At 44.1% G+C, this 144,179-nt stretch overlaps 1 long non-coding RNA gene and 1 pseudogene across 1 annotated transcript; one reads left to right on the top strand and one right to left on the bottom strand.

The window, feature by feature from the left end:
• Positions 1 to 38,607: 38,607 nt before the first annotated feature.
• LOC126470289 (uncharacterized) lies at positions 38,608 to 114,932 on the bottom strand. Its single transcript, XR_007586162.1, has 4 exons — positions 114,849 to 114,932; positions 46,313 to 46,416; positions 38,831 to 39,030; positions 38,608 to 38,719 (listed from the first exon to the last, which is right to left on the bottom strand). It is a non-coding gene; the product is annotated as an uncharacterized LOC126470289 (long non-coding RNA).
• On the top strand, positions 63,177 to 63,294 carry LOC126472192 (5S ribosomal RNA; annotated as a pseudogene).
• Positions 114,933 to 144,179: the final 29,247 nt, after the last annotated feature.

The following is a 144,179-nucleotide window of genomic DNA, read 5'->3' as shown; positions in this document are numbered from 1 at the left end:
GCCATCTAGCGGTCCAACCATAGCGCCATCTGGTTTCCCCCTTCAAGCTAGACAAGTTTCGTTCTTTGTAGTTTTTTCGTTTGACGCTTATTTCGTGAGATATTTGGACCGGTCACGATCAATGGACCACCCTGTATATATATGATCTAGTAGAAAGTGTCGGTTGCTCTTTAAGGCTATTTGCAGATGATGCAGTTGTCTATACAAAAGTAGCAACGCCAGAAGACAGTAAGAATTTGCAGAACGACCTGCAGGGAATTGATGAATGGTGCAGACTCCGGCAGTTGATCCTGAACGTAAATAAATGTAACATATTGCAGATACATAGGAAAAGAAATCCACTACTGTACAGCTACACTATTGATGACAAACAGCTGCAGACAGCGTCTGCCGTAAAATATCTAGGAGTAACTATCCAGACACCAGACTCAGATTCATAGGAAGAATCTTAAGGAAATGTAACTCATCCACGAAAAAGTGGCTTATAAGGCGCTTGTTCGCCCGATTGTTGAGTACTGTTCATATATCTGGGATCCCTATGAGGTAGGACTGATAGAGGAGATAGAGAAGATCCGACGAAAAGCGGCGCATTTCGCCATGGGATCGTTTAGCTGGCGAGAGAGCGTTACGGAGATGCTAGACAAACTCCACTGGCAGGCGTTACAAGAGAGGCGCTGTGCGTCACAGAGAAAGTTACTATAGAAATTTCGGGACAGCACCTTTCAGGAGGAGACGGACAACGTATTAGCTCCCCCCAATTACATCTCGCGTATTGAACACTAGGAGAAAATTCGAGAAATTAGAGCCATACAGAGGCTTAGCGACAATCATTGTTCCCACGCACTATTCTCTAGTGGAACAGGGTTGGAGGAGCCGGATAGTGGTACTGAAAGTACCCTCCGCCACACACCATTAGGTTGCTTGAGGAGTATGATGTAGATATAGATGTAATGTCTACTAGTAGGTGACGGGATACTTTTGATCAGACAGTGTACATCACTGGCGGAGGGTGACATGACCGCCTGGTACAAGTTCTTTCGCACTTATAGCGCTCCAAAGCGATCATTGTGGTCTTCTAAGATAACCAATACTTTGTCCATTTTGCTAAGATGTAGACGGGTAGTTCAGTAAGTCAGTGATCGACCACTTCCGCATCGCTGCGCACGGACAGCGTTCCCTCGGCCATGTGGCGTTCGCATCGCGCGCGGCCTCGCGTGACCCGGGCCACATCCGCCACTCGCCCAACTAGTTTCGCCTGTCAGTAACGGACCACCGACCGCCGACCGCCGACCGCCGACCGCCTCGCCGACAACTTTTTGGCCGACGTTGTGGCGCTGGCGCCGCATCTCTGCTTCCAGGCCGCAGTCTGGTTTTGTCAGCGTTCAGAATGGCAGCGTAATGTGTGAGGGCCAGTAACATATCTCATTACAGTAGCGCTCTGTCTATAGCGACCACAACCGAATAAAAACAGTTTGACTTCTGTCATCGTGTGCTTTCCTTTTGTTAGGTTTAGACATTAATTATGGTACATCCTGTATAATACATGACCTTTTGTAAAAGGCGTGTATGATGAACAGAGGAGGCATCCAGTAAAAGAATCTGTGTCTGAGATCATAGACAAATATGCTGAATAGCAGTTTATTCAGGCAAGAAAAATATGGTGTGATCTCGGAGACTACTTCCCTGTAGTACGGCTCTCACAGGCTCATTCAAAGCCAAATCGATGTCCCACCGCCGCTCATCGATAATAGTTCCTTTTTAATTCGTCGCATGAAGCTGAAAATGATAGCTATCGAAGTAAACGACCACGGGGTAGAAAAGAAACTGAATTTTCTAAACGGAGGAAAGGCCACTGTACTTGAAGGGATACCAATTCGATTCTACAAAGAGTATGCAAAAAACGTTGTCCTCTTCTATGGTTCGACTCACAAGCAATGACGGTGCGCAGGTCGAGAAACGGACGGGGCTTGCACTGTTGCCAGCTCCAAGTGATAGTTGCGGAGCGTGCATACACGTACTTTGCGCTTGATGCAAGTATGTATTTCGCAGATTACGTCTGTCACTTGCTTGTGTAGAATTTGTGACTTACTACCACCATCAGTCATAACAACTCACATCAAATGGAATAAAAATTCACTAAATAACATGCTAAGATCACGTTTAATGCTTGAACTGGGTACGACATTCACAGAAGAGCATTCACAACACTACTGAACGGTCATTGGCTGTCGGAGAACGAATTACGGAGGTGCGCAGAATAAGCCGAAGCTCGACCGCTGTCATCTGTGAATCCAACAACAGCAGCAGTATACCGTAGGTCTCTAGAGGAGCAAAGCGTTCGTAATGATCGGAAAAAAGCGCAGGTCACTTACGTTTTCAAAAAGGGCCGTCAAACAGACGCACAAAACTACAGTGAAGATCCAAAGAAACTGATACAGATGGCTAATATCCTGTAGGGCACCCGCGAACACGCAGAAGTGCCGTAACACGACGTGCTATGGACTCCACTGATGTCTGAAGTATTGCTGGAGGTAACTGACACCATGAATCCTGCAGGGCTATTCATAAACCCGTAAGAGTACGAGGGGGGGGGGGGGGTGGAGATCTCTTACGAACAGTACATTTCAAGGCATCCCAGATATGCTCAATAATGTTCATGTCCGGGGAGTTTGGTGGCCAGCGGAAGTGTTTAAACTCAGAAGAGTATTCCTGGAGTCACTCTGTAGCTATTCTGGACGTATGGGGTGTCGCATTGTCCAGCTGAAATTGCCCAAGTCCGTCGGACAGCGCAATGAATATGAATGGCTGCCTACGTACGTGTCACCTGTCAGAGTCGTGCCTAGACGTATCAGGGGTCACATATCACTCGAACTGCACACGCTCCATCCCATTAGAGAGCCTCCACCAGCTTGCACATTTCGCTACTGACATGCAGGGTCCATGGATTCATGAGGTTGTCTCCATACCCGTACACATATGTCCCCTGGATACAATTTGAAAGCCGGCCGGAGTGGTCGAGCGGTTCTAGGCGTTTCAGTCTGCAACCGCACGACCGCTACGGTCGCAGGTTCGAATTCTGCCTCGGGTTTGGATGTGGGTGATTGCCTTAGGTTAGTTAGGTTTAAGTGGTTCTAAGTTCTAGGGGACTGATGACCTCAGATGTTAAGTCCCATAGTGCTCAATGCCATTTGAACCATTTGAACAATTTGAAACGGGACTCGTACGACCAGGCAACATGCTTCCAGTCATCAACAGTCCAATGCCGGTGTTGACGGGCCCAGACGAGGCGTAAACTTTTGTGTAGTGCTGTCATCAGGGGTTGAGTGTGGGCCTTCGGGTCCGAAAGCCTATATCGATTAGGTTTCGTTAAATGGTTCGCGCGCTGACACTTGTTGATGGTCCAGCATTGTAATCTGCAACAATCTGCGGAATAGTTGCACCTTTGTCACGCTGATCGATTCTCTTCAGTCGTCGTTGGTCCCGTTCTTGCAGGATCTTTTCCTGGCCGCAGCGATGTCGGAAATATGATGTTTTACTAGATTCCTGATATTCACGGTACACTAATGAAATGGTCGCACGGGAAAATCCCCACTTCATCGCTACCTCGGATATGCTGTGTCCCCATTGCTCGTGCGCCGACTGTAACATCACATTCAAAGTGACTTAAATCTTGTTAACTTGCCATTGTACCAACACTAACCGATGTAAGAACTGCGCCAGACACTTACTGTCTTATATGGGCGTTGCTTGCGGCAGCGCCGTATTCTGCCTGTTTACATATATCTATATTTAAATGCGCATGCCTATACCAGTTTCTTTGGCGCTTCAATGTAAAAACCTGTATCTTTGAAGTCGGTCTGTGGTAGAATTTTGGAACATGTTTCATGTTCCCTTATTATGACAAGACCGAAAGTCTTTTCTATATGAATCAACAAGTGTTCCGAAAATTACGAAACCACTATCCTGTGAAACCCTGCTCGCTCTGATACTGCATGGAACCCACAATGCACGAGATACTGGCGCCCAGATGAATGCCGTATTCCTTAATTTCCGGTAGGCGTTCGATACTATCCCACCTAATGTACAAAACACGAGCGTACTGAATATCAGACCAACTGTGTGACTGGACTGAAGGCTTTCTAGAAAACAGAATACAGAATGCCATACTCAGAGGAGAAATTCTTCAGATGTAAAAGTAACTTCATATGCACTCCCAAAGGAGTGTTATATGACCATTATTTTCTATGGTGTTTATTTATATAACGCCGGAAGTTCCATTAGGTTTTTCGAGAATGATGCTATTGCATACAGAAAAGTTGCAACGCTAGAAAATTGTAGCGAAATGGAGGAAGGCCTGCTGAGGATCGTCGCTTCGTGCAGGGAGTAGGAATTGACTCTCAACATAAACGTAGCTTATTGCTCATAAACAGGCAGAAAGACCCGTTACTGTATGATTACGGAACACTAAATGGAAGCAGTCGCATCCATTGAATATCGAGGGGCAGGCGTAGGGAGCGATGTGAAGTGGAACGACCATATAAAACGAATCGCAGGTTAACACAGATGCCATACTGAGATACACGGGCGGATTTCTCAGGAAGTGTAGTCCACCCACAAAGGAGGAAGCTTACAAAACCCTCAGTCTGGGATCTGTACCGATAGGGCTGATAGAGGAAATAGAGAAGATCCGAAGAAGAGCATCGCGTTTTGTTACAGGTACATTTAGTAGGCACGAAAGCGTCATGGATACGCTCAGCCAACTCCAATGGCAGACGCTGTAACAAAGGAGCTCTAATCAGGGTGCCTCCTCCTACTTACAGGGTTATTACAAATGATTGAAGCGATTTCACAGCTCTACAATAACTTTATTATTTGAGATATTTTCACAAAGCTTTGCACTCACATACAAAAACTCAAAAAGTTTTTTTAGGCATTCACAAATGTTCGATATGTGCCCCTTTAGTGATTTGGCATACATCAAGCCGATAATCAAGTTCCTCCCACACTCAGCACAGCATGTCCCCATCAATGAGTTCGAAAGCATTGTTGATGCGAGCTCGCAGTTCTGGCACGTTTCTTGGTAGAGGAGGTTTAAACACTGAATCTTTCACATCACTATGCGTGAAACTTGCCCGCAAGCGTTCAACCGTTTCTTCGCTCACTGCAGGCCGACCCGTTGATTTCCCCTTACAGAGGCATCCAGAAGCTTTAAACTGCGCATACCATCGCCGAATGGAGTTAGCAGTTGGTGGATCTTTGTTGAACTTCGTCCTGAAGTGTCGTTGCACTGTTATGACTGACTGATGTGAGTGCATTTCAAGCACGACATACGCTTTCTCGGCTCCTGTCGCCATTTTGTCTCACTGCGCTCTCGAGCGCTCTGGCGGCAGAAACCTGAAGTGCGGCTTCAGCCGAACAAAACTTTATGAGTTTTTCTAAAAATGGCTCTGAGCACTATGGGACTTAACATCTATGGTCATCAGTCCCCTAGAACTTAGAACTACTTAAACCTAACTAACCTAAGGACAGCACACAACACCCAGCCATCACGAGGCAGAGAAAATCCCTGACCCCGCCGGGAATCGAACCCGGGAACCCGGGTGAGTTTTTCTACGTATCTGTAGTGTGTCGTGACCATATGGCAATGAATGGAGCTACAGTGAATTTATGAAATCGCTTCAATCATTTGTAATAGCCCTGTATATATCACGAAAAAGTCATTGAAGTAAAATTAGAGAGATTCAAGCCTACAAGGATGTTTACCAGCAATTGTTCTTCCCCACAAGGCCGGCCGAAGTGGCCGTGCGGTTAAAGGCGCTGCAGTCTGGAACCGCAAGACCGCTACGGTCGCAGGTTCGAATCCTGCCTCGGGCATGGATGTTTGTGATGTCCTTAGGTTAGTTAGGTTTAACTAGTTCTAAGTTCTAGGGGACCAATGACCTCAGCAGTTGAGTCCCATAGTGCTCAGAGCCATTTGAACCATTTCCCCACAAGCCAGACGCCACTGGAACAGGAAAAGGGAAAAAAGACAGGGATACACTATGTATCCTCTATCACACACCATAGGATGGCTTGCGGAGTATAGTTATAGATACAGAAATACACTGAAGCGCCAAAGAAACTGGTATAGGCATGCGTATTCAAATACGGAGGTATGTAAACAGGCAGAAAACAGCGCTGGGATCGGCAACGTCTATGTGACACAAGAAGTGTATGACGCAGTTGTTAGCTCGGTTACTGCTGCTACAATGGTAGCTTATCAAGATTTAAGTGAGTTTCAACGTGGTGTTGTAGTCGGCACACGACCGATGATACACAGCGTCCCCGAGGTAACAATGAAGAGGGGATTTTCCCGTACGACCATTTCACGAGTGTAGCGATAATATCAGGAATTTGTTAAAACATCAAATCTCCCACATCGCTGCGGCCGGTAAAAGATCCTGCAAGAACGGAACCAACGACGACTGAATAGAATCGTTCAACGTAACACAAGTGACACCCTTCCGCAAATTGCTGCAGACTTCAGTGCTGGGCCACCAACAAGTGTCGGCGTGCGAATTATTCACGGAAACACCATCGATATGGCCTTCCGGAGCCGAAGGCCTATTCGTGTACCCTTGACGACTGCACGACACAAAGCTTTACGCCTCGCCTGGGCCTCTCAACACCGACATTGGATTGTTGATGACTGAAAACAAGTTGCCTGGTCGGACGACTCTCGTTTCAAATTGTATCGAGCGGATGAAAGCATAAGGGTATGGAGACAACCTCATGAGTCTCATGAGTCCATGGACCCTGCATGTCAGCAGGGGACTGATCAAGCTGGTGGAGGCTCTGTAATGGTGTGGGGCATATGCAGTTGGACAGTGTGTCTAAGGCGTTCAGCCTGACCGGGTTGTCTCCAAACATGTCTCCGTTACAGGCATATGCGACACTCATCGGTAAAGAGAGCGTCATGCCAATCCTGAGTGGTCCATCCGGCATGTTGTTGGGCCCATCTGTACCGCCCTGCATGGTGTCGTGGTTGCCAAGATAGACCTCGCCATGAACGCCGGGAGTGAAGTTGCGCATCATGCAGCCATTGCCCACAGTTTGAGTCGTAACACGAAAAGCACGAAAAGCATTATTCAACATGGTGGCGTTGCTGTCGGGGGTCATACGAGCCATAATCAATAGGTAGTCGTCGTCCACTGCAGTAGTAGGCCTTGGGTGGCCTGAGCGAGGCATGTTATCGACAGTTCCTGTCTCTCTGTATCTCCTCCATGTCTGAACAACATCGCTTTGATTCACTCCGAGACGCTTCCCTTGTTGAGAGCCCTTCCTGGCACAAAGTAGCAATGCGGACGCGATCGAACCGCGGTATTGACCGTCTAGGCATGGCTGAGCTACAGACAACACGAGGGGTGTACCTCGTTCCGGGTGGAATGACTGGAATTGATCGGCTGCCGGACCCCTCCGTCTAATAGGCGCTGCTCATGCATTGTTGGTTACATCTTTGGGGGGTTATTGACATCTCTGAACAGTCAAAGGGACTGTCTGTGATACAATATCCACAGTCAATGTCTATCTTCAGGGGTTCTGGGAACCGGAGTGATGCAAAACATTTTTTGATGCGTGTACGTAGGATTTATACAGAGTGGTCCGAAATAGAGTAGATGGTGGTCTGTGGCATCTCTGACGAAAGAGCACAACGCTGGTACCGGCACAAGTGTTTCGGCGCACACAGTTCACCGTACATTGTTGAACATGTGGCTCCGCAGCCTGACCACTCCTACGTGTTCACCTACTGACTCAGCGATATCGTCAATTATGATTGCAGTGGGCATGGGACCATCGGAATTCGATCGTCGATCGACGGAAACGTGTCGACTCTTCGGGAGAATCACATTTTTGCTACACTAGGTCGATGATCGTTTCCACAAACTCCGTCATCGAGGTGAAAAGTGACTCGAAACGTGCAGCGCATCAGACGCATGTTGGGGGAGGGGGGGGGGGGGGGGCAGCATTATGCTATGGGCGACATTTTCGTGTGCTTGTGTGGGACCTGTGGTAGTAATTGAGGACACGCTGACAGCTGCGAACCACGTGCATCCCTTCTACATCTACATATATACTCCGCTAGCCACCAAGCGGTGTGTGGCGGAGGGTACAATTCGCCAATTTGCGCCAAAGTCATATTCCCCCCCCCTGTTCCACTCGCGGATCGCGCGAGGGAAAAACGACTGTCTGAACGCCTCAGTACGAGCTCTAATTTCCCTTATCTTTGAATGGTGATCATTGCGCGATTTGAAAGTTGGTGGTAATAACGTATGCCCTACATCATCGGCGAAGATCGGATTTCGGAATTTAGTGAGCAGCCCCTTCCGTTTAGCGCGCCGTCCATCTGCAAGTGTGTCCCACTTGAAACTTTCTATGAGATTTGTAACGCTCTCGTGATGGCTAAATGCACCAGTCATGAATCTTGCCGCTCCTCTTCTTTGGACCTTCTCAATCTCTTCAGTCAGACCCAGCTTGTAAGTGTCCCATACAGACGAACAGTACTCTAAGACTGGACGAACTAACGTATTGTAAGCTATTTCCTTTGTTGAAGGACTGCATCGTTTCAGGAGTCTACCAATAAACAGCAATCTAGAGTTCGCCTTGCCCGTTACTTGTGCAATATGATCATTCCATTTGAGATCATTTCGAATAGCTACACCCAGATACCTGACGGATGTTACGTTTTCAAAGACTGGGCCTTTATTTTGTACTCTTACCGTAATGGGGATTTTCACCTTGTTATACGCAGTAGGTTACACTTACTAATATTGAGAGATAACTACCAGTATTTACACCAAGCATTTATTTTCTGCTTGATGTCTTGCCCCAAAGTGATGTCATCAAATTCAAATGGTTCCAAACACTATGGGATTTAACATCTGAGGTCATCAGTCCCCTAGACTTAGAACTACTTAAACCTGACTAACCTAAGGACATTACACACATCCATGCCCGAGGCAGGATTCGAACGTGTGACCATTGCAGCAGCGCGGTTCCGGACCGAAGTGCCTAGAACCGCTCGTCCACCGCGGCCGGCGTGATGTCATCTTTCAGCAGAATAATTGTCCGTGTCTCGGAGCCAGAAGAGTGCTACAGTGATTTGAGGAGCATCATAGCGAACTGACGTTGATGTCCTGGCGACCAAATTCGCCTGATGTAAATCCTATGGACGTCATTTGGATCGCAATAGAGCCATAGCCGCCTACGCAAATCAGCCGCCCGTTATTTACGCGTATTACATGACCTTTGCGTAGACATCTAATGCCGCACACCTCCAAAACCTACCAACAAACTGTCGAATGCCTGATACGCAGCATCAGTGATGTATTGCGTTCTAAAGACGGACAGGTTTGGATCATTAGTGTAATTCATCCAAGAAATAAGTGGCTTATGATAGATTCGTTCGACAGATTCTTAAGCACTGATTTTCTGTCTGGGACCCCAATAATTTAGAGCCCATACGGGAGCTTCACCGACAGTCATTCTTCCCACGAACCATTGATCATTGGAACGGGGAAGGGTGCAAAGAAAGTACACTCCTCCACACACCGTAATGTGGCTTGCAGAGTATGTACGTAGATGTAGATGTACGAGTAAATTATCTATAAAACGCTACATTTGTACACAGTCGGTGTTTGAAACTTGACGAATGCAAAGATTACAGAAGCAAAAGTCGTGGGGTAAAAAAATACCAGCAGATTCATAAAATTCATAAATGAGGAATTATGTTATAAAAAGCTAGAATTTGCTTGAAAGAGTATACGAGGACGTGTTGAAAAGTAATACCTTCGAACTTTTTATGCGAAAACTCATAAAGCCTTTTAAATAAAACAAACGTTATTAACATTCTCTTCCGTATTATTCATGTTTCTCGACTGAACACATTTCTTCCAACGTGAGAGCAGTTTGTTTATACCGTCACTGAGGAATATTTGACTTTTTTGATGGACGCACAGCCGGCCGAAGTGGCCGTGCGGTTAAAGGCGCTGCAGTCTGGAACCGCAAGACCACTACGGTCGCAGGTTCGAATCCTGCCTCGGGCATGGATGTTTGTGATGTCCTTAGGTTAGTTAGGTTTAACTAGTTCTAAGTTCTAGGGGACTAATGACCTCAGCAGTTGAGTCCCATAGTGCTCAGAGCCATTTGAACCATTTTTGATGGACGCACAACCTCACCTCTGGTTGCACCGCTTCATCACTGTCAAAGTAAAGTCCTCGAAGGTGTTCTTTAAGTTTAGGAAACACATGAAAATCGGATGGGGCCAAGTCGGGACTGTATGGACGATGATCGATGACAGTGAAACCAAGGTGTCGGGCTGTTGCAGATGTCGCAGCACTCGTGTGTGGCCTGCCAGTGTGATGCTGAAGGAGAAAGTGCTCCATATGTGGACGAACTTTTCGAATTCGAAACTCGGTAACAGCACGCCGTGCCTCGTGCACTGGTATAGTTATGTTACACACCGCCGTGTTACACGCTACAAATCGGAGCCCTCTCGCGGCAGAGGGTTGCAACTTTCGCTAGTGAGGCGTGAATTCCGACCGAGTAATATGTGTGACATGTAATACCTCAGCCGATGTTGAGGACAGAGTAAAAAATTCCGAGGAAATACTTTTCATCACGCCCTCGCACAGTGATGAGGCAAAACATAATGACCACTGTCCACCAGGAGACTGGTAGTATTGTGAGCACGTGATGACGTAAGAAAGGCGTACGAGGTGCGACAATAAAGTAATGAGACTGATTTTCTATGCAAGATGTGACAACCCCGCAGGGTTGCGTAGGTACAATAGCTTTGAACTTGGTCTATAAGCTGCTTCTAGTCCAAGTGGCACGTCGATGCAACCGCTCAGTCGTAAGTTGTGCTGTAATAAGTTAATACGTGTTTGTGTCTCTCGTCATGGAAATGGAACCGCATAATATTGCTCAACGGTATGCCATTTCTTTTGTGTTGAATTGGGTGAAAACGCGACGACAACTTACGGTAAGCTTCAGAAGGCTTTTGGAGAGGAGGTTATGTCAAGAGATCAGGTTTTTCGTTGGCATAAAATGTTTAGTGAAGGCAGAACGAATGAAGATGAAGACCGCAGTGGACGACCATCAACCTCACGGACAGATGTCAACTTGGCCAGGGTGCGTGGACTCGTACGATCTGATCGAAGATTATCCGTGAAAAGATTGCAGAAGACCCGAACATCAGTCGAGAAACGGTTTGTCTAATCATAACTGAAGATCTTGGTTAGAGATTTGTGCAAAAATGGTCCCCAAAAATCTCACACCACAACAGCGAGAAACACGGAAAAATATGGCAGCAGATCTGTTAGAGCAAACTGAAATCAATCCAGAATTGTTGAGTCGTGTTATCACTGGTCATGAAAGTTGGCTTTTCAGTATGATCCAGAGACTAAACGCCAAAGTTCGAAATGGTGCTCAAAGGGATCACCCAGGCCAAAAAAAGCTCGCACGTCAAAGTGAAAAGTGAAATGCATGCTTGTGTGCTTCTTCGATTCCAAGGGAATTGTTCATAAAGAGGGGGTGCCTCCTGGACAAACAGTTAATCAATATTACTACAAAGAAATTTTAGAAAGACTTCGTAAAAGAGTTATTTGTGTCCGTGCCAACATTGCTGATAATTGGATTCTGCATCACGATAATGCGTCATCCCATACTGCTCTGTCAGTACAGCAATTTTTAACCTCAAAACAAATTTCAGTACTACCACACCCACCTTATTCACCAGATATCGCTCCGTGCGACTTTTTTCTACTTCCAAGAGTCAAAACGGCAGTCAAGGGACACCATTTTCAAACAACACAAGATGTCCAAAAAGCTGTGACGAGGGACTTGGAGGATATTACAGAAGATGATTTCCGGAAATGTTACCATCAATGGCAGAAGCGCTGGAAAAAGTGTTTGCAATCAGAAGGGAACTACTTTGAAGGAGACAACACTAAACTTGACTAAAACGGTAAGCAACATTTTTCACATCAGTCTCATTCCCTTATTGTCGCATCTCGTATAAGCGATGCAGAGACGACATCCCACGGCGATACGGTCACAAGTGGGGAAATCACTGACATAAGCGACTTCGACAAAGGCAGATTGTTACGATCTGGCCCCTGGGAATCAGAATCTCGGAAACGGCGAAACTGGTCGACTCTTCGTGTGCTGCCATGGTAAGCAACTACTGAAAGTGGCTGAACAACAGAGAAACCGGGAACAGGCGACACGGTGTTGTACGCCCACGCCTTATCACGGAACGTGGAGTCACGCCCACGCTGTAAAGCAGTGTAGGCGGTGTGGCCTGTGGCAGACCTGACAACAGAGGACAGCGCCGGTGCAGGCACGGTGACTCCTACCAAGGCGTTCCGCGCACGTTGTTGAACATGCGGCTCCTCGGCAAACGGCTTCCACGTTGTCAGTTACGGTAAGAGTAGACGCAGGATCATCAGAATTAGACCACGGATCAAGGGTACCGGTCTTCTGGTCAGATGAATCACATTTCTCCTTACACTAGCTTAATAGTCGTATGCAGATATGCTACCATCCTAAACGCCGTATAGTAGGTGAGGGGAGGGGAGGGGAGGGGATCTTCAGTCTGAAACCGCGCGACCGCCACGGTCGCAGGTTCGAATCCTGCCTCGGGTATGGATGTGTGTGATGTCCTTAGGATAGTTAGGTTTAAGTAGTTCTAAGTTCTGGGGGACTGATGACCTCAGAAGTTAAGTCCCATAGTGCTCACAGCCATTTGAACAATTTGAGGGGAGGGGATCGGTGGTCGGTGACTCACCCGGGCTGTCATGGTACCTGACCCGTGTGGGCTACGTGAACATTGTTGCAGATACTTGCATCCCTTCACGCTTGACGTCTTCCATGACGGCGACGGCTTCTTTCAGTAGGATAACTGTACGTGTCACAAGGTAACGCTCAGTTGTGGGTAAATCATGGGGCAGACTTCGGTTTATTGGTAGAATTTAGGTAAGTGCAATCAGTCTACAAAGAACAGTTTTTACAAATCACTCGTGCGGCCCATTCTAGCATATTGCTCAAGTGTGGGGGACCCCATAACAAATAGGACTAGCAGGGGATATTGAACGTATACAGATAAGGGCAACACGAATGGTCACTGGTTTGTTTGACCAATGGGAGAGTGTCACAGTGATGCTGCAGAAACTGAACTGACAGACTCTTGAAAACAGACGTAAACTATCCCGAGAAAGTCTACTAAAAAAGTTGCAAGAACGGGCTTTAAATGGTAACTCTAGGAATACACTACAACCCTCTACGTATCGATCACATAGGGATCGTGAGGACAAGATTAGAATAATTACAGCACGCACAGACTATTCCTCCCGCGATCCATACGTGAATGGATTGGGAAGAAACCCTAATAACTGGTACAATGGAACGTTCCTTCTGCCATGCACGTCGCGGTGGTTTGCAGAGAATGAATGTAGATGTAGATGTCAGAATTGTGCTAATCTCACGTGGATGTCTTGGCGACCACATTCGCCTGATGTCAACCCGCTGGAATATATTTGGGATGCTGTCGGGCGCCAGTTCGTCGTCCACAATCCATCGGCCCGTAAATTACGTGATTTGAGTGATCTATACGAAGACATTTGGTACCATATACCTCCGGAAACCTACGAACGATTTCTTGAACCCATTCCATGTCGAATGGCTGATGTATTGCGTCCGAAAGGTGGACCAACAAGCAATTAAGCAAGTATTCGTTCTGGAAATAAAAATCAACTTTTCTTGTTGCAATGTATTTTTATTTATTTTATACGCATTTCGCCTTTTACTTTAAGGCATTTTCAGAGAAATCTAAGTGATTACTTACAATTATTTGCGTTTTTGGCTGGCACATGCATTTGCTCTCAGCTGGTCACACGCTGGATGGTTCAAATAGCTCTGAGCGCAATGGGACTTAACATCTGAGGTCATCAGTCCCCTAGAACTTAGAACTACTTAAACCTAACTAACCCAAGGACATCACACGCATCCATGTCTGAGGCAGGATTCGAACCTGCGACCGTAGCAGCAACGCGGTTCCAGACTGTAGCGCCTAGAACAGCTCGCCCACAGCGGCCAGCCACACGCTGGAGGTCGCAGTATAACTTCACTTAAGAAACGTACATATACAAACCAAACAGGAAGACACGTGAAGTGCACACGCAGGAGTTACGACTTTAAAACACAGTTTTCGTTAAAATATCTACAATTAATTACAGACGACTGATAGTGCTCCACAGTAAACAGCGCAAAGAAGACGAAAATTGCGAAGAAAGAGGTGCATGAGCAGTTTCCGCACACAGCCAAAATACCATACAGTTTTCCGGTGGATGTTTCGTGCAGCCTCTTGAAATAATAGTAAATATATTATATAATAGCGACCTGATTTGTATCTCTTACCTCGATTTTCTGCCCTTGCTATAAGTTGCACAGATTTCATTTATAATTCTATGTTTGGGAGAGGTTTTGAGGGAGATTTCTATATGTTCATACAGTTGGCTGATTGCCAGCAAATAGTAATTCTACGTGCAGTTTGTCCATCTAGTTGCCTCTAAGGAATTATATTTTAGAAGATTAATAAAATTAATATTCGTAAATGATGTTCGCCATTCAATTCCAATGAAAAAGTTTTGGCAATTTCCCATGCATTTGTTCCAGAGGTTGTGGATGTCAACCTCTAGTAGATCAATTTGCAATAGCTAATACTGAAACGCCAGAGCTACTGAGCTACTGAATAGGAACAGTGATCGGGTTAGAATGGTCTTACGTGGAGAACTATAGCAAACTTGTATCACACTATTTATAATGGAACTTTTCCACTAAAGCGCCAAAGAAACTGGTATAGGCATGCATATTCAAATACAGAGATATGTAAACAGGCAGAATATGGCGCTGCGGTCAGCAACGCTTATATAAGACTACAAGTGTTTGGCGCAGTTGTTAGATCGGTTACTGCTGCTACAATGGCAGGTTTTCAAGATTTAAGTGAGCCTCAACGTGGTGTTATAGTCGGCGCACGAGCGATGGGACACAGCATCTCCGAAGTAGATATGAATAGGGGATTTTCCCGTGCGACCGTTTCACCAGTGTACCGCGAACATCAGGAATCAGGTAAAACATCAAATCTCTGACACCGCTGTGACCGGAAAAAGATTCTGCAAGAACGGGAGCACAGACGAGTGAAGAGAATCGTTCAACGTGACAGAAGTGCAACGGCTTAGCAAATTGCTGCAGATTTCAATGCTGGGCCACCAACAAGTGTCAGCGTGTGAACCATTTAACGAAACACCATCGATATGGGCTTTCGGAGCCGAAGGCCCATTCGTGTACGCTTGATTACTGCACGACACAAAGCTTTATGCGTCGCCTGGCCCCGTCAACACCTGCATTGGACTGTTGATGACTGGAAATATGTTGCCTAGTCGTACGAGTCCCGTTTCAAATTGTATCCAGGGGACGTACGTGTACGGGTATGGAGACAACCTCATGAATCCATGGACCCTGCATGTCAGCAGCGAAATGTTCAAGCTGGTGGAGGCTCTGTAATGTGGTGGGCCGTGTGCAGTTAGAGTGATATGGGACCCCTGATACGTCTAGATACGACTCTGACAGGTGACACTTACGTAGGCATCCATTCACGTCCATTGTGCATTCCGACGGACTTGGACAATCCAAAAGGACCATGCGACACTCCACACGTCCAGAATCGTTACTGAGTGGCTCCAGGAATACTCTTCTGAGTTTAAACACTTCCACTGGCCTCCAGACTCCCCAGAAACATTATGGAGCATATCTGGGATTCCTTGCAACGTGCTGTTCAGAAGAGGTCTCCACCCCCTCTTACTCTTACAGATTTATGGACAGCTCTGCAGGATTCATAGTGACAGTTCCCTCCAGCACTACTTCAAATATTAGTCGTGTCTAAGCCACGTCGTGTTGCGGCACTTCTGCGTGCTCGCGGGGGCCCTACACGATATTAGGCAGGTGTACCAGTTTCTTTGGCTATTGATTGTAGTTGCAAAACATTGACACGAATGATGTACAGAAAAATGGAAAACCTGGTAGACGCCGGCCACTGGGAAGATCACTTTCAGTTCCGGAGAAATGTAGGAGCACACAAGACAGTACTGGCACCACGACTTAACTTAGAAGATAGGTTAAAGAAAGAAAAACCTACATTCATATTATTTGTAGATTTAGCGAAAAATTTTGACAATATTGAAGGAAACACACACTTTGAAAAGTAGCAGGGATAAAATACCTGATTCTATTCGACTACATTGCATTATCCTCGTTTTACTTTTGATAATTTTCACCTCTTGTTACACATTATCCAGTTTGCTATACTGTTCTTTCAACTTCTTTGTCGAGTCTGACACAATTACTATGTAACCAGTAAACCTGAAAGTTTTAACTCCTTCGCCCTGGACTAACATTCCCGCTCTCCAATTTCCTTCACAGTTTGCTCAGTGTACAGATTCAATAACAAAGCGTGTCCACCTCGGTAGCTGCGGGGCTAGCGCAGCAGATTGCTAACGAAAGGCGCCCAGGTTCGATTCCTGGCCGGGTCGGAGATTTTCCCCGCTCGGGGGTTGGATGTTGTGTTGTCCTTACATTCGTATCGTCATAACTGACAAGAAAGTCGCCTCCAACACAGTACCGTCTTTCCACTATTGAGATGGCTGCATGGGCAAGACTCTAAAGTCAATAAATTGAAATAAAAAACATAGGGGAGAGGCTGCATCCCCGTATTACTTCCGTCTCAACTACTGCGGCTCTTTCATGTCCTTCGACTTTTATAACTGCAGTCTGGTTTCTGTACAAGTTGTAGGTAGTCTTCCTCTCCAAGCTAGCTTGATCAGCAGCAGTAGCAGTTATTGTTGTTGTTGTTGCGTGATCATCAGATCGAAGACTGGTTTGATGCGATTCTCCACTCTAGTCTGTCAAGCACAAGCCTCTTCATCCCTGCATAACTACCGCAACATACACTGAGCTGACAAAAGTGATGGGATAGCGATATGCACACATACAGATGGCGGTACGCAAGTTACAAAAGTTATAAAAGGACAGTGCAATGGCGGAGCTGTTATTTGTGCTCAGGTGATTCATGTGAAAAGGTTCTAACATGATTATGGTGGTACGACGGGAATTAACAGACTTTGAACGCGGAATGGTAGTTGGAGCTAGACACATGGGACATTCCAATCCGGAACTCGTTTGGCAGTTCAATATTACGAGATCCATAGTGTCAAGACTGTGCCGAGAATACCAAATTTCAGGCGTTACCTCCCACCACGAAGAACGCAGACGCAGACGGCTTCCACGTAACGACCTAGAGCAGCGGCGTTTGCCTAGAGTTGTCATTGCTAATTGACAGTCAAAACCACGTGAAATAACCGCAGAAATCAATGAGAGACGTACAACAAACGTATCCGTTAGGACAGTGCGGCGAAATTTGGCGTTAATGGGCTGTGGCAGCAGACGGTTGATACATCGTCTGCAGCGCCTCTCATGGACTCGTGACCGTATTGGTTGGGCCCTAGACGACTGGAAAACGGTGGCCTGGTCAATGAGTCCCGATTTCAGTTGGTAAGAGCTGACGGTAATGTTCGGGTGTGGCGTAGATCCAGCGAAGCCCCGGACCCTAGTGTCAACAAGGCACTGTGCAAGCTTGTGGTAGCTTCATAATGGTATGGGCTGTGTTTACATGGAATGGACTGGATCCTCTAGTCCAACTGAACCGTTCACTGCCTGGAAAATGTTATGTTCGGCTACTTGGAGAACATTTGCGCCATCCATAACTTCATGTTCCCAAAGAAGAATGATATTTTTAAGGATGACAATGCGCCATGTCACTGGGCCACAACTGTTCGCGACTGGTTTGAAGAACATTCTGGACAATTAGAGCGAATGATTTGGCCACACAGATCGCCTGACATGAATCCCATCGAACATTTATGGAACGTAATCGAGAGGTCAGTTTGTCCACAACATCTTGCACCGACAATAGTTTCGCAGTTATGGACAGCTATAAAGCAGCATAGCTCAGTATCTCTGCGGGGGACTTCCAACGACTTGTTGAGTCCACGCCACGTCGAAATGCTGCGCCACGGGGGGAAAAAAGGTGATCCGACCCGATATTAGGAGGTAGGCTGTCCCATGACTTTTGTCATCTCAATGTACAGCGATTTGAACCGAAATACTGTACAGAAGCCTTGGCCTCTCTCTACCAGTTTTAGCCTCCTCACTTCGTTTCATTACCAAATTAACGAATCCTTAATGCCTCAGAATATGCCTTATTAATCGATCCCTTCTATTAATGAAGTTGTGCCATAATTTTATTTTACGTAATTGGAGTCAGGACGTCTTCACTAGTTATTTGAGCTACCCGCATAATCTCCAGCATTCTGCTATGACACCACTTTCAAAGATGCTCTGTTCTTGTCTGAACTACTTATCGTACATGCTTCAATACTCTAAAAGGCTACACCTCCTACAAATACATTCGTATAAGACTTCCTAATATTTAAATTTTTATTCGAAGTTAACAAATTTCGGTTTCCAGAAACTATTTTTTTTCCTACTGCCAATCTACTTTCCATATCCTCTCTACTTCTGCTATCGTCATTTATTTCGCTGCACAAATGCGAAAACATATCGACTACTTTTCTTGTCTCATTTCCTAATCTAATTCTATCAGCATCCTCAAATCTAATTCGACAACGTTCCATCATGAATTGTTTCATATTTGTTGATATTCTTCTTATAATCACTTTTCAAAAGACCATCCATTTAACTGCTCTTCCAGTCCTTAGCTCTCAGTGAAAGAATTCCAACGTCACCGACAATCTGCAAAATTTTTGTCTCCCATAAGTTTAATTTTTTTTTCAAATATCTCATCGGTTTTCTTCACTGCTTGCTTAAGGTACAGACTGAATAAAACTTATCTCACCGCCGCGCGGGGTAGCCGTGCGATCAGAGGCGTCTTGTCACGGGCCGAGAGGTTCTAGGCGCTACAGTCTGGAACCGCGCGACCGCTACGGTCGCAGGTTCGAATCCTGCCTCGGGCATGGATGTGTGTGATGTCCTTAGGTTAGTTAGGTTTAAGTAGTTCTAAGTTCCAGGGGACTGATGACCTACAAGTTAAGTCCCGTAGTGCTCAGAGCCATTTGAACCATTTTCTTTTTTACTTATCTCACTATCTTGTCGATTACTGCTTTCTTTTCATGTCCGGCGCCTCTTAACTGTAGCCGGTATTGTGTACATGTTGTGAATAGCCTTTCGCTCCTTGTATTTTACCCTGGCTAACTTCAGAATTTCAAAATCTTCATTCCAATTAACGTTGTCACAAGCCGTCTCTAAATCTACAAGTGCTGTAATGTGCGAAGTACAGAGACGAAATACCAAAAGAAGTTGTTGTATCTCCTGCACAGAAATGAAGAAGATGGAGAAAGACGTGAGGACATGAGATCTACAGCTGTCAATGCTGCCGCAAACCATTTCCCGTATAAAAACTAATGGAAGGTAGAGCTGATTGCTCTCTCATAGGCAACAAAAGTTCCCACTCTCAGCCTTCTCAAATTAAACCTGTAGCCACTCGGATCGCGCATTGGAACGTTGAGAGCTAAGATTGCAGAATTTATAACGTCAGAGCGTGGAAAAAGAACGTTGGGCAGTCTTTCCGAACGTGCAGAGCAGTATGTAGCATGTAAGATACTTTGAACGTTAGTTTGAACGTAGACCAGTGAGATTGAGGAACGCACCTACACTATGTGGTCAAAAGTTTTCGGACACCCCCAAAAACATACGTTTTTCATATTAGGTGCGTTGTGCTGCCACCTACTGCCAGGTACTCCATATCAGCGAGCTCAGTAGTCATTAGATATCGTGAGAGAGCAGAATGGGGCGCTCCGCGGAAGTCACGGACTTTGAACGTGGTCACGTGATTCGGTGTCACTAGTGTCATACGCCTGTACGCGAGATTTCCACACTCCTAAACATCCCTGGGTCCACTGTTTCCGATGTGATACTGAAGTCGAAACGTGAGAGGACACGTGCAGCACAAACGTGTACAGGCCAACCTCGTCTGTTGACTGACAGAGACCGCCGACAATTGAAGAGGGTCGTAACGTGTGATAGGCAGACATCTATCCAGACCATCACACAGGAATTCCAAACTGCATCAGGATCCACATCAAGTACTATGGGAGTTGGTTGGTTGGTTGTTTTGGGGAAGGACACCAGACAGCGTGGTCATCGGTCTCATCGGATTAGGGAAGGATGGGAAGGACGTCGGCCGTGCCCTTTCCGAGGAACCATCCCGGCATTTGCCTGGAGTGATTTAGGGAAATCACGGAAAACCTAAATCAGGATGGCCGGATGTGGGATTGAACCGACGTCCTCCCGAATGCGAGTCCAGTGTCTAACCACTGCGCCACCTCGCTCGGTCTATGGGAGTTTGGCGGGAGGTCAGAAAACTTGGATTTCATGGTCGAGCGGCTGCTCATAAGCCACACATCACGCCGGTAGATGCCAAACGACGCCTCGTTTGGTGTAAGGAGCGTAAACATTGGACGATTGAACAGTGGAAAAACGTTTTCTGGAGTGACGAATGACGGTACAAAATGTGGCGATCCGATGGCAGGGTGTGGGTATGGCGAATGCCCGGTGAACGTCATCTGCAGCGTGCGTAGGGCCAACAGTAAAATTCGGAGGATGTGGTGTTATGGTGTGGGCGTGTTTTTCATGAAGGAGGCTTGCACCCCTTGTTGTTTTGCGTGGCATTATCACAGCACAGGCCTACATTGATGTTTTAAGCACTTTCTTGCTTGCCACTGTTGAAGAGCAATTCGGGGATGGCGATTGCATCTTTCAACACGATCGAGCACTGTTCATAATGCACGGCCTGTGGCGGAGTGGTTACACAATATTGACATCCCTGTAATGGACTGGCCTGCACAAAATCCTGACCTGAATCCTATAGAACACCTTTGGGATGTTTTGGAACGCCGACTTCGTGCCAGGCCTCACCGACCGACATCGATACCTCTCCTCAGTGCAGCACTCGGTGAAGAATGGGCTGCCATTCGACAAGAAACATTCCAGCATCTGACTGAACGTATGCCTGCTAGAGTGGAAGCTGTCATCAAGGCTAAGGGTGGGTCAACACCATATTGAATCCCAGCATTACTGATGGAGGGCGCCACGAACTTATAAGTCATTTTCAGCCAGGTGTTCGGATACGTTTGAACACATAGTGTACATAACATGACACTTTCTCTCTTCAGTACATAGTCGGAAGACACTTTGTTGGCTTCAGTTGAGACACATATATACATACGCCGATCTTAAGAATCAGAATATTAACGATCTCTCGATGACGATGATGATGTTTGGTTTGTGGGGCGCTCAACTGCGCGGTTATCAGACCCCGTACCAATTGCCATCCCTTGCTCAGCCCAATCTCGTCACTTACATGAATGATTATGGAATGATGAGGACAACACAAACACCGAGTCATCTTGACACCGGTGAAAATCCCTTAGCCCGCCGGGAACCGAACCCGGGATCCCAGTGCTCGGGAAGCGAGAACGCGACCGCGAGACCACGAGCTGCGGACAGGATTTCTCGAATCCCTGTCATTAATAGTACGGTTTGTTGTAATAAAACGACGGGAAACGTGATATTGGTAGTTAAAGAGATGCGTATTATGCAAGTACGCACTTTTAAGGCAACGGTGCAGTGAGTATCGATCAAAAACGCACTGTTCTTGGAACAATTTGTGTTGATTGAATGTTAGTTAATAACGTATCTACAATTAAAGCTTACAGTAGATGGTAAGATGCAAAGTATGGTAATGAGTAGAAATGCGAAATTGTTATGTAAAGTAGGTGATGTGTTGCTGGATCGCGTCTGATTGGATCCAAATACTTTTTACTCACCTTCGTTTTTGCAATAGGTTCTAATATTTTCTTACGAATTTATAGAAGTATATTCTATAATATTCTAGATTCCTCTTTCTGAGGAGTGAGTTTGTTCGCTTGGCTTTGTCTTTAAGACAGCTTCCGCTACTTGGAGTAAGATATTTTGCACTTACTTGTTTCAAGGTCTGTATTTCACATGTTGTTCTGCTACTGAATAGGAACAGTGATCGAGTAAGAATGGTCTTACGTGGAGAGCTATTGAAAACTTGTATCACACTATTTATAATGGAACTTTTCCACTAAAGCGCCAAAGAAACTGGTATAGGAATGCATATTCAAATTCAGAGATATGTAAACAGGCAGAAAATGGCGCTGCGGTCAGCAACAAGTATCTGGCGCAGTTGTTAGATCGGTTACTGCTGCTACAGTGGCAGGTAACCAAGATTTAGGTGAATTTGAACGTGGTGTTATAGTCGGCGGACGAGCGATGGGACACACCATCTCAGAGGTAGCGATGAAGAGGGGTTTTTCCCGTGCGACTGTTTCACGACTATACTGTGAATATCAGGAATCCGGTAAAGCATCAAATCTTCGACATCACTGTGGCCAGAAAAAGATCCTGCAAGAAAGGGCCCCACGACGAGTGAAGAGAATCATTTAACGTTACAGAAGTGCAACCCTTCCGCAGATTGCTGCAGATTTCAATGCTGGGCCATCAATAAGTGTCAGTGTGTGAACCATTCAACGAAACATCATTGATATGCGCTTTCGAAGTCGAAGGCCCACACATATACCTTTCATGACTGCACGACACAAAGCTTTACTCCTCGCCTGGGCCCGTCAACACCGACATTACGCTGTTGATGACTGGAAATATGCTGCCTGGTCGGACGAGTCTCGTTTCATGTTGTATCGAGCGGATGGATGGGTATGAAGACAGCCCCATGAATCCATGGACCCTACATGTCAGCAGGGGACTGTTCAAGCTAGTCGAGGCACTGTATTGGTGTGGGGCGTGTGCAGTTGGAGTGATATGGGCCCCTGATACGTCTAGATACGACTCTGAGGGGTGACACGTACGTAAGCATCCTGTCTGATCACCTGCATCCATTCATGTCCATTGTGTATTCCGATGGACTTGGGCCATTACGGCTGGACAATGCGACACCCCACACGTCCAGAATTGCTACTGAGTGGCTCCAGGAATACTCTTCTGAGTTTAAACACTTCCGATGGCCACCAAATTCCCCATACGTGAACATTAGTCAGCATGAAACCTCCTGGCAGATTAAAACTGTGTGCCGGACCGATATTCGAACTCGGGACCTTTGCCGTTCGCGAGCAAGTGATATCCTTTCTTCCAGGAATGCTAGTTCTGCATGGTTCACAGGAGAGCTTCTGTAACTTGTGGAAAGTAGGAGACGCGTTACTGGCAGAAATAAAGCTGCGAGGACGGGGCGTGAGTCGTGCTTGGGTGACTCAGATGGTAGAGCACTTGCCAGCGAAAGGCAAAGGTCCCAAGTTCGAGTCTCGGTCCGGCACACAGTTTTAATCTGCCAGGAATTTTCATATCAGCGCACACTCCACTGCAGAGTGAAAATCTCATTCTGGATTAGTGAGCATATCTGGGATACCTTGCAACGTGCTGTTCAGAAGAGATCTCCATCCTCTCGTACTCTTATGGATGATGTTAGTTCCCTCTAGCACTACTTCAGCCATTAGTCGAGTTCATAGCACGTCGTGTTGCCGCACTTCTGCTTGCTACCGGGGGCCCTACACGATATTAGCAGAAGTACCAGTTTCTTTGGCTCTTCAGTGTGTAAACCGATGTCCCTACTGGCTGGACATAGTACTTTCCTCTTCGCCTGATAATATGTTCGTGGATACTTAAGTTTTAATTTGTGGCCGGCCGAAGTGGCCGTGCGGTTAAAGGCGCTGCAGTCTGGAACCGCAAGACCGCTACGGTCGCAGGTTCGAATCCTGCCTCGGGCATGGATGTTTGTGATGTCCTTAGGTTAGTTAGGTTTAACTGGTTCTAAGTTCTAGGGGACTAATGACCTCAGAAGTTGAGTCCCATAGTGCTCAGAGCCATTTTTTTAATTTGTGTATACCACAAACAGAACAGCACTACCAACACAGCATCAAGGAGGCAATGTGCGTTGAATAGATATAATGCAGGAATTTTACGCCCGATCATTTCGTAAACAACGCTATTTGCGAGCGAGATACAGCCGGCAACTACTGCTGGAGCGCACTGCCATCGCGTATACCACATTGAGGCACACGTACCGTTGTTACACAATCCGCATCGTTTCCGAACTTTCAGCAGCAAATTGAACTTTGCACGCTCAACGTTGAGGTCCGAAATCACGGTCCGTGTGCCGGCGGCTTAAGCTGTCACTTGGTCGCAAATGGCGTGGAGACGTCAGCTGTTGCGTTGCTTTCTTATGAGGCGCTCTGTCACCGATAGCAGTGCCTCACACGCAAGCGCTGTGCGCTAGTTGCCTTTGCCCGCTCAGCAGACAACAGGGTCACAACACGATCCAGGGTGCGGAAAAATGCGAGCGCCTGCTGACGACGACGTTCGGCATATTCCACGAGAGAGTGCAAGTCTTCAGGCTCTGTCGCTAGGCAGACGAAGGTCGCCTGGTATCCTGTCAAGCCGAGCGGTCTAAGGCGCTGCAGTCATGGACTGTGCGGCTGGTCCCGGCGGAGGTTCGAGTACTCCCTCGGGCATGGGTGTGTGTGTTTGTCCTTAGGAGAATTTAGGTTAAGTAGTGTGTAAGCTTAGGGACTGATTACCTTAGCAGTTAAGTCCCATAAGATTTCACACAGATTTGAACATTTGTATCCTGTCACACACGAACGCTTTTAGAAATGTTCTGGAACATTCTTCGCACTAAATACTATGACTATACGTTACATAATAGAATTGTCAAATTCGATCACATAAGAATACACGTTCGTTGATTTTTAAAATCTTTTATACCTTTTGCATTTCAGTTGTTGAAATTTGTGGAGCCCTGTATCGAACAGGAAACTATAATGCGTAAAACTGTAGTTTTTGTTGCAAAAACGTTTCAATTGAATCGTAAACTGTTGTAAACTTGAACTTGCCCTTCAGCTCACCTATGTCTATACCTGGCCGGCCGCAGTGGCCGATCGGTTCTAGGCGAATCAGTCTGAAACCGCGCGACTTCTACGGTCGCAGGTTCGAATCCTGCCTCGGGCATGGATGTGTGTGATGTCCTTAGGTTACTTAGGTTTAAGTAGTTCTAAGTTCTAGGGGACTGATGACCTCAGCTGTTAAGTCCCATAGTGCTCAGAGCCATTTGAACCATTGTCTATACCTGTTTATTACTGAAACCTGTTGCTCGTTGCTAATTCATGGCTTTAGCTCTCCCCAGTTTAATCCTCCGTGTATTTTCATAAAATCGCAGTAAAACTTTACCCGCTTTCACCGTTTGCCTTATTGCAACGATATTTTATTTATTGTTGCTCTGTATATTTCTACACTGGATTTAAGAACTCGTCTTCACCTAAAGACGTTAAAATGATCGTGCAATATAACTTCCTGTTCAGCAGCGAATCTTCTCCAAAAAGACTTATTTCCTAAAACAGGTTTCATGGTCACCTCTTTTTGGCTTGCCGTAAAGCTGTGAGTCTATCGCGTACTGTGCTTCTTGAAAGTGAGAATTTCTCACCCTCTTTCCGGTTCGTCATTTCAAGAAGTATGACTTTTTCGACGACTTCCTTCACATTATTTTCATTCCATTTAAATTCTGACTTCTCCATCTTTGACTGTTGAAGAAAAAATGGGAAAAATATGTTTTTATGTTACCTGCTTCGTCCGGTACAACTCGAAATTGCTTGGTCCGATACGGCCGGGACGTACCGCTGTGGCAGTTTAACGTTCCCATTGTTATTACTTGGCGTAGACATTGTCGCAGCCTGCAGTATAGAAATTAATAGGCCTATAAGTTGTACCTAAAAATATAATAAAAAGTAAATTACTTACTTGCAAAGAAAACGCAAGAATCCAAAGTCAGATTCACTAGGATCGGATAACTTATCGCCACTCCGAAACGCTCTGTTTTTTATTCAGAATCGCGTGTGTGGTCTCGCGCCTCCATAGTAACAACTGCAGTGGTCTGAAATCTGCTGTCATTAGCGCTATAGCTTAGAAACAAGTCTTGTCCCGTACAATTAGCTGGCCGATACTTTCTCAGCTTTCCCCTACACCAGCTTATAAATAATATTAGACACACTTCTTGTTCCACAGAGCCATTGTGAGGAGATGCTCAATGCTGTAGAACATTTCATAAAATGAGAATACGCAATACATATTTAAACAAAAGGAGACATACTTATGTCCCTTCCACAAATACTAAGTGAAATGGTCCTCATGAATGTGGAATAAGCCAAAATATCGTAACCATATTTTCATTTAAGACTTAATAATTAACCTGTCATAAAACATATAAATGTCCAATACACTGAGATGCATACGATAATACAGAGGCTATTGCAGCCACGTACCAGACAGAAAATCAGTTTACGACATTTACTTACACTGATCGTATTATTCCACCGAAGATGTACAGAAATCAGATATTACATAACACTCACGTTGATATTACTAATAATATGTATGCATCAACCGATTCTACTCAGATATTCGTCACTTAGAGTAGAAGGAACTGGCCACCAATAATTCATTTAGGTTTCTCTTAAACTGAATTTTTATAAGAATTAAGCTTTGAATGGCTACTGACGGTTTATTCAAAATGTATGTTCCTGAATAATGGATACCCTTCTGGACCAAAGTAAGTGGCATTGAATCTTTATGAAGTTTATACTTAATTCCTGGCACTTATTCCATAAACTGAGTTGTAGGTATCAAAAAGGGATATATTATTTACTGCAATAAGGAATAAAGTATACTGGGAAGCAGAGGCTAATCTACCCAGGTCCTACAACAGTACTCTGCAGGACACTCTGTAGTAAACGCTACAAAATAATTCAAATTATTTTGAAGTCATAAAGCTATAGCTCGATTTCACGAGTAAACTCAAGAAATGATACCATATGTCATTATGGAATGAAAATAAGCGAAGTATGATATCTTTTTTATTTTTATATCACTTACAACTTACTGCACCCGTGGTATGCTTATCTCACTTAAATCTGTTATCAGATTGTAATCCCAAGAAATTAACAGTGTCAGTCTCTTCTGTCTGCTTGTTGGCATGTTTTAGACATATATTGCGAGGAAACCCCGTGCAAGTTCTGAACTGTATGTGGTGTGTGTTTTCAATGTTTCATGACAAACATTTGGGTAGGAATCATTTATCTAGCCTCACAATACAAAGGGGGGAGGATATTACTTTATGCCCACCTTTTGAAAATATTGTAAGAGCCAGTTACTTAATATTTTAAAATAAAAAACATTTATTGTTTTTAATTAGTTATCCTACCACAATCAATAACTGTTATAAATTTTTCAGTTAAACTTAACCCAAAAATTTAAGTATTACTAGTAGATGTCACTTCCCACAATGAATCACATATTCAATATTTTCAGATTCAGGACTTTACTTGCACATCACTATCTCTTTAGAAAGTATGTTGCGAATAAAAATCAACAACTACTAACGATATTTTCATTTTTAAAAGTTTTTTTTTTTTGGCTGTCGTAAAGTACCCCCAGCTAGGAGGTACACGTTACTGAAAACGCGTTGATATTTCTAATAGCGTGCTAGAAGATATTTACAGGTTCTGGACCCTACTTACACATCAGTGCCAATTTAAAGAGTACGTTGTTAATATAAGTCAACATCAATCAACGAATTTTGTGTTCTGTAAACTTTTTTCAGAGATTGGTAATGTGTGTTATGGAAAATGCGTTGGAATTGCTAGGGCTAATGTCCATGAAAATTTCGTTAAGCGATCTTTAAAAACAATATGTTATTTGCTACTGTCTGTGGGCTGTGCCCCAGCTAACTCGGACAACAGCTGTTCATGCTATTCGAACTGCATCCCAAACTTGCGTATCTCGCGTATCTGCAATGTGTGCGAGGATGTCCGAAAAGTGTCAAGGATAACTTATCTTTATCAGTGAGGTTTGCGCAAGAGGCTTGGGAACTGGCAATAATCGACAACTGAGGCTGCACAGAGAATTTACTGAAGAACCTGCTTACATCTTTACTCGCGAGGCACTGAGAAGTGTGTGTATCGGCTACTTTTTATTGTTCCATATCGTTTTGGTTTCCTCCCTTCCCATTCGGGAGTTGGAGTATGAGATAACTGTTTGCTTGTGCAACCCTGTGCGAGGTGTTATTTCACTATGGGATAAATACCCGGTGATTATAATTAATGTACAGCTTCTCACAGACGTCCTGTGTGGGCTGCAATTGTCGTATGGTGGCGAAACTTGGTAGATACTCTAATGCGTTAATGCGGAACCGATTTACACTGTAAAACATTAGTTGTAATTCTGGCCACCAGCTAAAAATCTGGCGCTGTAAATGCAAGAAAAACGTGTAGAAATGTTTCCATATGTAATTGGATTAGGAACGGGACGTGGGGAGAAAAGGTCAAACAAGTGAGAAAGGCATAATGTTGATTTTATTATTAATCGCTGCTTATAAAATGTGTTCAATATGAGCACCAGAGACGTGGAAGAGATGCTGCCTCCTTATGATGACGTGATCAGCAGCTGCTCGCAGCAGTTCCGCTGGAATCTGAGCAACGTGTTCTGTATACTGGCCTTCAGATTAGGTAGAGACCGAACGTGCCCCTGGTAAAGGCGTTGTCTTAGATATCCTCAGAGCCAAGGTCACAGATCAGGTGAAATTGCAGACCATGCTTCTGGAAAGATAACACATTCGTGGAAGGTTGCATTAAGCAGATCTTTCACTCTGTGATCGACGTGAGGTGGTTCCCATACAATTGCTCTCTCCCAAAGCTGGAATCACATGCTGTACAAGGAGGTTTCGATAATGTGCAGACGACACGGTACAAGTGACAGGCCCTCTGAGTGTATTCTCTTCAAAGAAGAACGGACCAAGGTGTTTGTGAATCCACACCACACCGTCACATACAGTGAATGCAATGGCTCTTCTTGCACAACACGCTGTTGAACAGTACCCCAAGTTTGGCAGTTCTGTGTGTAGTGTAAAATGCACCTCGTCATTCCATAGAATATTGCCCGGCCACGTTTCATCAATTTCGGCCCGTGCCAGAAACCGAAGAGCAAATTCAAATGTTGGTGTGGATCATGAGGCTTTAGTTGCTTGGCAGTCCGGATCTTGTATGGGCACCAGTATAAAATAGACCGCAAAACTTCAGTACTGTTGACCATGCGACGGACCATTCTCGCGACACTGCACCAACTCTAGCACTACCCGGGACACCTGCTGCAGGCCGGAGTGGCCGTGCAGTTCTAGGCGCAACAGTCTGGAACCGCGCGACCGCTACGGTCGCAGATTCGAATCCTGCCTCGGGCATGGATGTGTGTGATGTCCTTAGATTTCTGTTCTAGGGGACTGATGACCTCAGAAGTTAAGTCGCATAGTGCTCAGAGCCATTTGAACGCTTTTTTTTTTTTGACACCTGCTGCACGGTCAGTTACAGCAACAGTGACCTCGTCAGTAACTTCCCCCGGGGTAGGACGCCTTACTCGTCGAGGTGCCATAGCGAGCTCACCTGTGTTTTAGAATTTCACTATCATCTTACCAATGTCACCATTTAGTAAGATCGGGTCTCTTCTCAGACCTTTTAATCGGCGATACTCTCTCAATCCAGCACTCAATTGCTGCCGTTAGCGTAGAACAGTTTCACTAACAGTGGACGGTCTCCCTTCTCGGTAGCCACGCTGTTCACTCACTTTATTGCTTATGGAAATGTCGTGTGGCTAGGGCCTCCCGTCGGGTAGACCGTTCGCCTGGTGCAGGTCTTTCGATTTGACGCCACTTCGGCGACCTGCGCGTCGATGGGGATGAAATGATGATGATTAGGACAGCACAACACCCAGTCCCTGAGCGGAGAAAATCTCCGACCCAGCCGGGAATCGAACCCGGGCCCTTAGGATTGACAGTCTGTCAGGCTGACCACTCAGCTACCGGGGCGGACACTTTATTGCTTATTAAATGATAGCATGGATGTCATGCCGTCATACAGACGGTGTACAACGCCAGATTTGCACCTGGTGGTTAAAATTGGAACTAACGTATTTCCAGTGTAAATCGGTTCCGCATTAAGGCATTATCATATCTACCAAGTTTTGCTGTCACACGATAGTTACAGCCCACACTGAACCTCCATGAATAGCTGCACTTTAATTACAATCAAGCGCTACACAGAATAACGAATATTCGTAGTAACTGTGCAGAAAGATGTTTGTTTTCTAGGCCGGTTCTCAATAGAAGCACGGTGTCTTTCTACATCTACTTCTATTCTCTTCAAATTATATCATACATTCGCTATGTTACTAATACAGCAAGTTAATTTTGTTGTTTTGCAGGATTTATGACAGTCGACGAGTAACTAATGGATTTTAAGCAATTTCCCCAGCAAGTTAATTTTATCTTCTACAGGATTTGTGATTGTCATCGTGTAACTACCGGATTTTAAGCAGTTGAGCCATTCGTGTTGTCTCAAAAAAAAAATTATTTGGTACTGGAGAGTATACATTTGAAAATATATTCGAAAGCACTGTTTAAAGGAGGATTCGTTTACCAGTTGTAATTATTTGTAGCCGTGTAAAAATACAGAAACCAATCCAAACCTCACAAATAAATTTTAGATGTAATAATTGTAAACTTCAGAGATTCATTAGATAAAATGGAACCTTCTGGCAGTTATCTCACGTGTAGACATACTTGAAAAATCAGTCGTCAGCTTCTATACAGCTCGCTACGGTGAGATATAAGTAGGCTAGCAAACATCTCCCCCACAATAACTAGTGCTAACCCTCTGAACGAATATCTCCTGTGCGATATCTATTCAAGTTAACTGCGAACCTTTTTCTGCAATGTGGGTGTCCTCTCAATATAGTAACACTGGCAACGCTTGTTTGGAACATTTTTTGCGAATAAATGCATTGCATTATATTCAGTCTCTGTGTCAACTGCTTATTTCAGAATGGCTTCAAATGCCGGTTATTTTCTTCAACAAGCAAATTTTGTGTTCCCTTTAAGCAGTCTAAGAAGTGTGGTATTTCTTTAACTTCACTAGTCATTTTCTCATATTTTTAGCACTTCAGTTTATAACACTATTTTTCAATCAGTCGTCTAATTATAAACTCTTTTTGCATATGAGGTTTGTTGTATCATAACTGTGATATGCAAAAGCTGTTGTGATGTTAGAGTGCTTTGCTAATGTATGTTTGTAACTCATCTAAAGAAGTATGTGAAATGTATAATTTGCTAAATAACACTTTGTCATGGGTGAATGAAATGGAAATTTTCGTGTATGTACTTTCATATGTTTGTCCAAGTTGTCATTTGTATAAAATGGTACATGCTTAGGAACAATGTGTATGATATGTGTTATGTAAAAGATCGAGTGCTTTTGTATTTTACGGAAGTTACTATGGGAAGAGTAAAAGGTGGCTTGGATAAGCAGCACTGAAAGAGGCAACACTTAAACGGAGCAGGCGAAGTCATGCCTGGAAATTGTTGTACAATAGCCTCGGATGACGACTGCTGCACTACTACGGCATTGGCACGACTTGTTGGAATACATTATGGACGTTAAAACGACGCCAAGAAGAATTCATTAGTCCATACTTCAAGAAACTTGTGTGCCGTACTACGAGTATTGTAGCCGCCATTACTGTCCACCACACCCAACGACTGCAGCCAACAGGCTAAGAACTGTATAATTAGAATTGTAGAAGCGTGAACCATTAATTCAAAATTAACTTTTTTGAATAATTATTGTGGTAAACATAAAATTTGGTTCACCATGTTATTTTATTCTGAATGATTCGCCTATATAGGGTTCTTTCCTGATGTTTGATTATTCCGAGTAAAGCTCTTGTAAAAACATTTGAAGTGCTTTATTTAGTATCTATAAGCACTAATTTTCATCTTCAAACAAATGTTTGTAAATAATTGTTGTGAGCTAACTTTTAAAGTGAAGGTAGAAGTACTCTATGACTTGCGTAGTTGTAGTGCAGAAGTGAAATTTTGCTTAAGTAGTGAAGTAGATATTTTCAGACAAATTTAACGATTTTAATTTTCTTACGCTCTCTGTGGCAATATGTAAAGTGAAACCGAGTAAATAAGTTTCGAGTAAAGTAAAGGTGAAATTCTTTCAGTTATAAACGAAATTCAGTAAAGTACAAAGAGTTATAAAAAGAAAATTACGAACTGTATTATTAGAATTGTAGAAGTGTGAACCATTAATTCAAAATTAACTTTTTTGAATAATTATTGTGTTAAACATAAAATTTGGTTCACCATGTTATTTTATTCTTAATTATTCACCTATAAAGGATTCTTTCATGCTGTTTGATTATTCCGAGTAAACCTGTTATAAATTCATTTGAGGTGCTTTATTCAGTATCTGCAAGCACTAATTTCCATCTTTGAATAGGTGTCTGAAAATAATTGTTGTGAATTAACTTTTAAAGCGAATGTGGAAGTACTGTATGATTTATGTAGTAGAAGTGCTGAAGTGAAATGTTCAGACAAATTTCGCGATTTTAATATTCTTACTCTCTTTGTGGCAAGAAGTAAAGTGAAAGTGAGTAAATAAGTTTGCAGTATAGTAAAGATAAATAAATGAAATTCAGTAAACTACAAAGAGTTATAAAAAGAAAATTGCGCATGTGACTCAGTAACACTGAAGTACTGCTGCATAAAAATACTGAATGACAATATAGAGTGACGTCAACCTACCGTTGGCCTTTGACATATTATTTGCTAAGAGAGAGGTATAAACAATGAGTCTTAATAAATTTGAAAGTGTGTTTTATGCTGTTACAATATTTAAGTGTTTAATTTGTTGGTTATGAAAGTGCAAACATCGAAGTTCCCCCTGACTAAATTTTTAGCACATAGTGATGATTAAAAATTCTTTTCAGGTTAAAACTATGTATGTGGGTGTAGCAGCTAAAAGATTCCTGTGTCTTTCTCAGAACCATATTATAAAAAGTTGTATTTATTTGTGAAATTATGTTAGAGAACAGCAGGAAAGAGGCCAAATTTACGTCTTCCGATTTCTCGAAACTTAACCATTTGTTTCCCTAGGTAGGCTGGCGACCGTAAACCCATTAGTCAAACCACTTAATGAACTTGGTACAGAACGGTTCTAGATTCAGTATTATCATATTTCTCTGCGTTTCTTTCTAACAGCTAGAAAACTCATAGGAAAAGAATTAATAGTCTGATTTCTATATTAATTAATCATACATCACGGTCAATCCTGTAAAAGAGGTAACATTGTACGACATTTGTGGAAAGCAGGCACGTTTATGACGTGTATATTACATGCACAATTCCCAGTATAATAGTGTTATACGTGGCTTTTCGGGTGACGGGACTATTTGTTCTGTTGGGGTATAGTGTTATAAGTTATCAACAAAAGCAAACAACATTTTTAAAATTAGATTTAACATTATTGAGACTCAGGTAGCTCCTGGTATTAGGAATAAGACCCTAGTACATCTTACGCGACTAAGGTCAATACCTGTTTTGGAGCATGCTAAGATTAAATTCCACAAATGTTTTACACCACACTAAAGGAGATATTAATTCATGAACATTTATAAATGTAATAAAACTGCACATTGCGTCAAAGCAACAACGACGCGATGGGCTGCGGCGATTATATTGTTGACTAGTACTACAGAAGCGTGGTTCATCATACAAATTACTATAATATAGTGCTGCCAAACACAGTAGTGCATTGCACAATAATCCATGTCACAGTAAGCTGGTTACGTGTCCATCCGAGGCTTATTTCCAGTAAATAACTTAGCCTTTCTTCCATTCCAAGGTGCTGGTAGTTTAAAAGCTATCGACTGACCGACTGATGGCCGTTCATCTCTTGGCGTGACCACTAGACGTCCTTACATATTTTCCTTCGGCGCGCTAACCACCTCCCGTACAGAGCTGGGCTTCCGTCCAGTTTTTCCTTCCCTAACAACACATATTTATCTGTCGATCCCTACGCATGAATCGGTGGTAGTATCAATATTTATCATATCCCAAGCGAACATAAAAGTATTCGTCGTTGCTACAAACAGTGAAAACACAGGTTGAATCACCTAAAACGTGCACTGCAAATAGTACGGAAATGGAAACTGCTGTTGATACGCGGTTTTCACAGAATGGATTGGTAGTCAGGGGCTCGTAATGTTAGCCAATCAACAGATTGTAATAATACTTGGAAAGTGTATTTTTGTGTAAACACACACTTTTTTAAAAGGGACAATGGCTATTTACATTAACAAACCAAAAGTAAGGCAAATTAGAATGTCGTTGGTGTTTGTTGCAGGATTCTAGTGCGAGTCGTTTACGAGGTATCGGATTTTGAAAAGCGCCACACCGTCACATGTACAATATCTGTGATAGCACATACTAAAGAACGACACAAGTGCGCCGGCCGAAGTGGATGAGCGGTTCTAGGCGCTACAGTATGGAACCGCGCGATCGCTACGGTCGCAGCTTCGAATCCTGCCTCGGGCATGGATGTGTGTGATGTCCTTAGGTTAGTTAGGTTTAAGTAGTTCTAAGTTCTAGGGGACTGATGACCTCAGAAGTTAAGTCCCATAGTGCTCAGAGCCATTTGAAGCATTTGACACAAGTGCATACACTAGTTATGTGGATTCTGACCAGTAACGGGACAATTAACCATCACAGGTTGTGTTCATAATGACCACTGGCAGCGGCAATACACACTTCCATTCTGGTATGGAACGACTGCTGTACACGTGCTAGCATTCCTGCGGAGATGTCCGAGCAGGCTGCAGTAATACGTCGTTGCATATCGTCGGGTGCAGTTAGTATGTCCTTACTGACAGCGTGTTTCAGCTTTCCTCACGGGAAAAGTCTGCAGGTGTTGAATCAGGGAACAGGCCGGCCAATGAACACGTCATCATCCAATCTAACGAATTGGAAACAATTCGTGAAGACATGTTGTAGCACTTCGTGCACTATGGACTGGACAGCCATCACGTTGGTACTACATGTTCCTCCTAGTCTGCCGAGGAACGTATTCTAGCATCTGTGGAAGATGGTCTGTTAGGAGCCTGCGATTCTTACAGGGTGACCATTATCGGAATATATGAAACAAAATCGTCATAACTTCTGACCAAACTGCACACTTGGCTGAGGGGCACGAAGGGAATTAGTATACGCAAGCATGCTTTGGTTTAGCGATAAAACCTACTTTTATTTGGATGGGTTCTTCAATACGCCAAACTGGTTGCACATTTAGGGGACTAAGAATCCGCATTTCGCGATCGAGAAGTCTCTTCACCATCAACATGTGACTGTGTTTGTGTGCAACGTCCAGTCACGGAATACTAGGTGCGATGTTCCTTGATGGCACGATGACCACCAAATGGTACGTGAAGGATTGGGAAGATGATTTTATCCTCATTATCCAAAGTGACCCTGATTTCGACAAGATGTGGTTCATGCAAGACGGAGCTCCACCAGATCGAAGTAGAAGACTGTTTGATGTCCTGGAGGAGCATCTTGGGGACGGCATTCTGGCATGGGCCTCGATTGGCTGCCATATTCTCCAGATCTGAACATATGCGACTACTTTTTGTGGGGCTATATTACAGACAAGGTGTGCGCAATAGCTGAGCTGAGCTTATACATAGGTTTTAGAAATGACAGACAGTTTCAGCAGAGACAGATGTTTCCATGCATTGTGTAATGCACCTTTAATGCATTTCGATCCAAAGCATTTATTTGCAGGACCGTGTCCTTCCTCTTCATATATTCAAGCGCTAATGCTCGCTTCCATTCTTCATGCAGTGAGCTGTGGATGCACTCCTCAGCTGAATGAGTGCATGTAATACAGCTATGAAAACTGCCCCGTCTTGCACCAATATCTCGCTAATTGAACACATGCTCCTTCCACACTGACACCTCAACAAGCACTTATATCTCAGCATCTTGTGGTGGTAGCACCACACTAAGCCACTAATGCTGTTGACAAATAATAAATTTAAACATCGACAAATTTAAACAAATTTTAAAAAATTATATTCGAATTGAATGACATCATGAGCAGTCTCTGGTGGGGACAACACCATACTAACTCCCCTCAGCGGCAGGAGTAATCTCTTAGAACAAAATTCCCTCCAAAATTCGAAATTCCTACCATTTTCCAAGAGGATAACACGCCATCATGCAAAACGTCGGAAAGGGCGGGAGGGGGGGGGGAGGCGGGGGACAGCCAGGTGACCCATAGAAGCACATAATTCAATTACCTGCCAAAATTCAAACTTCCCACCAAGGGGGCGTGGCAGGGGTTTAGCACTTTCGCGCTAAAAGCCGCCATCTTGGATAACGGTACTAGCGTCATCAGTTGACGTCACGACCGCCATCTGCGCATCTCTCCTGGACTATACGTGTCGTCTGTTTGATGTATGAACGGACGCACTCACAGGAGATCTTGTAAACCCCAGGCTTCCGTTTACAAGATCTCCTGTGAGTGCGGCCGTTCATACATCGGACAGACGACATCCACAGTCCAGGAGAGATGCACAGAGCACCGCAGGTACACCCGGCTCTTACAGCCTAATAAATCTGCGGTGGCGGTGCACTGTATTGACAATGGGCACTCTACGGTGTAAGATAACGTCGAAATTATAGCCTCGACCTCATCTTTCTGGGACCCAGTAGTGAAAGAAGCAATTGAAATTCGGTTGGCGACGAATTTAATTAACAGAGATAGCGGCTTCAGCTTGGACAAATCATGGAATTCGGCCGTTTCTGTAATTAAATCACAAATGCATCGCGGCGGTGCAGCTGGCAGTGCTACATCGATATCACTGTGTGGATCGACTGCGCAACCATAGATCTAATTCCATGCATATGTCATACCTCTTTGCCGCCAATCAACGTCTCTTGCGCCTTGTGTATCTGTGGCCGCATGCCCAGCGGTTCGGTCCGCGGGTTTAAAAGGACGGAGCAAGTGCTGGAGCGTCAGTCACCTCGGCTCACTCTGAAGATGGCTGGACGATATTCAGCCAAAATAGTAGAAGAAAAAGTTCAATTTATGCAGCTGCACGCCCGAAATTTTATGGAACAGCCTTTGCGCCGCGAAAATATGACGATGCACACAAAGCAGACGTTCTCCAGTTTAAGTGATACATCACAATAAAATCGTTAAAACGTCTTTTTCCTTCCCAAAATGGTGTTTATATATGAATGGGTCAGAAAGTTATAGTCATAAGCCACATTCAATTAGTTTTGAGATACAGCAACTTTAAAGTTTCATGAAGGTATAAAAATGTTGAAAACAGAACAGACACTTACTTCTTGCTTTTTTATTATACTTTAATACATTGCAAACCTTGTGTAAAATACATGTTCTTCTTTCTGTTATATAACATTTTATGTCATTTTATGTCATTTTAATTATGATGTGGTGGAAAATGGCTTATGACTGGGTCTCCCTGAAAATAATTTTGAACACAAAATACGTTTTAAGGGTTTTATTTTGAAAATTATATAACAACTACTAATTTTCAACAATTTTTGCACTTTTACATACACACATAAATAACAGATAAGTCAGTCTAATACTTTATTTTGCACTGTAAATGTGAAATCAATGAAGTTCTTCTACGTCATCATCGTTCACATTATTTCCAGCACATTATTTCGTCACAACGAAATTTTTTGGACTAGCGGATTTGACTACTTCTGCCTATTCATCTGGGGTGTATACTATTGGGCGTCCGTTTCACGCAGAAACTTCAATGCGACCAATATCACGATCGATCGCAAGGAAGTCTAGTATGACCTACCACGGGAAAATAATGCTGCACAGATTCAAAGCATTTAGTGGCAACGAAAGTCCTTTTCAGAGCAATAAGAGACCAATTCTTTGCCTGGCGCTCACAGTTATCTGTGATTATGTGGAGATTTTTGGCTAGAGTGTTAGTTTATTTCCAAAGTAAACAGCTCCCAGTTTCATCTGAATCCCTTCCTCCGTCCTTCTCACTCCACAGAAACCTGTATCCCTTGACCCACAATGGTGGATACCTTACTTATACATCCACATTTTTCTCTTGTAGAATGCTGGCCCAACTGTTAGTTTTGGCGTGGGAAACGTTCGTTGCATGTCCATTGCTATTACGTGGTTCTTTTTCACATTCTCTTTAGCCTTTCTTAGATGCAACTCATGTTGTTTTTTTCCTTTGTGTAATTTCTTCTGTACATAGTTCTGAGTTACTCGTTGCTGTTAGAAAGGCATCACATGTTGAACATGTGTCGCTTTTCGGCAGTTTGAAGCCTATGTTAAATTCGGACACAAAAAGTTCCCTCAATTTGCCTTATGAGGCAGTAGGGGCACCCTTTTCCTTGCAGTATTCGGAGTATTTGTCCCGAAATGAAGATGCAATTGTGGGATCACATCCAAAATATACTTTTTTGGGTTCTGCTGCCTGCTATAGTGACTGTTATATTTTGGTATAGCACTGAGGAAGTCTCTGACATCTTACACGACTTCGTTTTGAAATTTATGTGGATGATTTCCATGTTTGCCTGAAAGAAAAGAGCACATGAGTTGATGCATTACTTAATGTTATTATTACACTTTAACATTATTTTATTTGGTTAAAATGAATATCTTATAGTAAAACGTAGTATACAAACCTCTTCCATCTTCTTTTGGTACTGCGTGACCCAACTTCATTTGCTGTTGCAAATTCCTCACTCAAATTGTGTGGTTCAGTAAACCATGAACTCTGAGGAAAGCTTGCTTGCATATCATGGCTTCCAGTCCATTTACTATCACATTGTATGAAAATGTCACAGCTCTAGATGAAATTTGCTTTGTAGTCTTCTTTGGATACCTGTGAAAGAATGAAATGTGAAGCAGAACTAGGTAAAGTAAATTTGTGTCAGTTGATCCATTTGTGTTTATAAAAAGTAAAACGAACCTTCGCTTTTTTGGTACCATTTTCATAGAACACATTAGGTAAGTATTGTGGGGGTTAAAGTTTCCTATGTCCCAAAAAGAGTGGAAAATATTTTCTTCTTCTCCGTTTAGTTTCCTATAGCAGTTATTTCAACAACTACAGGGGACTTCCCAAAGATGCTGCCTCAACAGTCTCGTTGGTTTTAGAAGGCACGTACTGCTGACACACGTTACGTCGACGTTTGGTCTTAATGTTTTTCCACTGATCAATATTACGCTTTCTTTTTCTTGAAGAGCTTCGATTGTGTGGTGATACTTCATTTGCTCTACTTATTTCAAGCTGTAATACGAATAGAAAAATAGTCATAGAACTTCCGTGAGAGTCCGCAGCTCATGGTCGTGCGGTAGCGTTCTCGCTTCCGGCGCCCGGGTGCCCGGGTTCGATTCCCGGCGGGGTCAGAGATTTTCTCTACCTAATGATGACTAGGTGTTATGTGATGTCCTTAGGTTAGTTAGGTTTAAGTAGTTCTAAGTTCTAGGGGACTGATGACCATTGCTGTTAAGTCCCATAGTGCTCAGAGCCATTTGAACCACTTCCGTGAGATATAATCACAAGCCACACAAATCATTAGATGTCACTGAAGTGGCACCAATAATAAAAATATTGTTACAAGTTTGTAGCCGTGAAAACTATATTATTATTACAATCATTGGTCCTTAAAATTAGGCTCTGAAGGTGTCTCATTAACGCAAAAGGCGACGATCGACTGTGAGAGCAATGTTACGAGAAACAAAAGTCACAAGCCACTGAACAATGATCACCAGTAAAAAGTATTTTGTATACTTACCGAAACATGTTCTGAGCAAGTACTGATGCTTGTTGGGCACCAAGACTCATCACCACCACTGTCAAAAGGATCAGAATCCTCATTTACACTACTGTCACTGCCATATGCACCTAGAATGTGCGAAGCACCTCCAGATGAACGTGAGCATTCCACCTCCAGATGTAGGTGAGCACTGAGCCATTTTGATGTGGCTTGTGACTCTGTATCTTCTGAAAGTGACACCATGTGACAGAGTATAGAACTACACTGCATCATCACCTCATACGTGTTGGAGAAAGACGGAACTTCTTCAGTCCAAGATGAGGAGGGCATCGTTAAGAATGTCATAGCGTGAATATCTCAGTTTCGACAAAAGTGTGACTTATGACTACATATCTCCGACCCCTTCATATATAAAGTGTGTGTGTTCGTGTGTGTGTATGTGTGTGTGTGTGTGTGTGTGTGTGTGTGTGTAAATATTGAAGCAGTTTCTTTTGTCTTAACCTCCACTATGACTAGTTCAAAAGCAATATTAGGCATCGATTATATTTTTCTAGTGATATATTTCTTTGTTTTCCCTAAATTGCTACTGAAAACCTACCAAAAACAACAGGTGATCCCATTTCATTCTATAAACCACCAATAACCTAACTAAAGTGTAAATGACAACACCTTTTTTGTATATTTAGATACTACTGTAACACTAGCCAAGTAACACAGAAAAAAATTGATTCAGCTAGAGGGTGTATTGTACCTTATAGCAAGAGTAAGCGTTATTAACTACATTCTTGCAGTAATTCAAATTACCAGCTTGTTTGCGTACTTGTCTGGTGTCTGATCTTACATGTACTGTACTTTCTGCAGTTATAATCCCAATCAGGTTACTTTTATGACTTTGATCATTTATGCATAACCTGTAATGTCAACTTTCTGTTATTTGTAGCTACGTGTATTTAGACATGGAGGTGGTTCACAGTCGCGTTTTAGACACCAGTTTCATGAAAAAGTGTATGTATGTGGAAAATAACATTGTGATACTTGACATAAACATTGCACTTCGTACTTTTGCAGTCATTTTAGACTTCAAAAGAACCCAGTGACACTTGACAAGCATCATACATGTGGAAAGTAATTAGTTTTACACTCTGCTGTGTCTTGTACAACGTTACATTAATCGAGTTATGACCATTTACAAGTGCAGCCATCTGTTGGCGATGACAAGCAACAGAAATATAAAGCAACACTTGATTTTATTTTGCATTTTGACGTTTTATGGAATAGTATCGACAAGTTCACTTTAAGCTGTATGTTAGGTCAGTAATAATGCCCGTGTGTGTTTTGCAGTGTGGCTCGTTTGTCATATTATGCCGAGCTAAGAGAGTCAATGCACAGGATTTTAGCAAAACAAGACTTGTTGGAACAAGCAAAACGCTCAGTCACTGAGTTTGGTCTTCCTATTGCCTACCTGCCTTGTGACACTTGACAAGCATCATAGAACAGTTTAGATGTGGAAAATAATTAATTTGAGTCTCCATTCTAACTCTGCAAGCACACAAGTGGTGCTTTAAATAATTTTTTGAATAAATGCTTTTGGATATAGTGAAAAAATTCATATAATGTGGATACTTCTGAGCATGACGAAAAATATTGCAGGTTACAAACTTCACATAACTTTTGTATAAATACTTTCAAATGTGTGTAATCCTGATATATTCGAGCATAGTCAAAGTGACTGCATTGTGACTGGTTGTTTCAAAATCCTAAAATAATCCTTTTGTATTGATATGAGGTGTGATTGGAAAGTTTTAAGAATGGGCTTGTAATTGTACAATGGTGGTACTTAATGCTACTGCGATACATCTCCTTCAAAATATTTCCCTTCTGACTGAACACATCGATTCCAACGGTGTTTCCACTTTTGGAAACATTATTGGAATTTTTTTTCCTGAGGTGTGTTAAGGACGCTCTCCATATTTCCCTGGATGTCTTCAATCGAGTCAAATCGCTTCCCTTTGAACGAAAATTTCAGTTTAGGAAACAGGTAGAAGTACACAGGGGCCAAATCAGGGGAATATGGCGTTTGTGGAAGCACATGAATTTTGAATTTGTTCAAAAATTGAACGATGGAGAAGGCACGATGAGCCTGAACATTGTCCTGGTGTAGCACCCAACCCCTGTCTTTCCACAATGCAGACCTTTTCTTCCGCACCTCTTCGCGCAAATGCTCAACCACACATTTTTAGCATTCCTGTTTAATTGTCTGTCACTCAGGGGTAAATTCATGATGCACAATACCGGTAAAATTAAAAAAAAAAAATCACCAATATTGTCTTCACCTTCGACCGACTTTGCTGTGCTTTTTTCGGTCGTGGTGAACTTGGGTTTCAGGATCATACCCATATACCCACGATTAGCCACCTGTAATTACCCTATTAAACAAATCTGGGTGACTTTTAGTACGATTAATCAGTTCTTTGCACACTTCAAGATATTGTCTCTGGTCACTTGACAACACTTTTGGAATGGATTTTGCGAACACTCGACGCATGTTCAGATCTTCAGTTAAAATTGCCTGAACTGCATAGAAACTTAAATTAAGTTCATCAGCCATCTCCTTAATTGTAAGTCTACGATCAGAGTGCACTAAGTCAAGAACGTTCACAACATTTTCATTCCTTTTTGAGGTGAAAGGACGTCCAGACAGTGGTTTATCTTCAAATGATGCGCGGCCATTTTTAAATCTGTTGAACCAGACAAAAACATTTGGATTGGCTCATACAGTTATCTCCAAAAGTGTTATTAATAGTCCGTAAGACACAGACGCTGATTTCCTGGTTTTAAAACAAAATTTCACACAAACCCGTTGCTCCGTTTTTACGTCCATTTTCGCGTAGAGAGAATCAGGCAACAAGCCGTAACAGACCCGCACTCAACCAGCTGCCACAACGAACTGAATAAAGGAAATGCAGTTTCCTGTCAGAGGTCATTCAAGGACAAGGCAATGACTCACTCCCCACCCTCCATGTACCTGCCCGCCAAAACAGTAAACAGTAGCGAATCCATTCTTGAAACTTTCCAATCACACCTCATATTTTAGATAGCGATCTTGCAATGTAAGCGAAGGTGGTTAGTTCGGCGTCCTTGAAAAGTACTTGAAACTAGGTAATCAAAGGTAGAGCCATCCACATTTCTTACCTATATTACATGGTGCAAAAAACTCAGAGCATTCAGATAATTTTGAGCTGGGTCAAGATAGTTGTACTGTGATTGGCTTTCCTTTTAATGGACACTAAAATACTAAGTTGTGATTGGCTGTCTCATTTTAATAGTACACTGTGGTTCACTGCAGAGGGGAAAGGAGGGACATGATTAGGTAAGGCATTCAGGGTCGAGGTCTAGATCGAAATTCAAAAGTCCTTGCCTTGTCCCTGCTGGTAGGCAACTCAAAGATCAAAGGTCACTTTGTATCCACAATCATAATTACATGCCTACTGCTACTAAGTTTCTGTGAATGTAGTTAAACAATATTAAGGCAAGAAGCACAATATATCGTAAATTGTTGATTGTCAAGCAAACGGGTGTAGTGAAACTGAGAATACTATTATTTCTTGACAGTTATCTTCATTATTCATCGAAATTTAGACCTCCGTAACACTATATATCTCAGTTATCGTAATTGATTATCAATACAAATTTTAAAAAAATTTTGGTATTGTCATCCACACCTATACATACCACATTCTGTTACCAGAGTTTTCCTCTCAGTTTTGTGACTATTAGTCATTTATCTATGCACTAACTAGAGATCACTGCTTCTAATAATCTGAAAATTGCAGCTGATATCCAACAACCCTAGTCATGGGGCTTCTCACGGATTTTTGTGCAAACGAAACCAACTTTAGCCAAATGTGGTTTCATATAAAATGAAAATATATGTTTAAGCAACTAAAAGTTCTTTACAATAATGGCAATGAAAGCACAAATAAAATGCATCTTAACATTTCACTGTTGATGTAGGTGACTTTCTTCCCTCATTTTTCGAACATGGTGGTTTTCAATTTTTTCACTCCAGTGCTAATGATGAGTAAGTCTAAAAACTAGTGTCATATCATCTCACGTTTGTTTTATTGAGGCTTCAGTATCAAATCATGCAGGGGAAAAACGTTTACTGCTTTCAAAATGTTTCATTTTCAAGGCGAGAGTGAAATATTCCTTCGTACCTTATCTGGGGGAGCAATGTAACCAGTACTGATAATGAATTCACGAAGTTGACACCATGATAATGAAGGACAATATAATTAATATTTAATACATTCTACACTTACTTCTATGTGGAAAATATACAAAGTTCTTTATCAATAAATTCGGAACATTTATACACGAATACACGGTCTTAAACAGGAGATTATTCACACCTGGGTAAACATCCTTACCTGCAGCCTACAATGTAATGACTTGATCTAGAAAAATATGGCAACCAAATTTTGGTATTTTTAAACCAACTTTACCTGCGAAACGGAATGTTACTTCTCTTCAAATGTTTTTAGATGTAAACTGTTTTTGCACACAACTTCACCACTATAATAGAAAAACCTCGACTGAAAACACTTCAGTAAGAAACATGTCATGTGCTGTCTACCTAATATCTGGTCTAAGGTTAATATAAAAGTTCCGACTTCTGACGTTAAGCATGTATAAGAATTTTAAACAAAAAATGTTCGCAACACTTTAGAAATAAAATTAATCTAAAATATTACTTTTCACCTATGGCTGTGACCGAAAGCTGTCACCTGAAGTGGTCTGACTGAAAATAGGCCGAAAACTGGTTCGTGAATAAAAAGGAGCCTGCTGCAAAATATTAAGAAAAGTGTTACTTTTTATAGTTACATTAAGCAGACAGAGAATTTTGTTGATGCTGTGAAGATACGTTTTTGAGACCCTTAGTCCATAGTTTCCTCATGAGCATCAGTTACAAGATGGAACTGAAGAAGTCGACAACTGTCTGCCGTTAGCTACTGCGTCAGTTGCCGTATCAGCTTTCTGTGCAAAGCACGCACGTTCTGCGAAGAACGGAGCGGTGTTTATCTACATCAGAGCGTCATGTAAGCGAGACGTGTCATAGCTTTGCGGTTGCATGGTCTTTGAACGTGTCCCTGCTCACGCAGACAGATAGGCACCCGCATACTTTTGCGCGGTACAATGAGAAAATCTTTCGCGACGTATTCGTTGAGTTAAATGACTCGGTGCACTTCTCTCTGTAATCCCCTTTGAAAATCCGAGCTTTCGACGTGATCCACCATTGTCTTCGCCAGGAAAGCATTTGACTGTTGACGGAATCACACAGATTGAATGACCCACTGCGAATAGAAGTTACATTGGCACCAACGATGAAACACCACTCGCAGTGTCCTTCTTTCCATGTCGATGCACAGACTGTTTCAAAAACATTAATCTGATTTTATCAGACTTCACTTTCTGGTTGAAGGATCTTGGGGTGAACTCTAGCATACATATAGGACTACAAAACAAAACAAAATCACATTTTCCAATGGTATGCTTTTTACAAGCATGCACATGCAACTTCGGGGTACGGTTTTTATAATTACGTTAGGATCAAATCTTTCATTTACCTTGCACAAATGTTAAATGTGCCATTCCCCAAACGCACGAAAAACATCTATATGATAGTCAAACTCGTCTCATTCGTTTACGTGTGATGTCTTGAGCAACTGCACACAAAGCTATTGGAAGCGGATGCACATAGATTCAGTCATTCACAAGCGCCCATCTAAAGAAAAAAAAATTATGAAATCTGGCGACCTTATAGACCAGTGGTGCTACGCAAGATCTATACAACTCTTACAGATGATTCATTGTTGTCAAGCTCATTGTTTCAGATGTTATTGTTGTGGTTTGAATATGTACCATGGGGACTCTCATGCTTCTCTTAGCAATAAAATGCTTCGCTGAGCTGGGAGGTAATAGATTAATTGTGTATTGTTCTTCTGAATATTTGAATGAAGTAAAGTGACATCAGAGACTATGTTCATTATCCGCCAAAGTTCACTTAATTTATGCCATTCGTAAAATTTTTAATATGTAGCATTATTAATCTGTAATTTTTTACACCTAAAATGATTTATAATAGTGAAGAACTACTTCATAATGTACTAATTAATGGAGAATGCATAAAAAGTAGTAAAACGGTCTAGGCTAACTATTTTAGAACCAAAAAACCACAAAGTTTCATTATAGGTGCCTGCAGCTAAGAAGTTGATAAAGTTAGATAGCACATTGTTTGCTCTTTTATGAGGCCAAAGTGACTTTTTAAATCATACTATAAACTTATGGCTTATCCAGAAAGTATCACAAGTGAAATAGATGACTCACCCTATTTGTGGCATTCGAGGAGGCGATATCACTCGGTGACCATAGAGACTGGGTGCTTGGAATTCCCTCACTCCCTATCCAACTGGAGCAACATGGGACTCCGACTGAAATGGAGTGAAACTTCACCTCCTTAAAAAATGCTCCACAACCAGCAATATACTCTAATTTAAATTACAGGGCACATGTCGTTTTGAGGTCCATAGTTGTGACTTTGTGGTGAGTAGGTGAGTGTAGTACACAATGAAACTTAAATTACGCTTTTGATGGTTTTGCACAAATTATGTCTCACACAACAAATGTGGTGTTACAGAAGAATGCTGAAGGTTAGATGGGTAGATCACATAACTAATGAGGAGGTATTGAATGGAATTGGGGAGACGAGAAATTTGTGGCACAACTTGACTAGAAGAAGGGATCGGTTGGTAGGACATGTTCTGAGGCATTAAGGGATCACCAATTTAGTATTGGAGGGCAGCGCGGAGGGTAAAAATCGTAGAGGGAGACCAAGAGATGAATACACTAAACAGAATCAGAAGGATGTAGGTTGCAGTGGGTACTGGGAGATGAAGAAGCTTGCACAGGATAGAGTAGCATGGAGAGCTGCATCAAACCAGTCTCTGGGCTGAAGACCACAACAACAAACAACACAACAAAGTATTTGTATTTATGTAAAGGAACAGTTCTTCACCAAATTTTGGAATAAAACAATAATAATTTTGTAACTAATTAAAAAGTCAACTTTAAATAACAATTTGAAAGAAACATTGCAAATATTTCATATGTATCATGTGCTGTACACAGTGAAATAGCTAACATTTTTTACGTTTATTAATACTTCAATAGCTTAGATCAAACAGAAAATACATATATATATGAAATTTCAAATCAAAACACCTTCAGCCGCCTAAATTTGCAGTTTTTTATGTGTGCTACCAGTTTCACCGTTGCATTAGGCCATCTTCGGGCACCCTTCGCCGACGTCTAGGAAGAATCCAAACTCTTGTACAACTGAGGTAGGGGCCAGCATACAGTCGTTGGTATCCGTAGACTTCTTCACAACACAGCGGTCCCTTCGATCATCACTTGCAGACTTGCCAATGTCCCCGCGACAAATAACGTGTTAACAGAAAATATAAGAGGCGATCAGAAAGTTTCCATTTGAGCGCTTTGCTGCAGCGTATATGCAAAGTAGCTCCACTTCTATGCTGGTTCACAGGGTGTTTGGAAACTCCCCTTACAAACTTCTAGGTCTTGTAGAGGGGAGTAAGTGGATAACATTCTGAATGGGAACCTACGTCCAGAAACGTATCGTTTATGTTCTACGACAGTTTCAGTTCAAATATATAATGCGAGGGGCATTTGAAAAGTCCTTGCAAAGTCCGAGAGATGGCACGACCGGCACGTATCGAGGTCATATTTAGTTAGTAGCATCTTTTTAAAGAACGCACACCAAGTTCCAACCATATTGGTCAATTTCTTTGTGTTTGACATTCGTGTGAATCAAGGAAGACGAGTGATTGTCAAAAAATGGACGAAAAAGAATTTCGTGTGGTGATTAAACATTACGTTATGAAAGGCAAAACGCCTCAGGAGACTAAAGAGAAGCTTGATAAACATCACGGTGACTCTGCACCTTCGATTAAAACAGTTTATAAGTGGTTTCAAAATTTTCGGAGTGGCTATATGGGCACAAGTGATGCTGAACGTTCTGGACGCCTTATGGAGGTTACGACTCCAGAAATCATTGATAAAATCCATGACATGGCGATGGATGACAGAAGAGTTAAGGTGTGTGAGATTGCTAGTGCTGTGGGCATCTCGAATGAACGGGTACATAATATTTTACATAAAAAGTTGGATATGAGAAAGCGATCCGCAAGACGGGTTCCGCGATTGCTCACGCTTGACCAAAAACGGAATCGTATGAAATGTTGCAAGGATTGTTTGCAGCTGTTCAGGAAGAACCTGCAGGACTTTAAGCGTCGTTTCGTCACTATGGATGAAACATGAATACATTACTACACTCCTGAGACCAAACAACAATGGATTACCAAGGGAGAATCTGCACCAAAAAAGGCGAAGACCATTCCTTCGGCCGGAAATGTTATGGTGACTGTCTTTTGGGATTCGCAAGGGATAATCCTCATCGAGTATATGGAAAAGGATAGAACTATTACAGGTGCATATTATTCATCGTTACTGGACCGTTTGAAAGTCGAGCTGCAAGAAAACCGGCGGCGATTCGACCGCAAAAAAGTTCTTTTCCATGACGACAATGCACCATCACACACCTCAGCAGTTATGGTTGCAAAATTAATAGAAATAGGACTACAACTCGTTTCACATCCCCCCTATTCTCCAGACTTGGCTCCCTTGGTTCCCCTGTGAGTTCGGGGGTAAGAATAGGCCCACGGTATTCCCGCCTGTCGTAAGAGGCGACTAAAGGAGTCTCAACTGTTTCGGCCTTTTATGTGATGGTCCCCATTAGGGTTTGACCTCTATTCTTCGAAATTCAACAGAAGTACAAGCCTTTTGGGGAAGGGCACCTTACGTGGTGCATCATCACTCCTCTGTGCCCTAAGACCTTGGCACTCTTCATCGTCTTGGCGTCGTAACTGCACCCTCCATCCCTCATTTTGGGCATACACATCTGATAGGTTGCGTAAGTTACACCCTTAGTGCATCACCATCTGCACCCACGATAACTATGGACTTCCAATAGCACCCAAACTCCAGCACGGTAGCCAGCCCGTTGTGGTGGGATCGTCATGAACCCTCTAGGTTGTAGCCCCCTGACAACACAGGGATCGTACTACCGATGCCTGAGCTGACACCTCCCCACGTAAGCCAAGGAGTAAATGCCCGTCTCTCTGGGGCATCGGGACTCCCGGAAACGGCCATCCTGCCAGGTGGCCTTTGCTGCGGCTGGGTGGCGCCCGTGGGGAGAGCCCCTGGTCGGAGTGGGTGGCATCGCGGCGGATGCCCCCCAATAAATCGGGTGAAGTGTCAGTGCGGTGGTCGCACGACCGCCAACGTCTCTAAGCGCGGTAAGGTAGAATTTAACGCTGAGACATATCGCCCCAAATCGTTCCCTTACCTAGCCACGCCTTGGGAGAGACGTAGGGCAGCGGACAGACAGGAACCATATTCACCGCAATACCTTGTGTGCAGCAGAACCGATGGGGAACCGTTTTTGTCGTTTTTGGGGACTAAGCCTCTCTTCTTTGTGAACAATCTTGAAGATAAGTTTGGGGAAGTGGCGTCTCTTTCCAAAATGAGGAGCGGGGCCATCCTGATACAAGCGGCTTCGTCTGCACAGTTACGGGCATTACTCGCCTGTGAGAAGCTCGGTGACATCCCCGCTAACGTCACTCCCCATAAGTCCTTAAATTTGGTCCAGGGGATTATCTTTCATAAAGATCTTCTGCAACAGTCTGATGACGAGCTACGGAAGAACCTGGCACGACGAGGTGTACACTTTGTCCGTCGTGTCTTTAGGGGGCTCAAAGATAATAGGATCGCTACCGGTGCCTTCATCCTGGCCTTTGAGGGCGACTGCTTGCCTGAGAAGGACAAGGTCATGATCTACCGGCGCAATGTCAAGCCCTATGTCCCGCCCCCTATGCGATGCTTCCAGTGCTGGAAATTCGGACACATGTCCTCCAGATGCACTGCCAGCCCCACGTGTCGAGAATGTGGACGACCTTCGCATCGCAATGCTCCATGTGCTCCGCCTCCCACCTGCATTAACTGTGGGGAGCATCATTCTCCCTGCTCGCCAGACTGTGCAGTCTACCAACGAGAGCGGAATATACAAGAAATTAAGACCCTGGACCGTTTAACTTACCAAGAGGAAAAGAAGAAGCTAGAACGACTCAACCCCACACCTATGTTGAGGAGTTATGCTACTGTAACACTGCCGCCACCAGTTCCTGCAAAGACTCCCTTCTCAGTTGGCCCACAGAGCAATCAAGTTACGCCTGCCCCACCGCTGGTAAGGGCCACTCTCTCTTCCACTACTCCCCAAACACCCAGTTTGGGAGCAGTGCGCCATGAACAACCGGGGATGTCAGTCCCCACCTCTCAGCCGGAGAAGCGACAGCCTTCTCCAGCTACTCAGCTGGTGAAGCGAAAGCCCTCTCCGGCTACTCAGCTGGAGAAGCAACAGCCTCCTCCGGCCTCACTCGTTCGAAAGGGGTCCCTTGGTGGAGTCCCTTCCAAGGACTTCCCCAGTGTCTCACAAGACACTAGCCAGTGGCCGAAGAAGCCACCAGCTGCTGGTCGAAGGGCTTCACGCTCTTCCTGACAATACGTCCGGAAAGCCTTCCCAGCTTGCGAGCCGTCCTCCCAAAGACAAGAGGAAGCTCTCTAAGAAGAATAAGGACCCAGTGGTTCCCGTGCCACCGCTTCCTGTCATCTCAGCCTCTGAGGATGAGGTCGAGATCTTTGCGTCCCCTGATGACCTGGATCTAGCCATCTCCTCAGAAACGATGGAAGCTGCGACGTCAGTCACTCAGTCGGTGACAGCATGTGACTCTGCGGAGTAATTTGCCTTTCCAGTGCCTTCATGCCCCTACAGGACACGCTTTGTACAATCCTCCAGTGGAATTGTGGCGGTTATTTTAGCCATATACCTGAGCTACGTCAGCTTCTAAGCATGACACCTGCTTTATGAATTGCCCTCCAAGAAGCCTGGTTCCCCTTCGTGGATACAGGGGTTATTACTGTAACCGTAGCACTTACAATAGTGTGTCAGGTGGAGCCTGTGTGTATGTCCTCCCCTCTGTATATAGTGCTCCTGTGCCCCTTCAAACATCATTGGAAGCTGTGGCTGTCCGCGTAAGGACTACCCAGGACATAACCATCTGCAGTGTCTATTTCCCTCCAGGTGGTACAGTCCCCCTGACCGAATTGGCTGCACTTGTCACACAACTCCCCACGCCTTTTCTTCTCCTGGGAGATTTTAATGCCCACAATCCCCTGTGGGGTGGAACGAAGATTACTGGCCGAGGCAGAGATGTCGAGAATCTCATCTCCCAACTCGACCTCTGCCTCTAAAACACTGGCGCCGCCACACATTTCAGTGTGGCGCATGGCACGTTCCCGGCTATAGATCTGTCGCTGTGCAGCCCAGAGCTTGTACCATCGGTCCACTGAAGAGTCCATGACGACTTTTGTGGTAGTGACCATTTTCCCATCTTCCTTTCACTACCCCAGTGTCGCTCCCCCGAACGCTTGCCCAGATGGGTATTTAGCAAGGCAAACTGGGAGTGATCTCCTCTGCTGCCACTGTTGAATCTCTCCCCCACGGTACCATCGATGTGGCGGTTGAGACACTGACTGCAGCGATTGTTTCCGCTGCGGAACGTACCATTTCTCGATCGTTAGGGTGCCCCCGGCGAAAGTCAGTGCCCTGGTGGTCGCCGGAGGTCGCTGAAGCCATTAAAGAACGTCGGCGGGCTCTTCAGCGACATAAGCGGCACCCGTCTTTGGAGAACCTAATTTTATTCAAACGTCTCCGTGCTCAGGTCCGGAGGCTCATCAAACGGCGGAAACAGGAGTGCTGGGAGAGGTACGTTTCTACCATTGGTTCCCGTACTTCACCCTCCCAGGTGTGGATGAAGATTCGGCGCATCTTTGGATTGCAGCACTCTACAGGCGTCCCAGGGCTTTCCATCAACGGGGCGCTATGCACCGATGCCGATGCAATTGCCGAGCATTTCGCTCAGCACTATGTTCAGGCCTCTGCGTCGGGGAATTACCCACCCGCGTTTCGGGCCTTAAAACGCCAGGAGGAAGGCAAACGACTTTCTTTCGCTTCTCGCCACCCTGAGGCGTATAACGCCCCGTTTAGTTCGTGGGAACTCCAAAGCGCCCTGGCACGGTGCCCCGATACAGCCTCTGGGCCAGATGGCATCCACAATCAGATGCTCAAACACCTGTCCCCGTACTGTCTGCGATGTGTTCTTGCCATCTTCAACTGCATATGGGGAGATGGTGTCTTCCCGTCGCAGTGGCGAGAAAGTACCATCGTTCCGGTGCTGAAGCCTGGTAAGGACCCACTTAATGTGGATAGCTATCGGCCCATCAGCTTAACCAACGCTCTGTGCAAGCTGCTGGAAAGTTTGGTGAGTCGACGGCTGTGTTGGCTGCTCGAGTCTCGGGGTCTCCTGGCTTCATACCATAGCGGCTTGCGCCAGGGGCGTTCCACCACCTATACTTTGGTCTTCCTTGAGTCTGCAATCCGCACTGCTTCTTCCAGGTGCCAACACCTAGTCTCCATCTTTTTCGACCTCTCCAGAGCATATGACACGACTTGGCGGCACCATATTCTCGCCACGTTGCACGGGTGGGATCTCCGGGGCTCTCTCCCCATTTTTATACAGAATTTTTTATCTGTTCGGACATTCCGCGTTTTACTTGGCACATCCCATAGTTCACTTCATGTCCAGGAAAACGGCGTACCACAGGGCTCTGTATTGAGCGTGCCACTTTTCCTTGTGGCCATTAATGGCCTTGCAGCAGCAGTAGGGTCGTCTGTCTCACCCACGTTATATGCTGACGATTTCTGCATCTCTTTCAGCTCCTCCACCATTAGTGTTGCAGAACGTAGGTTGCAAGGCGCAGGCGTGGGCCCTCGCCCATGTGTTTCACTTTTCTCTTGCGAAGACTTGTGTTCTGCACTTTCGTCGGCGTCGAACTGTCCATCCCCACCCTGAGCTCTATCTTCAGGATGCCATGCTCAGGGTTGTTGACACTTACCGTTTTCTGGGATTGCTCTTCGATGCCCGGCTTACATGGCTTCCACATATTCTTCAGCTCAAGCGTCAGTGCTGGCAGCATCTGAATGCCCTCCGCTGCCTCAGCAACACAACTTGGGGTGCAGATCGTAATACGCTGCTGCGGCTCTACAAAGCCCTCGTGCTGTCACGACTCGATTATGGGGGTGTGGCGTATGGCTCAGCGTCGCCCTCAGCGTTACAATTGCTGGACTCCGTTCACCACTGTGGGGTTCGATAGGCGACAGGAGCATTCCGCACCAGCCCTGTTAATAGCCTACTTGCTGAGGCTGGGGTTCCTCCACTTCGTGTCTGCGTCAACAACTCAGCTAACTATGCTGCAAACGTCCGTTGTTCGCCCCGTCACCCTAAAAAATGGTTCAAATGGCTCTGAGCACTATGGGACTTAACTGCTGTGGTCATCAGTCCCCTAGAACTTAGAACTACTTAAACCTAACTAACCTAAGGACATCACACACATCCATGCCCGAGGCAGGATTCGAACCTGCGACCGTAGCGGACACGCGGTTCCAAACTGAAGCGCTTAGAACCGCACGGCCACACCGGCCGGCCCCGTCACTCTAACTACCGTCTCCTTTTCGCTAATGCGGCAGTCCGTATCTCACACCGGCGACCGCAATCGGGCCATACAATTGGGATCCGTGTTTGGCCACTCCTTAGTGAACTCGAGTCTTTGCCTCTTCCATCTGCTTTCCAGGTCCACCCACATACACCACTTTGGTGTATTCGTCGGCCGCAGCTTCGGCTGGAACTTTCAAGATGGTAAAAAGATTCAGTTCCTCCTGCAGTCTTGCACCGCCAATTTCTTGCTCTCCTAGGCGCATACCGTGACTCGGAGGTTATCTATACCGATGGGTCAATGGTTGATGGCCATGTGGGGTACGCTTATGCTCATGCGGACTATGTAGACCAGCGCTCCTTGCCGGAAGGCTGCAGTGTTTACACCGCAGAGCTAACAGCCATTTTCGTGCCCTTTAGCGTATTCGTACCAGCACTGGAGAGTCCTTCGTCATTTGCAGTGACTCTTTCAGTAGTCTGCAGGCTCTTAACCAGTGCTACCCACGCCATCCCATTGTTGTTGCCATCCAGGAGTCCGTTCACGGTCTTGAACAGCGTGGACGTTCGGTGGTGTTCATATGGACCCCAGGACACGTTGGGATAGCGGGAAACGAACTCGCCGACAAGTTAGCCAAAGAGGCTACCCGCAAACTGACGCTGAAGATCGGCCTCCCGGCAACTGATCTCCGATCGGTGTTGCACCGTCGGGTCTTTGGGATGTGGGGAGATGAATGGCGCACTCTGTTTGCACCCATCAAGCTGCGGTAAGTAAAGGAGACCATGACTGTGTGGGGTTCCTTCATGCGGGCCTCTCGCAGGGATTCTGTTGTTCTCTGTAGGCTCTGCATTGGTCACTCTTGGCTGACGCTTGGTCATCTGCTGCGTCGAGAGGACCCCCCTAATTGTCGCTGTGGTGCAAACATGACGGTAGCCCATATGTTGTTGGAATGTCCTCTTTTAACCGCCCTCAGGTGAACTTTTAATCTCCTAGGTGATCTATCATCTCTTTTAGGTGACAATGTCTCTATGGCAGATCGGGTTTTAAGTTTTATTCGCGCAAGCGGCTTTTATAGATCCATCTAATTTTATTGCGTCGCCCTCTTTTGTGGTGTGTATTTTACTTAGTTTTGTGTTGTAATTCGACTCCACCCTAATCTTTTAGGCTGGAGGTTTTAACGTGTTGCAGAGTGGCTGGCTCATCCTTTTATTTTCGTAATCAGCCAGCCACGGTTCTCTGCTGTACAGTTTTAATTCTTTTTGCCTCTCTTCTATATGTTGTTTTTGTCGCTGTGTTCCATTTTCCATGTTGCCTTACCGTTGACCTTGGGGCTTTTATTCCCCCCGGAATTTTTTTTAGTACTCACCCTGTCTGGTGGATGGTTTAAACATGCTCTGTGTGCTTATGCAACAAGGAACCGATGACCTTAGTAGTTTGGTCCCTTTAATCTTTAAACCACTCCCTTGGACTACTATTTGTTCCCTAATTTGCAGAAATGGCTGGCGGGACAAAGATTTTATTCTAACGAGAAGGTGATTGCAGCAACTAATAGTTATTTTGCAGACTTGGACAATTCCTATTATTCGGAAGGGATCAACAAATTAGAACAGCGTTGGATGAAGCGTATAAGTCTAAGAGGAGACTATGTTGAAAAATAAAAAAGGTTTACCCCAAACATGTAAGTAGTTTTTATTTTTGCACGGACTTTTCAAACGCCCCTCTTACATCCACGTCTGCTTCCACTCAAGCTAACTGGTCCTGCAAATTTGATCTCTCTAGAAAACGTATTAGACCCGTGTCTGGAAACTGTTCCAGTGAATGTCCCTCAGGGAATGTGGTTTCAGCCTGATGGTGCACCTCCTCACTACCCACGTGCTCTTCGGAGACATCTCGACCGACGATATGATGAAAGACGGATAGGCCGAGATGGTTCAACTCTGTGGCTCCCACGATCGCCGGATTTAGCTCCTATGGACTGCTCCTTGTTGGGTCGTATGCGAAGTTCAATTTAGGAGACTCCTGTAGAGACCTTGGAAGATCTGCTGACACGTGTTCTGGCCGCTGCACGAGAAACTGAAGAGACATCAGGTGGAACAGATAGTGGGTACAGCAGATGCTTCGTAGGTACAATCTCTGTAACAACGTTCGTGGTCGCCACATCGATCTGCTGCTGTAATGCATCAGTGCTGTCTTGTATGTACAATATGATGGGCTCTTTTTTGTTTTTGGAATAACGTAAACACGTAATACGAGGGTTATTCGGAATGTAAGGAACGATCAGTCGCGAACTCGAAATCACAGTGGTAGTTCGATGAAGTTTCACACAGGTGTGTTGGGCAGTGTCTCTGGTATGCCTGTCGATCGCGTTACGTCGTTCTTTTTAGTTCTGAGCTCACAGGGAGCACATAAAAATACCTAGAACAATAGTGTCTCCCGCCAAGTACGAGATCCTGGTGAGAAATTTCGCCTGAAGCTATGCAGACAACATTACATAACTGTCGTGCGCTTTCTTCTTCAAGACAATTCTCAGGCATATTCTGCACAATTTAGCCCGTCATTGTCTCCCTCTGAGTTTCATCTCTGCTCACATGACCTTCTGGCTATGAAGACAACATTTTGGCACAGACAACGGGCTGTAGTCCAGCGTAGAGAATTGGCGGAAAGCACTGGAGGCTGCCTTCTAAAACGAGGGTATTGGAAAGTTGGTACAACGCTACGACAAACGTCCAAGTCATATCGGCGACTATGGAGATAAGTAGCTGGAAGTTGTAGCTAACTGTTGCAAATTAAACAGTTTTGATTTTCACTGTGGTTTCCATTTCGCGACCTATCGTTCCTTACTTTCCGAATAGCCCTTGTATTTAAGGATTAATACAAACAAATGTGCTTAAGTGATTAATGGATGTTCGTTATGTTTACTTTCCAAATGTTACCTAACAATTCTATTGCGTCACGCCGAATTCAATTCCTCAAGCAGAAGTGAATGAGTGAAATATCTTAATTGAAACCATCGTAGAACGGAAATTGTACATTCCCGGACAGGAGTCCCTATTCAAAATACTATGTACTCGCAACCCTCTACAAGTCCTAGAAGTTTGTAATAGGAATTTCTGAACACCCTATATAAGAACCAATATGTGGGAAAGGGATGGGTGTGGAATTCGTGCCTTCCGCCTTGAGGGCGGTAAATGCGGAGACGTGAATTATGGTGAAGTTATGACCAAATGCGTCCAAACAGGACTAACGTGCTCTTACTCTTTTCTAGGCTGCCATATACATTCTTCATACTCCGATGGATGTCTACCGGTGTTTGACATCCATCGGAGTATGAAGAATGTATTTGAGGCAGTATGTCCGTCGGAAACCATCGTTGTGGAAAGGTGCGCGAAAAGGATGCTGCTGCTTCATAACGCACGTCCCCATATCGCAAATGTCGTGACGAAGAAGCTACGCCAACTCAAGTGGGAGCCATTCGAGCACCTGCCCTATAGACCTCCTCTTTCCATTTGCGACCTACATCTACATCCATACTCCGCAAGGCACCTGACGGTGTGTGGCGGAGGGTTCTTTGAGTACCTCTATCGGTTCTCCCTTCTGTTCCAGTCTCGTATTCTTCGTGGAAAAGATTGTCGGTATGCCTCTGTGTGGGCTCTAATCTCTCTGATTTTATCCTCATGGTCTCTTCGCGAGATACGGTATACGTAGGAGGGAGCAATATACTGCTTGACTCCTCGGTGAAGGTATGTTCTCGAAACTTCAACAAAAGCCCGTGCCGATCTACTGAGCGTCTCTCCTGCAGAGTCTTCCACTGGAGTTTATCTGTCATCTTCGCAACGCTTACTAGATCCCGTAACGAAGCGCGCTGCTCTCCGTCGGATCTTCTCTATCTCTTCCATCAACTCTATCTGGTACGGATCCCACACTGGTGAGCAATATTCAAGCAGTGGACGAACAAGCGTACTGTAATCTGCTTCATTAGTTTTCGGAATGCATTTCCTTAGAATTCTTGCAGTGAATCTCAGTCTGGCATCTGATTTACCGACGATCAACTTTATACGATCATTACATTTTAAATCACTCCTAATGCCTACTCCCAGATAATTTATGGAATTAACTGCTTCCAGTTGCTGACCTGCTATATTGTAGCTAAATGATAAGGGATCTTTCTTTCTATGTATTAGCATCACATTACACTTGTCTACATTGAGATTCAACTGCCATTCCCGGCACCATGCATCAATTCGCTGCAGATCCTCCTGCAATTCAGTACAATTTTCCATTGTTACAACCTCTCGATGTACCACAGCATCATCCGCAAAAAGCCTCAGTGAAATTCCGATGTCATCCACAAGGTCATTTATGTATATTTTGAATAGCAACGGTCCTACGACACTCCCCTGCGGCACACCTGAAATCACTCTTACTTCGGAAGACTTCTCTCCAGTGAGAATGACATGCTGCGTTCTGCTATCTAGGAACTCTTCAATTCAATCACACAATTGGTCTGATAGTCCATATGCTCTTACTTTGTTCATTAAACGACTGTGGGGACCTGTATCGAACGCCTTGCGGAAGTCAAGAAACACGGCATCTACCTGTGAACCCGTGTCTATGGCCCGCTGAGTCTCGTGGACGAATAGCGCGATTATCACACCTTTGGTCCCTTAAAAAACACATAGATTTGTAGAAGATTCCTGTCGGACAGGATCGTGCAGCAGGACTTTCGGACTTCTTCAGACAGCAGGGCACGGTGCTTTATCAACCGGGTATCTTCAACTTGGTGCGTCCGAGCAATGATTGCCTCGATGCTCTCGGCCATTTTGGCTGAGTGGCACACCGATTCTGGAGTGTACTGCCTTCGAGCGGAAACTTTTTGATCGCCCCTTATATACTACAACAGGCAATTTTTTCTCCCTCGCTCTATTTGCGAGTGGAACAGGAAGTAACGAAAATTCAAAGTACTCTCCACCATGCACAGCACAATGGTTTCCAGGGCAGGCACGAATATGTAGAAACCGCATCACTATGCCGATAGCACAGACGCCGGAGATTGGAAAGGGCGCTAGTGAGATAGCATCTCTCGGCGAGCTTCAGCGAGCTGGCGCCTGGCGCGGCGACAGGGAGAAGGGCCGTACGGAGAAGCAGCCGAGGCAAGGACAGCGATCCTCAAATGCCAGGGCCGCGAAAAAGACTAACTGTAACGCCAACAACGACCGGCGGTTATCCTTTAGACTAGCAGTTGGCTCCGGTTTTTTTGCAGAATTTCTGGTCCGGTGGCTGTTTGTTATGACGATGTGTTGTGACGTTTCCATGATAAACGATACGTTACTTTCTGAACACTTTTAGTAGACGTTATTGCACGGAATCAAGTCGCCTTCAGCGCAAATGAGTGAGCCACTTAACAGTCGCGCGCAGTAGGAGTTAGGTAACAGACGGCACACTTGGGAACGAACGTTGAGAGAAGTAAGCAATGGTCGTAACGTGTGGAGTCGCCTCAGCCTCCGAACAGTTAACGACATGCATAAATATTATCATATTTAGCACTTTCAGACTCACTGGCTACAATTTCGTACGATATCCTTTAATGTGTCTTACCCGCAACAGAAATATTTCTCCGCAATGGAAACCTCATGTGCACGTTTGTGAATGTTCAATCTTTTTCATCATGCACAAGAGCTGCCAGCTTTTGGGTATCACCATGAAACTATCAACAAGTAAATGTAACAGCGCCCAGCAGCTTGTGACCGCCAGAATACGCGTAAGTGGTTGCTTAGTTATAGTCCATTGTGCAACTGAATATTATTGTTGTTTTTTGCATGAACATAAATGATGGTTTTTTTTGTCCGCCCCCGGTAGCTGAGTGGTTAGCCGGCACGGTAGCTCAGCGTGTTCGGTCAGAGAGCTGGTTGGCCTCTGTAATAACAAAACTGAGTGAAACGATCAACAAACGAACTTGACCGGATGTTGTGTGACGTCCGCAACGAACAAACACAACGATCAACAACGAGTAAAAGGGAGAGAGGAAAAAAAAAAGAAAAAAAGTGGTCAGCACGACAGAATGTTAATCCTAAGGGCCCGGGTTCGATTCCTGGCTAGGTCGGGGATTTTTCTCCGCTCAAGGACTGGGTGTTGTGTTGTCCTAATCATCATCATTTCATCCCCATCGACGCGCAAGTCACCGAAGTGGCGTCAAATCGAAAGACTTGCACCTGGCGAACTGTCTACCCGACGGGAGGCCCTAGTCAAAAAAAATGTTCAAATGTGTGTGAAATCTTATGGGACTTAACTGCTAAGGTCATCAGTCCCTAAGCTTACACACTACTTAACCTAAATTATCCTAAGGACAAACACACACACACCCATGCCCGAGAGAGGACTCGAACCTCCGCCGGGAACAGCCGCACAGTCCATAACTGCAGCGCCTGAGACCGCTCGGCTAATCCCACGCGGCAGGCCCTAGTCACACAACATTTATTTTTATCGTTTTATTTATTACAAAGTGAATATTTCAAAATTAGTTATTTTGGTCCATAAAAGGAAACCAAATGTAAAAGGTATAATTTTTAAATGGTTTCATATTTGTTTACAAATATTGCGTCTAAAATCATTAAAAAATCTCCTGAGAGCATTACAGAAAAAACAAAAAATTTCTTTCGTACACAAAAAAATTCAGGTCTTAAAGGGTTAAAAACGTTAACAATTTTGAAACACAAAACTCAGGAAAAGTCTCAGTATTCATACAAAGACGCTGCAGTGATTTACAAATCCATAATAAATACAATTTAGTAGTAATAAGTGGTAATCGTGTTGTGAATCCGATCACACACGATAGTTTACGAAGATGTACGAAGTTCAGCTCAGAGTTATAACGATATCAGTCTTAAACACAGCCTAGACGGTGAATGATACTGCACAATAATATTTTTTGAATATAGCTGAAGTTGTCCCTAGACTGCTGAATAATATTGTAAGTAATATTATGCAGTAATAGTGTGCTTCGGTATGTTGGACGATAAAGACGCTGTTGCTGGGATAATTACTGTACTTTGTCGCAAGCAAAAAAAAGGTGGATGGAAAACCGGTTCTAGATGCGTCAAACGTCACTCACGAAAACTTGTTGAGAAAATTGAGGTTGAACAAAAAAATATTATCGTAACTTTTTATGTGTTGATGGTTCAACATTTGATAAATTACTAAAAATGTTCAAATGTGTGTGAAATCTTATGGGACTTAACTGCTACGGTCATCAGTCCCTAATCTTACACGCTACTTAACCTAAATTATCCTAAGGGCAAACATACACACCCATGTCCGAGGGAGGTCTCGAACCTCCGCCGGGACCAGCTTCACAGTCCATGACTGCAGCGCCCTAGACCGCTCGGCTAATCGCGCGCGGCGATAAATTACTAGAAATGTTTGTTCCCATACATAAGTGGCACCATACAATCGCAATTGTCCCATCCTCGTTGGAATCTGGAGTACGGAGTTTTTAATTCGTTAGAAAATTCTTGTAAACTTCCAGAACTAATTTCCCATGATTCCGATAAATCTCTCGTTTAGCCAAACGTAGAGCTAAGTGGCTAATCACAGTGAGACAATGCTATTATGGCTTTAGCAATTGTTGTGTAATCGCTTATTTGTTCTTTTTAAGTATCAAAGTACCGTATTTTAAGAAATATCGAATGGATAACCATCAATTCTCTGTGATATAATAAATTTTTCATGTCACCTATAAATGTAGTTCTTGCGGCATGACACGTCTCAAAACGGACCAGCTCGTATATGTCAAACATGGCAATTTTAGACTCTTGCCCCGCCTGAATAAATTTCAACGGACCCCATATCTCCATGACAAAAGACATTATTATAATTCCACAAAGTCAGCGTTTATCCATCACACTACAATACTTTGCCACCGGCAATTATTTCGATGGCTTGCAATTTGCAAGACTAGTTTCACCTTAAAGTATTTGGGACATAGTTATGAAACATGTCATGCAATAATATGTGCATAGAATTATAGCCGGGCGTGGTGGCCGAGCGGTTCTAGGTGCTTCAGTCCGGAACCGCGCGACTGCTACGGTCGCAGGTTCGAATCCTGCCTCGGGCATAGATGTGTGTGATGTCCATAGGTTAGTTAGGTTTAAGTAGTTCTAAGTTCTAGGGGACTGATGACCTCAGATGTTAAGTCTCGTTGTGCTCAGAGCCATTTGAACCATTTGAAAGAATTAAATAAGGGTAAGTAATGTACATACACACAAAAAAATCTATATACACTTTTATTAAAAAAATTTCGGTAATTACATTTTTTAAAACATCGTTCTTCTTGGCCGTTCCCTGTATTTTCTAGCCGGCCGGTGAGGCCTAGCGGTTTTAGGCGTTTCAGTCTGGAACCGCGCGACCGCTACGGTCGCAGGTTAGAATCCTGCCTCGGGAATGGATGTGTGTGATGTCTTTAGGTTAGTTAGGTTTAAGTAGTTCTAACTTCTAGGGGACTGATGACCTCAGATGTTAAGTCCCATAGTGCTCAGAGCCATTTTTTTCATTTTCTAAGCAATAAGTTCTATGATTCATTCCTAACATGTCTGTTTTGTACTTATCTGATCTAACATCGCACAATGCCGGCAATGATTTATACATTTCGATGCACTCCAATAATAACGCCCTATCGTCCTGGTTTGGACTCACTTCCAACAGAACAACAACGAACAGCGCACAGAAAGACATCCAGAGTCTGCAGCACGCGAAGGAGTGGCAAGGATATTGTCAATACTGTCCGCAGAGGGCACAATACTCCAGGCAGCGCAGTATAGTGTACTTCAAAAATTTTTGATCTGCTCAGTAGTACTGCGCACGCTCTCACTCTCACCCTTACACATTCAATATTATTGCCCATCCAGAAATATTGCGCAAGAAAATTGGCCCTCTAGGGACCGCTTGTGGCATCGGAGAGGTGGGCTCCAGAGCTATCGGACCTATGACACAATGTAGGTATTTTGGGCCTCCACAAGAAATGAAATGAATTTACTTGTTCAACTTCAGACAATTTGGTCTATAACATACTTGCGAGCAGAATTAAGGGAAGAAAGATGTATGCTTTTTTGGTGATGTGATGAGGCCAACTCCGCGTATTTTGTGACTGTTCATCAATACTGAACTGCCCTCAGTACTAGAAACAAGGCAGAATAAATGTGTGGTATATATGAACAGTGGTCTGTATTAAGGGTGGTAGAATATTCGCTTAAGCAACCAAAGTCATTTTCATACATAGCCTGAAACTCGCAACAGGTCACGTGACCACGTGAGTGTCACATATTGAGACGAAAAGCAGAGCAATGTTGCATCCTTAGCGGGAAGTGTCGACAGGTACACGAAATAATATAGACTACGCTATCGACAGGTACATGAAATAATATAGACTACGCTATCGACAGGTACATGAAATAATATAGACCATGCTATCGACAGATACATGAAATAATATAGACTACGCTATTGTTCTATACAGGCCAACGGTCTTGACGCAGTGGTAACACCGGTTCCCGTCTGATCACCGAAGTTAAGCCCTGTCGGGCTGGGCTAGCACTTGGATGGGTGACCATCCGGTCTGTCCAGCGCTGTTGGCAAGCAGGGTGCACTCATCCCTTGTGAGGCAAACTTGGGAGCTACTTGATAGAGAAGTAGACGTTCCGGTCACGAAAACTGACAACGGCCGGGAGAGCAGTGTGCTGACCACATGCCCCTCCATATCCGCATCCAGTGATGCCTGTGGGCTGAGGATGACATGGCGGCCGGTCGGTGCTGTTGGGCCTTCGTAGCCTCTTCGGATGGAGTTTAGTTTAGTTTATTGTTCTATACGTTGATCAGTGGAAAGTAGATAAATCTGTGTCATCAAGGCGCTGCAGTCATGGACTGTGCGGCTGATCACGGCGGAGGTTCGAATCCTCCCTCGGGCATGGGTGTGTGTGTTTGTCCTTAGGATAATTTTGATTAAGTAGTGTGTAAGCTTAGTGACTGATGACCTTAGCAGTTAAGTCCCATAAGATTTCACACACATTTGAACATTTGTGTCATCAAGGGATACCTACCGTATTAGGAAACCATACACGGTCCAGTCACATTAATGGGTGCGTGGTTTGTTGTTAAAATGGGATTAAACTACTAAAGCCACCAGTCCCCACATTAATGTAACCACCTGTTAAAAGCCTGAATAACCGCGTTTTGCCGCACGGACGTGTAGAAAGTGAGTCAGTGACGTGGAGGGTACCAACAGGGATGTTGAGACATGCCGACTCCAATGCCATGGCCAGCTGCACTAGTTTTCTCGGTTAAGGGATTATGACACGAACAACCTGATCGAAATGCATCCACAGATTCTCCATTGGGTTTGAATCCGGGATCTTCGAAACACACACGTACACTGCGAGCTGTGTGACACGTTGCATTGTCCTGCTGGTAAATGACAACGTGTCACAGAGAAACATGCTACATGGAGGGGTGGAGCGGTCCTCAACGATAGATGCATAATTGTGTTGATCCTTTGAGCCTTCCACAATAACGAAATCACCCAGGGAATGTACGAAAACATCTCCCAGATCATAACGTTCCTTCCTTCGGCTTGGACCATTCCGACGATTGTTTCAGGACCTTTAAACGCCAACGGCTATCAGTGCGATGGAACATAAGACGTGATTCACAAAAAAAAAGACCACCTGTCGCCACCCAGCGGACGTCCAGTTGCGGTATTGGCGTGCAAATTGCAGACTTCGTCTCCAATGACCAGCAGTCATCATGGGTGCATAAATCATGCACCTGCTGCAGAGGGCTATACGCAGCAACGTTCGCTAAATGGTCGTTGAGGACACGCTGTTGCTATCCCCTTTGTTCATTAAGTGCTCAGTTGGTCAACAGTTGCTGTTCGCCCGCACACATCTCCGCAGCCGTCGTTCATCCCTGGCATCTATGGCCCATGGTTCACCACAGCTGCCTCGGTCCTGGTTTTGGATAGGGCCATTTTACCATGCATAGTATATTTAACCACGGCGGCATGCGAACAGTGAACAGTGAACAAAGTTAGCCGTTTCGGAAATACTTCCACACTTGGCCCGAAAAACCAATGATCATGCCCTTTTGGACGTCAGATAAATCTCTGCGTTTCCGCTGCGCGGAGTGGCCGCGCGGTTTGAGGCGCCATGTCTCAGATTGCGCGATCCCTCCCGCTGGAGGTTCGAATCCTCCCTCGGGCATGAGTGTGTATGTTGTTCTTAGCATAAGTTAGTTTAAGTCGTGTGTAAGTCTAGGGACCGATGGCCTCAGTAGTTAGGTCCCTTAGGAATTCACACACATTTGAACATTTTATTCTCCGTTTCCGCATTACGACAACGAGTCGAGCATAGGCGGTGGTCAAATTAATCCGAGTGGACCGTATAGATGCAGTGTACAGTTTTACTAGGTACTAGGTTCAAATGGTTCAAATGGCTCTAAGCACTATGGGACTTAACATCTGAGGTCATCAGTCCCCTAGACTTAGAACTACTTAAACCTAACTAACCTAAGGATGTCATACATATCCATGCCCTAGGCAGGATTCGAACCTGCGACCGTAGCAGCAGATCGGTTCCGGACTGAAGCGCCTAGAACCGCTCGACCACAGCGACCGGCTAGGTACTAGGAATTCTACATATAGCAACCAATAAACACAGAGAAAATAGTACCACTAACAGAAGAAATGCCATTCTAACACGGAACCTACTGTTTATTTACCGTCTGACAAGTTTCGGACTTCGCCCATTTCCACAAGTCACGTATTTATATTTAGGATATGGCCGGTGTGGACAGTTCTATCTATGCCATCACACTTAAATGTATCTTATATTTTCATTATCCAGCATGATGCGATCCACGTGACAACAATATTGTATACACAGCGGAGAATTCGTTTTCACCGGATTACACAATGTGTCCAACTAGCTTATTTATCGTAGGTGTAATCCAATAAGAACAAAGTCTCCATTGTGTATACAATACTAATGTCACATGGATTACATCATGCTGTGTAATGAAGATATGTACATTCAAACGTCATCATATAAACAGAACTGCCCACGCCAACTAAGCCCACACTAGTGAACCAATAAATAAACAGCAGTTTTTGTGTTAAAATGTCTTTTCTTCAATTTTTGAGAGCTGCAATACGTGACGTACTGATCACATTTCTAGAACCAGCAATGTTACATTCTGAGTAACAAATGTCTAAACAAATAAAAAATGGTCTCAAATAGACAAGAAAACAATGTGTACTGAGAAGTATAATTATTATGTACGCATAAGCCCACAGGCGGTGCATAAAACCAGTCTTCGAACTGCACACCACAAAAACAACATTATCGAGTCAGATGAATTCGACCTGATTCCGAAGCTTGTTTTGTAGTATGTAAAGTCAGATGTCAATATTTTCTTGTTCCGACCGTCGTGCGTCGGTGGCAGACAGCGGTTAGATAAACTGGCAGTGCCACGTGGCTGGCGCCTGTCGATTCCCCGAGTCGCAGAGGAGAAATTGACGTCATCGACGCCTTAAATAGGCGTCCAGCAGTCCAATCGGCCGCGGGCAGCAGGTCAGCCTTATTGACTGCTTCCTCCGCCTCCTGTGTCGCAGAGTACCTTCCCTTTCTTTTCTGTTCTCCAGCTCTCTTTCTTATTTTAAATTTTTGTGGCTGTTGTTGTTGTAGTGTCTTACGTGAGGTTTGCTATCTATCCTCTCATATTCCTCCACCACTGTTTACTGTTTCCTACGTGGATCATTCTGCACTGGCACATGTTCCCAGGCTGGTATACGTATAATACGGAGACGACATAATAAAGGGTGGCCCAGGAGGAATGGTCAGTATTTAGGGATATTGCAGGAATGCTCATCTGAAGCAAAAAATTTCGTATGGACATATGCCCTGTTACGAATGGGTTCCGAGACACGACACATTTAATGTACATTTGTTTTTGTGCTACTGGCGCGCACGTATTTGTCTTACCCACCCAACCTCCCCGACGATTTATTTTCTTCCAAGGGTTGCTCAACCTTTTCCGACTTGAGGTCTACTGCATGCAATTTAGATCATTTAGATGTCTATTGACTTAAAAATTCATGAAGTTTTAACCACGAAACTGAAAATTACCTGTAGCCAAAATGAACCATATTAACTAAAAAAATACATAAAAGGTAATTTTCTCTCCATCAAAAGTTGTAAGCCTACTACTCAGTTTTAGAGATATTACATGCGTTAGAAAAATTAAAATATACAAAATCATAAATGTTCAAAAAGTTTGGTGACGTACTTGGCTTTGCGTATCATTGGCATGTGTATTACAATCTTGTAAAAAATTTGACAGAACCAACCCTTACACAGTCTGCAAGATGAGGCTCAGTCGATTTATTTCAACACTTAGATTTCACTACGTTCATCGTTGAAAACGCTGCCGCACATAGATAACTTGATAAAAAAAATGACAAAACATACGATGCCATTTTTACAATGTTAGGGTAGGTTTTTAAGCTCATTAATTACCGAAAGTTATCGTCATTATATTCTGACGTTAAGGAAATGTCATTTCCAAATCGAGTTATTTCCTCTTCAAGTTAAGTCTCACAACACGAGAAAAGAGTACTCTGTTTACTTGAAATATCATCCACATCCTTTTTTTTGAAAGGTTGAGCTTTGAAACCTAGAACAGGTTCCGTTGCTTTGAAATCCGAAAATCGGTTCTGTTCTTCCCAGTCACTATAGAAGTGGTATGTTTTACGGTGTGTAGCGGCACTCATTTTTCATAAACACGTAACCTGACGATGCAGGAGGAAACATTGTTGCTTGGCGACAGCGTTAAAGGCAGTGAAATGCAAATGGAGACGAAAGAGGCAGATACAATGTTGTCAGACTACCACCTACAAATGCCGCGCGAAATACAACAAACCGGTATTTTACAAAAACAGCACATTTAAATAGATTTCGGACAAAGGTTTTGGGCGATCGACTCGTAAAGCCATAGCGATCGACCAGTCGACCGTGATAGGCGGGTTGAACACCCCTATTCTAGCCCAACCTACTTCGTTGCTTTCAGTCTCTTTGGTCGGAATGTCTTTCTGCCATTAAACCAGCCCGTTTAACGCGCTGTTGTTCATGGTATGTTGTGACTAAAGTGGTGCTAGGGATTGTGAGCGTATCAGAGAGAAGCATCGGTTAACTGAGTTTGTATACTCGCGGGCTCAAACGCCACACATCTAAACTAATGAAAAATATGCAGATATAATGTACGTACACTTACGGCTTCTGCGATTATAGTGCTCCTGTTGCTATCGAAGAATACCATCGGGGCTTTCCGACGCGTCGAATTTCTGATAGTAGGATGTTACCCAGAGTTTTAAGCACGCTGCGCGAAGTAGATATTTATCTAACAAGGGGAGGCCGCCAATTGTGACATTCAGATTCGACTCATACTGCGCATAATAAAAGCTCATGGCCAGAGGTGTAATGTGGCAAAGCACCAAGATGCACTTCTCAGCCGTTGTCGAGAAAATCGACAGTTAAAAGAAACCGTTGCCGTGAAATACTCTCTACGATTAATAATTTTCCACAGCGTCGTGGCGCAGCGGTACGCGCTGGGGTTCGTAATCCGAAGGTCGCCGGATCGAATCTCGCGCCATGAAAAATTTTTTTATTATTAGTTTATTGTAATTCAAAGATAACATGCATAAGCAATTCATTAATAGTTTATATATATATATATATGCATGTTGGTGAAGGCGGATCGCTCTCCAATTGTACCGCCTCCATTTTTCCGTTTGTTTGACAGGGTGTACCAAAGCTCTCACGTCCGCACTGATTTTCGACGATGTTATAAGTTGCGCTAGGGACCCCATCTACCTTCTTTCGAAGTTAGCAGGCTACTACGCTGTTATGCGGCGGCTCGTTTCGGCCCATTCAACATCTATCCTTCAAGTGTAACGAGCGAGTAACGGAGTTTATATTTCATGCCTGCCACAGCAAATTTGTGTTCGTGGGGTTTCTATTCTAATTCGAACGTTTGACTTACGCTATACGTATTCGTTTCGGAATATCGTTTCTACGTCTTCCGTTAACTATACGTGGTTAACATTATGAAGACAATTAATAACATTTGTGAAATACAACTTTGTTTGGGGAAAACATAATGATGTTCGAAGTCGCCAGTTTTTCCACGGCAAACGACTTTCAACAACTTATTATATGCATAATTGTTGCAACTGATTGCCGGGAATTTTATATATATATATATATACAGGGTGTTTCAAAAATGACCGGTATATTTGAAACGGCAATAAAAACTAAACGAGCAGCGATAGAAATACACCGTTTGTTGCAATATGCTTGGGACAACAGTACATTTTCAGGCGGACAAACTTTCGAAATTACAGTAGTTACAATTTTCAACAACAGATGGCGCTGCAAGTGATGAGAAAGATATAGAAGACAACGCAGTCTGTGGGTGCGCCATTCTGTACGTCGTCTTTCTGCTGTAAGCATGTGCTGTTCACAACGTGCAAGTGTGCTGTAGACAACATGGTTTATTCCTTAGAACAGAGGATTTTTCTGGTGTTGGAATTCCACCACCTAGAACACACTGTTGTTGCAACAAGACGAAGTTTTCAACGGAGGTTTAATGTAACCAATGGACCGAAAAGCGATACAATAAAGGATCTGTTTGAAAAATTTCAACAGACTGGGAACGTGACGGATGAACGTGCTGGAAAGGTAGGGCGACCGCATACGGCAACCACAGAGGGCAACGCACAGCTAGTGCAGCAGGTGATCCAACAGCGGCCTTGGGTTTCCGTTCGCCGTGTTGCAGCTGCGGTGCAAATGACGCCAACGTCCACGTATCGTCTCATGCGCCAGAGTTTACACCTCTATCCATACAAAATTCAAACGCGGCAACCCCTCAGCGCCGCTACCATTGCTGCATGAGAGACATTCGCTAACGATATAGTGCACAGGATTGATGACGGCGATATGCATGTGGGCAGCATTTGGTTTACTGACGAAGCTTATTTTTACCTGGACGGCTTCGTCAATAAACAGAACTGGCGCATATGGGGAACCGAAAAGCCCCATGTTGCAGTCGCATCGTCCCTGCATCCTCAAAAAGTACTGGTCTGGGCCGCCATTTCTTCCAAAGGAATCATTGGCCCATTTTTCAGATCCGAAACGATTACTGCATCACGCTATCTGGACATTCTTTGTGAATTTGTGGCGGTACAAACTGCCTTAGACGACACTGCGAACACCTCGTGATTTATGCAAGATGGTGCCCGGCCACATCGCACGGCCGACGTCTTTAATTTCCTGAATGAATATTTCGGTGATCGTGTGATTGCTTTGGGCTATCCGAAACATACAGGAGGCAGCGTGGATTGGCCTCCCTATTCGCCAGACATGAACCCCAAGCATATTGCAACAAACGGTGTATTTCTATCGCTGCTCGTTTAGTTTTTATTGCCGTTTCAAATATACCGGTCATTTTTTAAACACCCTGTATATATATATATATATATATATATATATATATATATATATTCTACAGCTTTTTTTAGTATTTGTAATATATATATATATATATATATATATATATATATATATATATATATATGTGTGTGTGTGTGTGTGTGTGTGTGTGTGTGCATATATATACACACATTTGAATTACATAAAAAACAAATACTAAAAAAATAAAAATAAAAAAAAGGTTGCTTGGCGCGAGATTACGATCCCGAGCGCTTACCGCTGCGCCACGACGCTGTAGAAAAGTATTAATCTTAGAGAGTATTTCACAGCAACGGTTTATTTTAACTGTCGATTTTCTCGACAACGGCTGAGAAGTGCATCTCCCTGCTTTGCCACATTACACCTCTGGCCATGTTGTTGTTGTGGTCTTCAGTCCTGAGACTGGTTTGATGCAGCTCTCCATGCTACTCTATCCTGTGCAAGCTTTTTCATCTCCCAGTACCTACTGCAACCTACATCCTTCTGAATCTGCTTAGTGTCTTCATCTCTTGGTCTCCCTCTACGATTTTTACCCTCCACGCTGCCCTCCAATACTAAATTGGTGATCCCTTGATGCCTCAGAACATGTCCTACCAACCGATCCCTTCTTCTGGTCAAGTTGTGCCACAAACTTCTCTTCTCCCCAATCCTATTCAATACTTCCTCTGGCCGTGAGCTTTTATTATGCGCAGTATGAATTAAATCTGAATTTCACAATTGGCGGCCTCCCCTTGTAAGTTCCCATTTTTGTTCTGCACGTGTGCCTCAACAACCTGCGCAGAAACAGCAACACATTGTTGAAATACTGCACCGTAGTCCTGCTACCATGTACATCAGAGGTGTTCTCGGAAACAACTCGAAATAGACAATAGAGCCTATTTCCAAATGAAGTATTTTGCTTGAAATGATCAATATTGTCATATTCCTGAATATTGACCGCTCCTCCTAAGATACACTGTATAAACTTTCGGAACATTGACCGAAACCTACCTAGCTGATACTCCAGTCTTTCCATACCAGACCGTTGTGTTGAATCGGATTTCATCCTTACGCGAGTTTTCTTTCATTATTTATAGTTCAGCAAATAGACATTTCTAGATTTGAAGAATGCTGTGATCTGCATGGGGGATATGAGAGCATCACACCAAAGGATCCGTGGCGTCTCCAGCACAACTTCGCGGGTCATAGAGGCTCAGTTCGAAGCGGGACTCATCACTGAATACAATTCTACTCCAGTCAATGATATTTCAGGCCGGACAACGGTGGGTCGCTAACCCGACCGTCGCCCGCTATACTTCCCGACAACCAGGAGTGGAAATGGAAATGCCGTGTGGTTAGGGCCATCATTCGGTAAGACCGTTCGCCTGGTGCAAGTCTTTCGAGTTGACGCCACTTCGGCGACTTGCGTGTCGATGGGGATGAAATGATGATGATAAGGACAACACAAAACCCAGTCCTTGAGCGGAGAAAGTCTCCGACCCAGCCGGGAATCGAACCCGGGCCGTTAGGTATGACATTCCGTCGCGCTGAGCACTCAGCTGCCAGGGGCGAAAAACCAGGAGTGATGGTTTGGGGTGCCATTTCTTTTCATAGCACGACCCCTTTGGTTGTCATCAGCGGTACGTCGACGATATTCTACGTACCGTTTTCTTGCCTTTCATGGCAAGCACACGGAGAGAGTTTCTGTTGCCTGTGACAGCAATGTGACAACATCTCTCTCCAACTGAGAACATTTGGAGCATTATGGGCAGGCCGGCCGAAGTGGCCGCGCGGATCTGGCGCTGCAGTCTGGAACCGCGAGACCGCTACGGTCGCAGATTCGAATCCTGCCTCGGGCATGGATGTGTGTGATGTCCTTAGGTTAGTTAGGTTTAACTAATTCTAAGTTCTAGGGGACTAATGACCTCCGCAGTTGAGTCCCGTAGTGCTCAGAGCCATTTGAACCATTATGGGCAGGCCCTCCAATCATCCCGGGATTTTGATGATTTAACGCGCCAATTGGACAGAATTTGACACGATATCCCTTCAACAGGACATCCAGAAACTGTCAATCAATGTTAAGCCAAATAACTACTTGATAAGGGTCAGAGGTAGAGAACACATTATTGAAAAAACCATCCAATTTCTCTTAAACTGTATCATTTGTTTGTCTGTACATGTTGATAACGTCTACCGACTTCCGTCCCATTTGGACAATTCCTTCGTCGTGCGTCCTTTTTTTCTGTCTTACAGTGTATTTCAGTGAGGTTGTGCAATACGTACGAACTCAGGTTGGAATCAGGGTGATCTGCTAGCAGGAGGAGGATGGACAAGGACGCTGCTTGACTGTGACTGGATGGGAACTTGGGTCGGGTGTGAAGTCTGCCAGGATAACCGAGAAGTCAAGGTGACCACTTGCGTTAAGCGGGAAATCTGGGTTCGAGTCCGGCACAAATTTTCACCTGTCGTCTTTGGACTTGTTTGAAAGCCTGAATCTGGCTGATATCGTTGGTTTCTCTTAATTCCTACCAGTACAACCACACCACGAAAAGATCCGAGGATGTTTCGAACAGCTCTAACGACAATGGCTAAAATTCTGGCAGAGGTTACAGGCAGTGTCAGCACGAACCGTCAGGAACAGATTACGTGAAGCCTGGATTAAAATCACGAGTTGCCGTACGTCATTTACTGCTGACACAATACCACTGGAACTGAGGCTTGTATAGGGTAGAGCCAAAGCCATCTGTATGTGTTCAGGGATCAGCCAGTCTCGCTTTATTTTGTGGTATTCCTTAGAAGACCTGGTGAAAGGTCACAGAAAGCTGCGATTCCAGAGATCCGTACCTCTCCAATCCTGGAATCATGGTACGTGGAGCTATGGAATATGGCAGGAGGACTGAGGTGGTAATAGTCGAAGAGAGGCTGAGTGTTCGCCAGTACGTGGAAAACTATCGTTACACCCTTCATGCCCAGAATTCCAAATGATGTATTCCAGTAGGATAATGCAAGACCCCACACTGCAGTTCACTCCACAAACGCATTGACAAATGTACAGATTCTTGACTGGCCTGTTTGGTCTCCTCATGTGTCACCCATATAACATGTCTAGAATTCGATGGGAAGACGTATTTTTTCACACTTCGTGGTTTTGACACACCATGTGTTGTAGTCATGCCAAATATACAAGATGACATTTGGAGTATGTTTATTCCACGCCACAACGAATACTAGAAAATATTCATATTGTTGTTGACAATGGCCATCAGTGCCAAATGGAATAAAACTTAATTGTTTAAGCTATGTAATGTGATGAACACCTCCGCAAAATATTATAAACATCGGTCTGGACTTTCATGGTGTAACACTTTCCATTTCCTTCAGTATGTGTGCACCATCAGCACTCCAACTTACATCAAGTAATTGTCTTCAAAAAACTACATTAGCCTAGAGGGCTTTGGCAAACTACACTCCTGGAAATTGAAATAAGAACACCGTGAATTCATTGTCCCAGGAAGGGGAAACTTTATTGACACATTCCTGGGGTCAGATACATCACATGATCACACTGACAGAACCACAGGCACATAGACACAGGCAACAGAGCATGCACAATGTCGGCACTAGTACAGTGTATATCCACCTTTCGCAGCAATGCAGGCTGCTATTCTCCCATGAAGACGATCGTAGAGATGCTGGATGTAGTCCTGTGGAACGGCTTGCCATGCCATTTCCACCTGGCGCCTCAGTTGGACCAGCGTTCGTGCTGGACGTGCAGACCGCGTGAGACGACGCTTCATCCAGTCCCAAACATGCTCAATGGGGGACAGATCCGGAGATCTTGCTGGCCAAGGTAGTTGACTTACACCTTCTACAGCACGTTGGGTGGCACGGGATACATGCGGACGTGCATTGTCCTGTTGGAACAGCAAGTTCCCTTGCCGGTCTAGGAATGGTAGAACGATGGGTTCGATGACGGTTTGGATGTACCGTGCACTATTCAGTGTCCCCTCGACGATCACCAGTGGTGTACGGCCAGTGTAGGAGATCGCTCCCCACACCATGATGCCGGGTGTTGGCCCTGTGTGCCTCGGTCGTATGCAGTCCTGATTGTGGCGCTCACCTGCACGGCGCCAAACACGCATACGACCATCATTGGCACCAAGGCAGAAGCGACTCTCATCGCTGAAGACGACACGTCTCCATTCGTCCCTCCATTCACGCCTGTCGCGACACCACTGGAGGCGGGCTGCACGATGTTGGGGCGTGAGCGGAAGACGGCCTAACGGTGTGCGGGACCGTAGCCCAGCTTCATGGAGACGGTTGCGAATGGTCCTCGCCGATACCCCAGGAGCAACAGTGTCCCTAATTTGCTGGGAAGTGGCGGTGCGGTCCCCTACGGCACTGCGTAGGATCCTACGGTCTTGGCGTGCATCCGTGCGTCGCTGCGGTCCGGTCCCAGGTCGACGGGCACGTGCACCTTCCGCCGACCACTGGCGACAACATCGATGTACTGTGGAGACCTCACGCCCCACGTGTTGAGCAATTCGGCGGTACGTCCACCCGGCCTCCCGCATGCCCACTATACGCCGTCGCTCAAAGTCCGTCAACTGCACATACGGTTCACGTCCACGCTGTCGCGGCATGCTACCAGTGTTAAAGACTGCGATGGAGCTCCGTATGCCACGGCAAACTGGCTGACACTGACGGCGGCGGTGCACAAATGCTGCGCAGCTAGCGCCATTCGACGGCCAACACCGCGGTTCCTGGTGTGTCCGCTGTGCCGTGCGTGTGATCATTGCTTGTACAGCCCTCTCGCAGTGTCCGGAGCAAGTATGGTGGGTCTGACACACCGGTGTCAATGTGTTCTTTTTTCCATTTCCAGGAGTGTAGTATACACATCCTCGTTGAAAAAACACATTACTAGAAAGAAGGAATACTGGGGTATAGCGTCTAATCGATGAGAGGTCGGTATCTAAATACATGCTTTAGAGTAACAGGTACGTGGCGGAGGGTACATTTTACTGTTCCATATATTAACGTTTCTTCACGTCGCATTTACGCAGGGAGCGTAAGAGCAAATGACTGCTTGTACGCTTCTTCTCTGAGCTGTCGCTTGCCTAATTTTATTAGCACAGACTCTAGGAGATAGATGCGTAGGAGGTTAAAGAATATTCGTAGCTCTTTGCCCTGAGACACTGTTCTCGAAGTTTCCTTAACAGGTTATCATGAGTTATATTGTGTCTTTCTTCAAGAGTCAGCCAGTTGATATTTTTCAACATTTCTGTTACTCCCTCTCGTCAGTCAATCGTTTGTCCATTCGCAGCACCCTATTCGGTGTCTCCTGTTAGTCTGACATTTTTCCTAAAATCTTGAACAGTAGTCAAGCGTGGACCATACAAATGTTTTGTATAAAGTGAACAAACTATTGTTTCGCAATATCCCGTCAATGAATTTTAGTTTGTCATCTGCTTTACCCCCAACCGAGCCTACGTAGCGGTTCTATCTCGTATCTGTGTTGTGTGTTATGATCGATCAAGTCGTTTCCGACTCCGACTCCTGGTGATATGATAAACGATGTCTCTCCATGCACTAATGGACGTTGTTTTGATTCTCAATTCTTCCGGGTTCATTCCGGTGCTTTCTTTGATGTCTTCTTTTCGCCTTCTCCTTGGTTTTCCTCTACGTCTTTGCCCTTCTTTTCTTACGAGCGTTACTGTTTTTCTAGTGAGTTCCTGCTTTCACGATGTACACCAAATACCTTAATTTTATCTGCAGTTTTTAGACCTCCAAAGATATTTTTTGTTTTATTTTTCCAGCGATGGTTTTATTACTTACTTTTACAGTCAATGAAAACCTCAGGATTCTTCTCCAAACCAACCTTTCAAAAGGATCAATTTTATTACGATCCACTTTTTCGTTGTCCACGACTCACAGTAATAGAAAACCAAGGGGAAGATCAAAGTTCCAGCCATTTTTATTTTGGTCGGTACTGACAGTTGTCTTTCCTTTACCAACTTACTTAATTTAGCAGTAGCGATTTTTCAGTTTGCATCCTTTTTATCTGGTTCAAATGGCTCTGAGCACTATGGGACTTAACTACTGTGGTCATCAGTCCCCTAGAACTTAGAACTACTTAAACCTAACTAACCTAAGGACATCACACACATCCATGCCCGAGGCAGGATTCGAACCTGCGACCGTAGCAGTCGCGCGGTTCCGGACTGCGCGCCTAGAACCGCTAGACCACCGCGGCCGGCTCCTTTTTATTTCCTCAGTTCAGTAGCTGCTTTTAGCTAACGTAGATCCTAAAAATATGTACATTCATCGGCTTCCTCAGTGATTTCTCCATCTACTACCACATTAGTCTTCATTCTTGTCGTTCATTTTTTTCTTCAAATTTAGCATAATTATACCACTACGCGCTGTTAATAGCGAGTCTTTGTATAAGATGACATACTGCGGTTGTGATTCAGTTATTCTGTAGGCGAATGATACCGCACTCAACATCAGATTTCCCCACATAAGAGCTGTTCGTCTGTATTTGTAGCAAGCTGATGTGTTTTTTTAAATGTAAATGGATATTATTGCAATTTTGACACACCTCCGCAGCCGAGTTGCTAATGCACGCCTGTCTGGTGGCACAAAATAATATAAGCATGCTATACCTTTACCAACTGGAAATTCTCTTGGGATGTTAACGGGTACGGAGTGAAGTTTGCACTACTCTCGCTGATGTACCGAAACCTATTGTAAGGGTATTACTCTTCATTCTCTTTATAAAAAAATATCCCTTATAATTATTTGTTCAAAGTTATTTCAGTACTATCATCTGTCCAAGGCAGAAGATCTTAGACGAACATTTTTGTCTTCAGGCATACAAAAAGCATTGGTACCGCGACAGTTATTTACTTTTACATACTTTTAATTTTTCTTTTGCAATTAACAGGTACATGAATAAAATATTTACTTGTGGATGCAACAGGCTATACTAATACTAACACAGACATGATCTATCCATTCCTGACGTTACTGAGAACGCTACATAGTTAGTAAAGCCTGAAATCTTCAGTTACCGTAGAAAGATTTCAACATGTTATTATAAATAAAATATACCCACAGTGCAGAAGTATTTTTGAGGCACTGCAAAATTATAAACTGACAAGCATGAGGTTACTGGAGTAGCTGATGCAAGTGGTGCCGAGTTGGCTGTGATGTAGTGAGTTAGCTAAAGTGATTTTGTAGAATAGTAATGCATTCTTGACTAAGGGCAACAACAGGAGATTGCTCTTGAGACTTTTTTTGTGGTCGGAGTAGAGATGACTGGGACTGACATGGAGTCTAACAGAAATGTTGTGGAAGAGGACTATATTGGAGTCGGTGGCGTACAGTAGGATATACCCTGTCTGATGGATGTTGCTGGAAATACATCAATCAACACGTCTTCTTCGTAGATCAAATATGACAGTATCATCTTACAGTGTGGTATGGTTGCTCATAAGAGTATGCTAGTATGCGCAGCGGTCGAATGGGGCCATGCATCGCTGTGTCGTGCACGAGGACGAGTGCAGCAGCTGGCGCGGCATTTACCCGTCGAAGGACTGCGTGTGGCAGTAGTGGACCCACGCATACGCCTACGCGCCACGTTCGCGGTCGCCGGGCGCTCAGGTAACGTAAAAATAGCTGGCCTCCGTAGATGACGTCGCTAACGCTCGCTAGTGACGTCACTATTGATCCGCTAGTGGCCAATTTAATCTTGGTGACTGAAGAAATCTTCATCTACATATACGTCTATGCTCTACAAGCCACCTTATGATGTGTGGCGGAGGCCAATTACAGTACCACTATCTGTTCATCCTTTCATTGTTCCATTCACGAATGGCATGTGTGAAGAACGATTTTCGGTAAACCTTCGTATTAGCTCTAATTTCGTGAATTTTCTCGTAGTAGTGATTTCACAAGCTATGTGCAGCACTTGGGTTTCGCATTTCAAATGACGATAAACCATTCACAGTTGTGCTTATTAATTCTGAGTCCTCCTCGCAAACAATAACTGAAGTCAAAGTTACATATCTGAGAAATGTTTATCAAGTCAAACTTGACAGTCCACAAATATCAGTAAGTATTCTACCACGGTTCTCTAACGATGGCAGGCATCCGCATAAGGGTACGTTTATGCTGTAACCTCGTTGCTCGCACCTAACTGTTTGCTGCTGGCATACCACAATTGCGTGCCGGTGGCCTTGTTGCATTTACGCTGCACATCGCTGCATGCTGGTCGCGCAGACATTACGCTTCTCGCCAATAACGTTGACATTGTGACTATACACATCGCTAGTTGAGTGAGTTATGTGCAGTGTGAAGGAAAAACTGTGTTCTGTGTATCGTACAACGCCAATAACGTGGCCCACTCACGCCAAAAATGAGGTTATTGACAACGAGATAGAAGAAGAGGTATGTATGCACCTTCTGGACGAATACCGGTCACATTGCACATACTTTCAGCAGTGCTAACAACAGCTCAAAAATTATCCAGAACATTTACGAATGTTGCAACATTTTTTCCAGTTTATTTTAAATATTACTGAAGCAGAATAGTTTACGATAAGCAAAATTATTTACATAATTTGCAATGAAGAGCAATTCGTAGGCCTACTCACTCTGAGGTAATATTTCATCAGTTTCTATTCACTTCAAGTACTACATCTGCCACTTGTAGATTTTCGTGTCGATATTATAACGGAAAGAAGAAAACGATAAATTAGGTGAAACAGAGGAACTAACTTCTAAAAATTATTATACCTGGTATTATACATCATGAAGCGGTAGTGATGATGTGTGTTCCTCTCGTCCGGGACAGCTTTGTGTTCAAAAACGGTTGAAATAAGTGCCTGTTTAAAATTGTCACGCGGCGCGGAGTGGCCGCGCGGTTTGAGGCACCATGTCACGGATTGCGCGGTCACTTCCGTCGGAGGTTCGACTCCTCCCTCGGGCATGGGTGTGTTTGTTAATTAGTTTAAGTAGCGTTGTAAGCCTCCGGACTGATGACCTCAGCAGTTTGGTCTCGTAAGAATTAACACACATTTGAACATTCAAAAATCGTCAGTTGTAGTTCTCATAACAATACTGTCTGCGAATGACGGTTTCACTGGTAGGATGCTGGAAAAATGTAGTCAACCTACAAAGGAGATTGCTTACAAAACTTAGGTGCGATGCATCCTAAAATACTGCTCAAGTGTGTCAGACCCACACAAAATGCAGAAAAATTTGAGCTGACGTATGTTTGAAGTTAAACGCAAACAATCTCTCGAAAGACCACTTACAAAATTTAAAGTACCAGTATTAAGTGAGGAGTCTGGCAATATAGTACAGCTCCCTACGTATCATTCTTGCAGTGAACGTGAAGATAAAATTAACCTAATTACGGACGGCACAGAGCCACTTAAGAAGTCGTTTTCCCGCTCTCCATACGCGACTAGAACAGGAAGAAACCTTAATACGTATATGCTACGGTAGGAAGACCTGCCATGCACTTCACAGTAGTTCGCAGAGTGTGTGTACAGACAGCCGGCCGAGGTGGCCGAGCAGTTTCAATGTTCTACAGTCTGGAACCGTGCGAGCGCTACGGTCGCAGGTTCGAATCCTGCCTCGGGCATGGATGTGTGTGATGTCCTTAGGTTAGTTAGGTTTGAGTAGTTCTAAGTTCTAGGGGACTGATGACCACAACAGTTAAGTCACATAGTGCTCAGAGCCATTTGAACCATTTTTGATACAGACAGAGAAGTAGAAGTTCGTGTATGAAGTGCAAGCACATTAATTAGGATTACACGTGAAAAACCTTGCGACGAGGAGCAATCAAACACGGCACAGCTAGAGTGATCCTGAAGTAGCCAGCCACAGCCCACGTTTCAGGACGATAGGCCATGATCTCTGCCCCAAACTCGAACCAGCTTGACATCCTCCGTTAAGTTCCAGAACGACTGACGAAACTGGCATGCTCACTGCTGCGAACACGAACCCGCTTGGTACCCTTGCCTGGCGACCAGGTGGTAAACAGCAACGGTTCAGGTTAAATGCGCCAGTAAGACGCAGTGGGCTTATTCGATAATCGCTGTAGCCGACTGGCGTGGTGCGTAAGGCGAAGTGTCAACAAAAATGGCACCCTAAGGCAAATACACTGGAACTATACGATAATTACGAGACTCTCACATCAGTATTAGCAATAAAGGACAACATGTAGATTTCAGCCACAATAAAATCACACGCACTTCCCCCATACGTATCATTAGTTTCATACTGAATACAAATGCAATACATGATATAAACAGTTATCAAATACAAGTGCAACGAGTCGTGACCTTTGCCAATTACAGTGTCTGATCACATGCAAGCAACGAGTCGTGACCTTTGCCAATTACAGTGTCTGATCACATATAAGCCGGCCGCTGTGGCCGAGCGGTTCTAGGCGCTTCAGTTCGGAACCACGCGGCTGCTACGGTCGCAGGTTCGAATCCTGCCTCGGGCATGGATGTGTGTGATGTCGTTAGGTTCAAGTAGGGGACAGATGACCTCACATGGTAAGTCCCATAGTGCTTACAAGGAAACCTCCCCATCGCAACCCCCTCAGATTTAGTTATAAGTTCGCACAGTGGATGGGCCTTGAAAAACTGAACACAGATCAATCGAGGAAACAGGAAGAGGTTGTGTGGAACTATGAAAAAAATAAACAAAATATACAAACTGAGTAGTCCATGCGCAAGATAGGCAACATCAAGGATAGGGTCAGCTCAGGAGCGCCGTGGTCCCGTGGTTAGCGTGAGCAGCTGCGGAACGAGAGGTCCTTGGTTCAAGTCTTCCCTCGAGTGAAAAGTTTACGTTCTTTATTTTCGCAAAATTATGATTTGTCCGTTCGTTCATTGACGTCTCTGTTCACTGTAATAAGTTTAGTGTCTGTGCTTTGCGACCGCACCGGAAAACCATGCGATTAGTAGACGAAAGGACGTGCCTCTCCAATGGGAATCGAAAACATTTGGTCGCAAGGTCATAGGTTAACCGATTCCTCCACAGGAAAACACGTCTGATATATTCTATACGACACTGGTGACGGCATGCGCGTCACATGGCAGGAATATGTTGGCAACCCACCTAACTTGTACACTTGGCGAATGGGTAAAACGATTCTTCTTCCTTGCCCGATTTAGGTTTTCTTGTGGATGTGATAATCACTCCCAAAAAAGTGATGAAAACATAAGAGTTTGTCACATAAACTGAAACAAATGAATGCAACAGTTTCACAGGCGCACAGTTTTCCCTGTGCTTTGTCAAAACATATGTTTTTAACGTTTTCAAATTTTTCCGTGTGTAGACCGTCAAATCCTGCATATGTCCAAGTAAATCTGAACATGTCCTGGAATTTTGAAGAGTGAAGTTGATTATGTGTGAGTGCCTGAACTTTGATAATTGACACACGATCACATAAACAATACTGCTCTGTGTACCTGTGCAGCTTCGCATAATAACTGTCTGAAAACAAAAAATTAAAATCTGCAATCGAGTGAAGGCTTGATCCCAGGACTTCTCATTTCGCAGCTGCTCACGCTAACCACGGGACCACTACGCTCATCCGCTTACGCGGTCCTTGATGTTGCCTATCTTGCGCATGGACTACTCAGTTTGTATATTTTGCTTATTTTTTTCATAGTTCCACAAAACTTCTTCCTGTTTTCTCGAGTGATCTGTGTTCAGTTTTTCAAGGCCTATCCACTGTGCCAACTTATAACTAAATCTGAGGGGGGTGTGATGGGGAGGTTCCCTTGTTAGAGCCATTTGAACCAATTTGATCACAACTAAACAACTTATTACGCAACGCTTGCACACTGGTATGGATAAAATATCAGTTTTTAAAATTGTATTCATTTGGCCTCTATTACGGAGCTATTTAACCAACTACGTTGGTATTTGATAAGTTTACAAGTCAGGTATTCATATGAAGTTTCAATACATCTCCCACACATTCTTAATAACACATTTTCACTCCAGTTAACACAAACATATACTGTTTCTCCTTCTTACTATTATTGCTTTTTTTAATCATGTGACATAACTGTCCTGTGCTGAGGATGTTAATAACTGACAGTCATTAATGGTTACTTTTATCGTATACATCACTGGGGATAAATAACTAATAGGGCTAGGGATTAAGACTGTGATCAAATAACCGGTGACGGAAATGAATGCTGATGGTTTCCTATTCTTACAACAAAAACTGACTGGTGTGCACCTAGAGAGCTACTCAAGTACTGCAGTTGCTGTAACTAGGCGTCTTCACACCTTGGAATTTAGAGATGAATTCCCTTCTCTTAAGAAAACTGCGATGTGTGCATTGGACAAGGTTCGAGACACTTGTGGGTAGTGGAATTACTAGTCTGATCGACATAAGTTATTGTGAGAGAAGACGAATAGATAGCTTTGAGAGATAAAGTAGTGACGGCAGCAGAGGACCAAATAGGGAAAAGGAAAGAGCCCGGTAGAAGTCTTTGGATAACACACAAGATATTAAATGTAATTGACGAAAGGAGAAAATATAAAAATGCAGCAAATGAAGCAATCTAAAAGGGAATACAGACGTCTAAAAGATGAGACTTACAAAAGGTGCAAAACTGCAAAGAGAGAGGCTAGAGGACAACTCCAAGACCGTAGAAGTACGAATGGGTAGGGGAAAGATATACGCCATATATAGGAAAGTTAAAGACATCTTTGGAGAAAAGAGAAGCAGCTGTGTGTATATCGGGAACATACATGACAAACCAGCACTAAGCAAAGAAGGGAGAGCTTTAAAGTGAAAATAATTTACAGAACCACTGTATAATGGAAATGAACTTGAAGACAATATTATGGAAAGGGAAGAGGAAGTAAATGAAGATGAGATGGGAAATACAATAGCGTGACAGGAATTTGACAGAACACCGAAGGACCTAAGTCGAAACGACATTCATTCAAAATTTTTGAGATACCTGGGAGATGCAGCCATGACAAAATAATTTTTCCTGGTCGGCGAGATGTATGATACAAGCGAAATAAACTCACTTCAAAGAGAGTTTAATCAGTCCCTTTCCAAAACAGGCTGATGCTGACACATTTGAATACTACCGAACTATCGGTTTAAAGAGTCATAGTTGCAAAATACTGACACGAGCTATTTCCAGAAGAATGAAAAATTGGAAGAAGCCAACGTCGGGGTACTAGAACAGTTTGGGTTCCAGAGAAATTTAAGAACACTCGAAGCAATACTGGTCCTGAGACTTATCCTAGAATATCGGCTGAAGAAAAGCAAACTTACGTTTATAGATTTTATAGATTCAGAGAAAGCTTTTGACCATGTGGAGAGGAGTAAACTCATTGATTTTTTTAAGTTTGCATTGATAAATACAGGTAGCGAAATGTTTTTCACAAATTATGCAGCAACCAGACTACTGTTGTAAGAGTCGAAGGATATGAAAGGAAAGCCATAGTTGAGAAGGCAGCGAGGTAGAGTTGTAAATTCTCCCTCGAAGTTATTAAATCCATAACTTGAGCAAGCTGTGAAGGAAACCAAGGAGAACTTTGGAAATAGAATTAAAGTTTATGGAGAAGAAATAAAAACTATAAGTTTTACTGATGATATAATTCTGTCAATGCGGCAATATGCTCGGAAGAACAGTTGAACGGAATAGATAGTGTCTTGGAACGAGTTTATAACATGAGCATCATGAAAACTAAAACAAAAGTAATGGAATGTAATCGAATTCAATCAGGTAATGCATAGGGTACTAGATTAAGAAATGAACGTTATAAGTTGTAGAAAAGTTTTGCTATTTGGCAGTAAAATAACTAACGATGGCAGAAGTAGAGAGACTATAAAAAGCCGAGTGACAACAGCAAGACTAGAATTTCTGAAAAAGTGATATTTCCTGATATCGAATATAAATTTAAGTGCTAAGAAAATCTTTTATGAAGGAATTTTTCTGGATTTTTGCATTTGACGGAAGTGAAACACGGACGATAGACACTTCAGACCTGAAGAGAATACAATCTTTCGAAATGTGTGCCTTACAAGAATTCTGAACATTAGATGTATAGTTAGTACGACGAATGAGGATGTTCAGAACCGAACGGGGGAAAAAGGAATTTTATGGTCCAATTTGACTAAAAGAAGTGAAGAACTGTAAAAATTGTAAAGGGAGACTAAGGCTCGAATACGGTAAGCAGTTTCAAATGAATGCAGGTTGTAGGTGTTTTACAGAGACGAAGAGACTTGCTCAGGACAGACTAGCGAGGATCGTGGCATCCAACTACTCTTCGATTTTGAGACGATAACAACATCAACAACCCACTGAGGATGTTTGGTTAGATGTAAAAATCGGTTTGAAGTTCCTGTGTTTCCAGGCGAAATAACTGCATAAATACTGGGTGACAATCATTGAACCATATGAAATAAAATCTTCATAACTTCTGAACGGTTTGCGTTAGGACGTCCAAACTGCTCGGTTGACGGCGGGGCATAATGGGCATTAGAATGCGCGTGCAAGGTTTGGTTTAGCGAGGAAGCCCACTTTTATTTGGATTGGTACATCAGCAAGCAAAAGTGGTGCACTTTGGGGGGAATGAGAATCCGCATTTCGCGATCGAGAAGTCTTTTCACCCTCAATGGGTGGCGGTGTGGTGTGCAATGTCCAGTCATAGAATATTCGGTGCGATATTCTTTGATGGCACGGTGACTAGGCAATGGTACGTGAAGGTTTTGGAAGATGATTTCGTCCCCATTATCCAAAGTGACCCTGATTTCGATAAGATATGGTTCACGCAAGACGGGGCTAGACCTCATTGAAGTAGGAGACTGTTTGATGTCCGAGAGGAGCACTTTGGGACCGCATTCTGGATCTGGGGTACCCAGGCCACTAGGATGGACCTCGATTGGACGCCACATTCTCGGGATCTGAACACATGCGACTCCTTTTTGTGGGGCTATATTAAAAACAAGGTGTACATCAATAACCCCAAAACCATTGCTGAGCTGAAGACATCCATTCAGGAGGTCATCGACAGTATCGACTTTCCGACACTTCAGCGGGTCATGTAAAATTTCGCCATTCGTGTGCGCCACATCATCGCCAATGATGGCAGGCGTATCGAACAAGTCATAACCTAAATCCAAATATCTGTAGTGACGTTTACATGTTGAATAAAGTGTGTGCACATCGTAGTTCGTAACTAATTTACGTTTTTTTTCATATAGTTCAATAATTGTCACCCTGTAACTAAATATTGTAAGGTAAATATACCAAATGCCACCACAATATCTAACAACGCCCTCACCTGCTGAGAAGACAGTGTAAGTAGGCTGTTTATGTTTTCTTGTTGGCAACGTTACGTAGCGCTCTGTATGAAAATCACAGGCTGTGCTGTGTGCAGTCTGTGGCTAGTTTGCATTGTTGTCTGCCATTGTAGTGTTGGGCAGCGGCAGCTGGATGTGAACAGCGCGTAGCGTTGCGCAGTTGGAGGTGAGCCGCCAGCAGTGGTGGATGTGGGGAGAGAGATGGCGGAGTTTTGAAATTTTTAAAACTGGATGTCATGAACTGATATGTATATTATGAGTTTTCAACATTATCAAGGTAAATAGATTGTTTGTTCTCTATTAAAATCTTTCATTTGCTAACTATGCCTATCAGTATTTAGTGGCTTCCGTAGTTTGAATCTTTTATTTAGCTGGCAGTAGTGGCGCTCGCTGTTTTGCAGTAGTTCGAGTAACGAAGATTTTTGGTGAGGTAAGTGATTTGTGAAAGGTATAGGTTAATGTTAGTCAGGGCCATTCTTTTGTAGGGATTTTTGAAAGTCAGATTGCGTTGCGCTAAAAAAATATTGTGTGTCAGGTTAAGCACAGTCATGTATAATTGTTTAAAGGGGACGTTTCAACAGTTTGCGCGTCCTGCTTGCTTTCATACCGCCATGGCCATGCCTCGGGGTTCCAACACACGCCGGTGGAACAGAGTTTTTTGTCTGTGGTAGACGTAACAGTGATGGAGCTGCAAGTTGTCTGACGTTCTTTACTATGTCTTTTACTACCTCTGAGGCTGGGGAATGGCGTAGTAAGTGTGACTCAATAGTAGTTCAGCTGATTCCATTTAATAAGACGTTAAACGAAGAAACCAACGGGAGAAAAACTTAAAAAAAGGCTTATCTAGTAATTCCATTCTTTTAGTGAGTGTACCAGCTGAGCTGTGTCCCTGTGTTCACCCATCAACACGTGCTCAACATCGCTGTTAAGAGCACTCACGTCGAAGAACATGTCTCCAGTTACCCAGTGACCCATCAGCCTCTCAAAAGTTTCATCTCAATTTAAATATCTCAATACATCGCCATCAATTTTTATGAATAAGTAAGGCTTCTAAAGTTGTCGAATGATAAGAAGAAAAGGCAGATCCAGGGTACATGTAATGTTGTTCGGAATGAAGAAATGGAATCACTGAAAGAAGCAGAAAATTTTTCGATTACAAAGATCAATTAGAGAGTACATCATACGTGAGAAGAGAGAAGAATACGACTGCCACCTGCGTGTCGACTGCAGATCGGTGTGACTTCCCCCATTCCATCCCTTGCCCAATATGATTATTTTTTCCAGAAAAAAGAAACTAATCCTTAGCTTGTTGTAAGGTATGATCAATGGAGTCTGATCTAATGCGATATCTTCTGTCAGCTACAGCAACCGGTGGAAGATCGGCGCTTCGTGCTTGGATTGGCAACTGACCCTAAACATAAACAAATGTAACTTATTGTTCATTTATAGGAGGAAATCTCTCTTATTATATGATTGTGTGATTGCAGAGCTGTCACTGGAAGCAGCTGTATACATTAAATATCTGTAAGTACATTAAAATTTCTGTGAGTGTGCTTACGAAGCGATTTAAAGTGGAACGACTACATAAACCCATTCGCAGGAAAGGCAGATGCCAGACTGAGATACACTGAGAGAGTCCTCACACGGAGGAGGTAGCTTACAAAACCCTCGTCCGACCTGTAGCTGAGTATTACTCGTTATTCTGGAACCTGTACCAGCAAGGATTAAAAAAGCTGAACTTGCCTGTCATGCCCAGGAAACAGAGAGATGCCGAAGAGCCGCCGTGTCATACTCTTCCATACGGCGTCATTCTTATGCGAGGCCGCTAGTTCTCATTCAATTAGCTCCTCAACTCGACCCCGTTCCAGTCCTCCCACCAAGAAAAAACACCTGGCAGTACAGGGAACTGAACCCGGATCCTGCACATGGATGTCAGACGCACTGGTCAGCCAGCTACGGAGTGAACACTAGGAAGGATTGATAGAGAAAATTAGAGTATCCACAGAAGAGCAACGCGTTTAGTCGCAGTTTCGTTTAGTAAGGGCAAAAGCGTCTCTGAAACGCTCACTTAACTCCAGTGGCAGACGAAATAGTTGTGTTGTGCATCACGGTGTGGTTTATTTTTAAAATTTCGAGAGCTCATTTTTGTTACACCCGCAAAAAGACAGTGAAGGTAAAATTAGGGAGATACGACGATACACTGAGACTAAACAACAATCTTTCTTCCCCCACAGCATTAGCGACTGAAAGAGAAACCGGAGGAACCGAAAGTCATACACAAACTACCCTCCGCCACACACGATGATGGGGCTTACGGATTTTAGTTGTAGATGTACGAGGGCCTGCTGAAACGTAACGCCTGCGAATTTTTTAATCTGTTCTCAACAGTGGTTGAGATATTTACTACGTGTCATGCATATTACTCGGTCGACTTTCCCGCTTCGCTGGCGCAAATTGCAACCGTCTGCCGCTAGAGGGCTCCGAATTGTAGCGTGTAATAGAGAGCCTGTATGCAGAGAGAGTGGCCATAGGTGAAGTTGCCCGTGATTGGTTGATCAGCTTTGGCGCCATTTTTCTGCCAAACGGCTCTCGCGCTTCCTATGTTCGCCGTGCTTTTGAGTTGAATTGAAGTTCAGAGGACTTTTGGAAACGATTATGTGGTGTCACTGCCAGACACCACACTTGCTAGGTGGTAGCCTTTAAATCGGCCGCGGTCCATTAGTATATGTCGGACCCGCGTGTCGCCACTGTCAGTGATAGCAGACCGAGCGCCACCACACGGCAGGTCTAGAGAGACTTACTAGCACTCGCCCCAGTTGTACAGCCGACGTTCATAGCAATGGTTCACTGACAACTACGCTCTCATTTGCCGAGACGATAGTTAGCATAGCCTTCAGCTACATTTGCTACGACCTAGCAAGGCGCCGTATTCAATTGATAATTAATATTATGAAGCATGTACCGTAACGAGAGATGTTCTACAATTGTGGATTAAAGTTAAGTATTACATCATCTACGTACTTTATTTACAATTCTCAAGATATTGTCCTGTTCCAGACCTCACGCCAGTCAGCGTGTAATTAAACGCGTGCATTTCGGCCTCCTCTAGAAAAACAGTGTTGGCTCTTCTGCCAACACTACAGATTAAAAGGTATTTGAATTATTGAGAGACTTGTTACGCGTTGTGCATGCATGTTCGATTTAGTTGTATATCGTTTTTAGTACGTAATTAGCGTTTGCGATGTTAAATACGAGTTGAAATAATGAAGCGTTTTGTGATGAAGTCGGTAGGCGTCAAACTTTATTTCGTTCCGATTCAGAACACTAGGCATTATTTTGGTTTCAGTATTATTGCCTGACTGTTGACGCAGGCAAGTTGTAAGCACGTTTTCCGCAGTTGCCGTGGTTACTGAAACATTATTCGTAGTAAATAATTATAGGTACTCTTGAAGACAGTTTTTGATAGGCCTACTTAGTAGCTTTCTTGTTATATTTGGTCGTTATTACAGTAGCCTACATTTAACATTACCTGATTTTTGTAATCTTTTTCGTTTGTTATCTACGAGAGGTATTGAAAGAAAGTCGTAAACAACTGCTTACGACTTTCATTCATCTGACGTAATACAGGTACGTTAAATCTTTTGCGTTATGCACTTCCGGTACAAAACAAATGCTATACACTATATTTTTTTATTTACATTACTTTCATTACAATATGTCTAGAAACGAACTTTAAAGGAGATAAATGCAAGTAACTAATAATTTTTACAGCCACTGTATCAAATTTTCCTGTGCTGTAGGAAGTAGGCTACTATGAGAACATTATTGCTGTAAAGAAAGGCATTTAACGAATGATTTCGCCATATTGTCTTGTGCTTTTGATTCGGTGAGTGTGTACTCCACTACTGGCCATTCAAAAGTCCCGCCCGCAGTTTGGCAGGAAAATGGCCGTCGTATCGTCCGGTTGGCCACTCTCTCCCTATACAGGCTCTCTAGCGTGTAACATAGCGATGCGTGAGAGACAGGTGCTGTAATCGAGTTTCGAATTCGAAAAGTTCGCGTAGATATGGAGCATCCTTTCCTTTAGCATCACAATGCCACACCACACACGAGAGCTGGGACATCTGCAACAATCTGACACCTTGGGTTCACTGTCATCAATCGTCCTTCATACAGTTCCGACGTGGCCCCAACCGATTTTCATCTGTTTCCAAAACTTAAAGAACGTCTTCGAGTATAGAACACCTTCGAAGATTTTGCTTTGATAGAGATGAATCGTTGCAAGCAGAGGTGAGATTGTGGTTCCTTCAGCTAAGCCAAACGTTCTACAATGACGGTAGCAACAAACTGGTCTCTCGTTGGGAGAAATGTATTCGTCGTCAGGATGACTATGTTGACAAATATATATGTAAGCATGAAGAATGAAGATTTAAAACGTTAGCAACGTTTGTTTTAGTTACAAAGCCTGAAGAGGCTTGACATAAAGGAATTGGAGGCATTACTTTTCAGCATGCCCTAGTATTTTTGTTTCTGTAGCGGCACACACCTTAACTGAGAGTCACAACTCGTGCTCCAACTCACGTGAGAAACGAAAACAATAAAGAGAATGACGTACTTTTTGTACGGGGGATTCCTTAATTAGGGATGGCGATGATTGACAGGGTCTTCGTGGCCAACAGTACACCACGAACGTAAATATAAACTTATGTGGATATGGTGTCTGTTCTTCCGGACATGTCCGAAAGAACAGACACCATATCCATATAAGTATATAGTTCTGGCAATACCGGCCATGACCTTCCTCTTCTCTGCGGGTGCACACATATTCCCCGAACTCTTACGGGACTTGGTAAGAATGTCTTCCACGAGTAATGAGTGTGTTGGGGTGGGACACTACGAATGTAGTGTGTGGACATACAAGGTGAGAATGTGGGTCTCGCGGGAGGCGTGCGAGAGATAGTCCCTGCAATCGCACTATCCTCTGTGCCCTCTGTGGCTCAGATGGATAGAGCGTCTGCCATATAAACAGGAGATCCTGGGTTCGTGTCCCGGTCGGGGCACACATTTTCACCTGTCTCCGTTGATACAGATCAACATCCGTCAGCAGCTGAAGGTATTAAAATAATTCTAATTACGAACGTAACTGGCTGTTGGTTTGCTTCACACTAGGTCGCTGTTGTAGTCGGACTTACTAGTCTAGTGGTAAAGAGTGGGAACGAGTCCCAGTCAAACCCCGCGATTTTTCAGTCTGCCTTTACTCTAGCCTTCCCCACCCACTGACGTGAATACAAGTGGTTCTGATTCCATATTAAATTGTAAGTCCCCTTTCTCTCGTATTAAGACTTGAAAATTGCAAAAGTGGCGTCCACTTGAAAGAATCTGCATATAGGCGGCTGAAAATCCTTCATGAGGCGCTCTCAGCCGACCATGCCGTACGAATTTACTAGTGTCGCTTCGAGTTTTGTACTTTCCTCTGGTGCCAGCAAACGGAGGTAACGCACCGAATCGATGTAAGAGCTGTATAATTGAACGTGCTGCCGATCAATGGCATCCGGCAGCGGAATGGGATACCGGGGAAAACACACGTCTTCGCCCTCGACTGCGAGTTTTGTGCCGGTGGGAAATTAAAGACTTATTGGAGGTGAGATCACGCAGATCAGTTGTTTGTTTTCTTTCATTTTCTGAATATCGTAAACAGACTATCGGATAGAGAAACGACAGTATTGTGGACAATTCGACAGGGACGTTAGTAATAAGAAAACGAAAAAACCGACCTATGCTGTTACATCTGCCGGCTGTTAGAATGAGTGTGTGCAATCGCAGAATCCAGTGGGCTGTGACCTTCGTCATTTTCAAAAAGTCCTGCAAGCTTTTGAAAACTGATCCGCGACTGAATTTCACTTTTTGCATTACCGTCTTGATAGCGGTACGTCGCTCTTCGAGCACCAGGCACGGCTAGAGGTGATCGCTGAAACATCCGGCTTTCGGTTATATCGGCTTTTTCAATGCCAGTTTAACAGTGCTGTTAAAAAGGAACAAAACAAACAGTTTCTGAAATAACCGATTTTTGGTTGTTTTATTCCTGTTATTTTCTGTAATAAACTCAGACATCGAACAAAGATTGAAAAATTTTGACTCCCTTAGTTTCAAGATACATAGAACTAAACTATTAAATTAAATAGGCAAACAAAAGAAAACTTAGTCCATCCACCGTGTGGTTGACTACTACCAAAAAAATCACCAGTATTCTCTCATTGATTCTAATTTTATGAAAGTCTGCCCAAAACTCATGTAGTAATCCGGGATCGTAACACTACTTGGACATTACGAATACTCAGTGCTAAGGGGTGAAAATTGAGGTTGAAGAACGCTATTTTTCGTGTCAGATTGTCTGTTTTCAAGAGGTAAAAGCAGATAAAGGCATGTTGTGTGGATATAGGCAGCAGATTTGTTGCTTTCTATTTTTATTTTAAACCATTAATGGACTGTTAAGTTTTAAGTTTTCTCTTTATATTATGTCACAAATTCGTTGTGGCTCCTCCCGTTTTTAATGTTTTAAAGCAAACGGTGCATTGTACTTCCCTGATTCGGCACTTGGTGAAATACTTCCAGAATGTGTAATATAACTGGTGTCCGATGACGACAATCAGAAACCGCCATGTAGACCAGATGGCTCAAGTCATGCACTCTGCATGTACATGCGTGCCATCTAATAAGCCATGTCACATGCTCACAACTACATTATCATCTCAGCAGCGGTGTAACAGATCATATGCCTTGTGTTTGTTGCACGTTTATGTCGGCTATGTCATTAATAGAGCACCGATCGCTTTTCCCGTTTTCTATAATAACGCAATATTTCAAAGAAATGCCAAGTTTACGACTAAAAATTACTTGTGCTTTACAAATGATTTATTTAAAAACGAAAACTTTTCGCACCGCTGTTATGGCTAGTTGATATTTTGGATTTTTACTCGGTTATTAGTAAGAAATAAAAACATCTGTTACAGCCGTGACTACACAAATACCGAAAAATACCGGTTATTCAGAACTAAAGTACCGGTATAGCTTCCAGCTATACCGGTATTTTCCAGTTTTTCCCTTCCCTAGCACCGGACCCACCGCTTGTCTCATGATTTACGGTTCTTCATGTCTCGTGGTTTACGGTTCTTCACAAACAGATGATCTGTATGTAGTTCGTCGTCACTCAGATTGGTTAGACTACGTAGGAGGCATCTGCGCAATCTAAAGGCTGTGTAATATGATGTTGCATTGTTGCCTTAGAGTTACACCTGCCGAGCATCGATTGTTGCAGCGTTGGTCTCATTCAGACGTAGGAAACTAGTTTCCCCACTATACTCCACTTTGTCAATGGGCTTCCTCATTTTGATTTGGCTCCTCTAGCGGCGCGGGGATTTCAATGTCTACCGGGACTGCAGATACGTACCTGCAAGTAAACAAAAAAGTAAGTATATAACTGTGGTGTCACCGCCAGACACCACACTTGCTAGGTGGTAGCTTAAATCGGCCGCGGTCCATTTAGTACATGTCGGACCCGCGTGTCGCCACTGTGTGATCGCAGACCTAGCGCCACCACAAGGCAGGTCTCGATATACGATAGAGCACTCGCCCCAGTTGTACGGACGACATTGCTAGCGACAATACGGACGAAGCCTTCCTCTCATTTGCCGAAAGACAGTTAGAATAGCCTTCTGCTAAGTCCATGGCTACGACCTAGCAAGGCGCCAATTGTAACAGTGCATGTATCTTACGAGTCGCATTTGTATAGTCAAGAGAGATGTATCACAAGGAGTCATTAAAGTTAAGTATAAAGCAGCTACGTACTTTTCTTGCTACCATTCAATAGTTATCCTGTTCCAGAATTCACGCCCGTCTGCGTTAGATAGCGTGCCTATCGGCCCCCTCAAAATAACACTGTATCGGCACTTCTGTCGACACATCAATAACCTTATGTTTTTAGGTGATAAATAAAATTTTACCTGTCACAATTTCGAACGGGTAGCACTAAATATCTACTGCTGGACAACTTAACTGGCGTAGTGGTAACAAATCATACACACAAACCTTCCTCGTGATTCAGCCTGTCTTTTAGTGAAAACCGTATCAAAATCCTATCTTGCGATTAGCCTTCACAAACAGACAGAAAAACGTACCGGGGAACTTAAGTTTATGACATGTATAACGGGGTGTTGGACAATTCATGTTACACGCTTCTAGAGGCCGTAGAGGGGACTTACTATATCACGTTTTACGTAGAAATCCATGTCCAAAAACGCCATCCATCGACGCTTTAGAGCATCCAAGCTATAGGCGCCGGGAACTATAAATGTATGTATATACAGAATGATACCGTGATAATGTTACAAACTTTCTAGGATAGTGGAAAATGAAAAATGTATGAATTTGAGGTAAAGGTCCCTGAACCGGAATCAAACGAGTCAAAAATTATAAGCGAAAACTGTTCTAATACCTCTGACAGAAGCCAAAAATCTCGAGTAAACACGAGCTCTAAAACGCATACCTGAGGAGCTATGAGCACTTGTTCATCTTTATTACTGTGAAACACATGAACAAGTGCTCATAGCTCTTAAGGTATGCATTTTTGAGCCCATTTTCACTAGACAGTTTTTCTTATTTTGATCCATACTACCACCTCTGAAAGATGTCTACCCTACAATCTTAGGAACAGCAGTACCAATACATGTGTTCCACTGTCAAAGGAATCACAAGGTTTTTTGTTTATAACATTCGATTCGTCCGTTTCCGGTACAGGGACCCTTACGTCAAACTGATACATTTATCCTTTTTCATCACCCGAGAACCTCCTTAACATCATCACGGAATCACCCTGTATATAGTGGTGGTGGTTAGTGTTTAACGTCCCGTTGGCAACGAGGTCATTAGAGACGGAGCGCAAGCTCGGGTTAGGGAAGGATTAGGAAGGAAATCGGCCGTGCCCTTTCAAAGGAACCATCCCGGCATTTGCCTGAAACGATTTAGGGAAATCACGGAAAACCTAAATCAGGATGGCCGGAGACGGGATTGAACCGTCGTCCTCCCGAATGCGAGTCCAGTGTGCTAACCACTGCGCCGCCTCGCTCGGTACCCTGTATATAGCGTACATCCATTTACAGGCGCCAACACCTATAACTTCGACACTCCGTAGCGTCACTGGAGAACGTTTGTAGTAGGGCAGGGGCTGCGCCAGGGGATTTCGTTAGTGCAGGTTGCCTACATCAGGGGCAGGTATGCACGCAGGGGTAGGTATGCACTCAGGGGCAAACCCATTGCTCTCCTTTGATTAGCAGGTCATTACCCTATTGTTCTTCTTTGATTGACAGGTCCTTAACCTATTGTTCTGCTAAATGGATCCTTTCTTTTGATCGACAAATCCTTAACATATTGTTTCCCCCCCTCCTCTGGAAACCTCCAATTCACCTCCTCCTCCTCACTGCTACAGGTTGCTTTCAGGTCTGAGTTACTGGAATAGCCCACTCACACTTTTATCAGTTTGAATGACTATTTAATTAAATTGATCAATTATTAGCCTCTCCCCTCTAGTAACTGTGGTCCCCCCCTCACCCACTCCCCTTCCATCTCCTCCTCTACCTGGAAATTGGTGGCTCTGCATTGGAGAGGAAGGATCTCACGAAGGGAAATTCAGGGGTATATTGTTTATTTATAACAAATTCAGTTTACGGGGGTTGGATTTCTCTTGCTCATCATTCTCTGCTGTGTAAAAAGATGCTGGTCTTGTAAGAAATAATTAAATCGATCTCCCTTCTTTTTATTCTTAACGTGCAAGGAATACTATCATGAAACACGTATCACACATAATTACACAGTTAAAAATCTTTCGATCGTAAAGCATGCTCCACCCGTCATCCCCTGTCCACTCAACCACACAGAACACCACCGCACACACTTCCAGAGTCTGGATGCACCAGTGACCCAATGAAGTGATGACGTGGCCATCAGCCAATGAACCATGTGCAGGTGTCATTTCAGGTCCCACAAAGATGGGGTGGCGACATCCTTTTCATACTTGACACATGAGGAATACCTGTCAAAAGACTTGTGTACCTAGGCACCATTGCTGGCGCGATGATGCATGGCCTTTATACCTGCACTCCAGTGAGATGTTCGCAAAGTGGATCACCCTTGCAGATGTGGCTAAAGAATGTCAGTGTTATACTGATGTCACAGGTCTATGTAAATGAGAGCCAAGTCGCCCTTCTGAACACGCTATTGTAATCTGTTGCAATGTTTCCCAGAATAGCACAGGGTGCATTGTTCCTACTGACTCTAATGGGACCCGTGAGACGCGTCGGCCGCGCGTACATGTTTACCTGCCCAGTGAGGCTGACGCATCACCGCCAGATGTGTGTGTAGCATGGCTGGAATTTTCGGTGTCCTACAGCTATTGGTCTGCAGATGTCCTAATACCACAATGTTGGATGAGGGACAGCACCATGCCAGAGATGGATAGTCTGCTTCTGGTGATCTGTACAAAATAGTTTTGTCACTGAAAGTCTTGTCTGCAGAAAAAATGGCAGACAGCACTTCTACACCAGCAGCATCAGTAATTCGGCAGGTAAATTCAGTAAGAGCCAATCAGAATGCTCCATTCATTCACAAGACATCCTTTGTGCTGGGACGTAGGAGCCTATACAGACTGGTTCGAACAAGATGGGGGGCAAGTTGTCTACGGAAACTTCTGAGTAAAGGTGATGTCTTCTTTGTTCAGGTGTTCAAAGACAATTTGAAGCAAACCATCCATCTCTGGCATGATGCTGTCCCTCATCCGACATTGTGGTATTAGGACATCTCCAGACGGGTAACTGTAGGACACTGAAAATTCCAGCCACACTATGGACACACTTGTGGCGAAGCATCAGCCTCGCTGGGCAGGTAAACACGTGCGCATGGCTGCGCGTTTCGTCTATCCCATTAGGATCGCTGGAAACAATGCACCCTATGCTAATCTGGGAAGCATTGCAACCGATTTCTATAGCATGTTCAGAGGAGAGACTTGGCTTTTATTTACATAGACCTGTGATGTCAGTATAATATTGAGAACCTGTTAACCGCATCTGCAAGGGTGATCCGCTATGCGAACATCTTGCTGGACCGCTGGTACAAAGGCCATGCGTTATCACGCCAGCAACGGTGCCTATGTAGACATGTGCTTCGACAGATATTTCTCAAGTGTCAAGTATAAAAGGGATGTCACTGCCTTGTCCTTGTGGGACCCGAACTGACACCTGCATGTGGTTCAGTGGCTAATGGCTGCATCGTCACTTCGCGGGGCTGCCGGTGAATCCAGATGCTGGCAGCATGTGCGGTGGTGTTCTGTGTGATTGAGTGGACAGGGGACGACAGGCGGTCGAAAGAGTGTAATTATGAGTGATGTGTGTTTCATTATGGTATTCCTTCTGTGACTGGAATAAAAAGAAGGGTGATCGATTTTATTACTTCTTACAAGATCTGCACCTTTCCACACAGCAGAGAATGATGAGCAAGAGAAATGCAACCCCTGCAAACTGAATTTTGTATAAATAAACAATATACTCTTGAATTTCCCTTCGTGAGATCCTTCTTCTCCACTGCAGAGCTGCCAATTTCCAGGTAGAAGAGGGGAGGGAGAGAGGGAAGGGGAGCTGGGGAGGAGGTGGTGGAGTTACTAGAGGGGAGGGGTAATTTATTTGATCAATTTAATTAAATAGTCATTCAGACTGATAAGAGTGAGAGGGGGCTATTCAAATAACTCAGACCTGAAAGTGTACCTGCAGCAGCAAGGGGAAGGGGGTCAGTTGGAGGTCCCCTGAGGAGTAGGGGGAGGGGAGGGGGCGAGGGAACAATAGGTTAAGGACCTGTCAATCAAAAGGAAGGATCCTTTCAGCAGAACAATTGGTTAATGACCTGTCAATCAAAGGAGAACAATAGGTTTGCCCCTGAGTGCATACATTCCCCTGATGTAGGCAACCCATACTAACAAAATGCCCTGGCTCCACCCCTGTCCTACTACTAACGTTTCCGGACATTGGTTCCTATATAAAACTTGATCTACCAAGTCTCCTCTACAAGCTCTAGAAATGTCTAACATGAATAGTGAAACACCATGTAGACATTTATAGATTACAGTCAAGCTTCCCTTCAATCTGGAATGTGGTGGTTGTTTAATTTACTGCTTTTCCACCAGATACTGCCTAGATACTGCCTCCTTTGTAGCTGACTAGCTCATAGCTCTTATCATTGCCATGAGATATCACCTCAAACATCACTTAAATATGGAACAGATAACAATATGTATATACACTTCCGTTACTATAATTATAAATTACACACACAACCCTTCCTTGTGAATCTACCTATTAGCGAAAACTCTATCAAAATCTGTACCGTGATTTCTTAAATTAGCCTTCACATTTAGACAGAAAAATGCGGTGCGGTACTTCAATCGATGTCCATGAAAAGCCCCTCGCAAAATGTTAGTTGGGAGTGGGGGCTTGGTGCTCGGTTCCTATTTGAGCTAGGAACATGATGTAAAAAGTTTTCAGTTTAGCCCGAATCAGTGGCCATTTGTATAGCCATTGAAACTTCTGTCTTACTATAGCTATGTTAGAGTATATTAAGCAAGTTTTGAACGAACAACGAACTTGTAGTGACGCCCAGGCAAGTTGTGTAAATCAATTATTCCTTTTGCAAAAGATTATAGTTGAGCTGAAATTAATGCAACTGATGGTATAATTTGTACGTGCTTCATTCGGGTTTTACGTACAAAGTGTGCAACTTTACTTCCGCCGTTTTTCCCCCAGTATTTGAGGTTTAATGAAACAAATTGGTTACACATGTATCACTCAAAGTATTTTCCATCGCTGGCCACTACTTTCTCTCATCTTTCGGGCAGTGTACGAATCCCGCGTCGAAAAAGTTGTTCATCTTTTGAAGCGATTCACGAATCGTTCCAATTTGTGACTTCTTCATGAGATCGGAAGTGTTGGTAGCCAGGTCGTGCGCCATTGATCTAAACAGGTGATAGTCAGAGGGAGCAATGTCTGGAGAATACGGCGGGTGGGGTAGGACTTCCCATTTTAACGTTTCCAAGTACGTTTTGACCTCTTTTGCAACGCGGGGTCGAGCGTTGTCGTGCTGCAAAATCACTTTATCGTGCCTCTCGCTGTATTGCGGCCGTTTGTCTTTTAATGCTCTGCTGAAACGCATTGACTGCGTTCGATAACGGGCACCTGTGATTGTTTCACTTGGTTTTAACACCTCATAGTACACGACTCCGAGCTGGTTCCACCAAATGCAGAATATGATCTTGGAGCCGTGAATTTTCGATTTGGCCGTCGTCGCAGTAGCATGGTCGGGGATTAGTGGAACTTTGGCTCTGAGCACTATGGGACTCAACTGCTGAGGTCATTAGTCCCCTAGAACTTAGAGCTAGTTAAACCTAACTAACCTAAGGACATCACAAACATCCATGCCCGAGGCAGGATTCGAACCTGCGACCGTAGCGGTCTTGCGGTTCCAGACTGCAGCGCCTTTAACCGCACGGCCACTTCGGCCGGCAGTGGAACTTTCCTCGACTTTTTCTCAATAGCGGATTCCTGCACTTAATATGGCTTAAAGGAGATACCCTGTGCGTTTCAAAGTCAGAAAAACGTCGAAGTATTCGCACACAGATTTTTCTGCGAGCCCATTGTTCTAAAGAAGTGACAGGCAGAAGCAACTGCCTGATGACTAAGTGGCTGCAGAGGTGGACGTGACGGCACAGGTTTCAAGTAGCAGGCCAGCCCGCCAACGCCATTATGCGGTCGCAGGCGTGACGCAACGCAAATGACTCGTCCAGAGGAAGGCACGCCTCAGCTGACTGTTCTCAAATCCGCTCTTCTCTTTCGACAACAGCTTCTGTTTTGGGCATCAAGTTACTCATGGCTGCATTCTTGTATGACATATTCTCAGCATTCTGCAGAAGGGTCCATAGTTGTGGAAATAACCTTCCGAAAAAAAGAGCATTAACAGAAATTTAAAGTCGAGCAGTGTGCGATGGAAGAGGGGGAACACCGGTGGCGCTATGTTACTACCATGGCGGCCATTTTGGAAGCCGCTACCTTGGATGCAACTCGTAATTTCCGAATGTAAAAGGGTCCTTGTGGCATATCCAGCAGACATGAAATAACACGAGTAGAACATTGCTACCTTTATTTAAGGTGAAAGATGACATTAATTTTTTTATTTTATTGATTTATTCTCCACAGTTGCAGCCTATTATCTGAGAAGATAAAATAGGCTTCACAAATCACATTTTTTAGATCTGACACTTAACCTTTTTAGTAACACTACTCCCACTACTACAAAACTACAATAAAACCCTTAAACAGTTACCCAACTACTATTAGCACAACAAAATCTGTTCCGTTTTTTTTCATTTTATTTTGGTGGATTAAACTTGTGGGTGGTTGTTATCACTGCTGAATCCGCCCTCATATTACCTCGGTCGACAGCTTTTGTCTGCTGGATTCGTTGAGCGTCGTACAGAGCCTTAGCAGCGTTCCACTATCACAAGTAACTCCACTATTCACTGTTTCGTTTTAGAGCCCATACTTGTATGGTCATTTGCTCCAACTCAATGTAAATTCTTGAGAAACCGTTTCATTCGGTGGTCGCCGACTTCAATTGTCTTCTCTCCGTCTGCAAAGTATGTTGTCGAGCCGGGACAGCGGCATGCTGACGTGTGATTGATGCCTTGTGAAGTCTTCCTTAATCTCCTGGATACTGCGGCTGCAGAATTGTCCAAGATGTGCCAGGTTGACTCGCTCCTCAGTGCTGCATTGGGACCCAACATCCTTAATGCCTGACGGCAACTACCCGCCGCATCTTCGCAGAACGCGCACTCCCACAACGGATTTTCTGACGTACCCAAATTGCCACAGGTGCAACTTTAACTCATCTTTCCTTTGATTTCATATACATACGTATACATACATATATACTATGACCAGTCAGGTTATGTATCAGTCCACTCGACGGGTTACGAAATCTCATTTTTAGTCTCTCGCTCATGTTAGACAGCAATTCGTCTGCTCTCCTACATGCGCCTGAATTTTCCCATTCATTTTGCCAAAGTTGTATTATGCGATCTTTTATTAACTTTTTCGTATTGGCCTAAGTTCTAAGCATCCTTAGAACTTCAATTTTATTGCCTTTCTTTGACCAACAAAGGGCTCCCCTTTTCCTAAAGTCCAACGGGCAAATTCCTTGAATTACTAACACAACATCATTCATGGTGGTGCAATAGGTCCCCATTAATCTTAGTAGCACTCCTTCTTGAACACTTCTAACTACTGGGGCTTTGTTCGCTAAATGCCATCTGTCCCGCTCGTGGTCTAGTGGCTGGCGTTGCTACCTCTGGATCACGGGGTCCCGAGTTCGATTCCCGGCCGGGTTGGGGATTTTCTCTGCCCGGGGACTGGGTTTTTGTGTTGTCCTCATCATTTTATCGTCATCCTCATGATTCGTGACAGTGGCTAGATTGGACTTTTTACGGGCTCTGATGACCGCGCAGTTGAGCGCCCCACAAACCAAACATCACATCTATAGATGCTATCTATGAGCCAAAAAGCTCGCACCATATCCTACGACGATTGATACTAATATAGATTGGTGCTTTGCACTGATTGTTGTTAAGGGAAGCCGAAATTGCCTATTTGCAATGGTTATAATTTTATTGGTCACGTTTGAACCTTTTCTACCTGTTTCCTTTGTTGTTGTTGTTGTGGTCTTCAGTCCTGAGACTGGTTTGATGCAGCTCTCCATGCTACTCTATCCTGTGCAAGCTTCTTCATCTCCCAGTACCTACTGCAACCTACATCCTTCTGAATCTGCTTAGTGTATTCATCTCTTGGTCTCCCCTATGATTTTTACCCTCCACGCTGCCCTCCAATACTAAATTGGTGATCCCTTGATGCCTCAGAACATGTCCTACCAACCGATCCCTTCTTCTGGTCAAGTTGTGCCACAAACTTCTCTTCTCCCCAATCCTATTCAATACTTCCTCATTAGTTATGTGATCTACCCTTCTACTCTTCAGCATTCTTCTGTAGCACCACATTTCGAAAGCTTCTATTCTCTTCTTGTCCAAACTATTTATCGTCCATGTTTCACTTCCATACATGGTTACACTCCATACAAATACTTTCAGAAATAACTTCCTGACACTTAAATCTATACTCGATGTTAACAAATTTCTCTTCTTCAGAAACGCTTTCCTTGCCATTGCCAGTCTACATTTTATATCCTCTCTACTTCGTCCATCATCAGTTATTTTGCTCCCCAAATAGCAAAACTCCTTTACTACTTTAATTGTCTCATTTCCTAATCTAATACCCCCAGCATCACCCGACTTAACTCGACTACATTCCATTATCCTCGTTTTGCTTTTGTTGATGTTCATCTTATATCCTCCCTTCAAGACACCATCCATTCCGTTCAACTGCTCTTCCAAGTCCTTTGCTGTCTCTGACAGAATTACAATGTCATCGGCGAACCTCAAAGTTTTTATTTCTTCTCCATGGATTTTAATACCTACTCCAAATTTTTCTTTTGTTTCCTTTACTGCTTGCTCAATATAGAGATTGAATAACATCGGGGAGAGGCTACAACCCTGTCTTACTCCCTTCCCAACCACTGCTTCCCTTACATGTCCCTCAACTCTTATAACTGCCATCTGGTTTCTGTACAAATTGTAAATAGCCTTTCGCTCCCTGTATTTTACCCCTGCCACCTTTAGAATTTGAAAGAGAGTATTCCAGTCAACATTGTCAAAAGCTTTCTCTAAGTCTACAAATGCTAGAAACGTAGGTTTGCCTTTCCTTAATCTTTCTTCTAAGATAAGTTGTAAGGTCAGCATTGCCTCACGTGTTCCAGTATTTCTACGGAATCCAAACTGATCTTCCCCGAGGTCGGCTTCTACTAGTTTTTCCATTCGTCCGTAAAGAATTCGTGTTAGTACTTTGCAGCTGTGGCTTATTAAACTAATAGCTCGGTAATTTTCACATCTGTCAACACCTGCTTTCTTTGGGATTGGAATTATCATATTCTTCTTGAAGTCTGAGGGTATTTCGCCTGTTTCAGACATCTTGCTCACCAGATGGTAGAGTTTTGCCAGGACTGACTCTCCCAAGGCCATCAGTAGTTCCAATGGAGTGTTGTCTACTCCGGGGGCCTTGTTTCGACTCAGGTCCTTCAGTGCTCTGTCAAACTCTTCACGCAGTATCGTATCTCCCATTTCATCTTCATCTACATCCTCTTCCATTTCCATAATATTGTCCTCAAGTGCATCGCCCTTGTATAGACCCTCTATATACTCCTTCCACCTTTCTGCTTTCCCTTCTTTGTTTAGAACTGGGTTTCCATCTGAGCTCTTGATGTTCATACATGTGGTTCTCTTATCTCCAAAGGTCTCTTTAATTTTCCTGTAGGCAGTATCTATCTTACCCCTAGTGAGATAAGCCTCTACATCCTTACATTTGTCCTCTAGCCATCCCTGCTTAGCCATTTTGCACTTCCTGTCGATCTCATTTTTGAAACGATTGTATTCCTTTTTGCCTGCTTCATTTACTGCATTTTTATATTTTCTCCTTTCATCAATTAAATTCAATATTTCTTGTGTTACCCAAGGATTTCTACTAACCCTCTTTTTTTTACCTACTTGATCGTCTGCTGCCTTCACTACTTCATCCCTCAGAGCTACCCATTCTTCTTCTACTGTATTTCTTTCCCCCATTCCTTTCAATTGTTCCCTTATGCTCTCCCTGAAACTCTCTAGAACCTCTAGTTCTTTCAGTTTATCCAGGTCCCATCTCCTTAAATGCCCACCTTTTTGCAGTTTCTTCAGTTTTAATCTACAGGTCATAACCAATAGATTGTGGTCAGAGTCCACATCTGCCCCTGGAAATGTCTTACAATTTAAAACCTGGTTCCTAAATCTCTGTCTTACCATTATATAATCTATCTGATACCTTTTAGTATCTCCAGGGTTCTTCCATGTATACAACCTTCTATCATGATTCTTAAACCAAGTGTTAGCTATGATTAAGTTGTGCTCTGTGCAAAATTCTATCAGGCGGCTTCCTCTTTCATTTCTTAGCCCCAATCCATATTCACCTACTACGTTTCCTTCTCTCCCTTTTCCTACACTAGAATTCCAGTCACCCATGACTATTAAATTTTCGTCTCCCTTCACTATCTGAATAATTTCTTTTATTTCATCATACATTTCTTCAATTTCTTCGTCATCTGCAGAGCTAGTTGGCATATAAACTTGTACTACTGTAGTAGGTGTGGGCTTCGTATCTATCTTGGCCACAATAATGCGTTCACTATGCTGTTTGTAGTAGCTTACCCGCATTCCTATTTTCCTATTCATTATTAAACCTACTCCAGCATTACCCCTATTTGACTTTGTGTTTATAACCCTGTAGTCACCTGACCAGAAGTCTTGTTCCTCCTGCCACCGAACTTCACTAATTCCCACTATATCTAACTTTAACCTATCCATTTCCCTTTTTAAATTTTCAAACCTACCTGCCCGATTAAGGGATCTGACATTCCACGCTCCGATCCGTAGAACGCCAGTTTTCTTTCTCCTGATAACGACATCCTCTTGAGTAGTCCCCGCCCGGAGATCCGAATGGGGGACTATTTTACCTCCGGAATATTTTACCCAAGAGGACGCCATCATCATTTAATCATACAGTAAAGCTGCATGCCCTCGGGAAAAATTACGGCCGTAGTTTCCCCTTGCTTTCAGCCGTTCGCAGTACCAGCACAGCAAGGCCGTTTTGGTTATTGTTATAAGGCCAGATCAGTCAATCATCCAGACTGTTGCCCTTGCAACTACTGAAAAGGCTGCTGCCCCTCTTCAGGAACCACACGTTTGTCTGGCCTCTCAACAGATACCCCTCCGTTGTGGTTGTACCTACGGTACGGCTATATGTATCGCTGAGGCACGCAAGCCTCCCCACCAACGGCAAGGTCCATGGTTCATGGGGGTATGATGTGCAAAACTGGCAGCTATTACTTGATGTGTTACCACAAGTGGAACGCAGTGAGATCGTCCAGATACCAGGCGAGAGAAGGAGCAGTGCTATCGTAGAGGATTTCAACCATCGCCACCTAGGTGGACCACTCATTACTCACGAAGCAGTGGTGAAACTTCTCGCGTAATTCCATGAAACTGGCTGTGTCGCAGACAAACTGAGAGCTGCACAGCGATGGATGATGCAACATCATCCGCTGCCCTAGTTATTCAGTAACAGTTCAGAGTGCGGTACCCATCGGGTCAGCAGTAAATAAATAATGTAAATAAATGTTGTGTGACTAGGGCCTCCCGACGGGTAGACCGTTGTCCAGGTGCAAGTCTTTCGATTTGGCGCCACTTCGGCGACTTGCGCGTCGATGGGGATGAAATGATGATGATTAGGACAACACAACACCTAATCCCTGAGCGGAGAAAATCTCTGACACAGCCGAGAATCGAACCCGGGCCCTTAGGACTGACATTCTGTCGCGCTGACCACTCAGCTACCGGGGGCGGACAACAATAGAATTTTGAAAACACACAAATGGCACCTTTAGAAAAAGCTTGTTACATCACCCCTTCGACGACTGTCCAGATCATTAGATTTAGTTTGCAGACTGGATGATACGCAAACTAGACGAAAACAGTTGTTTCCCCAAATACCGTTTATGGGTGAGGCTAATTTCTTTCCCCTGAAGATAGCTGACACATTGAAAGTGATGGATTGGTATGGAATATGGGGTTCTCGTATTGCTGGGCCCATCTCCAGTGTGAGTACACTAGCAGCGGCTCGTTACCTGCAGTTGTTATTCGAAGATGTGCTGCTGCCGTTGGTGTGTGAAAACAGGACATTTCTAAAACTGAGAATGTTGGTAACACTTAGAAAAACAAATGAAACTCTGTATTAAAAATATGGGAGGTACAGTAATGTGTAACCGTAAACAGTGAACTGAAAGTGAACTGTAAGGTGTCCACCTGGTTGCCAGATGAGAAAAAGCAGTTTAGAAGTTACCTGTAACTACCTTTCCATTTCATAAAAAAAGTTAAGGAACTGTTCAAAAAATGGTTCAAATGACTCTGAGCACAATGGGACTTAACTTCTGAGGTCATCAGTCCCCTAGAACTTAGAACTACTTAAACCTAACTAACCTAAGAACATCACACACATCCATGCCCGAGGCAGGATTCTAACGTGCGACCGTAGCGGTCACGCGGTTCCAGACTGTAGCGCCTAGAACCGCTCTGCCACTCCGGCCGGCTAAGGAACTGTTTTAAATCTATAACCTAGATGTGAAACCGTAACCTATGCGTAAAAATGGACAAATCGTGTAATATTTCAGGATACCCACAGAAAATGCCTTGTAAAAAAGGCGAAGCGCGTCTGGGTGCATAAATAAAAATAAAAATTTCGATGTGCAGCATGCAAAAAAAGCATTTTCTTTGAAACAACTGCAATTTATACTTCTAATTTTCTTTCAGCTCTATGGTGCTCCACCTCATTACAGTCTACCTGCCCAGATATACCTGAATATCCGGTTTCAACAGTGTTGGATAGCCCGTAGAGGTCCGGCGTAATTGCCACCTGGTACCCCGGTCTATTAGATTTCTACCTGTGCGGACATGGGAAGGCAATTGTGTATACTGCGAAAATCAGTTAAAGCCCATGAAGGTTCGGCTTGTGCTAACGGCAGGTCCGTTTCCACAGCATTTTCCCACACTTGAGAATTTTCATTTGGCGCCGCATCCCTCTCCCTTTGACCCCTCCTCCCTTTTTCCTGGTATACTTTCACCTGTATTTGGTTTTCGCCGCTAATCGTGGTACGCACTGCATACAAACCTTTTATTCTGGCGTCTCTGTCGCCCCTGAGAGCTTGGCCCCCTAGCGACGACTAGTACCGCTTGTGCCTTAAACCGGTTGTGATTAACAGCAGCAGCTTTCACGTCGTTTGGAAGGAAGAAACATCAGTCATAACTCTCGAATTACAAAGAAATGCTCAAATGAATGGCACCATACAAAGAAATGCTCAAATGAATGGCACCATAGACTGCCCCCCCCCCCCCCCGCTCCCATCTCATACTACTTTAAATTTATGTTTATCCACCTGTTTTTGTTTTAGACTGATGTTCGGCATGTAGTTACAATTTTGATTTCGCGGTGTGGGGTTAGATTCTGTTCAGATAAATGCTGCTCAAGAGGTAATTTTCATGCGATGCCCAGTATTAACAGAAAACGACTATTTGTTTCCCATAACAAACAGAATGCGTGTTACAGTAGAATTTTACGTTGCCATTCCATAGAGAAGTCCAAAATTTGTCTCGTGCATTACTCAGTTTAACGATATATCGTCTAGTACTCGCTGTCTTCCTTGTCCGACTTGCCTTGTCACGTGTGCCTCTACCCCATGCTCCCCTCTTTGGTACCACCCCGCCATGTAACAGCACTACCCATTCGCTGTTGGAGTACTTCAGCGTCAAGTTTTACTGCTCCTTTTAACACATACCCTTAAACTGCATATCGTACTAGATTAATCTGGAGCCACTCCACTCAATGCGCACATAAAATTACACTTAAATTTTTTAAAATTCTTTGTAACGATAACAAATCGGCCTTTTCCATTGAAACTGGGCGTTGCATAAAACTAGTGATAACACAGGCCAACGAAAAATTATTTTTAAAAAACTTTTTTTACTTTGATAGGTGATCTTCATAAATTTTTATGAGCTGAACCCAAATCTAGCCTTAGTTTTTTGTATCACCCACAGATTTCGAACAATATGCTTTTTGAAACTCCCTGGCAGATTAAAACTGTATGCCGGACCGAGACTCGAACTCGGGACCTTTACCTTTCGCAGGAGAACTTCCGTAAAGTTTGGAAGGTAGGAGACGAGATACTGGCAGAAGTAAAGCTGTGAGGACGGAGAGTGAGTCGTGCTTGGGTAGCTTAGTTGGTAGAGCACTCGCCCGCGAAAGGCAAAGGTCCCGAGTTCGAGTCTCGGTCGGGCACACAGTTTTAATCTGCCAGGAAGTTTCATATCAGCGCACACTCCGCTGCAGAGTGAAAATCTCATTCTGGAATATGCTTTTTATTACATAGTACAAAAATCGTATGCTCTACGGTAAACGGTGAACTTAATGAAACGCTTTGTTACAGCATAAGCATGGTTTGTATTTACAGTGCCGCGCGGCGTGGCCGCGCGGTTTGAGGCATCATGTCACGAACTGCGCGGCCACTCCCGCCGGAGGTTCCAGTCCTCCCTCGGGCATGGGTGTATTTATTGTTCTTAGAATAAATTAGTTTAAGTAGTGTGTAAGTCTAGGGACCGATGTCCTAAGCAGTTTGGTCCATTAGGAATTCACACACATTTGAACATTTTTGTATTTACAGTAAGCTATTGAAAACAATAATATATGTTAATAGAAGCTTCACTTGTCAGCTGGAATTGGTTTGTATTTTCCTTCTCTTTTTCCATTTAAGCTTCTTGTGTAGCTTTTTCTACGACGAGTCGCTTGCTGAACTTCTCGCCGGCCGATGTGGCCGTTCGGTTCTAGGCGCTACAGTCTGGAGCCGAGCGACCGCTACGGTTGCAGGTTCGAATCCTGCCTCGGGCATGGATGTGTGTGATGTCCTTAGGTTAGTTAAGTTTAATTAGTTCTAAGTTCTAGGCGACTGATGACCTCAGAAGTTAAGTCCCATAGTGCTCAGAGCCATTTGAGCCATTTTGTCCAGGAAGTAATCAAGATGACTGTTCAAAAAGTGAAGTAGTTAAGTAGCAACCATCGGAATGATTTCTTGGCTCCCTCCATATCATAGGAATAGCAAATGTAAAGGCTTTTTAGTCCTTTTTGGACCATTTTCTCTGATCTTCAAAAATGGCTCTGAGCACTATGGGACTCAACATCTGTGGTCATCAGTCCCCTAGAACTTAGAACTACTTAATCCTAACTAACCTAAGGACATCACACACATCCATGCCCGAGGCAGGATTCGAACCTGCGACCGTAGCGGTCACGCGGTTCCAGACTGACGCGCCTGGAACCGCACGGTCACACCGGCCGGCTCTCTGATCTTCAACACACACATAACTTACCTCATGCGGCGCCCAAGATTTATCTTGATCACTAAGTTTAGATACAAAGTATGATAGATAAACCTTTTTCACGAAGTCTGTAATGTTTCTTTGGTGTTTTTTAATCACAAATTCACCACAAATATAACAAAAACTATCAGCGGAGTTTTTACTACCACGATTAGACATTGTACTGAGCACATGCACAGGAAACGGTAAAGTGACGTTAGGTTGACAGTAAATAAAACGCCATCTGTTCACACAGAAATAGAATCTACTTTTTTTCGCCATCAAATTTTTTTCAACAGTGCTACCAACGTCATCAACATTCATTACACCTCCTTTTTAAATTATTTTAACTACATAAAAAATTATTCAATTCTTTAAAAAATCGCCTAATTTAATAAATTTAACTGTAAAATGTGAAGAAATGGTGGGTGATACAGTTTTTTTTTTAAGTGTCATATTTGGATTTCCCGCCCTAAAATACATAAGATAAGTTATTTTCAGCAAAAAAGTTTTTCCGTCGTTGGCCTGTGTAATCAATGTTTGTTCGGACTGTATCCCTCTGCACAATATAAAAAAACAAATTCCATACATCTGGCGAAACACCAGAGGATATTTGTCTGACGGCTCTTAGGAGAGAGACAACGGGAGAGAGAGAGAGAGAGACAGAGAGAGAGAGAGAGAGAAAGTGGATGAGAGTGGAGCACAAAAGAATTACTGCACATTTGCCTCTGTTTGCACTGTGGCGGCTAAATATGTTTCTAGATTCTTCATATTCTGTCGAAGAGGTTTTTATGAAACAAATAAAATACGTATCCAAAATGGAACTGCAGCATGCAGACCCAAGTAATCAGTCCATTTTAGAATCTGACCGGTATGAGTGTTAACGTGTCAGTACAGTATCGATTGAGCCGTGAACTCGGAGCTCAACTTTGAAAGTCGCTGAGAAGGGGAATGTAAAACACGTAAGCGGCAGGCACGCGAAGCTATGTAACGACAAAGTGGTCACCTCTATCAACTGCATCAAACTAGCCTTCGAACAGAAGGCTGTAGCAACAATATGGCTCCTCATAAATTTTTATGCACATGTTTGTGACTTGAAGACGGTCGTATGGCCGAAAGTAGTTGTCTGTGAATAAATATACATTGCAACTACTTTTGATGGTTCCATGATCCTTTAAGAATTAATGTGGTTTGAAAACTTTTAATGTACGCGGATACGGATAAAAGACTTTCGGATGTGGTGCACGTAACCTATTCAGGAAGTTAACGATAACTGTTTACAACATACCACAGTGGAGTAAGGGAAGTCGAGATGAACAATTTGATATAGAACATTTGTGGGCCAACAAGCCGGGAAACAATTTAATAGTGGTCAACAAAAGCCAACTGATCTACAGCACATGCCCGTCGCGTGAGATTCTGAATATCTTCTCGCCTCCTTAAGCTACCAGTTTAAGTCGGTCAGATACTTAATTTTTTTATTTCGTTAACGTTACTAATTTAAACGTTCCCGCGAATGTAAAAAAAGGATAGAAACCTTTTTAAAATGTTATGAAAAAATTACAATCCTATCTAAATTTAGTCCTTACAAGCACAGTAGTCCCGTTGTAAGAGGGTGAAAAAAAAACAACGATTTAATCGTTAATTTTACACTGCTAAAATTCACAAAATTGTAAGGTAAAATTTATACAAACGTCACTTTTACAGTTTCTAAATGAAAGAACAAGTTGAGTTTAATATTCAAGGACGATTTTAGCGAGATAGAGGAATGAACTTCAAACGGTTAACCGTCCAAGCCGGTGGCGTAACAGGGCGAGAGGATACTCAAAATGTGGCGCAGGACGCATGCCCTGTAGCTTAGGCGGCTTTTTTAGGTCAGTTTGAGATTTGCTATCGGCTTGATAGACCACAAGGATCCTATATCAAACAGTTAGTCTCTGTTTCCTCTACACCACTGGGTTACGTTGTAAACAGTTATCATTTACCCTTCGTGTTTTATCCGAGATCTCTCGTTACAGCAAATGCAAGTGAACTATGGGTGTCATTAAATCGGCCGATGAAGAAAAAATAACTGAATAGAAAACAAATATCCGACAAGGAATTAAAGAACTTGCGCAAGCAGGCGATGTATATCTACTTTATTTTTTGCTGTGTTCGAGCAGTTTCGCCTGAAATAAATCTGGCATAACTGCGCTGGGAAAGGATGGTGTCACGTGTATTGAGCTGACGGTAGTGGGGTGGGAGGGGTGTCACGTGTATTGAGCTGAGGATGGGGAGGGGTGGTCTGCCTGTCGGAAAAAGCCACAAAGGTCACCCGCTGTGCTCAGGTAGTTTTCCATTTGCAGCTTCCCCCTTTGTCATCTGCGACATCACGTGTACAGCCCTGCAGTCAGCCTCTTGTGTGGAGTTTGTTCCTGAACGTCGTTCCGCCCCAGGGTGAAAATACTCCTCGATTCTTCCCGTTCAGATATCTGAGGAAATATCACTCCTACACCAAAATTTTTAGGGAAGAGTCCTTGCAACAAATATCTACATTTTTTGCGTTATTCATCGATTGCTGCTTCTGGGACAACGAAGGGCTTTCTTTTCTGCGCCCACTGATGTTCCTAGTAACTTTTGAGCTCACTCCACAATAGTTTTTTTCAGATCTTGCAGATCACTGTTCCGTAGTTTCACAAACCACGGTTTAATGACGCTTGTACCATTTCAGTTGTTTCTTTCCAATTACGTTTACGATGTCCCAGACCTTTTCTATGAGATTAAGAGTGGGTGATTTAGATGGCCAGTAGAGGTACAATAGGTTCCCTGCGTGTTCTTCAAAACAGAAACATTTTTGGGAAGTCCTGTGAACTCGTCTCTTGTCTTCCTGGAACACAGGAGTGTCTGCTGAATATTAATTAACCATTTAACATGTCGTAGTAAAGACAACACAGGATCACCTAGAATGTTGAAATAAACGCCCTGAGTTATATATATATATATATATATATATATATATATATATATATATATATATATATATGTGTGTGTGTGTGTGTGTGTGTGTGTGTGTGGTTTTTTCTTTCGGACATGTCCAAAAGAACAGGCACCACATAATTAAGGCGAGAGGACGGCCAATGATCTCAAAATGGCTCTGAGCACTATGGGACTCAACTGCTGAGGTCATAAGTCCGCTAGAACGTTCTAAGTTCTACTTAAACCTAACTAACCTAAGGACATCACACACATCCATGCCCGAGGCAGGATTCGAACCTGCGACCGTGGCGGTCGCGCGGTTCCAGACTGTAGCGCCTAGAGCCGTTCGCCCACTGCGGCCGGCTGCCAATGATCTCGTCAGTGCGAATGCACACCAGTCTCGAACTCTTACGGGAATCGGCGAAATGAAAAGAGTAGTGAGGATAATGGACAAGGGGCGCTAGGTTAGTAGCGTGTGGAAAAGTTGAGGTTTTGGCTCTGAGGAGAGGCGTGCTGCAATCACCACTGTGTGGTCACAGCATATGCCTAGTAAGCAGCAGACCCAGGTACGAATCCAAATTTTCAACTGCCCCCACTAATTTCAATCAACGTCCGCTCACAGCCAATGTCTGTAATTAATTCCTTCGTATACTGACTCATGTTTATGCCAACCTGATAATGTGCCCCCTAGAATAAGTGTCCCCAGGTTCGAAATCACCTCCAAAATATCACAGAATCACCTCCATCCAGGACTACACCCACCACACAGTGGTATAAACATCTAACTGGGCCGTCAGTGGGCTCGATGCCTTGCATCATTTGAAAAGAGGAAAAATCGCCACTCATCTGACCACACCACACGGCTGCAGTCTGCTAATGTCCATTTTCTGTTATTTCACCCTTTTAAGCGAGAGGTGTCTGATTTCAAACAACTTTAATGACGCGTAATCGTGTGCGCGTCGATAGACACTTGCCTGTCTCAAAGATCTGTTGTCACGTAGCTGTCCGCTGGGATAGGACAACACCGGATCGAAGCTGTGAATTATGAGTTTGCATGTCGTCCGGGCTTTGACGGAAGTGAGCCTGTACGGAATCTTGGCGGCAGAATCGGATCGCGAAACCACGTGTTTGGCAGACGAAATGTTATTCTTTTCTCTGTGTTCTTGCCGTCCGCTTCATGCTGTGATGTCGACGTGCCGATTCTACCGCGTTCAGTCGTTGGTCTTGTGATAATGAATTGGATATAATCATCCCACTTCGTTCTGGTTTATGGTGAGATAGTTGCTGTCTCGCACGCTTGTGCTGCATTTACGTGATGTTACGTTGTGTGGTTTTCACGTTTCTTTCTGTGGTACAATTTTTCAGTCAAGGTTAACGTGGGAAATGCAAGGTCTTTGTTCGTCCACACAACCTTTGAGAACATGTGGGATCAATATCCAGTTTTATTTCAGTCGTTTCTAGTTGCTTAGTTTATGAAACTCATCAAATAATATTTCGGAGGTTAATGCAAATTTGTGATGATTTTCTTTTGTCTGTTGTATATGGATGGTAATGTAAAGAACCATTGTCCGTAGAAATGGATGTGTATATGGAATAAGTGACGTTGCATCCAGTTAGCGAACACAATATTTATTAACATAATTTAGGAGACTTTCGAGTTTATTTTATTCACCCTGATCAGTGTTCAGAGTAACCAACAACGCGTTGCATACTTCCACGTGTGCTCATATTAGAACTATGTTCTCGAATGTATAACATTCACTTTAATTGAATTTAAAGCTGTGAAGTAGTAAACTGCTTGCCATATTTATTCTATAATTGTCTTCATTTGTATCTTTTGTTTTCTCTGTGGCCAAAGAGCGGCGTACTATGCCGCTGATGGCCTACATGTGACGGGTATAAAAATAACAATAAAGAAAAAAAAATAAACTGCTTTAACCAAAGATGGGAGTTTTATTAAATAAAGTTTTAAGCCGTACAGGTAAGTTTGTGACAGTGTTGGACTCTGAGACGGGAGCCAGCAAGAATGGAGATATCGAGATAATTTCTGCCATTACTCTATTTCACGTTTTTTCCACTTTGTTGGTCGTTGTAGGATACAGAGAGCGAAAGAATTTGCGTAGCGCGAATTGCAGCTATAAGACGCAATTCACAGACATGTATAGTGACTAGCTGCATGAGGTCTACGGTAAGGATTACAGACTCAGTTTTGTCATGGCTAAATCTTGTTAAACGTTCCTTAAAATTATTCCGTTGATCTACCCAGAAGTTCTTGCCTCTACAAAACTAAAACAAAGCTTGTCAAATTTTATTTATTCAGGTATGTCAAATTTTACACTGTCCAGTTACAACAAAATGACCATCTCTGGCCGGCCGCTGTGGCCGAACGGTTCAGTTCGGATCCGCGCTGCTGCTACGGTCTCAGCTTCAAACCCTGCCTCGGGCATGGATATGTGTGACATCCTTAGGTTAGTTAGGTTTAAGCAGTTCTAAGTCTAGGGGACTGAAGACCTCAGATGTTAAGTGCCATAGTGCGTAGAGCCATTTGAACCATTTTTTTTACCACCTGTCAAAACCCTTCGTAACCACCTTTTGCAGCGCGGACGCTGCGAGGCTTACAGGAGTAGAGTTCTGGACGGTACCGACAGAGGTGTGGAGCCATGTCAACTCTGATGCCAAGGCCAGGTGTGGCAGATTTCTCGGTTGAGGATCCATGGCGAGAGCAGTCCGGTCGTGCTGATTCATCCTTGTGCTCTTTGACCCGTGCACGTACTCAATGAGCTGTGTAACGCGTTGCAGTGTCCTGTTGATAGATGCCAAAGTGGCGTGGGAAGAGAACTGCATGTACGGGTCGATATGATCCCCAAGGATAGATGCATACCTTTGTTGGTATCTTGTATCTTCAAGACTGACAGGATCACCCAGGGAATGCAGCGAAAAAATTCCCCAGACTATAACGCTTCCTTCTCTGTCCTGGATGCTTCTAACCCTTGTAGCAATGTGTTTGCTTTCGGAAGTTTCACGCCACACATCAACGGCCATCTGTCTGATGGAGCGTAAAACGTGATTCGTCTGAAAAGGCCACCTGTCGCCACTCTGTGGACATCCAGCTGCGGTACTGACCTGCAAATTCCTGCCTTCGTGCCCGATAAACAGCAGTTAGCATGGCTGCATGAACCAAGCGCCTGACGCGGAGGCCCATACGCAGCAACGTTCGCTGAACGGCCGTTGAGGAGACATTGTGGGTAGCCCCTTCAGTCATCAGGGTGCTCTCTTTTTGCCCGTACACAGCTCCGAAGCCATAGTTCACCTCTGTCATCTATAACATATAACACGTCAGCCTCAGTTGCAAATAGAACCAATCTTTACCTAGGTTTCAGCCAAAATAATTTGGCCTTCTTCAGAAGCTATGGACACTAAACTATTCTATTCTATCGCTTGCGCCTTGTTCCGCGGGGTCGGCCATGGTTAACCGCATTTGACACGTTAATTTTAAGGGGTGGCCGGATGCCCTTCCTGCCTCCACCCCGAACCCCCTGGGACGGAATTAGTGTACCCCAGCTGTCTGCGTCGAGTGTAAATCGTGAAAAATTGTCAATGTGTTTCAAATGTCTGTGAGTCGTGTAACTGAGGCGGTACGTGGGGACAGGCCCGGTATTCACATAGGAGTATGTGGAAAACCGCCTAAAAACCACATCCAGGATGGCCGGCACACCGGCTGTCGTTAATTCGCCGGGCGGATTCGATCCGGGGCCGGCGCGCCTACCCGAGTTCAGGAAGCAGCGCGTTAGCACTTTTTTCTTTTTGTCCTCCTCATTTTGTTCGTTGATAGTTGTGTTTGGTCGTTGCGGACGTCACATGACATCCCTTCAAGTTCGTTTGTTGATCCTTCCACTCAGTTTATTACAGAGGCCAACCGGCTCTCTGATCGAACACGCTGAGCTACCGTGCCAGCAACGCTCTCGGCTATCCTGGCGGGTCTATGAACACTAAACTATTGCATGCCAAAGTGTGGCCATGTCAAGTGTAAAACTATAGCACCGTAGTACCCGGTCGTAATTCTACATTACTTAGCTGAAGAAAAACAGCAGGCCACACACAGGTCGGTAGACGGCGAGAGCTGCGCCGGAACTAATCGCAGCGAGCAGCTATCTACCGAGCACCGCTGATGGTATTGCGCAGGACGTTATGTCACCTTCCGTGCCGATTCCACACGGTTTCCTCGATGTTTATCATTCCCATTCACAAGCCTCGGGATACCGCGCCTTGACGTTACTCAACAGCGATACAAAGATACCTGGTTTTTGGCAGCGCGGTTTAAACGGACAGCTCGGTACGTGGTTCCCCCCGATCAAACTTCTTTGTGAGGTACCAATAAGATCCGCACTGCCCTCTGCCATTATCGGGACATAATCGCTCTTGCTCGCGCTCATCGTATGCCATCCTCCGATGGTGCCGTCATTCTGCTATGACACGATACGAAGACAGATGCTCTTGCACTGACCCATCGTGTGTGCACGACCTGACCATAGCTCCTTTAAGGTGGCGGTGAGAGAGGGACGTGAGCTGTGCCCTGGCACGATTCGCCATAGCCTGGAGCTGTGGCGAATACGGCATCGTAGTGCGCTCTTGGGGAATGGTGAAATAGAATTCCTGAGTCTGTCGCCGCCACGCTGCAACCTCCCTCTGTAACCAATCAAGGCCTTGTGAGAGCAGGCTTTGCACAGAGCACCCACCATGACAGGGCAGACTGATAGGCATCACAGCGTCGACGACAGGCTGCCCAAGTGGTCTCGATGAGCTGCCGGTAGTCGGCTGAAGTAAGGTGTATCGTGTTCAGTTTCCATTGTCCATGGCAGCGCCACACCCTTTGGCGGCAGAGATTAATGGCACAGATATATGCGTCATTGTCAGAGAACGCAGTGGGACAGACTTCAACAACCTGCATCCCACTGACAGTATGGCGGGAGATGTAAACACGATCGAGTCAGCTGGAAGAATGGCTAGGTAAATGTGTAAACCCTGGACGATCGCCATTAACATGCCCCCAAGAATCCACTAGTCTGAGGTGCTGGAGAGTGAGGTGGTAGTTGGTCTTTGGGTGCCTGGGTGCAGTTGAAATGGTCTCCCATGATCAATGCATCCTGCCACCCGGGAAGAGAGGCGTGACTCTCTGAGAAGAAGATGGAACGTTCACGGAGCGACCCGAACCAGAGGGCGCATGGACATTGACGATCCTGACGCCACTAAACGTGACAGCTATACCTCTGTCATCAGGGAGATAGGAAACTGCATCAGCGAGGAAACCGTTACGTAAGAGGATCGCCACCCCACTACCAGTAGGGGAAGCATGAGAGACATGCACTGTAAAACGATGGGAACACAGAAAGTTGCAACATGCACCTCCTGAAGGACAACTACGTCCGCGGCATACAGCATGTCATGGAGCAAAGGCAGTTTTGACATTGACCGTGGCTATGCGATAAGTCTGCAAAGCTGCCATCACCATGGGGACAGGCGATTCAAAAGCAGGGAAACACAGGGAACTCCCTGTCAGGTTCGCACGCAAGGGAACATCACTGTGACGGGGAGGGAGCCGATCCCATCAAGGGAGGTCCATCGTTTTGTACACCTCCAGAATGTCCATCCTCAGTATCGACGTCGTCCGCCCAGGAGACAGACGTGTCACTGGAGTGGTTCAGAGGAACATTATCAGAGGTGCGCCCACAGGTAGCGTCAGATACAGCAAAGGAGGCAACCGCGTCACAGGCTGGCGGGAGGAGAACGGTGTCCGGAAGTGAACGCTGATTGGAGATGGAGGCACGGAAGGACTGCGCGTCGTCAGGTGTCAGGGCGGCAGAGGACAGCGCACCGTCAGTAGCAGGGTCGTCATCATGTGCACACATCCGATGGACGCAGTCATCAGAAGCGGTACGGCTTTGTCTCTTCCGTCTCCTCGACGACCGTTGCTTCCTAACATGCTGTTCCCTGTCGGATGGTGGGTGGCTATCGTTCGACACGTGGCCACATGGCAGAAAGGCAGAGATAGGTACAGCTGCATGATCAACAGCCACGGGGTCGGGACGGACAGCTTGTGCCTGCTGACGGTCGTCATTCATTTGTATTGCCTCCGACGGGGGTGTATGATAGACACGCGAAACGTCCATCGATTCGTCGATAGGAGCTGACACGGGTACCGAGTTAATCAGAGGGAGTGTAGCAGGCAGCACCGCTACAGACGCGTGACACAGTGTGCGCCGCAGTAGGAGCCACGTCTCCGATCGGCGTCTGAACCAGTCTACGTCGGAGACATTCAGAACGCACGTGACCTTCCTGCCCACATCCTGCAAAGATGCGCGGCTGGCTATCGTACATGACGACAGCCCTGCAGCCAGCAATACAGACACACACACACACACACACACTTGCTCGCGCTCTCATGTACACAAAGGGAAAAAGAGTGAGGAAACATAAAATAGCTGAAAAATCTAGGAAAGGAAGACAAGATACTCCAAATACACAGTTATACCATCATAACTATTGCAGTTCTTGTGGTAAACATCTTAATTCATTCCCATATCATCAGTGATGTGTTTCAAATGTTCAAATGTGTGTGAATTCCTATGAGACCAACCTGCTTAGGTCATCGGTCCCTCGACTTACATACTACTTAAACTAACCTATGCTAACAAGGGAACCTCACCATCGCACCCCCCTCAGATTTAATTATAGGTTGGCACAGTGGATAGGAACTTTAAAAAAATAAGCAAAATATACAAACTGAGTAGTCCATGCGTAATATAGGCAACATCAAGGAGCGTGTAAGCTTAGGAGCGCCGTGGTCCCGTGGTTAGCGTGAGCAACTGCGGTGCGAGAGGGCTTTGGTTCAAGTCTTCCCTCAGATGAAAAGTTTAATTTTTTATTTTCAGTTTACGTGACAAACTCTTATGTTTTCATCACTTTTTGGGAGTGATTATCACATCCACAAGAAAACTTAAATCGCGCAAGGTAGAAGAATCCTTTTACCCATTCGCCAAGTGGGTCGACAATATATTCCTGTCATGTGACGCACATGCCGTCACCAGTGGCGTATAGAATATATCAGACGTGTTTTCCTGTGAGGAATCGGTTGACCTATGACCTTGCGATCAAATGTTTTCGGTTCCCATTGGAGAGGCACGTCCTTTCGTCTACTAATCGGACGGTTTTGCGGTGCGGTCACAAAACACAAACACTAAACTTATTACAGTGAACAGAGACGTCAATCAACGAACGGACAGATCATAACTATGCTAAAATAAAGAAAGTTAACTTTTCATCCGAGGGAAGACTTGAACCAAGGACCTCTCGTTCCCCAGCTGCTCACGCTAACCACGGGACCACGGCGCTCCTTAGCTCACGTTCGCCTTCATGTTGCTTATCTTACACATGGACTACCCAGTTTGCATATTTTCCTTTTTTTTCATAGTTTCACACAACTTCTTCCTGTTTTCTCGATTGACCTGTGTTCAGTTTTTCAAGGCCTATCCACTGTGCCAACCTATAATTAAATCTGAGGGGGGTGCGATGGTGAGGTTCCCTTGTTAGCATAGGTTAGTTTAAGTAGTATGTAAGTCGAGGGACCGATGACCTAAGCAGGTTGGTCTCATAGGAATTCACACACATTTGAACATTTGAAACACATCACTGATGATATGGGAATGAATTAAGATGTTTACCACAAGAACTGCAATAGTTATGATGGTATAACTGTGTATTTGGAGTATCTTGTCTTCCTTTCCTAGATTTTTCAGCTATTTTATGTTTCCTCACTCTTTTTCCCTTTGTGTACATGAGAGCGCGAGCAAGTGTGTGTGTGTGTGTGTGTGTGTGTGTGTCTGTGTGTGTGTGTGTGTGTGTGTGTGTGTGTGTATAGCGACATTTTTTGGTTGCATAGACCAGTATTAAATAAATACGTAATTCTCTCACCACTTACTGGTTCAGTGCATTCTAATAATGACAACAATTTAAAAATACGCACACAAATGGTTCAAATGGCTCTGAGCACTATGGGACTTAACATCTATGGTCATCAGTCCCCTAAAACTTAGAGCTACTTAAACCTAACTAACCTAAGGACATCACACAACACCCAGCCATCACGAGGCAGAGAAAATCCCTGACCCTGCCGGGAATCGAACCCGGGAACAACATCTGAGGTCATCAGTCTCCTAGACTTAGAACTACTTAAACCTAACTAACCTAAGGACAGCACACAGATCCATGCCCGAGGCAGGATTCGAACCAGCGACCGTAGCAGCAGCGCGGTTCCGGACTGAAGTGCCTAGAACTGTTCGGCCACACCGGCCGGCAATACGCACCCACCCACATGCACTTGCACTAATGCGGAATTTTGGGGGTGGGGAGGGGGGGTGGAGGGGGGGTGAAGCAGTTGGGCGAACAAAAAACGGCAGACAATAAGTTTGCAAACTTCCTACACATAAATGCATCGCCTAAAGCAAATATTGGAACTGTTCCATTGATAAAGTCTCAACCGATCTCCTTGCCCATGGTTCCCATCTCCGAGCTTGTGTTTCATCGCTCAAAACAGCTTCGTCGACCGAACATTACAGTTGAATCTTCCTCCTTCTTTTAAAAACATTTTCACGCACAACTCCAGAATTTAAAGAAGGCTACGAGCTACCGTGAAGTACGGTGAGCTAACGATTACGCGTCTGGAGGGAGGCCAACTGCCAACAGATCAGTGACAGAGCAAGATGGTGCACTGATCACGATTCTCGTTTGGAATTCAAGGAAATATAGGCTCTAATTTACGGGCATCAGTTCTGATTTAAATTTTGGCACGGCTTTCCTAACTTACTGTAGGCGGCAACCACTAGTGTGAAACACACGATATCTTGCAACCAATCGATACAGATGGCCATGTAGCTTCTGCCCCCCTAGATTTCCTACTAGCATTCGACACTGTACAACATCGTCGGCTTCTTCCTCTACTTGGCGCTAATCCCATCCGGAACGGAGTCCGCTCTACCCAGGTTCTGACAAATTTACTTTATTTAACCACGCGACCCGACACCCTTCTCGTTCCCGCAGTCAATTCAAAAATGATTCAAATGGCTCTGAGCACTATGGGATTTAACATCTCAGGTCATCAGTCCCCTAGAACTTAGAACTACTTAAACCTAACGAACCTAAGGACATCACACACATCCATGCCCGAGGCAGGATTCGAACCTGAGACCGTAGCGGTCGCGCGGTTCCAGACTGAAGCGCCTAGAACCGCTCGGCCACCAAAGGCCGGCCGCAGTCAGTTACCTAGGGGAGGGAAGTTGGATGCGCCACCTCTCTTTGAATTGTGTAAATTGTGTTCCGCGTGTGATCGTATTTTAACTGTTCGCGTATAGTATTTTCTGGGACGGAAGTTGGGAATCAGCCAAGCATTTGCCTAAATGAGAAAGAGAAACCGCCTGAAAAGCACTCTCGGGCTGCCCGGTGTACGAGGGTAATTAATCCACCGCGTACCGAGCGAGGTGGCGCAGTGGTTAGACACTGGACTCGCATTCGGGAGGACGACGGTTCAATCCCACGTCCGGCCATCCTGATTTAGGTTTTCCGTGATTTCCCTAAATCGCTCCAGGCAAATGCCGGGATGGTTCCTTTGAAAGGGCACGGCCGACTTCCTTCCCCATTCTTCCCTAATCCGATGAGACCGATGACCTCGCTGTCTGGTCTCCTTCCCCAAACAACCCCACAATCCACCGCGTGAATTCGATCCTGCTCTCTCGATCTCAGTTAGCTGTCTTGGAAGCTAGCGATGCGCGTTACGCTATATGAGCAGTTTCTGTACCACATCATCGACTAATAACTTGAATACGATTAAAGTGATCACCTTCACAGATACGCAGTTGGTTAGATGATTTTTTTACTGATATAAAGAAACTGGTAATGGAATACTACACCCGAAAACAAAAACAACACGTCAAAACCTGTGTAGACTTCAAAAAAGCTTATGATTGATCCACAGATCCTCAATGATAAAGATACTAAGGAATTTCGGTCTCCATGCCAAATTAATAAAAATCAGAATCCTAGCTCTAACTAACACTAAATCTAAAGAAAAGTTCAGAAGACAAATATCTGAGCCATTTACGATTAAATCAGGGTTAAGACTGGGAGTTGGTTTATCGCCGTTACTTTTCTACTGTGCACTCGAGTACGTGATGCGGGAATGGTACAAGGAAAATGCTAAAAACATGAGAACTGGAACCAAGAAACATCAAATAAACTTAAATTGCTTGGGATTCGTAGATGACTTAGCGTTACTAGCTAATAACATTCAGGAAGCCAAACATCAAATAACAAGGCTACAAAATACAGCACAAACAATAGGACTCCAGATATCATTTGAAAAATCTGAGATAGTGGTAGCAGACCCTCTAGTGGTCACCCACATAACAGCAAATAACAGGAACATAAAAACATTGAAACAATTTAAACACCTGCAAGAAATTTTAACATATAACTAGGACGAGAAGTCTCCCTGGCAAGGAAGAACTAACAAAACGATAAAAGCTCAAATATTAACATGGTCTACATAAAATAAAAAAGTGTATAAATCAAAAGTAAATTAAAACATTACAAAACCGTGGTTCGATCCAAAGGTGGCATTCGGAAGTGAAACTCTTTTCAAAGTCACCCAGAAAAACAGAATCGACAAAATCCTAAAACTAAAGAGAAGAATAGTTAGAAAATGCAGAAAGAAGAAATATCAAAAAGATGGACAATGGCAGGTAATGCCAACTGAAGTGGTGTAAAGTAACCTGGAGTCGGTTACTGAACCGAGCGAGGTGGCGCAGTGGTTAGCACACTGGACTCGCATTCGGGAGGACGACGGTTCAATCCCGTCTCCGGCCATCCTCATTTAGGTTTTCCGTGATTTCCCTAACTCGTTTCAGGCAAATGCCGGGATGGTTCCTTTGAAAGAGCACGGCAGATTTCCTTCCCCATCCTTCCCTCACGCGAGCTTGCGCTCCGTCTCTAATGACCTCATTGTCGCCGGGACGTTAAACACTAATCTCCTCCTCCTCGGTTACTGATACTATACAGAAAAAAGCATTTCTTTTTTTGGTCACGTTATGAGAACACTAGAAACCAGATTATCAAGAAAAATTATAGAGAAACTGTGGAACATGAAGCAACAAGCAAAATGGATAAAGGAAATCAGGGAGCATATGAAAGAGCTAAAATTAAACCTCGGCGATTCGTAAAACAAAGTAGAAAATTTAAAGAAGGTAAAAATCATAAAAAGAAGATTGAAACCAAAAATAGAGAAAAGACAAGCAATAAAAAGTGTATTTAGAAATGAGGAACGACAAAAAAGATCGGAACGAGTAGAAAGATCCGGTGCATTTCGGAAAGAAAACCTATTGAAGATGACCAGAAAATGATTGACTGAAGTGGTGCAATGAGGCCGTAAAAGCAGAAGAAGAAGATGAAGAAGAACAAGAACAAGAAAACAGTACGTTACACTAGACGTTCAACAAAAACGAAAGTAATAAAAGATGAGCTCCGTTTAAGCGTAACAGGATATCTAATGTCATCAGTATAGGTTGTTTCACAATCACTATTAAAGGCTTCTAGATGCTGTAGAGGGAACTTAATAGATGAAGTTTTGATGAAGAACCCATGTCCGGAAATACGAGTGTGGTGTCACCGCCAGACACCACACTTGCTAGGTGGTAGCCTTTAAATCGGCCGCGGTCCGGTAGTAGACGTCGGACCCGCGTGTCGCCACTGTCAGTGATTGCAGTCCGAGCGCCGCCACACGGCAGGTCTAGAGAGACGTCCTAGCACTCGCCTCAGCTGTACAGCAGACTTTGCCAGAGATGGATCACTGACAAATACGCTCTCATTTGCCGAGACGATAGTTAGCATAGCCCTCAGCTACGTCATTTGCTACGACCTAGCAAGGCGCCATTACCAGTTTATATTGAGATTGTTATTTATCGTGGGATGCATGTACAGTCAGACCGATGTTCTCCAATTATGGATTAAAGTTAAGTATTACAGCAACTGCGTCCGTTTTTCTAAGTTCTAATTTCCTTGTCATTTTCCAGACCTCACGCCAGCCTGCGTGAGCTTAAACGCGTGCCTTTCGGCTTCCTCCAAACCCCGTGAATTGGCTCCTGCCAATTCACAACAACGAGTATACCGTTTCGATATAAAATAAGTTTGAAAATCGTATCACTTTCATATATCCCGTTTCATGGTGTACACACAGACTGAGAAGAGGGTACTAACGTCAGTCCCTGTTGTAATTATGGCATCACATACTATTTTCGTCAGACTACAACAACGGTTGCGAGAAAGTAATACGTTCTGAACCAGAGATGTTGACCGTGGTGCTCCACGGACGCACCGTGCTATCGACGCACTGAAGACGACGTCCATCGTCATGTAGAAGGGAACCCGACGGCCAGTACTCGAAACATTGCCCATGCTTGAGCTCCTGTGGAGCATTTTCTCCTCTGCGAGTGTACCGAGAAGCGGGAGATTAGAAAGTGATCCGTATTGTACATCCAAAAGGTACATTTACGGCGACGAACACGTTTCTCCCAACGAGGGACCAGTTGGTTGATACCGTCACTGCAGAATTTGACTTCGTTGACGGAGCCACAACTTCTCCTCTGCTTGCACCGCTTCATCACTATCAAAGTGAAGGTCTTCGTCAAGTTTTGGAAACAGATGAAAATTGGATGGGGCCAATTGTTGACTGTATGGAGGATGAAATGGTTCAAATGGCTCTAAGCACTATGGGGCTTAACATCTGAGATCATCAGTCCCTTAGACTTAGAACTACTTAAACCTAACTAATCTAAGGACATCACACACATCCATGCCCGAGGCAGGATTCGAACCTGCGACCGTAGCAGCAACGCGGTTCCAGACTGAAGAGCCTAGAACCGCTCGGTCACAGCGGCCGGCATGGAGGACGATTGATGACAGTGAACCCAAAGTGCTGAATTGTTGCAGATGAAGAAGATGGTGCTTTATGTGTGGACGAACTCTTCAAATTTGAAACCCGATTAATTACGCTGTTTCTCACGCACAAACATAGTTACATTGTCCATTGCCATGTTACACGCTACAGAGGGCTGCAAATATGTAGGCATAAAGATATAGAATGTCAATGTTTCATTTAAAAAGCTTTAAGAGTTTCCACACTTTTCAGCACGCCGTCGTAACTTTAAATCATGAATCCCCCATAACGTCATTTACTGACAAATCACTATTTTCGTTATCATTTAGGAGCTATGGCTCATTAGAGTGTTTACAAACTACGATATATTTTAAAATGTCTATTTTTTTACTTCAGTCGAAATACGGTTGTAACAGTACTTCATTTTCAGAGATAAGCATACCAGGGAAACAGAGGTGCTACCTAAAACTGAAATAATAACACTTACAAAACGTGAGTGTGGGATTAAATGTCATCAGTGAAATGGCACATTTAAATCTACAATAAATCATTTATTTATCTCCAGCATTTATTATCTTGTTTTGCTCGTTTGACCTTATGCAGCGTATGTTATCGCAACAGCGGATCACGACCTGTTGACGTCTCTCCCGGGGCATTGACAAGAAGAGAAACAGTCTGCTGGAAGCACTAAAGTACTAAGTGCAAACACATTAATGTTTGTGAAAATTTCAGTGCCAATAAGGATGCTCCTACTAGCTACTCACGGTACATGGCGGAGGGTGCATCGGGCTGGACGGCCTAGTTACTACTCATGCTCCACTCGCAAAAGGTGCACACGTCGAATGACTGACGGCAAATCTCAGTCATTTTGTGAGACACGTCTGGGAGGAAGCGGTTTGTTTCGTCTTGATTCATGCTCTCACCCATTTTTAACAGTTAAGCCTGTCAATGATCTACAGTGTGTCTCTTGTAAAGCATGCTGTTGGAATTGCTTCAACATCTCAGTAACACAGTCGTGTTTGATAAACTAACCGTTGACGAAAACCGATACTCTTCTTTGCATCTTCACTACCCCGCTGTTAACATTTTAACATAACACCCGCAGTGAAAGGAGGGCAAAACGATGTCGAGATTCTGTGAGTTCGTTTTTATCCATTTATTCACGTCTTAACTGCCCTGAACCAATGCTCTTTTATTGTGACCAGAATGTTAATGGAATATTAACCTTTTGTAGCACAAAGATAGCACTTTCCAACATTTTCTTTCATGAGTCTCATTTGCCTGTCTTATATGACACAGTGGATTTGTCCTCGTAAAAACGTTTGTTCATTTGTAAAAATTTAGCAATAATTTCTTACTAGTTTTGGCACTTCTCGTTATATTTGAGTGATAATAAGTGAAGTTCTCCGTCGTCACGCCACGAATGGCCTACCGGGACCATCCGACCACCGCGTCATCCTCAGTGGAGGATGCGGATAGGAGGGGCGTGGGGTCAGCACACCGCTCTCCCAGTCATTATGATGGTATTCTTGACCGAAGACGCTATTATTCGGTCGAGTAGCTCCTCAATTGGCATCACGAGGCTGAGTGCACCCCGAAAAATGGCAACAGCGCATGGCGGCCTGGATGGTCACCCATCCAAGTGACGACCACGCCCGACAGCGCTTAACTTGGGTGATCTCACCGGAACCGGTGTAACCACTGCGATAAGGCCGTTGCCGCAATAAGTGAAGTAGCTATAATAATAACAATAAATAATAATAATAATAATAAAAGAATAATGACTCGATTGAAGGAAAAATAGGTAAAAATTGTTCATTAGTGCCCGAAGATGAGACACGTCAGGAGCCGGATACTGCATTCGACTTTCATGGAAATCTGTCAGGTCTTGGAAATGTATCGGGAAATGTATCAGAGACACAAGATCTGTAGTTTTGTCATCTGATGACGACTGAAACGTGACGGTTCCACAATTACTTCTGCCACAACCAAGAAGTAATCCTTCTCCACGCGATACAGATGTGTTTGAGCTCTTGCCACCTGCGGCAGCTTTTGAAGAAGCATTTTGGTTAGGCAAAGACGATCAACCACACCAGTTCTTCATAAACTACATCACAGCAGGGATTTTTGAACTGATCTCCACATGTACAACTCAGATGTCATTCATTGATACTGGAAAGTCACTAAACACAACAGCTGAGGAAACAAAGGTATCTTTAGGAATAGCTGTTAAGATGTGACATCTTGGCTATCATAGAATGCATACAACACCTTCTGTTACATAATTTCCGTGTACTGGTTTCCTTTTCACGAAAAGTTCACAAAATATAAAATCAGTATACTACCCAATCCATTTTTATAGTTTGCTTGTCTTGAACGTCAGTGTGTCGTATAGGACTCATCGTTTCTTTGGAAAAGATAGCCAATAATTTTTTAGAACTTTTACATTTTCTTAACCTTATTCGTCATGTGATTAAAAGCAATAGAAATATTACATGGGTAAACGTATTTTTCCGCTAATGCATCTGAAAAGGTTAATCCTACCTTATAAGGATGCTAAACTGACGACCATTACTTCAGAAAGAAAGTTTTGCAGTCTACCGCAATCAAATGTAAGTTATATTTTCATAGGATTCTTCCTATGGATCTCAGTCTAGCGTATACGTTCGTTAGATCTCCTGTTCTGTGACCTTCTCATCTTACATCTGTCCTGACATATATTTCTAAGTACTTCTAGATACAACAAAAATCACACCCCTAAAAAGACCTGATAATTCATACAAAACGCTAACCAGAGAAATTACATTAAAAAAGAAAACCGTCTGCAAACTAACAAACTATATGAGAAAACTATTCGACAAAGTAAACACCATACTAAAAAACATAAACGTGAAATTACCCTTCATAACAACAAACAATTTTAGGAAAAAACTGCGTTCAGGAAAATCCACACTCCTGAAATATTTAAACCCTAGAATTTACAAAATTAACTGAAATAACTGCACAGGATTTTATATAGCACAGACGGGAAGAAATTCCATCGTCAGATTCAGAGAACATATCAGAGAAACAAATAACAACCAATCCACCTTATTCACGCAGCCAAAAATGAAAAACACGAAGAGGGCAACATTGAAAACTCACTATAAATCCTGCACTAAATTCCCAAAGGTCTAGTCATGAATATTTTGGAGGAATCTGAAATATATATACACACTAATGCTTATAACCACGATATACCAAATGAACAAACTCATTTCAAGCAAGAACACACAGTTTCTTCTTTAAAAAAAATATTGAAATTTTATACAGCGATAATGGATAACCAAAACACCAGAGATTACAAACACAGCAATAACAGCTCCGTAGATACACGACCCACAACAACATAAATATCTTCGAATAAACAACTAGCTGTCAAACTTAAATTCCTGCGGCTGTCAAAATAATAAAAAACGTGTTATAATATAGGTGTAACATCAAATCATATAACAACTTTAAAACGTTACTGAAAAAATATTACATCCTACAACAACTTACAGCAGCAATAATTTACTCAGAGTTGGCATATATCCGTTTGCAACGCTAGGACGTGTGTACAACATCCGAGGTAAGAAAAACTTTATAAATGATATATTATGCAAAAGATAAATAAATGCGATTGTTTGCAGATTTACTGACGAAGGCGACAAGGCCGAATAGGCTTATATTCAAAAACAAAATATCAAGCTGCATACTGTTTACTATCTCTCTGAATAATCTCTTACTTCTAGATATTTTACAAAATGTTTCAGATGGCTCTGAGCACTATGGGACTTAACTTCCGAGGTCATCAGTCCCCTAGAACTTAGAACTACTTAAACCTAACAAACCTAAGGACATCACACACATCCATGCCGGAGGCAGGATTCGAACCTGCGGCCGTAGCGGTCGCGCGGTTCCAGACTGTAGCGCCTAGAACCGCTCGGTCACAACGGCCGGCGATATTTTTCAATTATTGCTGTTTGCAGTAGCCAGTTTGCAGTTTAGCCACACGCTCTGTATCACATATATACTCAGCAAATTGCTATGAGGTGTGTGGTAGAAGTCACTTTTCACTGCACCATATATTGATAAACCAAAACATTATGAATGGCCCATCGTCCATCCCGAGACTGAATGGCGCCTATTGGCTTTTCGGGCACGTTGCACGATAATTAAAGTATATTAAGCCGAACAGAGAGGAATGGGGAATCATTCTGGCCACGGTACGGACCGCGAATGAGAAATCCGCTGACGTAAGCGACACTGATGAAGTGCAGATTGTTATGGCCCGGCACGTGGGACAGAGCATCTCGGAAAGGGCGAAGCTGCTCCGCTGTTCGCGGGCACTGTCTTCAACATCTATGAGAAATTGCTAACCGACGGTGAAACCACTACTAGGCGACAAGATGCCGGATGTCCAAGCCTCATCAGAGAACGCGGAAGTCTGAGGCTCGTCCGCTCTGTAAATCAAGAGGCACGGTCATCTGCGGAGGATCTTACGACTATGTACGATGCTGGCGCAGGCACAGGTGTTTCGGAGCACACCGTCTACTCCACATTCTTGTAAGTGGCGGTCCGCAGCACACGAGCCCTAGGTCTTCCGATGTTGACCCAACGACATCGTCAATAACGAAATTCATCCAATCTGCTTATAAATATATTGCGGCAGATAGAAAAAAATATTACTTACGAGATTAAAATGCCACAGTATGGTGAGAGTATTACAAGAATTCCCAACATATAATCAGGAAACGGAAATGTACATTAACTTTTGTGTTCGCAACAGAGGAGAAAAACACTGAAGAGGCAAAGAAACTGGTATAGGCATGTGTCTTCAAATACAGAGATATGTAAACAGGCAGAAGACAGAGCCTCGGGCGGCATCAACTATGTAAGACAAGTGTCTGGCGCAGTTGTTAGATTGGTTACTGCAACTGCATTCACAGGTTATCAAGATTTAAATGAGTCTGAACATGGTGTTGTAGTCGCCGCACGAGGGATGGGACACAACATCTCCCAGGTAACGATGAAGTGTGGATTTTCCCGTACTACCATTCAACAAATGAACCTTGAATATCAGGAATCCGGTAGAACATCAAGTCTCCGACATCACTACAGTCGGAAAATGATCCTGCAAGAACGGAACCAACGACGACTGAAGAGAATCGTTCAACGTGACAGAACTGCAACCCTTCCGCAATTTTCTGCAGATTTCAGTGCTGGGCCATCAACAAGTGTCAGTGTGCGAACAATTCAACGAAATATCATCGATATGAGGTTTCGGAGCCAAAGGCCCACTCGTATACCCTTGATGACTGCACGACCAAAGCTTTACGGCTCGCCTGGGCCCGTCAACATTTACATTGGATTGTTGATGACTGGAAACGTGTTGCCTGGTCGGATGAGTCTCGTTTCAAATTGTATCGAGAGGATGGACGTTGCACGGGTATGGACATAACCTCACGAACCCATGGACCCTGCATGTTAGCAGGGGACTGTTCAAGCTGGTCGAGGCTCTGTAATGGTATGGGGCGTGTGCAGTTGGAGTGATATGGCACCCCTGATACGTCTAGATACAACTCCGACAGGTGACACGTACGTAAGCATCCTGTCTGATCAGCTGCATCCATTCACGGCCATTGTGCATTCCGACGGACTTGGGCAATTCCAGCAGGACATTGCGACGCCCCACACGTCCATAATTGCTACAGAGTGGCTCCAGGAACACTCTTCTTAGTTTAAACACTTCCGCTGGCCACTAAAATCCCCGAACGTGAACATTATTGAGCATATCTGGGATGCCTCGCCACGTGCTGTTCAGAAGAGATCTCCACCCCCTGGTACTCTTACGGATTTATGGATAGCCCTGCTGGATTCACGTCGTCAGATCCCTCCAACACTACTTCAGACATTAGTCGAGTCCATGCCACGTCCTGTTGCGGCACTTCTGCGTGTTCGTGGGGGCCCTACACGATATTAGGCAGGCGTACCAGTTTCTTTGGCTCTTCAGTGTATTTAATAGCAAAAGGTTCACGTCCCAGTCAAATTAATGTAATCACTGCCTGTATTCGACATCATTGTGCAATAACCACTCACAGACGGTATGTGGTAACACTAGAAGTGTCAGGGGGACACGGAAAATAGTGCAGCCAAAACAGCGCAGCCAATATCGTTATACAGGAATGGAGCGATTTATCTGATGTCCAGACGAGCATGATCATTGGCTTTTAGACCAAGCGTGGATTCATTTGCGAAAAGGCTAATTTTGCAACCTGTTCGTGTGTCGCAGCGGTTAAAGTATACCGTGCTTGGCAAAATGCCACCGTGCAAAACTGGCGCCGAGGCAAATGGGGCGCACCACGTGCCGTAGATGGCAGGGGTGAACGACGGCTGTGGAGGTGTGTTCGGGAGAATCGACGTGCAATCGTTGAGCAAGTGACTACCCAGCTGAACAAAGGGGCTACCAACAGCGTCTCCTCAATGACTGTTCAGCTAACGTTGCTGCATATAGTCCTCGGCAGCAGGCGCCTGGTTCATGCACCCATGCTGACTGCTGGTCATCAGCGACGATGGTGGAATTTGCATGCAAATAATGGAATAATGCTCTGGGGTAACTCACCGTTAAAAAAGAAACCTTTCACTGGTCAAAAACGTGCTGTTTGAATAATATGCGATACTCATCTACTATCACCTTGCAGACATCTCTTTAAGGAACTTCCTGGCAGATTAAAACTGTGTGCCGGACCGAGACTCGAACTCGGGACCTTTGCCTTTCGCGGGCAAGAACTCTACCAACTGAGCTACCCCAGCACGATTCACGCCCCGTCCTCACAGCTTGAAGGAGTTGGGAATTCTGACTGCTGCTTCGCCGTAAATTTATTCCCTCATGAAGTTTGTTCCACTACAGTTCAGAAGGAACAATCATGAACATAATTACAATAACATCCGTTACTCCACATTAAATTGTCTTTAGCACAAAAAGGGATGTACCATGCTGCAACTAAAATTTTTAATCACTTACCCAGTGATATAAAATGTTTGACAGACAGAAAAGTAAAATTAGAAAACAAATCAAAAAAGTTTCTCCTTGGCAACACCTTCTGTTCCGCAGAAGAATTTCTTTTATTGTAATGTGTAGAAAATAGTGGGTAGGAATTACTAATTTACATCAGTAATAATAAGAAGAAACAAAAACAAAAAAACATTATAAATGTTCAGCATGTAGCCATATTTACAGATTATACCGATGTGAACATAAAAGACTCGTACCATATCATTACGATTTATCATTCAAAATGATCCATGGAACATGAAGCAAGTAATTGTTGTCACTCTTGTCATTTAGCCGCGCGGAGTTGCCGTGCGGTTTGAGGCGCCATGTCACGGATTGCGCGGCCCCTCCCGCCGGATGTTCGAGTCCTTCCTCGGGTATGGGTGTGTGCGTTGTTCTTAGCATAAGTAATTTTAAGTAGTGTGTAAGTCTAGGGACCGACGACCACAGCAGTTTGGTCCCTTAGGAATTCACACACATTTGAACATTTTTTGTCATTTAGGATGGTCTCAGGTTGTTTCCTTTGGCGTGTTTCAAGTATGTGCAGGTTTTAACCTTGTTACGTTGTAAGTAGGCTGTTTATGTTTTCTCTATGTAAGTAGGCTGTTTATGTTTTCTCTATGTAAGTAGGCTGTTTAGGTTTTTTTATTGGTAACGCCACCTCTGTATGAAAATCACTGGCTGTGCTGTGTGCAGTCTGTGGCTGCTTTGCATTGTTGTAATACTCGCCATTGTAGTGTTAGGCAGCTGGATGTTAACAGCGCGTAGCGTTGCGCAGTTGGAGGTGAGCCGCCAGCAGTGGTGGATGTGGGGAGAGAGATGGCGGAGATTTGTAATTTGTCATGAACTGCTATATTTATATATGATGATATCAAGGTAAATACATTGTTTGTTCTCTATTAATATCTTTCATTTGCTAACTAACCCTGTCAGTAGTTAGTGCCTTCCATAGTTTAAATCTTTTATTTAGCTGGCAGTAGTGGCGCTCGCTGTATTGCAGTAGCTTGAGCAGCGAAGATTTTTGTGAGGTAAGTGATTTGTGAAAGGTATAGTTTAATGTTAGTCAGGGCCATTCTTTTGTAGGGAATTTTGAAAGTCAGATTGCGTTGCGCTAACAAAATATTGTATGTCAGTTTAAGCACAGTCGTGTATAAATTGTTCAAAGGGGACGTTTCAACGTTAGTTCTGATTTACGCTGCCGTAACCATTTTGCAGTTTGGTTCCATGTGTCAGACACAGCATTCCTCGAGGGAAAGCCGACTAAAAGCTTGCTCAGCGACACAAAGGGAAGACTGGAAAGATCACATTACCAACTCGAGCCAGTACGCTGCTGATGCAGCCACCCCCAAGGTAACTTGAAGGACGACATGAGTCTTGGCGTGGAGGCAACTGTCGTCAGTAATACTGTAGTTCTGATGATCCGTTGATCATCTGTGCTCGGGATTCGAGAGTGATATATTGCCATACTGATAATGTAAGCTTATCGTAAGTCGGTGGAACGACGAACGGTACCTAGCGAGTTTCAAGAGGGGTCATCGGAAGGATTCGCATAATTATAGGCTTGTATAGCTGACGTGAAACTGTTTTAGAATCGTGTAACATGTTTACGCTCACGATTTTGATGTTTTTGGAGAACAAGAGCTTCCTCTACAAAAATCAACACGGATTCCGCAAACAGAGATATTGCGAAATTCATCTCGCTCTCCAGAATGATATTTTCACTCTGCAGCGGAGAGTGCGCCGATATGAAACTTCCTGGCAGATTAAAACTGTGTGCCCGACCGAGACTCGAACTCGGGACCTTTGCCTTTCGCGGGCAAGTGCTCTACCACAGCTACCGAAGCACGACTCACGCCCGGTACTCACAGCTTTACTTCTGCCAGTACCTCGTCTCCTACCTTCCAAACTTTACAGAAGCTCTCCTGCGAACCTAGCAGAACTAGCACTCCTGAAAGAAAGGATATTGCGGAGACATGGCTTAGCCACAGCCTGGGGGATGTTTCCAGAATGAGATTTTCACTCTGCAGCGGAGAGTGCGCTGATATGAAACTTCCTGGCAGATTAAAACTGTGTGCCCGACCGAGACTCGAACTCGGTGGTAGAGCACTTTCCCGCGAAAGGCAAAGGTCCCGAGTTCGAGTCTCGGTCGGGCACACAGTTTTAATCTGCCAGGAAGTTTCATCTCGCTCTGTTCGGCTATGACATCCATAGCGCCATAGACAAAAGACGCTCAGGTTGATGACGCGTTCCTTGACTTCAGGAAGTCAATTGATACAGTACCGCATTGTCTTTTAGTAAACAAAATGGGAGCTTAGGGAATACCGGAGTACATTTGTGATTGGATTATGAACTTGCTTTCAGATGGAACTCAGCACGTCGTTCTTAGCAGAAAAAATCAATAAATATAAAGATAATTTCACGAGTACCCCAGAGAAGTGTTATAGGACCATTACTGTTACAACTGATGTCAATAATCTGATAGATAACGTTGGAGACACCGCGAGGCTAATCACCGAAAATGCTGTTGTCTGTAGGAAGGTTGCAAACACTGTAGCGAAATGCAACGAAACCTGCAGAATATCGACAACTGGTGCAGGTATTGGTAATTAACCCTGAACTAAAAAAATGTAAAGCAAAGTAAATGTAATGTAATGGAAAGTATAAATATGCAAATAGATCCACTATTATTCAAGTAGACTATTAGCGACAAGTCACTGAAAACAATAACTACCTAAAACAGCTAGGAGTAACCTACGAAGCGACCTATAGTGCAATCACCATATAAGACAAACTGTAATGAAAATAGATGCCAGGCTGATTCGTTAGAAGAATCTTAAGGAAATGCATTCAACAAGGAAAGAAGTCAAAATTTCAAATTGACGTAGCCACACTGTTTGCTGAGTACCTGGATTACGCGTTTCGATTATATATCATTTTCGTAGGTTGAAGGGAAAATATACATACTAAATTAGTACAGTATCACAAGACGATGCCCAATATAATATACAGGGTGAGTCACTAACTACTGCCGCCTAGAATAACTCCGAATGTATTAAAGTAGCTGAAAAGTCTGTGGGACAAATGTTGCATGGGACAACGGGGGCCTTAATATGACGTTGGTTTTTTGTTGCTACGTGGGGTCGCGTCAGATATATGAAGGTCAACTTTGTTTGTTTAATTGGGATTCTATAGTTCGGTACTTATTTTCTGATACCGGATATCGAGACGAATCCAATGATGTGTAACAGTAAGGTCTTTGAAGGCCAGCGAAGGTCAAAAAGGTGGCATGAACGTCCATTTACAGAAGGTGTTCGAAGTGATGACCATTGGTATCAATGCAGTGCTGCAATCTTCTTATCATGGATTGAGTGCTACTGCAAGAAGTATCGTAAACTGGCTGCACACCACGTACAGCCCTTCTTGGCGATCACGTTTCCTGGCGGCAGTGGCATTTTTCAACAAGATAATGCGCCATGTCACAAGGCCAGGAGTGTGATGGAGTGGTTCGAGGAACACAGTGGCCAGTTCTAATTGACGTTCTGGGCCCCCAACTCGCCTGATCTGAACCCGATCGACAACATGTGGGGCCGGCCGCGGTGACCGTGCGGTTCTAGGCGCTGCAGTCCGGAACCGCGGGACTGCTACGGTCGCAGGTTCGAATCCTGCCTCGGGCATGGATGTGTGTGATGTCCTTAGGTTAGTTAGGTCTAAGTAGTTCTAAGTTCTAGGGGACTGATGACCTAAGATGTTAAGTCCCATAGTGCCCAGAGCCATTTGAACCATTTTTTTGAAAAGATGTGGGACGTGATGGAACGTGGCGCAGAGCTCGACGCCTCCCTCCCCGGAATTTACGGGAATTAGTTGAGTTGTGTGTGCAGACGTGGTGCCGACTCCCTCCAGTAACTTGCCGAGGCCTCACTGCTTTCATGTCACTATAGAGGGTGTTACAAAAAGGTACGGCCAAACTTTGAGGAAACATTCCTCACACACAAAGAAAGAAAATATGTTATGTGAGCACGAAGAGTCTCTACATTTGGTACTGGGGTTGCGTAGACAAGAGCTTTCAAATGCCCCCATAAATGAAAGTCAAAAGGGTTGAGGTCAAGAGAGCGTGGAGGCCATGGAATTGGTCCGCCTCTACCAATCCATCGGTCACCGAATCTGTTGTTGAGAAGCGTACGAACACTTCGACTGAAATGTGAAGGAGCTCCATCGTGCATGAACCACATGTTGTGTCGTACTTGTAAAGGCACATGTTCTAGCAGCGCAGGTAGAGTATCCCGTTTGAAATCATGATAACGTGCTCCATTGAGCGTAGGTGGAAGAACATGGGGCCCAATCAAGACATCACCAACAATGCCTGCCCAAACGTTCACAGAAAATCTGTGTTGATGACGTGATTGCACAATTGCGTGCGAATTCTCGTCAGCCCACACATGTTGATTGTGAAAATTTATAATTTGATCACGTTGGAATGAAGCCTCATCCGTAACGAGAACATTTGCACTGAAATGAGGATTGACACATTGTCGGATGAACCATTCGCAGAAGTGTACCCGTGAAGGCCAATCAGCTGCTGATAGTGCCTGCAGACGCTGTACATGGTACGGAAACAACTGGTTCTCCCGTAGCACTCTCCATACAGTGACGTGGTCAACGTTACCTTGTACAGCAGCAACTTCTCTGACGCTGACATTAGGGTTATCGTCAACTGCACGAAGAATTGCCTCGTCCATTGCAGGTGTCCTCGTCGTTCTAGGTCTTCCCCAGTCGCGAGTCATAGGCTGGAATGTTCCGTGCTCCCTAAGACGCCGATCAATTGCTTCGAACGTCTTCGTGTCGGGACACCTTCGTTCTGGAAATCTGTCTCGATACAAACGTACCGCGCCACGGCTATTGCCCCGTGCTAATTCATACATCAAATGGGCATCTGCCAACTCCGCATTTGTAAACATTGCACCGACTGCAAAACCACGTTCGTGATGAACACTAACCTGTTGATGCTACGTACTGATGTGCTTGATGCTAGTACTGTAGAGCAATGAGTCGCATGTCAACACAAGCACCGAAGTCAACATTACCTTCCTTCAATTGGGCCAACTGGCGGTGAATCGAGGATGTACAGTACATATTGACGAAACTAAAATGAGCTCTAACATGGAAATTAAGCGTTTCCGTACACATGTCCACATAACATCTTATTTTGTTTATTTGTGTGTGAGGAATGTTTCCTGAAAGTTTGCCATACCTTTTTGTAACACCCTGTATGTATCCGCTGTTGTCCGTGCCAAAGGTGGACATACCGGCTATTAATTAGGTGGCCATAACGTTCTGGTTGATCAGTATATGTGAAATACATGTGACACGTGCGTATAGTGGCAAAGCCGCGGGCAAGGAGCTTCTCCTAAACGCCTGGAGCGATTTCAGTCAAACTTGGTACACATATTATATACTATCTGGAAAGAAATACTGTGGGATACAAGATCCAGCAGCCTTCTGCTGGAGAGAGAAGCCTGATGGGTGAAGATGGACAGACAAAGGCGTTAGGAGGAGATGGACGTAGAGAGGGTGGGGAGGAGATAGAGTGAGAGGACGAGATTAACTTAGAGGGGGAATGAGGAGATAGTGAGATGGGGAAGGAGCAGATGGACAAAGGAGGAGACGGGGGGAGGAGATCGACAGAGGGAGGGGGAAGGAGGAGATGGGCTAATAGAAGACTGGAATAAATACACCGGGTACTCGGCTAGTAAATAAATAAAATATAAAAGAGAGCGAACGCGACAGTTTTTGAATACTAGGTAAGCGGTGAACATCGAGTAGAATACTTAAGATTTGTTGGAAGGCTTGTGGGACAGTGCAGTACATACTTCAAGGAAAATCTCATACACGACGTTAGTGTGACCAGTTTTGAAGTATTGTTCCAGAAAATTGGGTCCTCAAGATGTAGGCATGGAAATAGACATTGAAGGGATTCAGACACGCGCTTATAGGATCGTAACAGGCGAAAGGAGAAAATATAGAAACGCAGTAAATGAAGCAGGCGAAAAGGAATAGAAACGCCTCAAAAATGAGATCGACAGGGAGTGCAAAATGGCTAAGCGGGGTTGACTAGACGACAAATGTAAGGATGTACAGTCATATATCACTAGGTGCTCAAATGGCTCTGAGCACTATGGGACTTAACATCTATGGTCATCAGTCCCCTAGAACTTAAAACTACTTAAACCTAACTAACCTAAGGACATCACACACATCCATGCCCGAGGCAGGATTCGAACCTGCGACCGTAGCAGTCGCGCGGTTCCGGACTGAGCGCCTGAACCGCTAGACCACCGCGGCCGGCAAAAACCACTAAGTGTAAGATATATAATGCCTACAGGAAAATTAAAGAGACCTTTGGAGAAAAGAGAACCACTTGTATGAATATCAAGAGCTCAGATGGAAACCCAGTTCTATGCAAAGAAGGGAAAGTAGAGAGGTGGAGGGAGTAAACAGAGGGTCTACACAAGGGCGATGTACTTGACAGTAATATTAAGGAAATGAAAGAGGACATAGATGAAGACGAAATTGGAGATATGATATTGCGTGAAAAGTTTGACAGAGCACTGAAAGACTTAAGTCGAAACAAGGCCCCGAGTGCAGACAGCATTCCAGTAGAACTATTGATAGCCTTGGGAGAGCCAGTCACGACAGAACTTTTCCATATGGTGAGCAAGATGTATGAGACAGGCAAAATATCCTCAGTCTTCAAGAATAATATAATAATTCCAATCCCTTAGAAATCAGGTGTTGACAGATGTGAAAATTAGCGAACTATCAGTTTAATAAGTCACAGCTGAAAAATACTAACGCGAATTCTTTACACACGAATGGAAAAACTGGTGGAAGCCGACCTCGGGGAAGATCAATTTGGATTCCGTAGAAAGTTGGAAAACGTGAGGCAATACTGACCCTACGACTTATCTTAGAAGAAAGATTAAGGAAAGCCAAACCTACATTTCTAGCATTTGTAGACTTAGAGAAAGCTTTTGACAATGTTGACTGGAATACTCTCTTTCAAATTCTGAAGGTGGCAGGGGTAAAATACAGGGAGCAAAAGGCTATTTACAATTTGTACAGACCCGGCGGGGTCAGGGATTTTCTCTGCCTCGTGATGACTGGGTGTTGTGTGATGTCCTTAGGTTAGTTAGGTTTAAGTAGTTCTAAGTTCTAGGGGACTGATGACCATCGATGTTAAGTCCCATAGTGCTCAGAGCCATTTGGACCAATTTGTACAGAAAGCAGTTGGCAGTTATAAGAGTGACATGAAAGGGAAGCAGTGGTTGGGAAGGGAGTGAGACAGGGTTGTAGCCTCTCCCCAGTGCAATTCAATCTGTGTATTGAGCAAGAAGTACAGGAAACAAAGGAAAAGTTCGGAGTAGGTATTAAAATCCATGGAGAAGAAATAAAAACTTTGAGGTTCGCCGATGACATTGTAATTCCGTCAGAGACAGCAAAGGACTTGGAAGAGCAGTTGAACGGAATGGACAGTGTCTTGAAAGGAGGGTATAAGATGAACATCAACAAAAGCAAAACGAGGATAATGGAATGTAGTCGAATTAAATCGGGTGATGCTGAGGGAATTAGATTAGGAAATGAGACGCTTAAAGTAGTAAAGGAGTTTTGCTATTTGGGGAGCAAAATAACTGATGATGGTCGAAGTAGACAGGATATAAAATGTAGACTGGCTATGGTAAGGAAAGCGTTTCTGACGTAGAGAAATTTGCTAACATCGAGTATAGATTTAAGTGTTAGGAAGTCTTTTCTGAAAGAATTTGTATGGAGTGTAGCCATGTATAGAAGTGAAACATGGATGATAAACAGTTTACACAAGAAGATAATAGAAGCTTTCGAAATGTGGTGCTACAGAAGAGTGATCAAAATTAGATGGGTAGATCACGTAACTAATGAGAAGTTACTGAATACAATTGGGAGAAGAGAAATTTGTGGCACAACTTGACAAGAAGAAGGGATCGGTTGGTAGGACACGTTCTGAGGATCAAGAGATCAGCAATTTAGTACTGGAGGGAAGCGTGGAGAGTAAAAATCGTAGAGGGAGACCAAGAGACGAGTACGACAAGCAGATTAAGAAGGATGTAAGTTGCCGTAGTTATTGGGAGATGAAGAGGCTTGCACAGGACAGAGTAGCATGGAGACCTGTATCAAACCAATCTCTGGACTGAAGACCACAACACATAACAGGTCGATAAAACTCCGCCGTCCAGGGTGGCCGAGCGGTTAAAGGCGCTACAGTCTGGAACCGCACGACCGCTACGTCGCAGGTTCGAATCCTGCCTCGGGCATGGATGTGTGTGATGTCCTTAGGTTAGTTAGGTTTAAGTAGTTCTAAGTTCTAGGGGACTTACAACCACAGCAGTTGAGTCCCATAGTGCTCAGAGCCATTTTTCATAAAACTCCTACCAAAGCGTAGCATAAATGCTTGGGGAATTTAAATGCAAATCTTTAGAAGAAAGACGACATAGTCCTCGCAAAATCTAGATGGGTAAGTTTAGAGAACCTGTATATCGAAGAAAACTGTGCGATCGTATTATAGCCTCCAATGTACAGCGTATCTGGTGAGGGAAGATAATCGATTATATTGGTGCTATGTATCCTCCGCCAAGCGCTGTACAGTGTCTTGGGAAGTAGATGTGTAGATGTAGATGAAGAACAGGAACGTGCTGAAGTATCCACGGAATATTTTTGGATGCAGCTTTGCAGCGCCAGTAAGCGACAATTAGTATGACCGACTGGCTCTTCACCTACATCTGGCGCTAAACTCAGTCACTTTAAGGTTGTGGCGAAGCGTGCCTCTGGTATCAGTATCACTTCTCTCCTTTTCTATTCCATTCACGAATGGTGGGCGGGAAAAACGATTGTGGTAAGATACGATTTGCGGTGCCTGTGCTTAGCGGTCTAATATGCAATGGTCCGCAGCTCGTGGCCGTGCGGTAGCGTTCTCGCTTCCCGTGCCCGGGTTCCCGGGTTCGATTCCCGGCGGGGTCAGGGATTTTCTCTGCCTCGTGATGACTGGGTGTTGCATGATGTCCTTAGGTTAGTTAGGTTTAAGTAGTTCTAAGTTCTAGGGGACTGATGACCATAGATGTTAAGTCCCATAGTGCTCAGAGCCATACTATGCAATGTCCTCGGACATCCATGCACGTCTGAAGGAACAGACACCGCTGAAAGACACCGCATAGTACACAGTGAAACATAGTCCGTGCAAATAATATTTACATATTTAGACAAAGGCCGCTATAATAATAAGTAAGTAATAATAAGTAAGTCCCAGTCCGGCAGAAATTTTCATATTACACCAATAAAGTGTACAGCTTGGGTCTCATTGTATTCGCTATTTCGAATACTTTTCTTGTATTGCGATAAGACTTATTATGAGCTCTAATTTCTCTGATTTTCCCTCGTAGACATTTCGTGAAATGTATGTCAGAAGCAGTAATATGTAACTCAAGTCTTCCTGTAATGTACTCTCTCGAAGTTTTAGAAGTAAATCTCTCCATAATGGCCGGCCGGAGTGGCCGTGCGGTTGTAGGCGCTACAGTCTGGAGCTGAGCGACCGCTATGGTCGCAGGTTCGAATCCTGCCTCGGGCATGGATGTGTGTGATGTCCTTAGGTTAGCTAGGTTTAATTAGTTCTAAGTTCTAGGCGACTGATGACCTCAGAAGTTAAGTCGCATAGTGCTCAGAGCCATTAGCCTCTCCATAATGTACGAGGAGAGTCGAAAAGTTTCTAACCTAACAAATAAAGAACGACAGAAATATCATAATACCATTTTATTTTTAAAAATAATACCCGTGTACACTAATACACGCAACTATTGCAAACCATTCAAATAAAAGCTCGTCGAATTTGAGTTCAACGAAGCATTCACAGCATCAGTCACTGCGTCATCACTGTCAAATCGTTGTCCATTGACGTCGTTTTTTAGGTTTGGGAAAAGAAGTAAGTCTGATGGAGGCAAATATGGAGAATATGGCGAATGATGTAACAATTCGAACCCGCAGTTACACAGTTTCCAGCGTTGCGAGGGCTTTGTGCGCCGGTGCGTTGTCCTGATGCAAAAGAACTGCGCTCGACAGTTTTCTGAGCCTTTTTCTTTATCTCTTCTCTCAAACGGTACAGGAGAGTGCAGTAGTATGATGCATTGATAGTCACGCCCTTTTGCAAGTAATCCACGATAATTAGCCCTTCTGCATCCCAGATGACCGATGCCATCACATTGCTGGCTGATTTTTGCACCCGGAATTTTTTTGTGGTAGCGGACGAAGGATGTAGCCATTGTTGTGACTTGTTTTGTTTCAGGATCAAAGTGGTGAACGCACGTTCCGTCCATTGTCACATACCTTTCAAGAAATCCGTCTTCAGCCGTTTCAAATTGGCGGACCTTTTCTTCACAACACTGCATACGCTCCCGTCTCTGATCTTCATTCAAGTCTTTCGGGACCCACCGAGCTGAAACTTTCTGCATTCCCAAAACATCCACAACAATGCCACGAGCACACCCATGGTAGATTCCAAATCTGATTTCAATGTGCTGCAACGTTGTTCGACGATCGTGTAAAATAGTATCGTGAATTGTAGTCACTGTTTCATCATTGGCAACTGTGACAGGCCTTCCGCTCTTCGGCGCATCTTCCACACTCGTTCTTCCACGTTTGAAGTCGGACATCCAGATTTTGGCAGTTGAATAAGACGGAGCACTGTCTTTAAGAGTATTCCGCATGTTGTCCGCAATTTCCTTGGGCGTCATTCCCTTCAAATGAAGATAATCAATCACAGCACGGTTCTTGACTTCCCTGATATTAGCCATTTTGCTTACACTACGGTATACAACGCATCCTAGCGGCAAAATTAACGTAGCTGGAGCCTCGAAATTTGACTTGCATACCCCCAAAGGGTCACCATAAAAGAAAGTGGTGTTGTTTGTGCGAGACATTACGGTAACTATATCGAGCTAGAAACTTTTCGACCGTCGTCGTATTGCATCCCTCTTGGCGTATCTGCCAATTATGTCTGATAAGGATGTCACTCCAAATAAACAAACCCACAACCATGCACACCGCTCTTCTTCGGATTTTCGCTATTCACAATATTAACCCTACCAGTAAAGGGTCCCCACAAACGAGCGGGACCCAAGAACAAATTGATCACTGTTATTGTTATCTCTCTCGTAGATGATTTACATTGGCTGACAAAAATAGTCAGTACCCCACAAGGTGCGGGGGAAACGAAATTAAACTTCACAGGATGAGAGGGCATTTGATGTTAACTCAGTGAGTACGAAATAGCGTCAAAATTACAAAGAATTTGGTAGTATGAACCCACTTACCAGTAGACGTTGAACCCCCTCTGGCCTTGATGCATGCACTGTTTCAGTTGAGTAGTGTGTTATTTAGCCGTTGTGTCCTCTCCTGGGGCAATCTGGCCCACAACTGTTGCAAATGGTCCTTGTTATCCAGAATACGGTCACTAGGACGTAGCTGACGCCCGAGCTCGTTCCACCCATTTTCTATTGGGGACAGATATATGGACCTTGCTGGCCACAGGAGTACCCCAACATCACGCACACATTTCGTAGAGATTTGTGCCATTTGTGGAAGACCATTATCCTGTTGAAAAATGGTACCGCAAAACTGTCTGTCCTATGAGTGGTAAGACATGGTGACGCAGGCTGCCCTCAGATTTCCCTCAACCATTAAAGCCGTGCCCTGGCGTCGTACCTGATGGTTCCCCAGACCACGACGAGAGGAGTAACATCGCTGTGTCTCTCCAAAACATTGGAAGAATGAATCCTCTCACCAGGTCACCGCCATGCTCGCCGAAAATGGTCATAGGGGATAGAGCAGAACCACGATTTTCCGCTGAACACAGTGCGGTGCCATTCATCAGCCGTCCGTGCATCCCGGTCATGCACCACTCCAAAAGCAACCATTTGTGTTGTGGTGTTAACGGCGGCCTAGGCATGGGACGATACCTCCCTAGTCTGGTTTCTGGTGTAGGATGATGCAGAATGTTGCAGGGACTCCGTTACTTGTTCTCGGATGGCAGGCGCAGATATAAAGGAGTTACGATGTGGTTGGTGTACAGTACGCCGATTCTCCCTTATGTTGGTCGAATGTGGTGGACCGGAAACTTGGCGACGAGTAAACCTGCCCTCTCGTTCCCGTGCAGTCGAACATCGGGCCACTGTCACGTCTGAATGCCCCACGGATCTTGACGTTGCACGATTCGACCAGCTCGCCAATTAGAGGCCCACAATCAGGTTTATTTCAAACTTGGTCAGGTTTGATAATACTGACACAGGAGAGTGCATGGCATCTCTGTGTCCTGCACAGTGAACAC

The sequence above is a fragment of the Schistocerca serialis genome, chromosome 3 (assembly GCF_023864345.2).
Source record: "Schistocerca serialis cubense isolate TAMUIC-IGC-003099 chromosome 3, iqSchSeri2.2, whole genome shotgun sequence".
NCBI lineage: Eukaryota > Metazoa > Arthropoda > Insecta > Orthoptera > Acrididae > Schistocerca > Schistocerca serialis.
Note: the sequence above shows the minus strand (reverse complement) of the source record. Positions and strands in the feature narration are given on the sequence as shown.